General features: G+C 48.1%; 2 long non-coding RNA genes across 3 annotated transcripts; one reads left to right on the plus strand and one right to left on the minus strand.

The window, feature by feature from the left end:
- Positions 1-16,181: 16,181 nt before the first annotated feature.
- LOC142558167 (uncharacterized) lies at positions 16,182-22,633 on the plus strand. 2 transcript variants are annotated; one of them, XR_012822963.1, is made up of 3 exons: positions 16,182-16,262; positions 17,146-17,309; positions 21,872-22,633. It is a non-coding gene; the product is annotated as an uncharacterized LOC142558167 (long non-coding RNA). The 2 variants fall into 2 exon arrangements; XR_012822964.1 differs by having other exon boundaries at positions 22,116-22,633.
- Positions 22,634-38,388: 15,755 nt separating this feature from the next.
- LOC142557394 (uncharacterized) lies at positions 38,389-102,542 on the minus strand. Its single transcript, XR_012822766.1, has 4 exons — positions 94,774-102,542; positions 55,389-55,509; positions 42,378-42,439; positions 38,389-39,048 (listed from the first exon to the last, which is right to left on the minus strand). It is a non-coding gene; the product is annotated as an uncharacterized LOC142557394 (long non-coding RNA).
- Between the last annotated feature and the right edge of the window lie 26,693 nt (positions 102,543-129,235).

Genomic DNA, 129,235 nt, shown 5'->3' on the forward strand with positions numbered 1-129,235 from the left:
ACAAGCTTGTGTGTCATTTCACTAATAAAGATTAGATAATAGGCTGATAATACCTGAACAACATACAGAAGAATCAAGTCCTGTGGAGAGGGACGAAGCTTGACGGCTGCTTCTATTAACGCATGCTGTAGCCAAGGCTTCGACAAAACTTCGTGAATGCGAAAAAAAATTTTATGCTGATGCGACAACGGAAAGGTTGGAGTCTTCGTCCAGCATAGATTTAGAGAAGCAGTTAAATAAATGCTACACAACTAAAGGCTACGCTTACAATTGTGTTTACTTTCATTCTATGCGACATGCAATCTCGTACAATGGCTCTATTCACGCACCTCAAAGGTCATAGCTACTGTATCCCTTGTCTCTCATTGGCACGTACACGTACATGTAAATGTACTGAAGACGGCTTCTGTAGCCTTTGTGCTGAAGTGACGCATTACCATTATGGAGGATTGTCCAAGAATGGGAATGGAATATATGGTACGCACTACACACACCCAGTGGTACTACTGTATAGCTAAATCAGTGAGAACCAAATAAATCGAAGAAGTCGCTGAATATGATTCGTTGTTCCATTAAGAGAGCGTTGTGCTTTAGAAATGTCTAAGAGCTTACAGTGCGCGTTTTTACGCAGTAGTTTTTTTTTTATTACCCATACCGCAGAGGCGCTGACTCGCAATGCTTTAGCTGGCTGTCAGCATACAGGGTTTATATAAGCTTGTCCGCTTATACATGCCAAGTCAAAGTTCAAGAGACGTTTCAAAGGTAGCCAAGGGAACAGTAAGAGCACTGAGACATCCTTTATTGCGTTACTTTTCCGAAAAGGGCGGAAGGGGAAAATGCTTGCGTGCTGATTTGGGTGTACGGTAAAGGAACCGGGTTAGAATGATACCTCGGCCTATCAAATTCAAATTCAATTTTTTTATTTCCAAAAACAAGTTTTTGTGGTTGACAGGGCTAAAAGCTGCGGTCTGCAGCCGGACAGAGGCCCGGACACCGTATTCAAGGCAGGGCATGACCTCGACGTGCACGTCGAACCATTAAACAAAAGCATACGAAACAGAAAATAACAGTTCATCAGAATAAGAATACACTATAAGGCTAAGAATACACAATACTAGATATAATGTTTTATATACGGAAGAAGAAAAAGAAATTATAAAAAGTCAAATATAACGAGAAAAAGGGGGAAAATGACGATGTATATAGATACACACACACACACACATTATATATATATATATATATATATATATATATATATATATATATATATATATATGAATTTACATATGCATACACACAAACACATATAATACATCAGGAACAGATATAACATTCTAAAAGCACTACAATGTAAAATGCAAGCAGACAGAGGAGGATTTCATCATCATCATCATCATCATCATCAGCCTGGTTACGCCCACAGCAGGGCAAAGGCCTCTCCCATACTTCTCCAACAACCCCGGTCATGTACTAATTGTGGTCATGTCGACCCTGCAAACTTCTTAATCTCGTCCGCCCACCTAATTTTCTGCCGCCCCTTGCTACGCTTCCCTTCCCTTGGAATCCAGTCCGTAAACCTTAATGACCATCGGCTATCCTCCCTCCTCATTACATGCCCTGCCCATGCCCCCCGCCATTTCTTTTTCTTGATTTCAACTAAGATGTCATTAACTCGCGTTTGTTCCCTCACCCAATCTGCTCTTTTCTTATCCCTTAACGTTACACCCATCATTCGTCTTTCCATAGCTCGTTGCGTCGTCCTACGTACATTAATAATTCTTTAAAAAAAGAATTATTAATGTACGTAGCTTCACGACAATAGTGGTAGGTATGATTTTTTTTTAATAGAAAAGAGCTGATGAAGTAATGCTAGTTTTGGCTGCACTATATGTTTGTATTGAGGATTAACGAAAGATTATATTTCAAAGACTGCAGTTTGTAAAAAGTGCGGGAACGTGGTATTATCCAAAAGTCAAGACAACGTGTACGAACAGTGGTATTTTACTGAAGCAGTGCTATTGTCCTAATAAAGTTTTTAAAAGTGGGTGAACACACATAGAATGAACGCAAAACCCAAATTCATACATATGTTGTATTTTCACAATGTTGTACAACCTAAAATAATATTCTGTGGAAGCTAAATAATCAATATTTGCGATATTGCGAACAACTTTCTTTTGTAATAAACAAATCCTCGTAATATTCCTTTGTGTAGTGGTCAACCATACGAGACTACAGTAATTAATATGGGAAGCGAACAATGCAGAATAAATTTGTTTTTTTTTTTTGCTTCCACTAGGAGAATTGCACGGCAACGCGATAGAGCACCTGTGGTCATTGATAGTTTTTTGCATAAGTTGTCAACATGCGAATCCCATGTAAGATTTGAGCAGAATGTTACTTCGAGAATTTTATATGCATTAACGATTGCGATCATGTGGCCGTCGCAGTATATATCCTGTTCAAATTTAATTACTTTATTTTTTTTACTTTTGTGGATAAATGCTATTACCATCATCATCATCACAACTTCGAGAGCCAATTCTATCATTACATGCTTCTCGCATAGCCCCGATATTACTTTGTGATGTTAAATTCCTAGGCTCAACCAACCAACAAATAATTCGGTTTTGCAATTCTGACTTGGTCGGTTTCCGCAATAATTACTTCAATTCAAGGAGTGCTGCATACCACGAACTGCTGCATCCCCTCAAGGAAACCTATGTTTAACAAATCACCAACACTGTCATGTTGCTCTACAATTTTTTCACTGACACTTTTCATCTGATATAATAAATTGGAAGTTGATTAATGAATTAAGCCTAACTATGTTATAACGCCAAATGCAAAAAAAAATAAATAATCTGAGGATCTCCAAGCGACGGCAAGCAGCATTATTTTGGTTTGGTCTAGCTACGTGGCACAAACACGTCTTTAAAATTTGTCTCAAGTTGCGTGAAATACCCTGTGTGGTTTCCTCCTGCCTGTGGCGTAAGCTGCTTTGCACAACTGCCATCACCATCATATCTCCGAGCGCCCCCTATACAGCGATAGCCGTTGGGGGGACGGCCTTACGTCTGGGCGCTGGACTTTTGTGGACAAATGCTATCATCATCATCATCAGCAGTAGCAGCAGCATCACAACTTCGAGAGCCGATTCTATACAGTGGAAACAACAAGGGTTATTTCCTCTCACCTGAGCAGTTCCCTTCTGTAGACAGATGCTACGATCATCATCAGCAGCAGCAGCGGCCGTTCGCTGCGGCAGTAGAAGAGCAACAGTAGTGCTATAGAATATTGGAATGCTGAGGTCGTTTCACCGTGGGTCACCTAGGGATTGCCGCCCGATTATTCTCGTAGCCGCCACCGCTGTCACTACTGCCGTGCATAGTCGCTGCCGGCTATATACACGAGTATATATCGTTGGCCTGATGACGGCTACGGGCGTGAATGTGTGGAACGTACTTTTCCTTAGACTGACCCTCTTCAATATTACAGCAACCGATATTAGCGCTAGTTCTCCCGGCTTTCGTGACATCGATCTAAAGTACCATCATCATTAAGCAATTAAGCCTGGTGAGGGTGGCGGTCAGCTGGTATTCCATAATTACTAGACCTGAAACGCGAGAACGAGACAAGCACAGCCGGACAGACACGAACCAGCACTCTTCCTTCACAGTCGTTCTGTTCGTTCTTTGACCTCGCCCTTCAAGTTTGATAACTGCCGTAATTTCCATCGTCCCCACGTATTCTCGACAAAGGAGTCGTCAAGAACATGGAAGCTCTACTTGACTCCAGTCAGAATTCGACCTTGCAGGTCCGCGACATGTGACCGTCGCGACGTCACCGTCATCGTCCTAGTGGCCATGGTGCTATTGTGCCCTTGTCATAGTCGCAGTTGTGAGACAATAGCTGTCACTGTTTTTGGATATATGGCAACATATTTGCTTCAGCAGCTCTCTGCGCAATATCTTTTCCAGGGGCCCATCGTTGATACAAGCATACAGTCTCGCGTATCACTACTGACACACGGAAATGTACAGCACAGGGATCAACCGTACACGTTTCAGATTTACTGGCGCTGTCCGCTCAGAGAATGTCATGATACAACTGAAGGACATCTGGGATTCTGGCAGTGCTTGACGGGGAGTCGAAGGGACGTAATTTGATGTCCTTGCGTAACTCGCCAGCTGCCATCGTACGGCTTCTACGACGACTGTCCATCGGCCGAGCGATGGCCTGTACATACATTTGGGACGGCTCTCTGATGCTGCCGCACTAGGACCCGGCGCCATGTCGTTTTCACCGAGTCTGCTCTGTTTTTTGTCAGTTTGATCAAGTAATCGTGCGCTGCCAAAAGCGTTTCGTATACGCGGCAAGATTTCCTTATCGCACAAGCTCGCAAAAGTGGCACGAACCAATTTTACATCATTTCCTAGGAGAAATCTACTGCCATCTGTTTAAACTACAGCTGCCCAGCGAGCGATGGGCCAACCTGCCAATGCCGGGATATGTGTGTTTCGATGGGTCTTCAACATGGCTCGGCCTAAATCGCGGTCATGGTTGAACGAATACAGTAATCTTAGAATTAAACCTTTGCAAAAGAAAACCTAATTTACTTCCAATAACAATAAAATAAGAATAGTCAGAAATACAAAAAAGGCTTCATAATTGCTTGCTCACATATAGTATAACAGGTAAGTGAAGAAAACGGAAAAGAAGAAACGGGCTGAAACCTACGCATAAAGCGAGAGAAGACATCCTCTTGCCTCCAGACTTATCAATCCACTGGTGCTATTCCAGTTCGCGATATTATTGTACATCCGGGCGGGACGCGCTTATGCTTTATTAAAATGCATTTTTACGCATCGACACAGACAAAAGCCTGAGCCAATGCTAGAGACCGTTGCCCATCGGACAAGTCATCGAAGTGCCCTCGCTAACCCAGACAGGCATGATACCAGTCCAAGTCCTTGAATTCTCGAACCCTTTCCTGTAGAGCGCCGCCACTTTTCCCCCTTCAGGTAACATTAAGAAACCCAACGAACTCGACTCGTTCGTTCGTTGATCTCGTGAGTGCTGAAAGATAGGGCACCCCCTTTCACAAATGGACGTATAACAGAAACGGCCTCAATTCCCTTAACACTTGCTGTTTTGAAATGGTAACACCAAAGGATAGAGACGCTTCCATGACTGCTGGGTAGATTAATCTGCACCCTGCGCTAAGCTGTAATGCAATGATAACGTGCTCCTCAACATACCCGTGGCCGCACGCACACATACATACATCTAGCGACTATTACGTAGCCACGTACCTGACATCGATAATCCTCGCGGAATTCGTTGCTAACAAACTTCATTCCTGATTCCGCTGAAATATTACGCTGCTCTTCACTGGAGGCGATGAGTGCTATTTATTACTCCAAGCCCAGCACACCGCTCAGCGATCAATCATTGAATGCCGGAACAGTGCAATACAGGAAACGTTATTCGTATTATTAAAGACCGTACATGTTATCACGAGCCAGCGTGATACATCTTAGCGGTCGGCAGGGGCTACAGGTGTTGCTTTGCTATAAACACTTTCATTTCCACCATCGGTTCGCAGAATGAGTGACCAGCTTTTCTTTACTTTTGACCAGTTTTTCCTACCCTTAAGTATCATTCACCAGACAATGTGCTTTGTCACTCGATCAAGTCTCTTTTTCTTATTTATACCGCTATTTATACAGCGTCTGTGGCAACCGTTCTGGAGCGATGCGGAACTCTGGATGCACATATCAACGTGTGTCGTCATTATAAGCCTTGTCCATTGTGAAGCCGCATTCATTGAGAATGTTTGACCTGAAGCCTCCTGCCAACGGAGAAAAGCGAAATATTAGCGCAAGAAACGTCTCCCATCGAGTTCCTTGCTTTAACGCTTTATTGATAGCCACTGGGTCAACGTTTCGGTCGCTTTAAGCAATTAGGCCTCGAATTATCATGGTCTGTTAACAGAAGTGTGAAAGCTACATTTTTTTATTCCAAAGTGCTGCATATACCGCACTGAAAGAAGGTCAAGATGGTGGAACGATTCCTTCTGCACTTTGCGGCGAGTCCTTGCTACTATGCAGCAATTCAATCTCGACGTGACTATATACAGTCGGTTATGTCGCGTCTTTTCGCAACAAAGACTTTGATCATCGGCTCAGAAGTCGATACATAAGCTATAAGTATTGCTTGCCGGTATTGCGAGAAAGGAAAAAACCGTGCACTCGCTACTGCTGACGGAAAGTGGTCCATTGAAAATCTCGTGAGATACAGTACTGCCTTCAGAAAAAAAGTGGCCGTGTTTTGCTATACTCAGCTCACTCAATGTGATATGCAGCCGCACTACTGAGTAATGAGTTACTGGTCACTGGTTTCGGACGAGTCTCTCTCCGAATGCATAGAAATAACTCGAATATGCTCAACTTCACACACGTTGCTTCCTTCCCATATCGCGGGCACGGCGATACAAGCTGATCGCGATATGCTGTCGATGTGGGATAACATCCAGCGTTGGGCATATAGGTACTCGGCACTCTTCGCATCGCGAGAAGACCTGGCTCTCGTAAGAAACCGGACGGCAGTCCTCGAATTGGGATCCGTGGGAAGAATGCGCGATATGGCCACGTCGTACGGGCTCAGCGTAAACCTGCACGGTGGTTGTCGCTAGACCGTGCTCTGCTAAAACCGTTACGCCGTTACCAATGAGGAAGCAACAAGGCGATCAACCAGTGTGCGGCAAAAACTAGCGCAGCATGTCTTTTTTTCTTCTCCCCAAGGTGCTTATCTATGGCACGCGCCGTTGTGGCGTAATGATATGCAGATGGAACGATCGAATCCGGACGACAAAGTTGGGCAAGTCTGGTTTAGTTAGGTCATACAGTTGAGCGGTCGATTCCAACTGCGCTCACTGTTGCGCGGGGCTGCGGTATCTGTACGAGCGGGAACTGACGGCACTATGTCCGTTGGTAACCGCTAGATGGCATTCAGCGTTCTTTTCCATATGATGACACAGTCCGCATGCAACACTTTAAATCTGTCATGCCCAAATGCAATTGCCTGGCAAGAAAATTTAGAAAATCTTGTCAACACTCATTCCTGGCTATACATGAAGAGCACATCTGTAAAAAAAAAAAAAGAACGATGTATTACTCGGGGAAAACCTCATGAGTGCAGTAATTCACTTATAAGCTTATTACAGAACGCTGGCTTACCCCGTTCTGTGATCACTTCAGTATGCGCAGCCATCTTGCAGAAAGAAAATAAGAATAAGTTCGGAACCAGCACAGAAACAAAAGAATAAAGACAAGAGACCGGCGCATGTAATGTCATACTTGCACAAGTCGTCACACAATCTAAAGAAAGTTTCCAATAGAAATAATGTTAATTTGCTTTTCAGTGCCCCGTTCAAGCTTTCCTCGATATGCAATCGTATGAAAACGCGTGAAAGGTCCCTGTGCACCACAAATCACGAATCTCGTTTCACCGACTACAGGCCCAACGTTATCCATCGTATACCGCTGAGCCGTGGAAAAACTTATATATGGCAAATGGGACAGTATTTCAATGACAGAGCTCGTCAGCACAGTAGTAACCTAAAGAATGTCTATGGAAGTCATTTAGCAGGACACTGTAGCAAGTGTCCCTGCACTCCCATATTTGAAAAAAAAAAGACGAAATGCATAGGGAAAGGAAAAGGTAGGAGGGAAATGGAATAGAAGCTTATTACATTAAAAAGGAAGGAGATAATGTGTAAGCGCTCCCTCTCTTGTCACGTCGGAAAAAGAAATATTTTTTTTGCATGAAATATTATGATGTAGCTGATTTTGCAGAAGCGTTTGCGGCCGGTGTACGCATGCCTGTGCTGGAAAAGGAGGTATAAAATGGCTGGAGAATTTCAAATAAACTTCCGGTTGGCAGTCTCAGCGCTTGTCTGTGGTATTTGTTTCCTCTGGTCCTCGTTTTATTCGCGCTGTTCAACCTCAGTTCTACTACACTACAGTCAAACGCCTTTATAACGAATTGCTTCGGACCGTCGAATACGTTGTCGGTCGCCAGTTTCGATTACGTCATCGTGTCGTCCTCAATTGCAACATAGTCGTCAGCCATCGCAACTGCTGGTTCGTAACAACAAGCGGCTCCTGAAGCAGTGCAGCAAGACTACGTCTGACTTCGGCACGCTCGTCGAGTGTGTCGCTATCGCCGCCGTTAGCGCACCTAGGTGACGTCACATGTTCGGATGGCCAGTGGCGGCACCGCTACGTGGCGTTTCCTGTACAGCACCAAATCTAACCTCGGGGACGTCCAAATTCCTTTCGTTGTAGTGGTCTTTATTGCAGCGGCGTTCACAATACCAATGAAAAGACAGGAATTCTGCCAGGACGTAGTCAGTTCTTCGGTATACAGGTGATTTCGCTGTAGTAGGCGTTCGTTGTACAGGCGTTGTACTGTACATGCCAACCGCACACTTTGTGGTATACGGTTTTGATGGCCACGGCCACAAACTGCAGGGAAAATTTAGAAGGTTCCCCTGTATGTCGCGGTCCGTAAACTGTTGACGCCTACTGCATGCAGAGCAAGAAGACAAATTAGTTTTAACTTACGCAGCTCTGTGTAGTTTTTACTGCAAACAGTATTTTCACCGCGCGTTCGAATGCAAATGCGGCTGACCGGCAGCGTTTTTTCCCGCGTATACGACCAAAGCCCCCCTCCCCCAGCGTTTCAGTTTTGCAGAGATTAACGGGACCCCACTCTCGCTCTAGTTCGAGTCCGGGACAATGCCGGACCTTTCGGAAGTAATGTGTGCGGTCAACAGAGAAGAGAAATTCAGTTACCGAGCACCAATACCCGGTCGTCCAGATTTTGGCCAAATAGACGCGGCCGGCCAGCGACTGGCGTAAGCGTTGAAAACAGGTCAGGCGGTCGCGCTGAAACGTTTCGGGGCGAACCCTGGCTATCGACTGCGCGCAAGGCTCCCTAACGCGCTAACCACTGTCGCATGCCTGTCATGCTGGTTGCATACATACGATTGCCATGGCAGAGTATTGATCGCGTATTGTTCGACAAGGACACAGCGTGAGAAGTTTCAGGCTGCGGCCACTCGTCAGCGCTTACAGACAATGAAATTTCCGCACAACATTCCCGCTCGCGCATTAAGATCGACCTCGTTGAGGGCGGAAGATTACACGGCGAAGTTTCGCCGCGGAAAGAAAACGTAAACTTCAGATAAACTGCCATTGTGTTATAGATTTCTTTTTTTTTTTCATTTCGAATACAGTTCCTCAGGCCTCTGCGGATATCTTAAGCAAAACAGTCAAATATAAAATATTTGCTGTTAGTTGCGTACTTCAAGCTTATAGCAGTGAAGGAACGCCCGAGCAGTTAGGTGCGGATATGTCAGTGGTCAACATCGTGCACTGTTTACTCTTTTCACTGTCTATTGGGCGACAGTCGATAACCGAATGAAAAGTCCACTGTGTGCAGTGCTAACCATAACGCTTTGTAGGGCTTCAGGGCGCTTGAGAAATCTCTTCAGAAAAAAAAAAACGTTATGCAGGTCCCACGCATTGTGCAAAGCGATGTCATGAAAGCAAAAATTGACATCCAGCCGACTGCGCCCCGAAGCTACAAATGAAGCCAAATACAGGTCTCTCAGAAACTTGTCGCGACCCGGACGAAGCTTTCTGACCATTATAAAATATAAAGACGCCAAATAAACGGACACACACAAGAGAAGACAACGGGACAGGGCGCCCACTCGCAACTGCTTTATTCACAGAACGCAGGCACATACATACCGTCGGTTGACACATGCGCACAGAGCAAACTTTCATTCACGCATCTAATCAAACATTCATGATACGCAGCGCTCATGGAAGCTCTTCTCGGCCTTATATAATGATAACGAAGTTTCGCTAACGCGCAAGCTGCCTTTCCTGCCCATGTGATAGGCTTCAGCCAGTACCCTTGCTCTAGTATCAGCACTTCGGGGAAGAATCCGCACATCTGAAAAACGTGACATAAAAATTGTAACAGCGCAAACACATGCAACCACAGAGTAACAACGACGCGACACAAGCGTTTTTTGATTTGCATGCGTTTGCGCTGTTACGATTTTATATGTCAAGTACGCCCCAACTGGCCCAGAAAGGAGTTTTACTGAAAAACGTGGTTCACAAGAGCGTGAGGGACAGGTCCCAATGTGCTTAGGCAAATTTGGGCCCTCTTTCGTATGCTCAGCATTTCTTTCATGCTCCCTGACACGCTCATTAGCGTAGCACCTGGTCTGACCTATATAGGAAAGACCGCGCGAGAGGGGAATCTCGTACACAAACCCTTCGGCTAATTGAAAGCACGCATAAATGAAAGCACGTGCAGAGCTGCGCTCAAATTTCCCGTTAGGGTGTATCGTTATTGTCGGTGTAAAATTTTGTATGCATCTCGTTAATTTTTTTTTTTTTTACTCTGCCTCAACACTTCTCATCCTACCTTGTACCGCTACCTATGCCTGTAACGGATCTGGTGGTATCAATTTCTTCCCTGCTTTCTTTTCCACCAATACTCCAAACTACTCTTGCTTATCTCGACTACTGACCGGCTGATGCTTCCGTTTACTTTAAGTCCAAGCGCTTCTCGAAAGTGTACGTTATCTACGGGTTTCACTGGGTGAATCCCTTTGCATTCCAATAGGATGTGCCGAGTGGTCCCCGGAATTCTGCTGCGGCAGACACGTGCCCCTCTTGTTGCGAATATTTGCTCCGGAGTGTTTTTCTCCTTTGACAACTAGCTCGAGCCTCAAATAGTAAGGCACTGTCCTTTCGGTTATCGTGCAGATCTTGCCTTCTAACTTCTTTCTTGCCATCCTTGTAAATCTCCATGGTCCTTTTTGTTTCCATTCTTTGCACCCAATCCACTGTCTGTTTCTGTCGCTTTCTTTTTGATGACCCCTGGTTGTCTACTTGCACTTTCAGTTAACCTCTACTCGCTGGCCAACTTTCTCGACCTCTTCCTCCATTCTGTGTCCACGCTTTTAAGGTATGGATACTTGTGCACTTTAACCACCCATTTATTTCAATCCATGTTGCCGAGTCTTCAAAAGTTAATCCTGCTCTGCGGTTCTCTGACTTCAAGAGAGGCCCAATCCATGTCACCCTACACTACGTCATCTGTGGTTTACTGTAGGCTCCCAAGGGCAACCGGCCTACCTATCTTTGTTTAACTTACAACCCGTACAAAAAAATCTAATTTTAAGCGCAGAATGGCATGTGCAAATGTTAACGCTTGCACCATTACTCCGTTCCAGATTCCACGCACGACTTGGTATTTATTGTAGCCCCAAAGTGCTCTGTGTTAGTGTGGCCGCATTTTGCTTCCCCTTTATTTTCAGATCATCTTGGTGGGTCTTTTCTTCGTTTACGTATATGCCAAGCTATGTATATTAGTTGACTATGGGTATGACGCTGCGCGCAGTCACAGCGCCATCAAGGTACACATGTACCAAACACGTCACGCAAAGAGTAGTGGTAGTTGACGCGGCAGAAATCTGCTGCCCTAATCTATTCTTAGGTAGAATTCTGCGGATGTGACCCGAATCCCCCACGTCAACCAAAGTATCAGTGTATCATAACATAGTCAAGCGTGCTTTCTAAAGACTCGGCGTGATTAAATGTCAACGTACGGGAAAGCAAGGTATCCAGGACTTACCAGCGACCATGGTATTACGTGCGGTGTGGTTCACTGTTAAAGGGAACACTCTGATGTTCGGCGTGCGCTCTGCTGGCGCTCCAGATTCACGCAGCTGCCTGCCGGAGCTTTGTCATAGTCAGCGCATTCCGCAGGTGTGTATAGAAAGGTGCCAGGTCTAGGATCCAAAAGTAATCAGCTGAAACTCTAAGCGAGACTGGGGGACGTATTCCGGGACAATCACTTTCGGCGAAGCTATCGCTTCGGCCATCATTCGTATTCTGATTGGCTGCTTGAGCGAAATCGGGCGATCTGATTGGCTGCTTCAGCACCACGTCACGCGAAGGCGATAGTATCACCTAAAGTGATCGTCCGAGAATACGTCATAGGCAGAGGACATGGTTCGCACGTGATCTATACAATAGTGTGTTCCTTTAACAGTGAACCACGCTGTTACATCTATACCAGTGTGCGCCTGCGGGAACGCCTTTAGGGAACCAACGGAGCCCTTTAAAAAAAATTGTAGCGGTCTGTTAGGAGATTCTGTACGATGACGACAAATCAGCTCATACACTCTTTGAAGAGAAGGTCATTCTATAGTTAGTGCCTAGTTGTCACAGTATCACTATCTTGATATAACTGCAGTTGTTAATAGTCGAACTCCTAAAATTACTGACCAAACAAGTAAATCGTTGTTACTGTATAGATACCAGTTCCAGATCCAGTCGGCCCCACAGGATGTCATGTTTCTGGCCTGTAAATAATTTATCGGACCCACTCCGGCGTTTTTCTTGGAGGCTCCGAATAATGTGTTATAGGCTAGAAACATTGGAATTGCTGTCTACGAAGTAACAGTGCCTACCTTGTTTAGTCGGAATAGTACTGACGCTACCGTAAAGAATTGCAATTATACCAAGGTAGTGAATGCTGTATCAACTGGGTAGTAACTATAACTTTCTTATAGAAAGTGTAGACTTTAACAAGCGGAAATCTTAAAACGACGGTCCCTATATATAGACTGCGGGGCGCTTCGGATCGGCGAGAAAGTGAGTCAAGTCGCAGATAAAGTCGGCGGATGACTGAACTTGAATGAGAGTTAGTCATAAAGAGTAACCTCGGGGTTAGCATCTGCTCTTCGGTGTATACGCACTCGCCCCTCCCCTCTCGCATCTCTCCCACTCCCTCACGACCCTCCCCCCCCCCCCCCCGGATGCGCGCAGCGGTCCCAGTGAACCGCACGAACGATGGCAGACGTGGAATCTAAGCGACGCAGGAAAAGAAGTAATAATAATGGATATAGCTGCGCGAAGCGCTTTAACGAGTTCCGGAAGCTGGCGGCCCTGTGCAACGCTGACTCGGGCGACATGTGGCAATGCCGGCGTCGCGCCCAATTGAATGTCGAGACACCGACACACAGACACAGACACACGCTCGAACACGATATAGGCGCAGGTGCACCATTTTCGTTTTCATTACCTGTATATATATATATATATATATATATATATATATATCCGTGGATGTTCGCCAGCGTTATTCTATGCATGTACGCCACTGAGTTGGGCTGCATGACAACCGAGTACTGCTATACATACAAGGTACAAGAACGGGCTTGTTGGCAATGCATAATAAAAGCGACTACAGCGTAGACAATTAAGAGAACAAACAATTATAACAGACAATTAAGAGAAGTATAACGGCGAAGGCCGCAACCGCTTGGTTCGAACTAAAGGTTTATTTTCAGCTTCCCGCATGCCTAAGCACAATTTCTTGAACACACATGAGCGACAATTACAAGCCACGTGGGCAAGAAAGGAACACTGACAGGAATCGCACAGGACCATCACAAGTTAAATACCGACAGTGAAACGTCGCCTGTAGCAACACCCAGCTACGATAGTGTTTTTTCGAAAAGGCCAGATGAGTCTCTGTCCCCGTAATTGGCCCCTTGTCCGTTGCGTGCTCTAGTCGCTATTATTAGGCCACGTACACTCCGATTCAGTTGTTCCAATAAAAAGTCTGCAGTAATGTGTATAATAGAGGAGTTCTGAGCTCCGGTCTGAGCACTTGCACTGGGCCTGAGCGCCAGCTCCGTTTGGGAAACTGTTCGAACTTATAGCGGATGTTCTTCAGCTAACGCTTGGACTATTGGCTTGCAGGATCCAGTGATTAGCGGACGTGACCACTCCAGCGAGACACTGTATAGTACCGTGCCCCCCCCCCACCCCTTTTACAGGGTACTCAGTCTACAAAGGGGACTTGGTAGCTCAGCGCCTATGATGTTACGCTGCTGAGTACGCTGTTGATGAAGAGTCTTGTGCCGGCGTTCGCGTTAGGCATGTATCAAAAATTCGCCTTAGTCCGTCGCCGGTGTCGGTGAGTGCAGAGACGATGTCGTTCCGGGAACAAAAGTATAGCGTCACGACCTGTGAAACACGGGCCACGATGAATCTAGAACTGCACGTAAAACGAGAGCGGATTCGTGAGTGACCGAATCTACATTCGCCGCGCTCTCCCAGGGCTCATTGTGCGTACAGGGGGAAAGAGGGGGAAGTAAATTTGTTTTGTAAAGTAAATTTGTTTTATGTTCGACTTATAGATCCCCGGCTGTCGCTCTTGTTAACTTCTCTGCCTTTCACCTCTTGTTTTCCTTCCTTCCTTCCTTCCTTCCTTCCTTCCTTCCTTCCTTCCTTCCTTCCTTCCTTCCTCTGACTGCAGTGTCGGGCAAGCGGTTCGTTGTTGCTGACATCAGACTTCGGCTATGCAGTTCCGCTGCCACAACACGGTCGTCATCATTATCATTCATCGTCCTTTTTTTTTTTTCACTGCAGGACGAAAGCCTTTCCCGGCGATCTCTGTCTTGCGCTAGCTGATTCCAACTTGCGCCTGCAAACTTCCTCATTTCATCAGCCCCCCCCCCCCCCTAGTTTTCGGCCGTCCTTGATTGCTCTTGCCTTCTGTTGACACCCATTCTGTAACTCTAATGCTCCACCGGTTAACTGCACAACGCTTTACGTGTCCTTCCCAGCTCCATTTTCTTTCTCCTAATGTCAACTAGAATATCGACTATCCCCGTTTGCTCTCTGATCCCACACCGCTTTCTTCCTGTCTCTTAACGGTATACGCCCAATATTTTTCTCTCCACCGCCCTTTGCGTAGTCCTTAACTTGTTCTCGAGCTTCTTTGTTAACGTCCAAATTTCTGCTCCATATGTTAGCACCGGTAGAGTGCAATGATTGTCCACTTTTCTTTTCAACGACAGTGGTAAGCTCCCGCTCAGTATTTCATAACGCCTGCCGTATGCACTTCAACCCATTTATATTCTTCCGCGAATTTCTTTCTCATGATCATAGGGTCAACTGCGAGTAATTTAACTAAATAAACGTACTCCTGTGCAGTCTAGAGGCTTACTGGCGATCATGAATTCCTGTTCTCTTGTCAGGCTATTCAACATTATCTTTGTCTTGTGCACATTAATCTCCAACCCTAAGACTTGCACGTTTTCTCGGTCAAGGTCCTCAATCATTTGTTGCAATTGATGTCCAGTGATGTCAAACAGGACAATGTCATCTCCGAACCGGAGGTTGTTGAGATATTCGCCCTTGATCTTCACTCCTAAGCCTTCTAACAGCTTGGATACGTCTAATCATGCAGTGAACATGATTGGAGAGATTGTGTCTCCTTGACTGACCCTTTTCTTGGTAGGTAACTTTCTACTTTCCTTGTGTAGTACCAAAGCACCCGCGCAATCTTCGTAGATATTTTTCAAGACATTCACGCATGCCTCCTGTACTCTTTGATGGAACGTTATATTTGAAGTAATCAATGGTTAAACAGTAGCGTGTACCTGACCCCACAACCAGTTACGTGTGGTTATTGATAGAGCTGGGTGGGCCATGTAATGCGCAGGGTAGACAATCGACGTACCATTAGCGTTACAGAATACATGCAAGGGAAGGAAAGCGCAGTAAAGGAGGGCAGAAAATTAGCTGGGGTGATGGAATTAGGAAATTTTCAGGCGCAAGTTGGAATCACCCGGCGTAAGACAGGGCTAATTGGAGATCGCATAACAAGACCCTCGTCCTGCAGTGGACCTAAGAAAATACGCTGATGATCGATAGAGAAGTCTTCCGGAGCCTCCACGTGACATACTTGGGAAAAAAGCGTTTGAGACGTATCCGTCAAATTTTAAGATATCTACCGCTGAGAGCGATATGGAATGTCCGTGAGCTCTCTCCTACAGTTCAGGTCGCTTTTTGTAGCCTTTCCGCACTACAGCTAACTCTCCGATTAATGCAAATAAGACACGCCTACCTATGATCCAAGGTATACAGGCTCATCGTGCTCGTCTTCGTGCTGTACGTACTTGTTTTCACATTCTTTGTATTTGTCTAGGCCCTTCAGCTCTCCACCTGTGTCTCATTAAAGTTTTTCTCTCGCTTTCTCTCTCTCTAGGCCATCCAAGGTGAGCCAACGGCGACCGACTTCGCGATCAATCTATGATGCGTCGTCATGAGCAATATTACAGGCGACACGCAAAAAGGGCACACGTAAGACATCTTGCACGGGCGCCTTGTCGCCATGTACACTCTTGCAAAAGTTTACGCCATTTGAGTCGTATCTTGCCACACAACAATAATCGTCATCTGTCTTGATCTCATTTCCTTCCTTTAATAGTGTGAACCCGGTATGTCCAAGTCACGAACGGTTTGCGCGTTATCATCGTGACACAAGGTTATCTAAAGGAAAGTTGCGAGCACCGAGTTTTCAAGAAAGAAAAACGCAAGCAAAGCGGACGACGATTATTGTTGTGTGACGAATATGCACACCAAAAGGTGCAGCTGTTTTATGAGTGCAGCGAGTCATTTTCAACATCATCATCATCATCAGCCTAGTTACGCCCACTGCAGGGCTGATGATGATGATGATGTTGAAAATGACTCGCTGCACTTATAAAACAGCTGCACCTTTTGGTGTGCATATTCGTCACACAACAATAATCGTCGTCCGCTTTGCTCATGCTAATTTTCAAACAAAAAAAATGCAGATTTAAGTGCGATAAACTTAAAGGGACAGACAACCATTCAGAACATGAATCGAGATTATCGCGCTGATGGAATGATTCCCTATCGTACGGCTAAAACAAACCATGTTTTTCCCATTAAACGTGGCTTTATGTCTTTTTTTTTGTCACTAAAAATAACAAAAAATGACCGTTTTCGCTTCACGCAACAAAAACAAGAAGCTGCATAAGTGGACTAGCCGGGTGCGCGACGAGCTCGCGTCCTCGCCGGACCTACAATAAGGTTTATTCACTCACTCACTCACTCACGTGACCTTATATTAGTGTACGCGGTTATTGGCCTTTTTATTACTATTGAAATGCTGTATACTTTCTATTGTTATAAGTTTTTCCTGACTTACTATGTGCAGGTAAGCTTTCGTTCGTATAGTGAGCCGAAAAGTGGCACTGCCTTCGCTTTCGTTTTCGATGAGTTGGCTTGGCTCGTCTATGGACAGAACAACGACGATGGAGGCCAGCCAGCTATGACGCAGGCGTGTACTTGGAGGAAAAATTCTGTACAAATCTAAGAAAGGTCTGTACAACAACATGAACTTATTGCACCAGCTTTTCATTCTCAAAAGTGATTGAAAAGGTCAAAATGTGGGTGTTTAACCGCAGTTACGCTCACTCCGGTGAAGGCAGAACCATGTGCGGCTTTCACAATTTGCGAGGCGGGCTATCGACATCGCTCCCACTTTCCAGCGTTGCTGGAGAAGGGACTCTTACTTTTTTTAGAGGCTGCTCAGATCTAAAAATTCTTCTTACTGAATATCCACACGCTTTTGGAAGTAACCGTTGTAGATGTAAACGCTACCGAGGGTGACCTTTGCGTTGCGCCACAAAGAACTAGGTCCTTAAAAATCGGTTGTCAGTCTTGCAAAAAAGAAGTGAGGCGTGCAGACAGGACACAAGAGTAGAGAAGTGGACAACACGAACGCCATGTTGTTCTCTTCTCTTCTCTTGTTCTCTTGTGTTGTTCGCCGTGTTGTGTCCACTTCTCTACTCTTGTGTCCTGTCTGCACGCCTCACTTCTTTTTTTGCATAATGAATCCTTACCAACTAGCTCAGCTTTCTGTCGTTCTAAGGTTGTCAGTCCTCTTAACGCAAATAACGAAGTAGAGTTATTGATGATTGCAGAACATTAAATTGTGGGGAGATCATAAAACGAATTAATAAAACTTATTTTTCTGTATTAACTAATATTTTTGTCAAGTATGTTATATTTCTTTATTTATTTTTTAACGAATGTAATTCAATATCCGTGGCCAGAAATGAAAGTGAAACTTCTCATAGCTTTCTTGATAGTGAAGGATTCTTTTTATTGATACGTTTAATGTCAATTCAAACACAGAAAATTTACAAGGAATCTATTTAAACCACTGCGTGTATCACTTTTTGAGTGCATACGTGTGGTCATACTTCGCGACAGACATAAACAAAGGCAAAGTTTCTTTCTTAGATGGCGTAAGCTCTTTGCGGCTACAGCTGAACCGCTTGTTCACCGACGTCGTCTGCTTCGTGATCTACAAAACAGATGACACATTGGCTGCGAAATCGTCCACTGTTTTTTCACCCGGTTGTTCTAACCAAGTTTAACTTGTACCATGTCGCGCAGTGTTAGTGACAGAGTACGCATCTATTTCCTGACTTGTTTCTTTTTTTCTTCTTATAGGCTATATGCTCTTCAGAGAATTATGAATCAGGCTCTTTATCCGTTGAAACCTGTCGTTGTTTGATGAGATTCTGTAAAACGAAATGGTTCGTCTATTCAGCTGTTTCGCAGAAAGGACAAAATGACGATAACTTTTTTGCGTCGTAAAACTGCGTTCAAATAGTTTTTAGGCTGAAGAGCTTCGTCTCTGTCTTCGGTTTTTTTTTTCTACTCTTCTTCCCGCCATGAACTTTTGCGCGGACCGTCTAATAACCGCTAGAACTGACGACAGAGAGCGGTGCGGAACCGCGAATGCTGCTAACTCTGAAAGGGCAGTTGTTTAAGGTCATGACTGTTTTGCTCCAACAAGCGTCATAAAGATAACGCGCGGATTCTCGCGTCGCAAAAAGGTTCATCGCTTGTGAAGGTCTAAATTTGTGCGTAGTATAACAGGTGAAAGATCGAGTTCAACGTTGCCCTTTAACTTTAACAGAGTTAAAGAGTCGATAACTCCTGGTGGCAGGGAGAATTCCAGCGCTGAAAGAAGACGCAGAGACGACGACAAGAAAATGCGGAATTGAACTTTTTCTAATGAATCACTACGATAATAAGCTCCGCTGATTTTGTTTTTATGACATCTGGAAGATAAGACAAACCTGCATGCCTGCATGTCTCGAAGAGTACCTACCGTACAAGCCAGAGTTGCAATTTTCTTTTTCTTTTTGCTTCTTTTTTTCTACGGTATTTCATCTCCTCATTTCCCATGTTAGCTTCTGATTCCTTGATTCGCTTGTTGACCTGCACTTACATATGTTCTTGTATTTCGAGTTTCTGTCGCATTGCTGATACTAGGTCTGTATTCTGAACCGTTAATTGAAAATTATTCCGGAGTTACTCCGCACTACGGCGTGCCTCACAATCAAATCGTGGTTTTGGGCACGTAAAACGCCAAAATTCGATTCAGTTCGAACTTAGCGTTAACAATTTTCGAGAACTTTTACTGCACCACGGGCAGCCCGAATGCGAAAATACGCCTTGTAATCCGCGACGTCACCGTGACGTAGCGGCGACGGAAGTTCGTCGCGAAATTCGAGTAATGGAAGTTTGGCGTTCATTTCTCTTTGCACTAATTAACATTTTGCCGTGACATTAGTCAAGATAAGAGTCTTGAAGGACTGATCTCGTCACTCTAAGATGATTTGGTGTTTATCTTTAGTGGGCCTTAAGGAATAGCGGGAAGATAGACGTAGTTCGTTTGTCGTTTTATTATTATTATTATTATTATTATTATTATTATTATTATTATTATTATTATTATTATCATTATTATTATTATTATTATTATTATTATTATTAACAGTAAAAAGTCGATAAATGCTTGTTTATCTTTCGAATTTTTCTTGCCAGTGTCATTTTCTTGTCCATTTTCTGTTGAACTTATCTTGCGTTTTGATCTATGTAAACTGTCCGTAATTGTTCTTTTATATTTAACAAGTTTGTTGTCTCGTATTATGCCCAGTTGCTCCACTGTATTTCTCCCTCCCTCTCTCTCTTTCTGTACGTGTGTGCCAGCACTCAGACCTGTCTTTTTCCTGGGCAGGGTAAATAGATTACGGATTGCTTCATTGTTTGATCGATTAATTGATTGACTGATTGATTGAGTGATAATGTCCTTATTAGAGCCTAACAAATTCACGTCATATCACCCACAGACAGAGCAAGAGCATTAAAGATGAACAGAGTCTCGTAGGTGACTCGAACCCTAAGGGCACTTCTAACGCCTCAATTCGACTCGAACCTGCGGAGACCCTTACACCAGCCATCACTTGCACCTCGGATCTACCTTGCGAAGGCCATGTGGAGGCCGTATCAAGTCTGCAGTGCTCATCTTCAGCTGATCCTTGTCATGTACTTTAGACATGCCCTAGGACAAAATGAGTCCGCGAAAATGTACTTTTGTGATATGAAGTAAATAACCGACCAACACAACAACTATACATGATGGTTAGTAGACAATGTGTTTAACAAGTGGCTGTCTCAGCATCTGCATAAAGCAGGACTCCACGCTTACATCAGTTCAAAAATTTCCCGTGTCGGAACTTGGCGATTTATTTTAAAAGCTCGAAGCTGGACCTTACGAAAATAGCTCATTAAAAATATAACTTATGTTGTAAGAAAGTCTCCGAAGTCAGGTCCAGAGGGCAGATTGAAACTTCAATTGACCAACAATAAGCTAACAAAGGAAATATAAGCCTGGAGCAAATGTTCCAACATTTGAACTTTGTTTTCTAGCTGCGGTAGCAAGGGTGACGACTCATTTCGTGAAAGTTTTAGTCGCTTGAACTGTTCCGTTACTGTGTTATGTACGTCATTCTAGCTTTATTCTCCACTGCGCGCGTGCTGTCTGTCTGTCTGTGTCTTTCTGTCTGTGTCTGTCTGTCTGTGTGTCTGTCTGTCTGTCTGGCGGTCTGTATGTCTGTGTGTCTGTCTGTCTGTCTGTATGTCTGTGTGTCTGTCTGTCTGTCTGGCGGTCTGTATGTCTGCCTGTGTCTGTCTGCCTGTGTCTGCCTGTGTCTGTCTGTCTGTGTCTGTTTGTATGTCTGCCTGTGTCTGTCTGTCTGTGTCTGTCTGCATGTCTGTCTGTATGTCTGCCTGTCTGTATGTCTGCCTGTCTGTATGTCTGCCTGTGTCTGTCTGCCTGTCTGTATGTCTGCCTGTGTCTGTCTGTCTGTCTGTATGTCTGCCCGTCCGTGTCTGTCTGTCCGTGTCTGTCTGTCCGTCCGTGTCTGTCTGTCCGTGTATGTATGTCCGTCCGTGTCTGTCTGTCCGTGTATGTATGTCCGTCCGTGTCTGTCTGTGCCTGTATGTATGTATGTATGTATGTATGTATGTATGTATGTATGTATGTATGTATGTATGTATGTATGTATGTATGTATGTATGTATGTATGTATGTATGTATGTATGTATGTGTCTGTCTGTGTCTGTCTGTCTGTTAGAAAGAGAGCGGCTGGCTGTTCGTTGCGGCTCCTTTGCTTGTTCTTTTTTTACATCAGCGTATAATCACAGAGAATTAAGAACGACATTCTTGCCGCTTCCAGTCTTAGTGAGTCATGTCCTTGTGGCTTTTATTATGAGATGAATTGGGGCTTAGTTTGAATTACTAATATTTGCCTGCTGCCTTTACCTCGACTGAACCTAACTTGAAGCATATCCCACTTCTGAGAGGAGCAAATTCTTTATTATACTTGTACACATTATAGAGACACTGATGCTTATATTTTGTTCTGTTCTATAAAACTTATTTTTGTATTTTTTTCGTGTGCACAAAGCCGCTTAATTTAATTCCGTTTGAGGCATACAGCCACGTTAATCCTCCTAATTATTTGTTAATGTGATTATTTGTCATTTTAATAGTTATTTGTTAATTGTTTGTTATCAAGTTTCAGAGCCAAGGAGTCGCCGGCGTCAAACCAACCTCAGAAACATTCATAAAAACTGCGAAAATCCCCTTCTTGAAGCATTGGTTAGAGGGTTGAAGATACTCCTCTTGTTCGCAAACTGTTCATTAAGACAAAAGCCTTAACTGTCCAGCGCCCCCAATGATGTTCAAAAAAAACGCGTCGTCCGGTCCAATGGTACAAAGGCTATCATCATTAGCAATGGCTCATCCTCTTTGTAATGCAGAGGCTACAAGCATTCAGCAAAGTGAAGTGCACAGTGCAAACATTCATTGGAATCACTTCACATCTTCGTCGATGGATCCGTGATACCAGAGACTGGTTCATCCACAGCAGCCTGCGTTGCACCGGCCCTACGAAAGAGCAAGCTGTGCCGTCTCCCGGGGCACGCAAGTTCTACCGCAGCAGAGTTAGCAGGGAAAAAATTCGGCGTCCAGTAGAGTTACACAAAAGAAAAAACCACGCCACCTCCTCAACGGCTCATACCCCCGTAACGTTGAGTCTACAAGCGCTCGGCAAAGTGAAGCGAACAGTGCATACATTCACTGAACTCACCCATCCAACACGCACAACAGCATACGTTTCAATCACCTGCTGCGAGGATGCAACGTAAAGTCGAAGAGAAACGTCGTCACCGCGAGCCTGACCCCGCTGTACGAGCGCGTGAAGCCGCAGCTAAGCGTCAAAAACGAGCCGAAAGAAGCCGAACTCCGAAAGCAGCAACGCGACCATGCGAGACGGCGCCTTACCAGGTGTGCAGCAGGCTTTCGCCTTCACGTGTTCCTGGAGTGTGACATGCTGTCGAACTTTTATTTCCATGGAACGAAGTAAGTGTTAACAAATCAGCTAGTACGTAATAGTCAAATGATGTCACCAGTCAAGCAAACTAATACAGGCCGTAATAATCCACCCTCCTCTTCAGCACGAAACCCTTTCTCTCTCCACTTATTTTTTTATTTTATTGACGACATACCAAGAGATGTTGGTGCACCGATACGGCGCCTGATACTCACCGGCTCTTGAACAAATGCCACAGTTAGGTTATCAGACGCAAGTCAAGATAACTCGCGACATTACAAACAAACTCTCAAAAGCAATAGCGCGAACAACAGTGTCACATAACACAGCGACATTACAGAGAAACACTCGAGCAACAACGCTAACCACATTATCATGCCATGTCGCACGCAATGGCTGTAGAAATAAAGAACGCTTAAACTAACCGTCTTCGTTTATTGGCACTAAAGCGCACTTTCGCGTGGCACCACGTTGGTTACGAAGCCAGTAACGTTTTATTCGAACTACATGGCCTACGGTCAAATGTCATTCGAGTTCCTCCTTTTCCTCGCGGCCCCACATAAGCAAGACGCACTCGACGGTTTAGCAACCGTCTCCTACTTCATTAAAAAAGAGGTACGCTCATGCATCGTGCACAACAACATGCGCTGCACGACTGCACGGACGCGTGTGCCGACCGCGCACCACCAGCGCCCCCTGTCGGCCTTCTTTCGCGCTTCGCTTCACAATTAGGCCCCGCCCTCCCGCTGCTATCTCAAACTCCGTTCGCTCCGTATTACAGCGCAAGAGGACCAGGAGAGAGACACCGTTCTCTCTTTCGTTTTAGGTCGTTTAATCAGGAACTTTCAGTTCCCACTCAGAAGGCAACTGGCCAACACAGATACAAGCGCAAACCACACGCGAATACTTCTTGCTCTGTATAAGCCCGCGAGGTCCTGGCGCAGTGCACGGAGATTAGGATCGGCGACCGCTCCTAATACCCCGCCTGCTCTCACAGTCTCCGGGGAAGCTTCGGGGAGTTCCCGTTTTTTTTTCCTCGCCTATTTATAAACGCGCATGACACTTCAACAGTGTCACTACAATCCGGGGCTACTATACGCACCTATAAGCGAACGCGCACCGCGCGCTAAGTACGAGAGCGCGGGAAACCATTCTCTCGGCAGGGGGCACGAGCGAGGAACGGCGGCGTCATTTCTACGCGCCGTCCCCCCTAATACCGTGCAGCATTTAGGAGCTTTGCAGAGGATGCCAGGTTACGTAGAATGAAAGACGAAACGCCTCGAGTGAGCCCTTGCGAAACGGATGCAAGGTATTCAGTTGCGTCTCAACGCAAAATCAACTGAAAGCAACGCAATGTTTATAGAAATGCAATGGAAGCTCCTTTGCGATACGCGCCTTCCCACTAATACCGCGGAGCCTTTATGAGCTTTCGCACATGCGGGGCAGGCCAGGTACCTATAGTTAAACGTAAAGCGCATCGAGCCCTTGCAAAATAAGTACAAAATATTCCGTTGCACATCAACGCAAAATCTACTGAAAGAAACGAAATGATGATGGAGTTGCAATGAAAGCTCCTTTGCGATTTCTTCGGAAGGGAGTGATGGCGTTTCTCGACCAGTGTTAACCTTTCAGAGTGCGCGCTTCAGTGGCTCAACGACGTCATGACAGCACCAGCCACCGTTAGAAAAAATGGTGATGAAAATTCGATTGCCTGTCTACTGGGTTGTTGTTGTTGAATCCAATAGAATTTCTATTGAAATGTAACTACATGTCATACACAGTTTCTTTTAAGGGCAGCCTTACGGTGTTGTACCAACTTAAGTCAGGACTTTCCCAATGGCAGGTCCTGCCGGTACGAAAGTCGCGGTCAAAGGTCAAAATACGCCCCGAACACTTTTTAATGTATAAATGACTTGCTGCAGCTTTCTTGAAGAAATACTTTAGGAGCACAACAAGAAATTCTTAGAATGAGAACATGTGTGTACGTACGTCAACTCTTTGCAAAATGCACGTGGAGGCGATGCATCACGTCAAAGTGACATTTCGCCGGAATGTATTTTTCACGTTCATATTCCCGTCACATTTCAGCCCATCGCCGTAGTATTTAGCGTGTTTTTTTTTTTGTTGTTGTTTTAAGGTAGACGTGAGCACAGATCAAAGTTGATCATAACCTTCAAAATAGTGTTTTCGCCGCTTCCTTGAAAACTTCACACAAATTGCCTCAATTAAAAAGTTCAAACACATTGATATGCATAAGTCCACCGGTAATCAAGGAGTCTGTGTACTTATTTTTCTGCGCTCTCAATCAATTGTCGTCGAAATAATTCATTTAAACTTACAGGAATAGCAGAGATCTACAAGTTGATAAAGTCGACTCGTATACTTCTGTGGACACTCTGTAACGTAACACCGTAACACGTATCCGTAACACGTATTTGAGATTTCCTTATACAAGAGATATATAAATTATTTATGCAAAAGCACAGAGGTTCGATCGAGCTAGTGGTCTCCAGCCAGCCACTTATCTGGTATACGCCATACCACAACACGTTACGCTTACACGTAATCTGCCGAAAGGCCAAATGGTCTATACGATATGAATTGCGCATTACGGGGATATCCTAGGTCATTTTTTTTTTCACAAGGCTACGGGCCTCAGCCCAATCATTTGTCAGTTTGACATCGACTCCAGCTTTCGTAACCCTGCATGTTGCTGACCAACACGCGGTGTGTATTTGGGCGTGGCCATAATACGACGCAGCGCAACGCAAGCTCCAGCCCATTTGCCTCGTTTCATTTTTCGTCCCCTTCTTTTACATGTGTAGGCACGGTACGCAAGCCTTTGCAAGAAGGTGCATCGGCGGGTTCCGTTTACTTGGATGCTCGCTCGCTGGCTGCTGACGTGGCTTTCTCGGATCGCATCTATGCGTGCACGAATGTAGTTAGTGGAGGCCCTCAGTGACACTATTGGGTCAAAGCGATGCCGGGGGGCCTACTTTGCAGCGCGGACGGCCGATCCCAGTTGGCGATCGCGGTCTCTTTCCTGCTTTGCTTAGCGCCGACCCCGCCCATTTCGACATTTTCCTGCTATATTGGCGCGTGCGCGAGAAAAGAAATCGATATACAATATGCGTGGCTGCGATTTGCACAAGAGTTACCTCGCACTTCTTCCTTGCAGCGAAGAAGCTTGTTGATTCACTGTAGCAAATTCATCGTAAAGAAAATTTATTGATCGTTTCTGTTTCCCGGACGTCGCCAGTACGATAGTATAGCGAGGCAAATTAGTCGGGAATGGGGGGAAGTGATTGGGAAGTGCTGATTGGCTGTGGGCGCCACGCTGCTGCAGACGCCCGCAGCCCAGCCCAGCCAATCATAACTTCAACAGCGGACGAAATGGACATGTCCACTAGGTGGACTCTTACAACATACGTCCCCAAGTACGCTATACAGGTTTGTCATTCTGGAATTCTTGTACACACCTCATTATTCTTCTTTTACTTCCTCAAAACTTCTATATCTGCCTTGTACCGCTACCTATGCAACTGCTACATGGCGTGCCACCTGGTACAGTAATATGGAACTTCAATGCAAAATGTGCACGTATCGACGCCACGCGTCGCGTATCTCACATTGTGCGACCCCTCGTGCTCTAGGATGCGTGTGTAGGGCACCTTTCCGCAGCAGCTAGCAAGCGCTGCCGAGGCGCACTTATGGAGTAGCTGACTACCACGCAGAATGCCCGGCTTCGATGCCGTTCGGAATTAGGTTTTCTTTTTATTATTCCTGAGGATAACTGCGACGGAGACCGGTGGCGTCGGTGGCGGCGTACAATCTCGCCAACCGAAACCGCTATCGGAACGGCCCTATAAAAGCTTACGCTGTAAAAACCTCTGCATGGATACGGAATAGCGGAGGCTCAGAGCGCTGGTTCCGACAGCTAGAAACCAATGGACAATGAAGCCAAAGAAAGCATTAGGGAGATGTAACTGTTACGGGGCGAACAGTTGTCAGCCAAGGGGTTTTAGAAACAGCGTCCCCCAAGCGATCCTGGGTACCACAAAACCCAAACTCTTCTTTATGTAATTTGCGTTCTTTTGTACTCTCTTTGCGTTCTTTGTCATACGCCTAGACGACAACGACGCCTAATGTTAGGCATCGTTGACGCTGACTGTAATATAATTTTACAGTCAGCGTCACCAAGTAGCATATGCATAGCCAAAAGCCCAGAGACGTCATTTGCGTTTATTTCATAGTCTATTTCCGTTTTTATGCTTGGCCGATGGCATTCGCTATTATTAGCGAATCTCCTATTTCTAACACTCCCTAATTTCCCAGCGCTTTCATTGACGTTCTTGTGCGTTGGCTACACTCGGTTGAAACTAAGAAAAAAATCAAACCCCTCGGACGCCTCGTTTTCCTCGCTGATATGCAGCTACAACACGCAAAAATAAATTGGAACCACTCACTAGCTTTATTTCTTTTAGAGCGCAGCTCTTGGTCGCCCGTTCCTGCGGCGAGCGTCGGCGTAACCGCGCGAACGAGCACAGCGAAAGATGAAAGCGAACGCGGAGCGCAGCGGCAGATCAAAGGCGCAAGGAGGAAAGCGGAGGAGAAGCGCGCAGCGAAACCATGAGGCGGAAAGCGGAGGAGGAGGGTGTGATGAATTGGTGAGAAGAAAAGCGCAGCGCGGCGACAATCTAATGCGCCAAAGTAGCGCGCCCTCTGGGAAGTCCGTCGACGGCGGCTGCTGTGAATCGCGCTCACGCGTCGACGTCACCCACGCGCTGACTCTCGCGATCACCAGTTTAGCCAGCTACACTTCGCTCTCTTTTCAACGCGCCGCACGAGACTGGTCGTCCGCGCCAGCCAATATATCGCGAAGCGAAAACACTTATAGAGCTGCGCTCAAATTTCGCATTGGGGACTATCGTAATCGTCGGTGAATTCTTCTTATTTGCTGTAACAGTCGTGCGACACACAACCGTTCCTAGCACATTGTGGTTTAACAAAGCGGCACGAGATAACGCTACCAATACAGCCGTCACGTGGTGATACGCTGCTCCGTAAACACAAATAGCATGCGGACGAGCTAAACCTCCCCAATATTGCTTTCAACACGGCTGCGACTGAAGGCCCGATATGCCATGTTCCCATTCGCACACTGAATTCGTGTCACAGATACACGCGATCCATTAGAACAACACCGGATCCTTCGTAGATTTGTCACTGTCGTGTCTGTTTCGATTACCGATGAGCTTGTCGCGTGCCCACTGCGCTGACGATGCCGTAGTGCCCTCATGACAACCGGAACATGCAAGCGCTGTTAGCGCTTTGTCACTGTCGTGCGTGTTGTCATCTCTTGTCCTCGTTTTCAGCCGTACGGCGATACTGTCAACGCCCTCCAGGTAGCACAAGGCCCGGAAGATAGATGCGGTGAGTAATGCACCACAGCGGCACAATTTTCCCTACAATAGCACTTCATCGGGAGTCCGTCCATTGACAGCCGACATGACACGTTCCCCAATCACAGTAGTAAACTCATATTGCGTTATATATAGTCACAAGGAGTGGTGACATATGACACTTTCAATAAGTCATATTTTTTTATTGCGTGAAAGTCTAAACCACGTAAAACCTTTGCAAAAATACTGGCAAGCGTAATACAGCCCTAAATAAATCATTTATGATAATGCTCGATTATGTGTGTGCGTGTGTGTGTGTGTGTGTGTGTGTGTGTGTGTGTGTGTGTGTGTGTGTGTGTGTGTGTGTGTGTGTGTGTGTGTGTGTGTGTGTGTGTGTGTGTGTGTGTGTGTGTGTGTGTGTGTGTGTGCGTGCGTGCGTGCGTGCGTGCGTGCGTGCGTGCGTGCGTGCGTGCGTGCGTGCGTGCGTGCGTGCGTGCGTGCGTGCGTGCGTGCGTGCGTGCGTGCGTGAAAAGGTGGGGGGGGGGGGGGGTTGTGTACATATATGCGAGCCCATTTTGATTTCGGTACCCAGAATGGATGCGTGATGACGTAATGATAGGTTGATTCGCTCTGTTCCGGCGACCGCTTCGGCTGCTACATGCGAATGCAGCTGCAAGCAACGCGCTGCACTGTTGCCAATTCTCATTTCATTACGATAGCCAATTGTGCGGACAGTCGAGACGCGTTCAAGTGACGGTCGCGTCGGCGGCGCCATCGTGCTGTCCAGACTGTGAGGCGCATTCGCAGACCACGCGGTTCACGCTCCCAGAACCCCCGTGGCTCAGCACGAGGGCCCTGCATGTGTCGGAGGTAACATGGTCTGTTCCGGGCGCCAGGACGAAGGGTTACTTGTGCGATGGCGGCTCAAGAGGGCAGGCAGGGCTATTAGCTTGAACGCGCGCTGCGTTCCCGCACGCCCATTGGTTGGAGATCACGTGATCCTCCGTGTTCTCAAGGTGCTGAGCGCTGGAAACGGTGAACGGAGCGGCAGCGCGGAACGTTCTCTCAGGAAGAAACACCACACGCTCCCCGCAGCTGCCGGCGCTCTTCATCACGTTGGTGTGGTGAGCGCCGTTGCTGGCAGTCCTCGAGTGAATTCTGTTAATTTGCTCCGTTTGCATGCGGGACACCACGCCCGTTTGGAGTTATTCGGGGAATGAGTGCTGCAATTTACACTGTCTTCAAAACTGCGAGCAATAGTCTCGTTTTATTTGGGAGGATTTGCCTCAAGGCATCAAGAATTAAAGACAGTAAAAGCTTCCAGCTATGCATCTTGCAAGAACTGCAGCAGTGTCTTTGAAAACGTGTACATCATCCCAACGCGGTCGGTGTTTTCAGGCAGGTCTGGCTTCATTCAAGGCTTCCTTAAATTCTTCAGTGTGATCGCCTGCGTTCCAGAACACGTCCAATGCAGGTGTCGAGCATCTGACGTTGTCACAAGAGCCGAGCACTTGGAGCACGCTTTCATTGGCTCAGTTTCGGCTATATCTGTATGGTCATTGCTTTAAAAAATTTCTAGCGGTCTTCGTTGGCATCAAACACGATGGAAGCAAATTTTGATCGGTGTCTTGATGTCATGTTTGTTATGATAACGACAGGCCTGCCATTTCTAGACCTACTTTCGTACCAAACTAAAATGTTATACACGAGTTTCCCGAACTTCAATCTAGCTAGGTGTCGACCTTTTACGCCAGAGAAGCATGCGATAAAATTTCTACATCTACGAAAATACGGGTCAGTACTCAGTGAAGCATTTCCGCAGCCTATAAGGCGACAGAGAGGTCAAAGTAGCTATAGAAATAAATGGGTTCAGATAGTGCTTCTTTTAACTTGTGAGCAAGAGGAATAGCGTGAACAGAGAGAGCTGGATTTTTAGTAACAACCATATAAAACCAGCAACAAAACAAAGCCACTCGTAGCATATGGAAAATCAGCTGCTTTCATTGGAAACATATCACTAATTATGAGTGATGGTTAAACTTGTAATAGGCAGCACATTCTTCAAAAAAATATCAAATAGAAGTAAAAGGAAAGACGATTCCCACAGACAGCAATTGCCACTTATTATCACTTTCTTTATGTTCCTTTATCAATAATACAAAGCTAATCAGAAGCTCAACTCTCAGTTATATTATTTTATATTACAATTCTAAGCCGCGCTAAAAAAATTATGCGTGGCTCTGCTATCACAAACACCAGAGACCAACGGAGCTGGGGAAACGCCAGTAATATAGTGCCAAACTGCGAACTCAGTCTTGGTTTTGTTGGACTTCCCCCGGTTTCGCTGGTGTCTGGTGTTTGCAGTAGCAGAGCCGCGCATAATTTTTTTCCCACTGCGAAAAAGTGTACCACCGAAACGAGCGCGTGGGTTTTTATCAAAGAACAATGACGTCACACCACCTGCCCCCCCCCACGCCGCTCCTTCTCACCCGCTTGGCTCCACTCACCCTCGCCGCGTCGCTATGCTGCGCGATGCTATTTTTATACCCTGCTATCAGTCTCTCTCAGCTCTCTCCCCCAGCTCGGCGAAGCAGCGAACGTCAAGAGAAACCCAGCGAGGCTCTAACGGCTCAACTGTAATATGGGTATCCAATGTACTGCATGTTGGCATCTATGTAGAACGAAGCTTCCGTCAAGCGGTTAATTAAACGTAGTAAAACACTTCATGTTCTGCGCACCACGCTTTGGAGCATAACGTGCCTGCCCGGCAAGATGCGGAGATCCCAAACCACGTGACCGACGCGACGGCGGATTACACTGACTCCGGGATCGGCACAGTTTTCGTCACGCTTGCTCCGGGATCGGCCCAGTTTACTATTACACAGCCTGCGGGATCGGTCTGCCACTTTGCTCGGCTACAAAGCGGCCGCCAGCAGACGCGCCAAAAACATGAAAAAGTAGTCATGGAAAGTTTTGCTTGACTAAAGGAATTATGGCTTCGAAGGTAGATATTTGTAGGAGTGGGGATACTTAGGTAGCTTTCTCTTTTTCATTGCGCTGTTCCGCAGAGAAAGAACGAGTAGCCGACGCACCTGTAGAGTCAATTACATAGGGCTATTTATATACGCCGGTTCGTTTTATGGGTGTTATCCAGCGTGTGTCTGCTATTTCAAAACACAGCAGCAGCAGCCACGGTCACCAAAGTCCTAGAAAATTCATAATGAAAACTTCACTTTAATATACGAGAGAAGAAAGGGAAGCGAGGGGCTCGCTTTTTGTTTATCAGGAACACATAAAGCAGACAGACGATGAAGCCAAGGAATGCATCGGGGAAATTTAAATGCAGAAAATAATAAAGAAAAGATAAATGAAAGTGGACGGAAAGGTCACTTGACGCCCGTGAGTGCCGAACTTACAATCTCCGCATTACGCATGCATCGCACTACCAATTGTGCTACGGCTACGGCTATCAATTCTTCCGTTAGCTTGAGTATTTATGTTTATTACCTCTAACCCCAAGGAGTGCTAGCCATAGCCACTCAGAGCCATGGTAGGCAGATGTGGAACATCCTTTTTTACCCGATGTCGTCACGTAACACGTGATCTTGGGAGAGCAGGCACGTGGCTTATAAACCTTCGCATGCTACCTAATGACATCAAGGCTGCCAGAATCGAGACCCTCGCAATGAAGAAACGAGAGAAGAGCAACCGATCGGACCCGATTTTTCTTGATCACGACGCACATATAGCCAACAGACAATGAAGCCAGCGAAAGCATCGGGGAAATTAATTGAGGTGGAAATTGGAAAGTATAAACTAATGAATAAAATGGAATTGAAAGTGGACAGAAAGGTAACTTGTCACCGGTGGGAGCCGAGCCTACAACCTGCGGGCAGAAAGGATTTCACGACGCCATCCGGTAGGAAAGGATGTCCCACAGTCGCCCACCTTGGCTCTGAATGGCGCTGGGTAAGATTCCTGGGGCTAGAATTCGTAAACATAAATACCCAAGTTAGTGGGCGAATTCATAGCCGTCGCCGTAGCACAATTGGTAGTGCAATGCACGCGTAATGCGTAGGTTGTAGGTTCGGCACCTACCGGCGTGAAGTGATCTTCCCATCCACTTTCATTTCCATTTTCTTCATTATTATCTGCATTTCCATTTCAACCGTAGTTAATTTCCTCGATGCTTTCCTTGGCTTCATTGTCCGTTGGCTTTATGTGGTCATGATTCACTTCAATAAAGTTTTTTACGTAGGAAAGCTTCAAAAAAAAAAAAAACTCAGTGTCTTTCCACTTGGTGAAGAGGGTGGCCAGCGAAGCTGTGTATATGGGCCACTTAATGGTGAACTACATCTCGGCCGCGGGTGGGCCCGGCATCGCACTATCTTTGGGATCAGCCCACGTATGGGGAGTGCTTAACGCCTGCTTCAAGTCTGCCGCGGGTGGGCCCGGCATTCCACCATCATTGGTATTTTGCGTCTACACACGGATACAATCCTGGGGGAAATAGCCCTTAACAGCTTCGCTGTAAAAACTCAAACTGACATAAAGTAGAGGAAGAAAAAAATGGGCCGAGCATGTTAGCAGAGTTTGTACTTGCGCTCCTGGGCCCCGTTTGCAAATTTCGTGCGGCAAAAGGACAAATACTACCGCGTTGTGGCATTTCTTTCTTTTATTTACTTAAATTTTTGAGGGACGGCTGCCTAAATACCACGGCCGCTTCCAAACGTAGTAGAACGTAACTCTTGAGTTTCTCCCTTCGTCGTCTCGTTCCCTTCGTCGTCTAGGCATTCGATGTCCTAGCTGTAATATACATCATCACAATTAGGCTATTATAACAGGACTCTATAGAAAACGCTGATATAACAAAGACTTTTCGCGAGGTCATTCAAACTGCCCATACAAAAGCACAACTATATAAGCAAACTATAAGTAGGCGAGGTATACGTGTACACACATGTTTCGAAAAACACTACGGCATTTCAAACAGCTAGAGCACGACTGATCGATGGCAAAATATGTGCTCTTTCCGGCATTTCGGGCGATAAGGTGCTACAGCTGTTCGCTGTTTGCGTTTCCTTTTGACGGTATTCGCTCTGGAACATGAGCTGCTGAATGTCAAGTGGGGCCGTAAATGGCACAGAGGCATGTATGAGTGTATCGCGCTTTGCACGCGTGATTTCACGGGAGCGAAATGCAGCTCTCGGTGCGTGGCCACTACGTGCGCACACAGTTTGCGGTTGCCAGCGCTGTTCGAGGTCGAAGTCGACGTTCTAACTGTATTCAAACAATCCCGAATAGCCACGCAGCTTGGAGCGGCTTTGGTTCAACCAGGATCCTTCAGTGCTGCTTTTCTGTGCACACCTCCTAAATCTTCTTTTCGTTCCTCAAACCTCCTCTGTTTGTCTTGTACTACTACCTATGCAACTGCTACATGGCGTGCCACCTGGTGTGATAACATGCTGCTGCAGTACAAAGTGTGCACATATCGACGCGACGCGGCGCGCATCTCACATCCCGTGACAAGTGGCACGATAGGATGCTGAAGAAGAAGATGATGGCCTGGTGATGAGTATTTATTGGCATCCCCTTTCAAACGGGGCGGTGACGAACAGTCACCTAGCCTGCTTGATCTAATCACGTATGCCATACATGTTTCTCATTCCACCTTTTTACAGCGAAGCTGTTAAGGGCTACTTTCCCCACCATCGTGTCCGCGTGCAGAAAAAAATCGCGAAGATAGTGCAATGCCCGGCCGAGCCGCCGTGGAGGTGACGCAGGCGTTTAGCAGTTCCCGTATGTGGGCCAATCCCGAAGATGGTGCAATGCTAGACCGACCCGCGATGGAGGTTAAGGAGGCGTTAATAAGCACTCCCCTTACGTGGGCCGATTCCGAAGCTAGTAAAATACCAGGCCGACCCGCGGCGCTGGCGAAGCCATGGATAGTTATGAGCAGAAATTCTGGAGTGGCAGCCCTCGCTGATTCTTACCAGCAGAGGTGAAGCCAGCGCTTGCCGCTACTTCGCCCTTGAAGGCGTGCTGAACTAAACGGAGAAAAGTCGCAGTACAACTGCTCTTGATCAGTTCATATAAATTTTAGACTAACTGGAAAATAATAGAATCTCATTTCGTGCTCAAATATGCCATAGGCTGAGTAGTGACACCCTAATCTCCCATACAAGTTGCCAAGACATACAAGTTGCCAAGACATTCTGTATCGCTGGCATCCTGAAGCCAGCGATACAGAGAGGCGCATCGAGAAGCACCAGTATGGCAAAACTGGCCTTGTGGAAGTCGTTGGAAGCGAGAAGAAAACGTTCCCTGTTCTCCGCCAAATGCCGACGTTAATCGATTCCCCTGGTAAGATGGAGGTGGCCGGCTTCACATTTCGGACATCATCTCCACCGAGGAAGTTTTCTTTTCTTTTTTAACCCTCCTTAAGTGAAGCAGGCGTTAAGCACTCTCCATACGTGGGCCGATACCGAAGGTAGTGTAATGCCGAGCCGACCCGCGGCGGAGGTGGCGTTTGCCATTGAGGGGCCCGCATACACAGCTTCGCCGGTCATCCTTCTTCACAGAGTGAAAGGGCACTAGTTATTAGTACGCATCACCCCCAAACTTCTTTTTCCTGAAACATTCTTTGTCTACCTTGTATCACTGCCTACGCAACTGCTACATGGCGTGCCACCTGGTGTAACAACATTCAACTGCAATGCAAAGTGTGCACGTATAGACTCTGTGCGGTGCTCCATGTCACATCGCGCGTCTCCTCACGCGCTAGGACGCGTTTACAGGGCATGTTTCCGCAGCAGCTAGCAAGCCCTGACGTGGCTCATATTTCATTTCCTCAATCAAGCGTCGCATTTGTGACGTGCCTGAAACTATTGAATACGGTTGTGTTAACTGTAAGGACGCCATCTTATTATTGGACGTGCTTCATAAAAATTTGCAAAATCTTTTGATCCAAACTTGCACAGTATCCGATGTCTTGTTGTTCCGTGCGATCATGTGCCATTCGATATGATTTTTACTGATAAGCCTGCATAGCCTACGGAAAACTCGCGTGCGAGATCGAAATGCAGAAAGATGAATTTCCTCGAGCTCGCATTTCGGTCATGTGATAACCCCCTTAAAGGGCCCCTCACCAGGTCTGCGTGACAGTGCCCACAGAAATAGTTCGTGTGTACGTGCGTGTGTGTGCTTAGGTTCTTTTTTTTCCTTTTTTATCCTTCTTTCTTTCTCATTTATTGCATCCCCTTGCCCCTCCCCCGGTACAGGGTAGCCAACCGGAGGTAATCTCTGGTTAACCTCCCTGTCTTTCCTTTGCCTTTCTCTCTCTCTCTCTCTCTCTTGAGCTGACAAGCGCCGTGCATACAATGCGCACTAACGATCATGTCTGCTAAGTAATACATCGCTACGCGCCGCGGAAACAGCTGAAATTTCAAATCGAATGCCGTTTGCCCTCCCCCTCGCGGGCGCCTCGGTCCCAGCCGAAGTGCGCGCCTACGTACATGGCACTGCTGTGACGTGGTTCGCAGTGACACATGACTGCCGTGAATTATTGAAAGCAACGTCTGTTACTTATGTAATCTGTTGCTTCAGTAGAGGAATTAATTATTAGAGAGATAACTAAACACGCAAACTAAATGCATGCGCGTTCATGTTTTGCTTCGCGCCGCAGCAAGAGAGATGCACTTCTGTTTCGTCTGCTTGTTTCCACGTCGTGTAGTCGCGCGCGCAGACGATGAAAGTACGTCATTTTGTACCGCGTTCCAACGCGTGATCATGCTCTATGAACCACTTGTGTCTGCCTCAGTACTCGCGTAGTATTGACTTCTATCGCTAGTCACGTGTTCTCGTGCACAGCGAGCAAAAAAAAAAGTCGAGTGCTGCGCGAAACGAGACAAACGCAGCAGCTCGCATGCGACACTATCAGCGGAAGTGCGAAGCGTAGCAAAAAAAAAAGAAAAGAAAAAGAGAACAAAGAGGAAAGAAAATGAATGAAGGTGGAGCCGGTGACGTATGCGTCACGCAATCTTCAAGCTCAGGTAGGGGAGATAGACCCGGGGAAGGAATTTCGCTTGCGGAGGTTAAACGGGTCGAGTGGAGAGAGTGTCTCTCCTGGCAGTGGCCCATCGCCACCTGAAATTATGGGTTCGCGGCACTGAAATGTTTCTATATCGGCTGTTAATGGAGCCGATTTGATAAATTCTCGCGGCAAAACGCTCCCTAGAGGAGACGCAACAACTTCTAGCATAAAACAGAAATTTACTATGCTGCCTGATCAGGGGCCCTTTAAAGGGCATTTACGACCAAGAAGAGTGTCAGCGGTATTGGAACAGACCTTCGATTAGGTGCTTACCTTCTTCTTTCAAGATTTTTGTTGTGATTGAAGATGTTACTTTGTGACGTTTTCGTTGTATGTACTGTTCATTGACTGATTCCTCATGACCACCTGGGCGCTCACATCATTGTGAATACTTCCTGTACCTGCATCATTTCATTCATTGTAATAGATATCGTGTTTAGAGGAAAAAGAACGTGGCTCAGTAGTAGAGCAGCTGACTCTCGGGCAGTGGGCCCGGGTTTCATGCCGGCGGGCACTGGTTTTTTTTTACTTTCTCATTACCGGCGAGAGCGGCGACGGACAGCTGCGGCGGCGGACAACATCGCCAACCGAAACGGCTAATGGAATGAGTTCATAACAGCTTACGCTATAAAAGAACAGTGCAAGATACATGTACAAACCCTACGGTGATCGAACATCATGTCTCTGAAGATCGAATGATGCTGTAGGTTTCGTAATTTTATCTCACACCCTGTCTTTATAAATATTTTTATTCTTCGAACAGCTTGGCTCACGTTAGTTTGGGCACCCCCCTATATAACTAATGCTCCCATCTGTTTTATTCCATCGGAGATTGACGGTAGTGTTTTGAATGTTTGTCTAACAGCGATGACTGCTGCGCATATTCTATTATCAGTGCGAGAGATTGAGCCGCGATCGCCGGCTTATGCTCACATGCTTTCACTCGTACATACAGCATACGGTGCGCGGCGACGACTTTATCGCCCTTAGACTTTATGCGGAACCTCACGGCGACGGCAGAAACGCGCTTGGGGTGTCCACATAAGTTGCTGTCGCTGTAATCTAGGTCAATGCAAACGCTGTCAAAAGTCATGACGTGTTGACGGACCGGTGCCGGCTACCTCACGGCAGGGCCGCCACCGCGGTTTCGTTTTTGGGTGTTTTCTGTGTTACCAAGATTTCTGCTCACGGCACAGGGAGCTTTTTGCGATTTTCGAAGCGTAATATATTAATACTGCTTAATTTATTCTTTCTCTTTTAGTGTTCCGCTCAAAGAAAAATTGTCCGCGTGACGTCAAATCCAGTGCATTAAATTATTTGTCACAAGGAACACCTTCAAAAGTCGATGAGGATAGATACAGGGGCTTGTTGGTAAGGCATGTCTTATTTTGTTGTAGCGCAAGCTGAACAGGGACAACAGAAAGGCACATCTGACACATACACGGCGCTAACTTTCAACAATAGATTTATCTCCCGTTCTCATCGCTATGCATACACCCTAGAACCGTCATACAGCACGCGACAAATTCATTGATTGCATCGCGGGTGTAGTATACCGCATTCCTGTCGGGTGTGGACGATGCTACATTGGTCAAACAGACAGATGCATAGATGACAGGCTACGAGAACACAATACCAAAGTAAACAACTTGGCCGCTGACGGCTTTCTCGCCATCCATTGCCAGAGATACAAATGCAAACCTAGATTTAGAGAAACAGTCATCATGAGTAGAAGCAGGTGTGGGATGACGCGCTTGGTAACATAAGCCAGACACGTATCAACATTCGGCGACGCATGCGTCAGTAAACCTTCCATTTCATTATCCTCAAAAGAGCTCAATTATCTTTGTTCTCGCTGAACGTGTGCATGTCTGTGAAGATACGAGTCAAGAAACTGCTTACGTATCATTCCCATTTTATATTTTTGTTCATTTTTACCGAAATTTTACACGTGCTGTATGACGGTTCGAGGGTGTATACATAGCGACGAGGACGGGAAATAAATCTGTTGTTGAAATTAGCGCTGTGTGTGTCAGATGTGCCTTTCTGTTGTCCTTGTTCAGCTTGCGCTACAACAAAAGACTTTCAAAACGTTGCGCTAGACAGGAGTGGGTCAGTTCAAGTTGATCAGCCAGACAGCCCCCCATCTTGGCGGCTTGTTTTACGTCGAGACTGAGAACCAATGAAAAGAAGAAGCTCATGTGGAGGATTTCCCTGTCCGAACAAGACAGAAAGCCTAACCAAGCTATTCCTTTGCCTAGAACATGTAATGGTAGAATAATTTCTAAAACTACAAATGGGTGGGGGGACGCTTTAGTTTGTACCATTACTGTGCGAACTCGGACGGAACTGCTACATGATGGCGCCCACTTTGATGCCAGAACACGCAAGCTCCAAAACGCCGCACGGAACCAACAACCTATCGGGTCACGCACTTAGGTTAAAGTTATTTACTTTTTTTTCCCACTCTCCTCTGGAATCTTTTAATCCCATTCCCCATCCCTATAGAGAGTAGCATGTCAGCGGTTGTATACGCGCCAGCAAACATCTGTTTTTCTAATCACCAGTCTCTCTCTCTCTCTCAAGGAATAAGGAAGTACTGACACGAAAAGTTTGGGTCACAAAGGCGCATCCTGTATCTCACCATAGGGGACGCCACCCTAAATTGCCTTTTCGTGAAGCAAATGATAAAAATGCAGCACACTACCATCATAATATCTTTTTTTACAAAAACTGAATGAAACAACATGCGGCCAAAATGTTAATACTCACAAAGTGACACTAATAAAACTTTACCCTAATTTACACCAATATACTCCGCTTTATTCTGTAGTTTGGACCCTTCGTTGATCTTTCTGTTTTTGTTTCTGAAAATAAACGAGAAAAAATACAGTATTTTCCTAAAATTAGTTTTTTTTTCGTGCACTCACATTCCTATATATCATATCCACGTATCTTTAAGTCCATCCATCCATTCAGCTACCTACCAACCTCTATATTCGTCATGCAATCTACCTGTCTGGCTCCCTATTGAAGAACCATTCATCCACTTATCTATCGATCCTTCTACCAACCTTTTACCAAATATCCGTGTACGTGCACTGTATAAGTTGCACCACCAATTTTACACCGCAGGCCAAGCTGTGCAATAATTAAAAATAGCTTTCTGTAGCTAACTACCTAATCATTCAAATGTCCATTCGTCCGTCCGTCCGTATGTACTCTGAAATTCCCTAGTAAGTGTCCAGGGGTGCCGCTTCACTAACGGTCATCGACGAGCCCCTGCCCGATGCCTGCACCGAAGGAATAAGCACTCAGGGCGCGGAGAAGCTGCCAGTAGAGAAACCGAGCAGTCAACGGTCACACACGTGTACCGTTCACACAGGCAGCCACCGCTAATCCCCGCTGAAAAAGTAAAAACTAATAAAAAATAGAACGAAAGTACAGAGAATGCAGATAACAGCACCAGCGAGTATCCTCCCAGCACTGCCGAGACCTCGTCGGGGCGCTGTTTTACGATCTATCGGGGACGGCCGCAACCCGTTATTACAGGGCAGCGCACCTTTCGGCCACACTGCACGGTTTAACGCTTCGGTTTGTAGGTAAACACGGACACTCCTCACTCCCAGTTGCCATTAGATGTCGTCAATCTTCTCGCGGTGTCAGCCATAAGCCGTACTTATTGTTCTTCCGTTCGGGGCATCTCTGTCTGTCGTTCTTTTGCCACGTTCGAGAAAGAGGCCACAGGCGCACGCATGCATATTTTCAAAGCGCTTGCACGTTCTCCGCGTTTCAACACGTGTACACGTATGCAACCCGGCCAAGCGAAATGCGGCTGACGAGGTAACGGTCCCCGCGATGGCTCGGCGCATTTCGAACCTTCGACGCGGTTAACCCACTCGTGGCGTTGCGCGTAGTTGAGTGCAGTGCGCGTATTACCCATCTCGAGTACGCAATGCAACCGTTAGAAGCAGCGACCTATTGCAATATTTGCTTTACGCAAGCCCCCCCCCCCCCCCCCCCTTCATCTAGCCGGTGCTCGTCTGATAGTCCTGTGCTCGCCTCTCGAGAGATGGCTAATCGCGCAAAGCTTGCAACTTTCGCGTCATGCGACTGAAATACGGAGACATCGGCCGTCACGGATAGAGGGATAAGAAACGCTTAGTAGTGCTCCCTTATAGAAAAAACGAAGAACGAGGCCAGTTGGCAAGACATCTTGAAAGCTACGCTAGGTATGGACCATATATTTCAGCTTACTCTCGCAACCACGTTCAGAGCAAACATATGTAATCTCAACCCCAGCCAATATCTGTCTCCACAGCCAATCGTGGACTGCGGGTCTGATGACGTAATAACTCACGGCGAGCGTACAATGGCCGCAAGCGGGCTGCAAGAATTTGCTAAGCGCTGCAACGGCCATTCGTTCGCTTGTTCCCGTAGTCACCGACAACAGACGGCTGCCGCATATACAAGGGCTCCAGATCCTGGTCTATACTTAGCGCAGTTTCTAAGAAGCTTAGTGCATTAGGTTTCTGAGAAACTACGCAAAGAAAACATGAGATGAGTCCCACACGAAAGTCTCACGAGTTTTGACATTACAGCCCTTTGACTTTCTAATGTGCTTCTTTGGAATTTTCTAATGTATTCCTAATGTCGTCCTAAAACATATTTGCCATCGTCATTCTGATGAATACTTGATGGGTATTTTTCTCGTGAGCATGAAACGTCTTCCGAAGGCACCTCTAATGAGCTTATGCATATAAGATTGCTGGTGTGCATTGGTTAACCTCCCTGCCTTTCCTATCTTCTATTTCTCTCTCTCTCTCGTGTATATATATATATATATATATATATATATATATATATATATATATATATATATAATATTGCGTGCAGATTACGAGTACGCGTTTGATTCAGTCGAAACCTCAGAAGTCATAGAGGCAATACGGTATCAGGGTGCAGACGAGCGTGTGTAAAAATCTATATCTATAGCGGTTCTACAGCCACCGTAGTCCTCCATAAACAAAGAAACAAAATCCCAATAAAGAAAGGCGTCAGGCAGGGCTATATGATCTCTCCAATGCTATTCACAGCGTGTTTACAGGAGGTAATCAGAGACCTGGATTGGGAAGAATTGTGGATAAGAGTTAATGGACAATACCTTAGTAACTTGCGATTCGCTGATGATATTGCCTTGCTTAGTAACTCAGGGGACCAACGGCAATGTATGCTCACTGACCTGGAGAGGCATAGCAGAAGGGTGGGTCTAAACATTAATCTGCAGGAAACTAAAGTAATGTTTAACAGTCTCGGAAGAGAACAGCAGTTTACGATAGGCAGCGAGGCACTGGAAGTCGTAAGGGAATACATCTTCTTAGGGCAGGCAGTGACCTCGGATCCGGATGATGAGACTGAAATAATCATAAGAATAAGAATGGGCTGGGGTGCGTTTGGCAGGCATTCTCAGATCATGAACAGCAAGTTGCCATTATCCCTCAAGACAGAAGTGTATAACAGCTGTGTCTTACCAGCACTCATGTACGGGGCAGAAACCTGGAGGCTTACGAAAAGGGTTCTACTTAAATTGAGGACGACGCAACGAGCTATGGAAAGAAGAATGATAGGTGTAACGTTAAGGGATAAGAAAAGAGCAGATTGAGTGAGGGAACAAACTCGAGTTAATGACATCTCAGTTGAAATCAAGAAAAAGAAATGGGCATGGGCAGAACTTGTAATGAGGAGGGAAGATAACCTACGGGCATTAATGGTTACGGACTGGATTCCAAGGGAAGGGAAGCGTAGCAGGGGGCGGCAGAAAATGAGGTGGGCGGATGAGATTAAGAAGTCTGCAGGGACAACATGGTCACAATTAGTACATGACCGGGGTAGTTGGAGAAGTATGGGAGGGGTCTTTGCCCTGCAGTGGGCGTAACCAGGCTGATGATATATATATATATATATATATATATATATATATATATATATATATATATATATATATATATATATGCCACAGGCGCACCACTATTTACACCATGCACGTTGGTCCGCAAGTATGCTGCCCATCAGACAGAATATTTATTAAGCATATCCACACTTCCTTGAGTGCGGGAGGACGCTAAACGAAAGGAAAACGTAGTGTCCGTCTGGTTATGTATGTGATATTTTCCTTTCATTTAATCTCTCTACGTACCATTGAAGAGAGGCTGTTTTTGAGGTGGAGGATGGTCGTCTTGAAGTGAGTACACATGCACCCTGCATGGTAGAAAGGATAGAAAATTTAGAAAACTTGGCAATCAGTCACAGAAATAGACACTGTACCACTTGCTGCAGAATGATTTGGAGATGTTCTAGCTAGTTGCGCGAAAAAAACATTGTGATGTCGGTTCACACAAAGTACCATTGTGTGGCCTCCGGGTGCGGCAGTAACTACAGCACGCAGTAATTGCTCTTGGCTGTACAAACGTGCAACGTGGATCAGCTGTGGCGTATGTACACGCTGTGAACTAAATCGTCTGTATTGGTTTCCACTCGACAAAGGCGGCAGTGTCTTTGGATTGCTAGCGTGAACTGGAAAATCTCACTCTCTTATTACTTAGCGCAGAAATGAGCATAGTTGTGCTTGTGTGCCGGCAACCCAATGCAACCTCGAGACATCCAAGCGTTAGTCGTTATAGAATATTTGCATCGGCTACCGGCATAGTTCTCGCGCATTTCAAGTCTACATGTGTCATACCTGTGCAGTCCTCCTGTATCAGGGCATATATCCCAATAGAGAAATACACCAGACCATGTCATGTGTTTCTTTGTCGTTTACACCAGAGCGCTTGTTTCAGTGGGAGGGCGCAAGTTGCAGAACAAGTGCATAAAAGCGTGATAAAGAATACTTGCACGAACAAAAATTGAATGAATAAGCATGGCGGTCGCTATTCCATGTGATTAGAGTGTTCCTCCTTGTTATGCAACCATAATGAGCGTTGGCTGTCTCACGTCGCAGTTTTGGATGTCGCATTCCCCACTGATTTTGTTGCATCAATCAGTCACCGTAGGTGAACAAAACAGATGAACTATCTAAATCCGGCGCACATCGCGTGACAATGCGTGGTCAAGTCGGACGAGCACACTGCTCCCTTGAGTGAATTATGGTGCTCTTCTAGGCGCATGTTGAGGCACCGGCCAGTCTGCTTGCCCCATGAAGAATTCACCAAGTATAAACGTGATCAAGAGAAAAGAATACAGTAACCCTGGCGGATACGAGCCAAATTTGGGGTATTCTTAACTAAGCAAGCCTCCACTACGCGGGTGCCTTAATTCACTTGTGCACTGGTAGGCACATGTATTTCCAGCAAAGAATAAAGTAATCAGGGCATGCACAACAGTTCACAATTGAATTGAGAAAGGCAATGAAGCAAGCGAGGCTTGCTTGGTTAAAGACACCGCCAAATTTGTGTAGTGTGTGCCAGAGGCAATGTACTCTATTCCTTCCATGCGGTCAAATGTACGTAGGGCAGACTGGCTGGCCACGAGGTAGCGCTCTGTGTGTCCTCATTCTTCTCACTCTCCGTGTTGTTGTTTTTTCTATTTACCTGCCTTAAAATGGAGTTACGATGGAGTTAAATGGAGTTAAGATTCTGTTGTGTATTTGCCTTTCCGATCATTCGTATATGCGAGACCGTCGCATGTTTCACGCATTTCGTCAAGGGCATAATGGCGCCCGCTTATTCCTCCGAGGGTTCGTCGCTTGCTTCCGCGACTGTCAGCTGCCCTCAGAGTCCGATGACCCTACTTCAACACTGAAAAAACTCTCGAAGCACACAAAACGTTTTGCAGGATCTACGCAGAAGCCAAGCGAACTCAAATCACAACAGTTGGCACGTGCAAATGAGTGAGCGGGCTGAATTATGGCGAACCGGCTCCACGGTGTAAGATTTTCTATCTATCATATATTATACCATCATCATCATCATCAGCCTTGGTACGCCCACTGCAGGGCAAAGGCCTCTCCCATACTTCTCTAACTACCCCGGTCATGTACTAATTGTGGCCATGTTCTCCCTGCAAACTTCTTAATTTCATCCTCCCACCTAACTTCCTGCCGCCCCCTGCTACGCTTCCCTTTCCTTGGAATCCAGTCCACAACCCTTAACGACCATCGGTTATTTTCCCTCCTCATTACATGCCCTGCCCATGCCCATTTCTTTTTCTTGATTTCAACTAAGATGTCATTAACTCGCGTTTGTTCTCTCACACAATCTGCTCTTTTTCTTATCCCTTAACGTCACACCTATCATTCTTCTTTCCATAGCTCGTTGCGTCGTCCTCAATTTGAGTAGAACTACTTTCGTAAGCCTCCAGGTTTCTGCCCCGTGCTTCTTATGTACCAGTTTCTTCCGTGGCTAATTCGAGTTCATTATATATATATATATATATATATATATATATATATATATATATATATATATATATATATATATATATAACCTTATGCCGTGACCAGCTCTACCGACGACGCCGTCGTCGGTTGCGCGTCCTAGTCCTAACCGACGCTCAAGTCACGTGACCGCTTCGGAGCTCCGACACAGGATGCCATTGCAATAGTGCCGAGAATCAAGGACACGATGAAAGAATTTTAAACCTCCTCGCCTAGAATATGCTACTGAAAGTATTCTAAACCTTCACATTTCGGCCGCGCATGCGCCGTCGATATAAGGACAGCACGGCGGCACCGGTGCTGACGGTAAGAACGTGCCTCGAGTGTGTGGGTGATTAATCCCGCAATAATATTTTTTCTATGTTGAATTGTACAGATCTGATGCCAATAAGTACTGGCCAGCGTGCAGGTGTTGAGCAGTGAACTCTCAACAGACCTTGCAACATTTTGGCACGAGAAGCCAATGCGCAGCTCTCGGTACCTTGCGTTTGCGTAATTAGATTAAAAGGCGTACGTTTTCGAAGAAAAGAGCTAATAATTAATGGTTCATTGCTGCAATATTCCGAGGTATCTAATGCGCGCATTGTGTCATACTTATGTGAAGTGGATTAGCTGAGAGGATTTCATCTTATATATATATCGCGAATAGCGCAGCTAATTCCGTGCTTGTTTGTAGCGTTATCGCAGCTTAGAGTGACCATGTTACGTTTGAAAGCTATGCAATGGTGCCGTCAATTCATTTCCTCTATAGCTAAAGCCTTACCTCGACGTACGTGGACGTGTTTTGAGCAATCGTCGGCGTATAATGCGTTGCCCCCGCTGCGTTAAAACCAAACAGCGGTACTTCGACAAGCGTCACACCGTGATGCGTTATGATCAACGGTATGTTTGTAATGTTTGTAACTAAGCCGACATAGTACAGGCAAGAACAAGCGGTTGAAAACGTTTGCGCTTCTGTTCATCGCTGTTGGCCTCTTCGAAAACTTTTTGTGAAGTAACTTCTCAAAAATTGGCACTGTTAACCTTGGCTTTTTTTTAATCTGTGCCATTTTTATTCTGATATGTGGAAACATTAACACCGTCGGCGTTCTGTGGTGGTAGCTGCAAGGCGCATGCGCTGGCCGAGCGCTGTGCGTTTAGCTGCAAAAAAACAACGAAGCCAAGTGAGCGCGCCGCAGCGCTCTGCTCGTTCAGTTCGTACAAAGCCATGTCAGAGTAAAACTAGGACACAGTAAAGCCAGGGCAGAGTAAAGCCAGGGCACGGCAAAGCCAGGGCACGGCAAAGCCAGAGCAGAGTAAAGCCAGGGCACAGTACGGCCAGGGCAGAGCAAAGCCAGATCAGACTAAAGCCAGAGCAAACTAAAGCCAGGGCAGAGTAAAGCCAGGGCAGAGTACGGCCAGGGCACAGTGCGGCCAGGGCACAGTACGGCCAGGGCAGAGCAAAGCCAGAGCAGACTAAAGCCAGAGCAAAGTAAAGCCAGAGCAAAGTAAAGCCAGAGCAAAGTAAAGCCAGAGCAAAGTAAAGCCAGGGCAGAGTAAAGCCAGGGCAGAGTACGGCCAGGGCACAGTACGGCGAGGGCACAGTACGGCCAGGGCAGAGCAAAGCCAGAGCAGACTAAAGCCAGAGCAAAGTAAAGCCAGGGCAGAGTAAAGCCAGGGCAGAGTAAAGCCAGGGCAGAGTGCAGCCAGGGCAGAGTAAGGCCAGGGCAGAGTAAAGCCAGGGCAGAGTAAAGACAGGGCACAGCAAAGCCAGGGCACAGCAAAGCCAGGGCACAGCAAAGCCAGGGCACGGCAAAGCCAGAGCAGAGTAAAGCCAGGGCACAGTACGGCCAGGGCAGAGCAAAGCCAGATCAGACTAAAGCCAGATCAGACTAAAGCCAGAGCAAACTAAAGCCAGGGCAGAGTAAAGCCAGGGCAGAGTACGGCCAGGGCACAGTACGGCCAGGGCACAGTACGGCCAGGGCAGAGCAAAGCCAGAGCAGACTAAAGCCAGAGCAGACTAAAGCCAGAGCAAAGTAAAGCCAGGGCAGAGTAAAGCCAGGGCAGAGTAAAGCCAGGGCAGAGTAAAGCCAGGGCAGAGTAAAGACAGGGCAGAGTAAAGACAGGGCACAGCAAAGCCAGGGCACAGCAAAACCAGGGCACGGCAAAGCCAGGGCACGGCAAAGCCAGGGCACAGTACGGCCAGGGCAGAGCAAAGCCAGAGCAGACTAAAGCCAGAGCAAAGTAAAGCCAGGGCAGAGTAAAGCCAGGGCAGAGTAAAGCCAGGGCAGAGTACAGCCAGGGCAGAGTACGGCCAGGGCAGAGTACGGCCAGGGCACAGTACGGCCAGGGCACCGTACAGCCAGGGCAGAGCAAAGCCAGAGCAGACTAAAGCCAGAGCAAAGTAAAGCCAGAGCAAAGTAAAGCCAGGGCAGAGTAAAGCCAGGGCAGAGTAAAGACAGGGCACAGCAAAGCCAGGGCACAGCAAAGCCAGAGCAGAGTAAAGCCAGGGCACAGTACGGCCAGGGCAGAGCAAAGCCAGATCAGACTAAAGCCAGAGCAAACTAAAGCCAGGGCAGAGTAAAGCCAGGGCAGAGTACGGCCAGGGCAGAGTACGGCCAGGGCACAGTGCGGCCAGGGCACAGTACGGCCAGGGCAGAGCAAAGCCAGAGCAGACTAAAGCCAGAGCAAAGTAAAGCCAGGGCAGAGTAAAGCCAGGGCAGAGTAAAGCCAGGGCAGAGTACGGCCAGGGCACAGTACGGCCAGGGCAGAGCAAAGCCAGAGCAGACTAAAGCCAGAGCAAAGTAAAGCCAGGGCAGAGTAAAGCCAGGGCAGAGTAAAGCCAGGGCAGAGTACAGCCAGGGCAGAGTAAAGCCAGGGCAGAGTAAAGACAGGGCACAGCAAAGCCAGGGCACAGCAAAGCCAGGGCACGGCAAAGCCAGAGCAGAGTAAAGCCACGGCACAGTACGGCCAGGGCAGAGTAAAGCCAGGGCAGAGTAAAGCCAGGGCAGAGTACGGCCAGGGCACAGTACGGCCAGGGCACAGTACGGCCAGGGCAGAGCAAAGCCAGAGCAGACTAAAGCCAGAGCAAAGTAAAGCCAGAGCAAAGTAAAGCCAGGGCAGAGTAAAGCCAGGGCAGAGTAAAGCCAGGGCAGAGTAAAGCCAGGGCAGAGTAAAGCCAGGGCAGAGTAAAGCCAGGGCAGAGTACAGCCAGGGCACAGTGCGGCCAGGGCACAGTGCGGCCAGGGCAGAGCAAAGCCCGAGCAGACTAAATCCAGGGCAGAGCGAAGCCAGAGCAGACTAAAGCCAGAGCAAAGTAAAGCCAGGGCAGAGTAAAGCCAGGGCAGAGTAAAGCCAGGGCAGAGTAAAGCCAGGGCAGAGTAAAGCCAGGGCAGAGTAAAGCCAGGGCAGAGTAAAGCCAGGGCAGAGTAAAGCCTGGGCAGAGTACAGCCAGAGCAGAGTAAAGCCAGGGCACAGTACGGCCAGGGCACAGTACGGCCAGGGCAGAGCAAAGCCAGAGCAGACTAAATCCAGGGCAGAGCAAAGCCAGAGCAGACTAAAGCCAGAGCAGACTAAAGCCAGAGCAAACTAAAGCCAGGGCAGAGTAAAGCCAGGGCAGAGTACAGCCAGGGCAGAGTAAAGCCAGGGCAGAGTAAAGCCAGGGCACAGTAAAGCCAGGGCACAGTACGGCCAGGGCACAGTACGGCCAGGGCAGAGCAAAGCCAGAGCAGACTAAATCCAGGGCAGAGCAAGGCCAGAGCAGACTAAAGCCAGAGCAGACTAAAGCCAGAGCAGACTAACGCCAGAGCAAACTAAAGCCAGGGCAGAGTAAAGCCAGGGCAGAGTAAAGCCAGGGCAGAGTACAGCCAGGGCAGAGTAAAGCCAGGGCACAGTACGGCCAGGGCACAGTACGGCCAGGGCAGAGCAAAGCCAGAGCAGACTAAATCCAGGGCAGAGCAAGGCCAGAGCAGACTAAAGCCAGAGCAGACTAAAGCCAGAGCAAACTAAAGCCAGGGCAGAGTAAAGCCAGGGCAGAGTAAAGCCAGGGCAGAGTACAGCCAGGGCAGAGTAAAGCCAGGGCACAGTACGGCCAGGGCACAGTACGGCCAGGGCAGAGCAAAGCCAGAGCAGAGTCACATTTAATTCAGATCAAAGTAAATTCAGAGCAGAGTTCTGACTTTTGCTGCCGGCATCAATAATTGCGCGCGCCAGCATTTCAGCGGCCTTGCTGAGGAGGCGTGCGCAAATAACGCTTAGTGGTGCGTACATTGGTCCGAGTGGAACAGACTGCAAAAGTCAGGCTAAATCTGTATAATACTTTCATAGGGTGTCGAATAAACGCCTATCGTTTTCCGTCGGTCTCATTTCCTGGCATGATCGAGGTGCGAAGCAGCTAAGCTACCAATCTTGCCAGCGTTGTGCCGGGTGCCTATAGTATCTACCAGGGCGCTGTGACAAAGTTTCTGGTGCTGCGTGTCCAGGGCTGCCAACTCGAGAAAATTTTCCCAGATTAAGGTAAATTTTAAGGTCTGTGGTGGAATGAGGGAAATCTTGTTAGTTTGAGAGAAATATTGGGCTCCGCATGTAGCTGTAACTTTACATTGGTTAAATTATGGGGCTTTACGTGCCAAAACCACGATCTAATTATGAAGCACGTGGTAGTGAGGGGCTCAAGAAATTCGGGCCAACTGGGGTTCTTTAGCGGGCGCCTAAATCTAAGTACGCGTGTGTTTTTCGCATTTCGCCCCCGTCAAAATGCCACCGCAGTGGCCTGGATTCGATCCCGCTACCTCGTGCTCAGCAGCCTAGCACATAACCATTAAGCAACGACGGCGGAATAGAGGTAATTCATATGTCCTTTTTTTTTCTGAGACACCATCAAATATCAGCGGCTTTGGCTACGTTTGGGTTATTCCCTCCAGCCGTTTAGCGGTTGGTTGCGCGATCATCTGGCAACACAGGAGCACTCGAACAACAACTTGCTGTAAAAATTTACAAAAATAAAAGCCGTTATTTAAGCAGTATCGTGTTCTCATGAGGTGCACTACATTTAAGCCGGAGATGGGGTTCCGTTTGTCAGTCTGAATCTCCCGGTAAATACTTCCCCTCGCCAATTTGTTTTGGCCATGGTTTTAGGCCGCTGACCTAACTTTTGCGAAATTTTCGCGCGGCGTAAAGGCTACCAATAATATTTCTACATCGTAAAAATGGACGTAAAGAAGAAAACAGCGAATGTATAGTATTATGTAATTATTTGGGCGAGCGAAGGAAATATCGGCTTAGACATCTGCAGAAATAGGGAAATTTCAGGCGTCCGGTAGGGAAATTCTGGCTTTCCGTGTTGGTATGCCTGGCTGCGTCGCGCCACGTCACCTCCGCGTACAGTTAGAACATCTTGTGAGCAGCTCAAGCGCAAAGCTAAGACTTGCTATCGCTTTCAATGTTTCGCCTTCGAACGGAGCTGCCAATTGGAATTTTTAATGCGAAGAATTCTTATCCGAGTTCAGTCACTTTCCCGTGGGCGGGTACGGTCTCGCAGGTGTCTCGCTGTTTTCGTGGACCGGTCCCGGCGACAGGGTTGTGTGGGTTATGTTATGGGTTAGGTGGCACAGGGTTGACTGGGTATGTGCACTGGTTACGGAGGCACGGATGCCACTGGGTTTGAGCTTATTGCTTTCGCTCTTACATCTTGTCGTTACAATGATTCTGTCTGATTTAGTATACATGTAAACACTAGAGCATATAATATCTACATAACTATTAGCTGCACATCAATTACATTATTCATACAATGGCTCTATACAAATATTGACTGCTTCGCATTATGTAGACACCAACTACAGTTGAATACAACACATTTTTTTTTTAATTTCTTTATGTGGCGGTAGTGGGCAGCATGTCCGTGATCTCACGCGCCACTGCTTGCCTAAAGACGATTCAAATAAATTTGAGTCCATGCTGCCTCCCATCTTTGGCCTCCACTACGAAATTCTTTTTTTTTCTCCGAGACAGCTCGTTTGTGGATTGCCGGACGCGTCCGCCCACCCCATTGAATGCCCGAAAATCTGTCGCAATAACACATCGCGGGCTGCTTATTTGTCCTCATATTTCGAAGGCAACAAAGAACAGCGTTAACAAACGCCCATATTAGGGTGAGACTCTCCAACTATTTCCTCGGGATAACCGGTATACTCTCTAAAAAAGTTTACACCCCCCTTTGGGGTGTATATCTGCCACGCAACGATAATCGTCATCTGCTTTGCTAGCGTTTCCTTTCTTGAAAACGCGGCGTCCGCTGGCCTTCCTGCCGGCAATGCGATATCATGCTGATAACGCGCATGCCGTTCGTTACTGGGAAGTACCGGCCTCGCAGCGATAAAGATAGGAAATGCGGGCAAGACAGATGACGTTTATCGTTGCGTGGCGAGATACGACTCATAGGGTGTAAACTTTTCTTAGAGTGAAGGTTAACATACGCTCGCGAAAACAGCCTCATTGTCTCTGCCCGCTAATTTCTCCTCATTGTTATAATTCCCGAGTTATTGAACAGTATACGGTTCGCAGGGAAGACAGATATAAACCACATACAAACAAAGCTAACCACTTCGCCGCCATCCCAACCTGTCCGACAAACACGCGCACGCGCGGGGGAACACGCGTTGGTAAGTACGAAACCAGAAAACTACGTGGCTCAACGTATGCGTGTCCCACATTCTCACGCTCAGGGAGCGCCAGGTTCGTTACAGACAACATTCTCTCCGCGATGCCAGTCGACCATCGCCCATATCGAAGCGCATACACCTTGCGCCTCACCTGCTCACACGGTAATGAATGACGCGCCGCCATCTCCGCCATTCATTGCGCACGCGTGTACACACGATTGCCCGCATTTCAAGCGAAACTCGAGATCTAATCGCCCGCCTTTGCCGGTCCCGAACTTTGCGCGCTACTGCTGCACGAACTTTGAAAGAGAAAAAGACGCGAACAGTGCACACCGCGCATGCGTATCACTTTCTAAAGTGGACAGCCGGCAAGCGCAGACGAGGGGGCCCAATTGTCCGCGATGAACGTTCGTCTCAAAGCTGTCGTCCTTTAAGCTGTACGACACGGCCGGCTAACGACGCCTGTGCATCTTGCGCAACGGGGACACTTTCAAACTCCCTCAGACGCGCTAGTCTCAGTGAAATGCTTTAGCTTGCCGAGCGATGCATGTTTTGTGTATTCGGAGTACCCGTGACGGACATTGCGCGTATCACTTTCATCTTGCGTCGTATATGCGCATCTCAAGTAGCGTGTTTTAGGCATGCCGCCCCTAGAAAAAAATCTATGAGCACTTCGCTGAGCTAAACTGCGATAGGCGAATTCCTATCTATGGCTGCCTCTGTTGCTGCTGTCTGGACTGTTCTGCGAACGGACGCCGCCGTGGCCACGAGCATGGGATGCAATCACAGCCATATGGAGACAAGGTTTGTCGCCGATGTGCGCGCACCCCCATGCGCATGCCCGCGCTCTCCCACGCGCCCACTCGTACGGCGCTACTGGCACGACGCCTCCTCTCCTTGCTCCCCTCGCCGGTGATCACCGCTTTCCTGCGTCCACCACGGACTGCGCACGGACACTCATGAGTCACTAAAGGCTTACGCCCTAATAACCTCTCTAGAAATCACTAAAGATCCGTCTCCTCTTCCTTTTCCTCCTGATATAACCAGCGCTGCGCGCAACTCGCTCTACGCCGACACAGAGCGCCTGCCATTGACTCGGCGACCGCACGCATATTATACGCGAACACGTGTATACGCAGCCGATTCTTACGCAGGCTCGCGCTCGCACTACAAATGGTTGCGCACCCTCGTCGATCGCTTGCAGCAACGCGCGCGACCGCTTCGCGCGACGCCGCGCATAGCGGCCACACGCGCGCGTATACGCACGCATATCGGCGAGCTTTTCCGCTCTCGCGTGCACAACTCGCACGGCGCAATCGGTCGCGCGCGCATTGAACGCAGCACCGTCGGCAGGCCGGCTGGTGCGAGCGGTTGCGCGAGACGTCACGCGTGCGATCGAGGTACAGGCCCCGCGTGTACGCCATACGCACGGCATTCAATAACTCCCAATCCGAGAGAGACTTTCAGCGAGCGCGCGTTCACCCAACGCTCACGACGCGCCCTCGCGACCGTGGCGTCCCGTTGCGACATCGCGTAATTCTCTATAACGCGAACGTGCTGCGCGCGCGGCGTATTAGCAACCTCCGCGAGGAAATGGCGTGAGGCCGCCGGCACTGCTACACTGCTGACGCTGCAATTGTTTCTTCGCGAAAGGAGCGTTGTTTGTTTTGCGTGCGAGAGCTCGCGATCCTTCACTGCGCAGGGGCTAACGGTGTGTGTGGCTTCACAGATTGCGCGCGGTAGGGAGGTTTAGGCATCAACAGTCCGGCGCGGGGGGAAGGGGGGGGGGAGGTCTCGCGAGCGGGGGTTTGGTCTGCGCACGAGGTCTCGTGATCCACGACTACTATATACTGCGGTAGACAGCCGCAACGTGGCCTGCAAAGCGCTTGGGCTTGTAGCTGTCGTGTGGTGCACTTATCTGCGGCAGCAGGAACAATGGCCGCGCTTCGCATGCAAGAAGCGGTTCGCGATTGCGATAGACAATGACAGGCTTCGAATTGACTTTGTGCGTGCATTGGTGCAGCGCCCGGACCACCGTAAAACGGTATTCGTATAGCAGCACTCCATGCGGAAAGATCCGCATACGCTTAACCTTATTTCGACATTTTTCTCCCTTCCGACCATACATGTGATGTTTACTCTTCGAGAACAGCATACTGTGAATCAAGACATGTCAGTGAGTATGCCGACACGCTTAAAACTGGTTTCGTGAAAAAACTGGCGCCGCTTGTGTTACCGGAGAATATTTCCGGTGAAACAAAGCTTTATGTGACGTTGTCAGAGCGCCACAATCTCTCGAAGGTGGGGCTCTCTATGTAAGCAGCCGACCGGACTACCATAGGTAGATTGATGGTCCACAATATAAATACCATAGTGAAAGGTACAAGATGTCCGCCACGTCAACCAAAACAAAAGGCTTTCTTGAAAAGACAGGCCGTTTCGGCCCCGCGCAAGAGGACCTTGTTCCCGAACACGATGACGCTCGAGTAATTCGCCAACACGTGACGCTGGTAGCAAGCACAAAAAATGACTGGTTTATTGCCATTACCTCTGTTCACCGTATGCAGGGCTGTTTGCATCAACGGCAACTCCGGATAAACGTCTCGTCATTTATTTTAATGCCTTTGCTTTCATCGTGGTCGTCGTAAGGTCCACTTTTTTTTCGATTCAGTGCCTAAACCTAACCAGACGGGCTTCCGTTGCTTCTTGAACGTCATTAGTGATCGTTTCAGAACTGTGTTGATATGAGATATCGGTGCGGATGTGAGATGCGACGACGATGATATGACGACGACGGCATGACAACGATGCAATGACAACGAGTACGTTGCAATGACGGCGACAGCGGGGCGATGCCGGACTGACAAGGACAGATCGACGTTATCATGACTGCACGGTCGCTACAGCGCGAGTACAACGGCGTGATAACAATGGGTATGATGATGATGATGATGATGATGATGATGATGATGATGATGATGATGATGATGATGATGCTGATGATGATGATATGACGAAGATTGCCTGAAGGCGACGGCATGTTCGACGGCGGAGAGACGACCGATAAATGACGAAAAACATTCATACCTGCAGGAGCACGTGCACGCAATAATGCATAACGCAGGGTGATACGTATATATGCTCATACAGACAATAGTCGCTTGCGTTTCGGAGAGACTGTCTGGTAGCGAGGACCGAAAAACGGACACTTCTATTCTGAGACCAACCAACGTAATCTTGCTGAGCCATGCGCATGTTTTCTTGTTTGTCACTATTGACAAATCCCGAGCTATACTGTGGTTCCAATGGCCTAGACCTACACAATATATTTCAGCAGGTTTCTAAGATACTAAATACTAAAGAAACAAATTTTACTCAGTAGAGTACTAAATGATCATATTCTAAAAGTATTTGGTAATGTGCAAAATACTTCGAAAACGTTTTGTACAATTAAGCATGCTTTCTAAATACAGGACGTTTGAGAAATAAACAAAGTTCGCATCGTTGAAGCGCTATTTTCTCAAGCTAAGTAAAAGAAATTGCCAACTTCTTGGTTGTCGTTGTTGTCGTCGTCGTTGTTGTTCCCACCTAGGGAACATGTTCATTTCTTCTGCTGAAGTGCTGATTGGCTGGGGCGCCTGTTTCCGTCTGACGCGCGCCCCAGCGCAGCCAATCAGAACCTCAGCAGCAGAAGAAATGAACATGTTCACTAGGTGGACACCTACACAATAACACCCCCTCCCCGTCACCCCACCCGATTTATCGAGAAAACTTTAACACCGGTTTCCTTATTCTAATACAGGCGAAATTAAATGCAGAAATACTATCATTACGCAACCGCTGACGAGTTTCTAATGAAATTTCTTGCATTTAGGAGGGAAAAAATCTGAATTGAGCAAGCAGATTTCTTATTTATGGCGTCTCAGTTTGTTTACGAAAATTTTCGAAAGTAAGTAACTATTAAAGAAAATCGCGTCACAAAGTTTACATATCCTTGACTACGCAGCAAAAACCCATACCGCAGATCTGCAAACAAAATTGGTTAGACCATCTGCAGCGGACAAATGCGATATACGATTTTAGCGATCACGTGAAATTGTAGCAATTACTACGAAGGTTCCGCAATACTCACGAATTAGTGGCGTATATGCACAGAGCGTGGTATCCGGAGCGAGTGCCAAAACATCGCGGTGTCCTCTTCGTCTTCCGTCACCACCTTGTGCGTCATGACGTCACGGCTGGTACACCTCCTGCTGGAAACGAAGCCGAACATCACCGTCTCACCATTATGTAGGATCACAAAAGTCACGATATGTTCACAGATTTCTATGCTCCCTGTTTTGCGGGCAGCTCGAATCGGCCATGCTTGCCACCAGTGTCGTAGCCAGGGCGTGACACAGCAATCACGACCCCCCCCCCCCCCGCTTTCCTCCCTTCCCAAAATTTCTGTGTGCCGCCCAGCCCCCCTCCCCTCTTCCCCCTGTCATCCCTTCCCCCTTCACGGTCAAATGGGTGTACCCCCGGCCCGAAAAAAAATTTTGGCTACGTCACTGCTTGCCACGGCGGACCTTCCTAATTTATGTTAATGCTCACAGTCCCTATGTAGTAATAAATATCAGCTTATCTCGTCCAGGCAGCTTTATGATATCACAAGGAGCTCATTCAGTCATTCGAGAGTGCCCTTGTCACACCCGCCGTCTGAACACCATCGCCCGTTCCGGTTAGCTGTGAAGAAATTATGCGACATGCCCTTAAAGGCACTGTGAAACATTAAGGCTTGGTGCGAACACATAATGTCTTGTTCGAATTAGCCCGCGAGAAGATGGCAATGTTGATGGCTGCGTGCCACTCGCTTTGGTTAAGGAACGAACAATGCCACAGCCCCTTCGCCTAACGCCGAAGCGAGTGCCAGGCATACCTCGACGAAAGCGAACGTGCATCACTTATGCATGAACGACGACGCCTTTGTGAGCGGTTAACAAGGTGAAGTACGTTACAGCCGCTGTACTTTGTAGCACCCGTGTTCGTTACAACACAATGGAAACTGACCTAACTATTGCTGTTATCCCACCCCATACGCAATCGTCCGGTGCGGGGTCTTTAAGGAAAGAAAGAAAGAAAGAGAGAAAGAAAGAAAGGAAGAAAGAAAGAAAGAAAGAAAGAAAGAAAGAAAGAAAGAAAGAAAGAAAGAAAGAAAGAAAGAAAGAAAGAAAGAAAGAAAGAAAGAAAGAAAGAGAGAAAGGAAGTAAATTAAATGTTGACGGAAAGCCTACATAGCAGGCGAAGCGATGACATCAATATAATGATTATCGGAGCTACGAAAAAGCGCTCAATGCTACAACCGACCGACTGACCGACCGACCGGATTGACTTATGCCTAGAGAAAGATCATTACCGTCAAAGATGGCGCAGTGGCATGCTGGATTAATTTTTACCAATCCGGCTTCTCCGAAACGTCTCCGAAAGTGTGTGCACTTGAGTTGAATGTACTCCTTTCTCACTCATCGCAATTCCGTCGCAGCGACCATGGTAGAAGACTACGGGCCCTCGGAATCGGTAGCAGACCGGTGCCGACGCAGTCACCAAGGCGCATAGCAAAAGTTGACAGTCACTTTAGCATACGCGAAAGAGGACGAAGGCGAAAGCCTGCGAGCTCATTAGACATTCATTACATCACTCTTGACATCCTCATTCGAATGCATCGTTACCTCCTATGGCTTTCTCTTCACTTGTTTTTCTCACCCCGTCCACCGCTCCCTCCCTTTTCTTCACGCCTTTCTTTTTTCCCCGCTCTTCTTTCCGTCTTTACTTTCCCTTTCACTTCCCCTAGTGCAGGGTAGCAAACCGGAGGTTTCAACTCTGGTTAACCTCCCTACCTTTCTGTCCTTTGCATATATATCTCTCTCTTTCATTCTCTCTGTTTTTATCTTGTTCACCTTTTTGTTCGCCTAGAGATGGCCACTGGTTCTGCGGGGTTAATGGCGCGTTAGAACGGTCGTGGCAAGCCTATGAAGACCATTAAGACACATACGCAAGTTCACTTAATTTTTTTTATTATTTTAGCATTCCAATCCATGAGGGTAGCTACACGGGCTTCCATATATGGTGCCTTCTACTTTCTTGTAGCGCAGGCAGAATGAGAGGGACACGGAAAGGCAGGTCAGACAGACAGACAACTTTAAAGAACAGACTTATTTCCAGTCCTCGCAGGCGTACTTATACTCCTCAAAACGTCGCAAGACGCATGTACATTGCTCGATACGTATGACCAAAATCGGGAAAACCACACGCGGGCACTTTTGTGGCCACACCGATTATTTAGAAGGATCTCCGTCCGACGCGAACACAGATAATCGGGCTCTTTTATTGATAAAGAAATCGACGGCTTACTGACGCTTGCGCTGGAATTTTGGCGCCATAACGCCGGACATTCGTCGAATCATTTCAACGCGTGAGCTATCTGAGCGCATTCGCCCTAATAAGTGTCGTGGCCAAACGACGGCGCTGTCACGAACGAAAACCGCCGGCAACAATATACGAGCGAATCGAACGAGCGGCTTATACACCGCAATCCGAAGTCCCGCGTGCCTGCAACAAAAAGAGGCCGCATCGAAAGTGGCAAGGGCAGAGGTTGCGAGCACTGTTACGCGGAAATAAGGAACAACGTATAAGCGAAGCCGAAAGCCACAAAAAAATAATAATAATAATAAACTGGCCACAATGGCCCTCGCAACAATGCGCGTATATACGCGCGTCGCTTTGTACAAGCGCTGCCGAGTACAATGCGCGTTCCATGTACGCACGCCGTATACAGAGAACGGTAATAAAGCCGGCAATGTACGCGACGGCTCGCACAGGTGACCCCTGCGCGTACAAATTGCGTTCGAATGGAAGCAACTTCCTCCCTCGATCGGCTGCCAACTTCCTCTCCACTTCCGCCCACGTTTGCCTCGCGGCTCGGGAAAAGCGGCGGCGGTGTATCATTCCACGGGAGCGTATATATATATATATATATATATATATATATATATATATATATATATATATATATAAGCGATCGGGCGTTCTCCTGTCCAGCTGTGTTACAGCGCTAAGTGATGTTTGTTTGGTCTTCATTCGCCCCATTCGCGCCCGTTCGTGAACGGAAAAAGAGGACAGTGCATCTCACGCTGTGGCTGATGTTTGTTTGTTTGTTTGTTTGTTTGTGTGAACATTTTGCGTCAGTGCGTGTGCGTGGGTGCGAGCTTCTGCCTTTCTGTCTGTCTACGCGTGGGTTCCTTCTAGCTTTTTTCTCCCTAGCTTTCTTTCTAACTTTATTCTTAATTTATGCTCCCCTCTTCCATCTCTTCTACTCCCTCTCCGTATACTTTCTGGTTCTCTCCTTTCTTTCTGTCATTCATTTATTTTGTCTTTCTATCTCAACAACTTCTTCTCCGACATTCGTCTCCTTTTTTCTCTCTCTCTCTTTCTCCCTCGCTTCCTCGCCATAAGCGCATCCATCGCACTTGCTGCAAGCGTCCCTCCGGTGCTAGCAGACTCATCAATAACGATCGGATTTTGTCTGGCCGCGCTTTTGTCGCTCGATACCTGCACCCGTATCCTTTTCGCTCAAAAAGACTCCGGTTGGCCTTAATTGGTCTTTGTTTCGCGCAGTCCTCGTTCACGCGCGTCCTTCTACTTGTCCCGCTAGGGCGAGTGTGTCTGTAGGAGGTTGGTGAAAGGAGGAGGGGGAAGGAGGCCATGTACAAAATCGTCGGAATAACCAAGCAGGCGCGCCCGCTCAAATTGCGTAGCCAAGTTTGTTGCTGCAGCGTCGAGCAGACGGCATCGACGCCGCTTGCCGTTGCCGCTTTTGTCTTGTGGATATATATGCGTGTGAGCGTGTGTGTGTGTGTGTGTGTGTGAGCACGTGTGAGTGTGAGAGCGTGTGTGTGTGAGCACGTGTGAGTGTGAGAGCGTGTGTGTGTGAGCACGTGTGAGTGTGAGAGCGTGTGAGTATGAGAGCGTGCGAGTGTGAGCGCGTGGGAGTGTGAGCGTGTGTGTGTGTGTGAGAGCGTGCGAGTGTGAGCGCGTGGGAGTGTGAGCGTGTGTGTGTGTGTGAGAGAGAGAGAGAGAGAGAGAGAGCGTATGCGTGTGAGCGTGAGTGCGTGAGCGTGTTACGGTCGAGCTGTCAAGGGGATTTTAGCAGCCGTTTCCGTACGACAGGGTTTGAGCTGCGCGCGTGGTATCAGCCAGCAACGCAACCTGCCTTGTACTCGCAAATTTCTGCTGACAAACGTCATCATCATCATCATCATCTCGCTATCTTTATGTACACTGCAGGACGAAGGCCTCTCCCACCGATCTCCAGTTACCCCTGTCCGAGCTGATTCCAACTTGCGCCTGCAAATTTCCAAATTTCATCACCCCACCTAATTTGCTGCCTTCCTTTACTGCGCTTGCCTTCCCTTGGTACCCATTCTGTAACTCTGGTGGTCCACCGGTTATCTGCCCAACACACTGCGTGGCCTCCACAGCTCAATTTCTTTTTCTCCTTATATGTCAACTATAGAATATCGGCTATCCCCGTTTGCCTCTCTGATCCACATCGCTCTACCCCTGTCCCTTAACGGTCAAGGGAGAAAGCTGGGCTAGTTGGTGCGTCATCATTAATCAAAAGACTAGCGCAAGTAACAGGGACACAGACAGAGAAGACGACACGACGTGCGCTAGGACGAACGGTTGTATTTCCATCGTTCCTTGCGCGGTCCTTAACTTATTCTTAAGCTTTTTTGTCAACCTCAAAGTTTCTGCTCCATGTGTTATCACGGGTAGAACGCAATGACTCTGCACTTTTCTTTTGAACGGCAGTGGTAAGCTCCCAGTCAGTATTTACCAATGCCTGCGGTAAACTTACTCCGGCACAGACTGTAGAGGCTCATTGGCGATCATGAATTCTTGTTCACTTCCCAGGCTATTGAACATTATCATTGTCTTCTTCTCATTAATCAACCCTAGCCTTACACTTTCTCGGTTAAAGTTCTGAATGATTTGTTTCAATTCATCCCCAGTTTTCTTGAAGAGGACAATGTCATCTTCAAACCGAAGGTTTTTGAGATATTTGCCGTTCAGATATTTGCCCAGTCTAACAGCTTGAATACTTCTTCTAAGCATGTATTTAATAGCATTGGAGAGATTGTGTCTCTTTGCCTGGTCCCTTTCTTGATAGGTGACTAGTTTTCTGGTGGAGAAACACGGTAGCTGTGGAATCTTTGTAGGCATTTCCCAAGATATTAGTAGATATTGCCTAGATAGGAGCGGTGGCATAGACCAGAGGTAGAACACCGGGCTTCTAAGCTGAAGGTCGTAAGCTCGAATCCTCGTCCAGTCTACTACGCTTCATTTTTCAGTCTTGGACTGGCGCCTGACACCAGCAAAAATAAATAAAGAGTGCCGAGAGCCAGTGGGACTGTTCTAAGTCCAGTGTAACCATATTAGGACCGCCCACTAAGCCTCAAAAAAGGACGTTTCCTCATCAAAACAGGAACTGGCTTCCCTGGTGCAGTATTCGACCACTACCTCCCTCATGATTCGTGAAATTAACCCACGGCCCTCAGTCCCCAGCGGCTGCGGAGCAGCTGACCAAGGCGGCGGTCAGGCCGGTGACACTGCAGCGGGTGCCAAGAATCTCTGGATCCGGACAACCCACCAGTGTAAACAACTTGTCGAACCCTGTTGAATGAGGCTAGCTTAGCAGGCCTCTCTGAGGAACTATCAGGTGATATTTAGTGAGGCTAGAAGACCTGATTAGGCTTATACAGTGCTGACTAACGGCCGCGCAGGGGTATACCAGATAAAAGAAAATATGGGGTAGGGTTTCTAATCAATGAAGACATAGCAGGCAACACTGAGGAATTCTACAGCATTGATGAGATGGTAGCAGTCGTCACAACAAAGTTAAATAGGAGACATTACACCAAAGGTAGCACACAAGCCTACGCTCCGATTTCGCTCTGAAACACGTATTTAGCGATTATTATAAAGTAATTGTTACCTTGCGCATGCTCGACATGAATAGGCAACTTCATCGCGCGGATTTTTTAGCCAGTGATCCATAATTTTTTTTCTTGCTCACGTGACATTTTTCCGGCTTCTCACAAGCTAGGAGTTTGTACAGCTCCGCGGGAAGCAGCCCTGTGAACGTGATTTCGGGGATGAATCATCACTAAGGACAACCACCAAACAGACTTCTAGCATGCTTCCTACGAAATATGTGATAAAGCTTGTTAATATATCATCACTGTCTTTCATGTATCAGTTTGAGATTGGCTGATATACATGCTAACTATTTTCTTTCTTGCCGCTAACCTTAGTCCCCATATTCAACAATCGAGAAACGTTGCATACATTGGAAAACAATCGTGATTTCTGTTTAGAAAAAGCTTATCGGCTCTTCCAGAGCCGATTACATTAGCGTTCCATAACATTAGCGTATCCTGGTGGGGCATTCCGTAAGAGTGACCACACAGGGACTGTCCTTATCGATGACTGCTCATTGGCTGGTGTTCTGAGGAGGAGGCTGGCTGGGTGCGCCTGTTTGTTTGTCACTGGTATATGCCCCAGCTCAGCCAATCAGCACTTTAGGAGGCCGCCTAAATGGGCGTGCCCACTGGGTGGACACTTGTAAAATTCATCGAATGAATCAGAAAAGGTAGGAAGGCGGAATTCAACAACATGGAGCGCGGGCAGAGTGGAACGTCCGGATGGCTGCACCGCGACACTCGGCCAATCCGCAACCGTGCAACGTTACGCGGTCTGAATAAACGCGACCGACTAAGCCACCGAAATAAAGATGCTATAAAGATGCGAAATAAATAAAAAAGAATTAGATGGCCTAAATATTGCTAAGAACGCTATTCACGGCAGTGCTAACGCGTATTTGCATCCGTGCTGCGTTTCGTTATTTTCAAAGGTAATTTATGCCTTTTTTTTTTTACTCGACTGTACCAAGAACCAGTCCTTCTGAACCACCAAGCTACACTGTCCTCCCGCCGGCCCCAGTCGGGGCTCTCGTCTTTCTTAGACATATATAGCTTCCCGAGACACGTCTTTCTCGACTACTGTTCATTCAATCAATCACTACAAAAGCGGCTCGTCGATCGCCCTCGCATACGCCTCCCATATCTCGGCTGCGTGACTCGTCGAAGCTGGAAAGAAAAAACGAAGACCACTGTACATCGATGACGTTTTACACGCTGCCCCCATTATTCCCGCGGACACTTCCAGCTGCGTACAACGCCACGCCGTGTGCGGCTCGTGACCCACGCTTATATTACGCTACGCGTGTACGCACCGTCCGAGCCACATCAGCTGAGACGCGCGCGTCCGGCGAGGGAAAGGCGTCCCTCGCCTTCCTGGTGGCCGCGTATCCTTCACCGCGACAACGCCTCTTCCGGCTAATACGCGCTGGCCCCCATACCACGAGTCAAGAACTCAGCCACGCGCTCGTGCGAGCGTTCCTACGACCCGGCTCGGGGAATAAAGAGTTGCGGCGCGGTAGCAACAGGCCTGCATCAGGAAGCGGGTTCCGATCGCCGCGCGTCGACCCGCCCTAATCGACGACGGGAGCCGATGCGGCTACCTGCGGGGAGGCTGCCCCGGTCCGGCGAGGAAGAGGAAGAAGCACAACGAAGGAAAGGAATCTGGAGCAGGCGGTGGGGCCAGGCGCGCACAGAAGGCGCCCGGAGAGCCACGCCGAGGCAACCCGCCCCCCACCCAGCCGTCGCTGCTGTGCACCGCCGACTTCGGTTGCGGTTGTGTGCCGCGCCTTCGCTCGAAGGGCGATAGAGTCGGCGTGCAGGATGGCTGCGGGCGCGTGATTGGCGATGTGGCGTACGGCGATGTCGTAAGCGCGCATGCGCGCGAGCGTTCACGTGAATGCGAGTGACCCCATAGCGCAGGCGCGCTGACAGACGCGCGCACGCGGTTACGCACGTACAGACACAAATGTACGCGTTCGTATGCAGACGTACAAAGACGCATTTACACGCAGGCCCGTATAGGGAGAAAAACCCCCGACACGCGCGCACACACCCGGCTTACAGGAACGCGCGTGCAGACACACGATACGCGCGTTCACAGCGTAACACATACGAGCGAACAGCACGTACACTCGGGCATACAGACATGCACACACGTACTAGCACGTCACAAGCAGAAGCGAACGTGCGCGTGCGCACACCCGCTTACACGCACGCGCACCCAGACACAAACGTAACACTTACTCCACGCGTACACAACGTGTGTGCACCACATACAGTCGGACATAAACGCATGCATTCACACGTCTCACTAACCGGAAAGCAATGCGTACACGTGTAAACATACCCACAGACATACCCACAGGCATACGTACACAGACGTACTCACACATCCCCAAAATACAAATGCACTCGTAGCATATACGTGTGCACGCAGGCATACGTACGCACACCTGGTGGTCGCACAAGCGCAAGCATGTGCACATTTGTACGAACACACAACAACACACGCACACACACACACACACACACACACACACACACACACACACACACACACACACACACGTAGGAAGGCATAGGCACATGCCAAACAAAGAAAAACAAAAAAACACAAGGCGTCCATACACCGGAGCCAGCCCTTCTTCCTTTCCCGGGTGTACACGCCCCGCCTATGTCGTTCGGTGGGTAGCCCAGCCAGCTGACCCGGTCCTGAGGCCTGGGCGCGCCGCCGCCGCCGCGACGTCGAGCGGCGGTAGCGGAAGGCAATGCCACGAGTAACGACGACTGTCCGGCGGGCAAGGTGGTGGTGGCCACCGTTTTGGGCCATTCCGTCGCTGCACTTTGTGTAACAGATCGGAGAGACGGCGCGCGCGAGCGCGCTCCCTTTCTGCCCTTGGCCCGCGCAGCCGGCGGGAAGTCTGGCGTTCCCATTCGCGGCGTGCGAAGGACCCCGCGGACTCGGTGGGACAGGGAAGACGCGGCCAGCGCGAACACAGCGTGTCCGCTCGTAGGGGTCTCTATAAAGCCCGCCGACCTCTTGAGGGGAGTAACGCGTTACGTTATAAGCGGCTCCTTGGATTTACCGGACTCTGTGTGGGTTTACCGGACTCCGTATGTGCCGCTTGGCGTGTGCCTATCCTTGCCTAATCATCGTCCGCGAATGGCTATAGATACAGAATGGTTACGCGCAATGGATGCGCGCGCCACTTTTACACGAAAATCTCCTTATCTGTGACGAGCGATATATAACAAGTTGCGACCTTGGCGGTGCCAAACATAGCCATTGCATTGAAATTACGCGTTACAAGGGATGACAGTGACCACTATTCTTAAGCATCGCCGTTAGTGGTGTAGCATTTGTTCAGCCGCTTCCCTGAAGCTTCGCTTCACATAGAGTTCAACAATTACGTTGTTCGATTTGCATATTTTTTTTACCAGTACCAACATCATGAAGCCGATAGACAAGAGAAAGAAAGAGGGAGACAATCTTTAATTAGCTCCAGGTGCTTGGTGATAATCATGGTATACACAGCAATCACATCAACACGCAAACCACACATGTACTCCGACATCGAAGCCAAGGAAAGCGCATACGGAGAAATAATGTGAAGGATGCAGAACGCAACAAGCTAATATACACCCTAAAAGAGATACCTTTCGGTATTTTTTTTTTTGTCCTTGAACCAGGATCATAATTCATCTTGCAGGCATCCGAGTTGCAGCATGGCTGGCCAAGACAAGGCAAGCGCAGTTGAAGGCAGAGGGAATTAGGTTGTGATGAAATTAGAAAATTTTGGAATAGGATGACGTCAGCTGGGGCAGGGAAGGGTCATTTGGAGACCTCTGAGAAAGGCCCTTCATTCTGCAGTGGGCATAAATGCAGTGATGATGACGACGACAATGATGATTATGATGACGACCTTGCATGTACTTCGCTTTCCTTAAACGCCGCGCTCCCTGTAATTTAAAGCCACGAACGCTACGACCGTATCACCATGACATAGCGTTCGTGCCGGAACATCCCGCACGCAAAGCGCATTTTCCACATTCAACCCCCGCCCTCGAACCACGCGGTAGTTCTTGCCGATAGCCATTGTGTACGTGCCCTCGCTACGACGTACAACGCCTCTCTGTACAATAACTTTTAACAGGTTGGATTGAAGACCGTTCACCTAGTCAAACATACTCGGACCGTGACCACATCCATCAGTGGCACGAAAAGCGATATGTGCACTAGTACACTACTTGAAGTGCACCGGCTTAAGATACAGCTTATAGTGTCCCTGTGCATCCTCCCACCAGCACTCGGTGCTCACTCTCTCCCTCTTTCTATTCCCCTTTCCCCCAGCCCCAGTGTAGGGTAGCAAACCGGGGGCTCGTCTGGTTGACCTCCCTGCCTCTCCTGTCCTCGCTGTCTACCTTTCTCTTTCGATAATTGCACCGGAAAAATTCGTCCAAATTTCAGCCCACAGAGACCCCAGCTGCTCCGCACCACGATTATTGTTTGGTGACAAGGCGTGCTCCAAAGTTCCTTGAATTATTTTATAGTGCACATTCGAGCTTGCAACCGCTTTCGCGGCGTATGTGACACTCGGCGCTACGTGCATGTTTTTTTTTTCCGGTTTCTTTCGCCCGCGATGCTGGTCGCGCCACCCGTTACTCCCGTCGATACACGTCGATCTGTCGCTCTAGAAATTCCACGAACGTTTCAACGTCCGCTAACACATACAAAAGCACTACAAGACACTTTACGGGACCTTGAAAAAAAAAACGAGATGAAGGCATTCCTCGTTTTCTTTTTTTCTTTTGTCGCCGCGTTAACGTATCGTGGGCCACCGCAGGGGTGTCCCTGCCCAATCCTTGGACCAGAAATGGCGGCTGCTCCGGAGCGTTGCGACGTCACGACGCCCGAGAGGGAGGGAGGGCGAGCGGGCGGGCGGGCCGACAGTTCGCCGCGACCTCGCTCCACAGGCGCAGTGACCGATCAAGCGTGGATTGCGATGCCGCCGCGCACAGCTTCCGGGCGCGTTCTGAATGAGCGGCCGTGATCGTGGTTCGACGGCGCACTAGGTCGGCACCCGGTCAGTGCATGCATGCCCACGCGGTAAGGAAAGAGCAACAACGGAGTATACGCCTTTGTTTTTTTCTTGCGCACGAAGGTCAACGTGCCAGAGCGTCACGGACACACACTGACACACACGGACAATGCTTTCGCTTTCCGCCGTCCCGTACAGCCTTCGCCTGTCAGTGGCTAGTTCCGGATTCCGTTTGCCAAGACGCCTTGAAGAAGGCGAGTCCGAAGCGGCGTCGCCGAGTCTGGATGTCAGCTGGGCTCGTTCATTGTGTTGTTCGGTTGCGGCGTGGCTATTTGTTACAGGTAGGCACGTTTCAAAGATGGCTATCAGAATAGGGTCGCAAAATTAACATGCATGCTCACCGACGTATGGGCAATGCGGGCGCCTGTTCTCTGCAATTACATGTGTATGCGTGTCTCTACTTCTATGTGTACGTGTGTTTTAGTGTGCCCCTCTTCTGATAGCTTCATTTCACCACTTAACTCAACAAGAAGTATTTCTACGCAGGAACGCTACACAGCAAATCACATTAGTTTAGATGTTCCCAAATCCTTTCAAACACTTCTTTCGTTGTTTTGGTCAGAAGAAGTAGATTATATAACAAGCGGCCATATGAAGGCTCAATCTTTTTGAAAAGACTAAGTTTTTTGCCTAATTCAACCACCTTGTATGGTTGGACGGCGTTATCACACGTTAAACTGAAGAGGGCAATAATTGGAGAAGGTAAATACAGCAAGGAGGAGGAGAGAAGGAAAGCGTGTGTAGAAGGAAGCGCAGGTCCGGAGAGCAGGGGTCGGGAGAGGGATAAAGGTCACCCGTTGGCTTGCAGTATTTCAAATTTAAAAAAAAATTATGGTTGCCAATAAGCCAATATGTTACAGTTCTGTTGTTGTGTTGTTGTTCTTGTCGTTCCTTGAGATGCGGAGTGAACTCAGTTGCCTGGTATAGAAATGGGCACGAACTCGCCAATAAACTGCTGTGAGGTTTAGGCAAAATGCGCCTTGTAACTCAGGTTGTCCTCGTCGACAGCACGCTACGCTTGTTGTTCGCAATGAGTCACAAAAAAGGAACTACAATAACAGTTGCAAAGCGTGCGAGTTCGTACTGGTTATTTTTTTTTTTTTAATGGAAGCGTAACACGATTAGACAAGGCAAGGAAGAAACAAAGGACTTGCGTCCTGTCATTAATGCGAAAGCATTATATGGCTCATGGGACGGAAAATCCGGCATAGCTGTCGGCGTTGGCGTGACCAAAGACGATCCAAAATGACATCGAACCCTCGGCCTTTGGTGGGAGTCGAACCCATGACCATTGGTGGGAGTCGTACCCATGGCCTTTGGTGTTAAATAAGGCTAAGTTAATTAAGGTATGGATAATCAAGGCCTCGAACCCACGATATTGATGTTAATTAATTCTAAGTTAATTAAGGCACCGCAATTTAAGGTAGCGTTAATCAAGACACTCTACCATACTGCCTTCGTTGGGAGCCGAACTCTCTACCTTTTGTGGGAGGCGAACCCACGACCTTGAGTTGTGGCACAATGTCTAAGCATCGCACGGCAGTCGCAATGCCTTCGCATTCATTCACGTAGGGATAACTATAAGTGCCCCTTGAATTGTCCCCTTCGCTTTGTCCCTCGTTCTATATGCGCTTTATCCAACTAGCTACGTCAAACATTAGGCTTGATGGTTTTGCGTGATTCAAGACGTAGCAGTCCGACCTTGAACGAGTGATTACACCGAAGAGCAGGCAAGGACGGGCACTTGACCTCGCCTGCTCTTCGATGTGTGCCCAACGAACCAACGAACGACTCTAGGACCCTGACGAGGGCTAACTGTTATCCTGTGGTGTGAATAGCAGTGATTGTGTACATGTGCCCTTTATATTTATCGTCTTTCTACGTCCCCCTACCCGTAGCGTAGGCTAGCAAACCGGATTTTTCTTCTGGTTAAGTCTTCAATGCCTGTCCTGTCTTTCCCTTATATTTCTATCCTCGTCCGATGTCGCACTGCTTGTCCTAGTCTGCTCTTGGGTGATTGACCTCGTCCAAAGCCGCGCTGTTTACATTCCGAAGCAGCTACCGTAGTAAAGAAGACGAGCTTCCCTTGTGGGTCTCCAACTCCGGCGGGTTACCAGGGCAGCCCCAGACTCCGGGCCAACGTTGCCGTCGTATCGCAGCTGAATCTCCGTTGCGGACTCGGTCGACGAGCAATGCTTCCAGCACTCAACGCGCTCTGCGATCGTCTCCGCACGCGCGCGAGACCGGTCTTGCACGAGCGGCGGGCATCTCAAGCAGGGGCACTCGGGTGCGATAATGCGCGCAAAGTCGGTGAACCGCGTGCGTATGCCAATAAATCCCCACAGAAGGCGGCTGCGGCCAAGCCTTCCGCAGCCAAGCCGAGCGAGCGATAAGCCGTCCACTGCAGCCATCGCAAGGCGATCATCCCGTTTTACTGCAGTCGAAGTGCGCGCGCGCGCGCGTTCCCACGTGCGACGCAAGCTCGAGACGCGTTGTAGGAGACAGTACAGGCCATCGCGGCGTTTGCCGCTCTACTTCTCGTCGTCTGTATTTGTTCATTTATTTCGTCCGCGTTTTCTTTCGTTCATTTCTTTTGTTCCCACGCCTACCCATTCCTTCTTTCTCCCCCCTTCTTTCTTGCTTGGTTCAATTCTTTCTTTCTCGCTGGCCTTTTCGCTTCCCACGCCTACAATGACCTGAGAAGCCCGTCTTCCGCGACCAGACGAAATGCATGGAAGACGACTCGGAGGCGAGTGTGGTATATGTATTTATATACACGGACAGGGTGTGTTCGCCTGCGTCGTCTGCTCTTTCGTCTGTTGACGTGCACCCTCCTAATCCACCTCATCCCCCCCCCCCCCCCTGCACACACACCCTTCTCGCGCCGTTATAAACCGAAACTGGTTCACCCCCACCGAGATTCAAATCCGCTGAGTTTCGAAAATGCGTGCAGCGATGTAAAGTCTACACACTGTCTCACCAATTGGCAACTCCAGAATCCGCTGCTTCGGCTTGCGACACTGAAAGATGGCTACGACATCCAGGTTAACGGCGGCTCCTCCGCTTGGTGCTGTGGTCACGTTGATCGTTTAGTCCTGGCTGCCGATCACTTCATTTTGATAGCTGTCGCAAGTATTTGAGCGACGAAACCGCGGAAATAGTTGCGCTGTGCGTCCAAATGTCCGGCCATCACAGCGAGCCACTTGGATTTTTTTTTTCAAAGACAAGGAGCCTTTCAAGTGAGCCGGAGCTTAAAAAAAAAGAAGTGTTTTGTGCTTTTACCCTCTGCGTGGGTCGAAAGTAATTGCAGAGCCGAAAGCACGTCATGGCCGCCACGTTTTAGACATCACCTATTTTGCGAACGCTACGCGTCGCATCAACCAACCGTAGGAGAGATGGTGAACCAACCGTAAGTTTCATGGCGCATAAATCTCGAAACCGGTGCCCCATCCTCTGCAGGGTTCATTAAAAGCCTATGCGTGCCTAGGTGGCAAACTCAACGGCCACAATTCGTAAATTAGAATACGTGCACAGTTTAATTGGTAAAACGTACTTATTTGTGCCACTTTGTTAATTGGTCCGTTATGTGTTATGATTTCTCCCTGGAAGTAACGTACGCCTCTTCGATTAACCTATTTCATGGGCTTTAATTGTGATATCTGCAATAGGCGAAATCCTGTATAGCCTTAAAATATATATATATATAGAGAGAGAGAGAAACACCCTGCATAGTAGTGCAAGAATGGTGAACCCTCCTCTATTCTATGAAACATGCAGCCGGCTCTTTTATTTATTTATTTATTTATTTATTTATTTATTTATTTATTTATTTATTTATTTATTTATTTATTTATTGCTGACACGAACCCCCCTCCCCCTTTCAACGTTCACTACAATACACAGGGAATTAGTACGCAGTATACCGAGGGTCCTATGGAGGAAGTCCTGAATATGGCTTTCTTGGCACCAGACGTCTCGTCAGGTGTAGACATATTGAAGACAGCGTCTATTGCAAGGAACTAGTAGTATTTAAATGAACACTGAAAGAAAATATTCCACCGAGTTAGATGGATGTATTATTCTCTATAAGTGCATACATGATCCCTATCTCATTGCCAATGTACGACGTTCCTGCGTTAGAAATTGCCATCGAAGGTTCCATGCTGCGCCTCGATTTGAATCCTGCGCCGCGACGGAGGAGTTGACGTAATCACCACGTGACTTGCCTCTCCGGCGTTCTCTGTTAATCAGCCAGTGCTGATGTCACATGAGCCATACTAGAGTTAAAACTAGGGTGACACCACTCCAATCTTCCATTGGCATCATTTTCTCGCTTACAAAAGCTTTGTTCTCGCTACGATTGACGAAGACGTGATTTTCTAGAGTTTTCCATTGAAGACTACTTAGTATTTCCTTTTATCATTCCTTAATTATGAGAGCATGATGAAATCGCACCAGGCCCCTGCATGGAAAACACGGGGAAGGCGGTAAATGGAATTCAAGACGATGAGGAAAAAGAGAACAAGGTAAAAGCAGCAGCTAAGTCCTGCGTGTTAGTCAAGTTCAATGGACACTGTGGAGCAACGCTAAGTTCAATCGAGTGCAGTGGATCAGCAAGAATCGATTTGTATTAATTGCGAGAGAGAGAGAAAAAAGTGTGCTACTTGGAGAGAAAACGAAGTTACTGTCCTCTTTTTCACTTTTATGTTCTTGAGCCTTCTGTCTTCGTAGCTGCTCTCAGAAACTTCAATGAAGGCAAAAGTTTGCGTGTTTGAATTTCACGCCAAAGCCGGAGCAAAGCGGGCACGTCGACACAACGTCACGGATTTTAAAGTATTCTTCATGTTCGGACCCGTTCTCGCCTTTTAAAAGGGGGTGTTTTCAATAGGTGGGGTCTTCGGTTCTATCAGTTTGCAAAGCACTCCTCGTTTATCGCCAAAGAAGTTTATCCTCGTTTCCTTGTTATCGATAAACGATTAGATCTGATTCGCCTGAACCACCTGAGCCAGTTCTACACCCTGCTGCACGCTGTTATTCGTTTCTGTAATGCCGCAACGGCACCCTCTGACCAATCCCCATATATTTTCAAGATGTGCAGGAAAGGTATAAAGCTGGTGCACTATTTTTCTGCACCTTCCCTACTGACGGTGCCGACTTGGTGCTGGTGTGAAGTATGCAGCGGAGCAGACGACGCAGCACACGGACGTTGGTAACCGTTGAAACCGCTATAACGCACTTCTGCTGTGTCTACGCAAAGCGGGAAGTGCTTACGCCTCAGAAGCCGAACATATACCTGCAGTTCTGCAGCTCTCGTATAGGCGTACAAAGCCAAACATCTGCACCGTGTCTGGCCCTCGGCATTTGTTTCCGACACAGTGTTGCACTGCGCCTGCACCGCTGAACTTGAACGGCACAATTTCCGGACTTCTATGATCCCAGTGTGAACTGGTTCACAGGGGTGTGCAGATGAATTGAACAGACATATTGCCCATAGTCTCGTTGCAGATGGTGCTCAAACTTCATGACGTCACGAGGAGCGATAGCATGGAAACTTCGATTCTGTCGTTTTTGTCTTTTCTAGCCTTTGAGGAATATCGAAGGCTGCCGTTCACGTACGCCATCCTTCGGACGTGCAAGTGTTTCAGACGAGTCTAAGCCTAACGGGCATATACCAAAGGACGAAGCGCATGACTACGTTGCGCATGAAGTGATTGGGCATTCGTAACCGCAAGAGCTCGTTTGCCATGTCGAACTTACAATAAATTTACCATGTCGAACTTACAATAAATTTACCATGTCGAACTAAGCAAGTTCACTTACCGATGAGCACCCGCTTGGCAGACGACGCTGTACACTCGGCGGTGCACATGTGCTTGTATCTGGAGTGATATTCGCGGTCAGTCACTTTCGGGGACCTAAACTTGCGAGATTTCGCGTGACTTGGCGCTAGACACGACGACGTCTACGGGCATCAGCGTGATCAACAGAATACATGAGCGCATGGCCGACAGTACCTCATGTGCTGTCTGCAGACCATCAGCTGACATGGGCTGCAGGAACCAGACAACGATAACGAAGCGTTTGCCAACGGTTCAGTCCTTTAGCTGCTTCATTGTCGTCTGTTCGTACTCTGGGATATGAAGCCTAGGGCAAGCGCAATGATTTGTGCCTTTATCCGTGTCATCAACGTCTGCTCTCGCTAAGGTTACGAAGCCGGAGCCACTCGCAAAAAGCAGCTGTATATAGCGTGCGTCGTAATACAAACGCGGCTCGGAAAACACATGACTAGTTTCTCATGCGGCGCAAAGCGTTGTGTGACTGAGTTCTGTGCAGCCGTTCGGTGCATTGCGCTGCACTGCATGGAACTAGTGAAATCACTGCGGGCCAGTCAACTACACGGACGCGAAGCGACAGGAGCGGTCCGAGCGTCTCAAAACAGTGCCAGCGAGCGGCCGTCAACTATAGAGCGCTGCTCCAATGACCTGCATTGCGAAAAACGGACACCGCCTTCGCTCTGTATCCCACCCACCCCGCTGGAAGTATGCGTGGGTATCACCCGTCGTTGCAGCTTTCATCTTTCTTTGTTTCTTTATTCATTCTAGCGCAGCGAAAGTAACAAATCTTCGACTCAAGGAAAAGAACGAGCATATAAGGAGGAGTGCGACGATCTAAAGCGAAGCGTTGGGCTGTCGACGACCAAGAGGAACCCCCTGCTGGACACCGCCCGGCTATCGCCGCCGTGGGAGGCGACTAATCAGAGTAGGTGACGCCGATGACGTCAGCAGCGACGACGGCGCTGCCCGTAGCAACAGCGCGTCGACGGGCGGCGTGTCTCGTGTATACGGCGTCCGCGCGTTTGTTCGAGCGTACGCGCGCACGTGAGCGCCTCTGTGCGTGGTCGTTCGTTTCTCGCTGCTGTCATATCGCAGCGGAGCTAGCTATAGGTGGGTGACCCCGAAAAAACGCCCAGGAACACTAAATGTAGGAAGGGCGTCGCGCTTTCAAGGATGGGCGCTGAGGGGCGTGTTGATGAAGATGACCTCGTCTTGAATGTGTGCGCCTGCGTGCGTGTGTGCATGCGTGTGTATGTGTGTGCGTGCCACGTTTGCACGTGCGGCGGAAAGGATGGGGTGGATTTCGGGCCTTCACCCATTGTTTCGCTCGTAGCGATACACGACTGACACTGCAGGCGGCCTGACAGTTATTCACTGCGTATTTGCGTGAAAGTTTTACCGAGGCGTAAACGATAAAGAAGAAGAAGGCCGAGCTGCTTCTTCCGCATTCAAGTACAATGCGCCCTGTATAAAGAATACTTGATAAGTGGTTACACGCACTAAGAACACCAGGAATGACGGCAGCTCTTTTTGTTGGGGTAACGTAGTAACGTAGGCGTGCGCCTACTCGATTCGTTCCAAGCGGACGCGCCCTGCAACTCGCCGGGCCACATGCATGCAGTTCGTAAATTTCAACGTGTACTGTGAAGTGATCAGTCACAAACCCATTTAGAGAAACTTTGTTAATTAGTCAATTGTGCATTTCGATTTCTCGTGCAAGTAATGGGCGTCTGTTCGAGTAATCCGGATGAAGGAGTAGAACTGCGCTATTCGTCACAGGCAATTTTCGTAAAAGTTTTGTATCTTGAGAAAGCAGGCCCTAATGTTGCCTATACTTTCCCCATTTAACTGCGGTTATGAAACTATGTCCATTACTCAGAGGGGACCCTAATCATGAGAACGGAATTTACAGGGCAATGAAAATGGGTTGGTGAGCATATGGCAAGCATTACCAAATCTTGACTGCCGTTGAAAAGAAAAGTGTACGATCATTGCATCATGCCTCTGCTAACATGGGGCAGAAATTTTTAGGTTAACAAGGACGCTCGAGAACAAGTTAAGGACCGCGCAAAGAGCGATTGAACGGCAAATGTTAGACGTACCGCAGAAGGACTTGTTGTTGGGCGAGTTGGTGCATCTGAACAAACCTTTAAGCTGCGCCGACTAAGCACCACAGAGACAACACGACACAAAAACTGCGCATGCCCTTGTGTCATGCTCTCTCTGTGCCGTTAGTCCACGCATGTTTAAATTTTTCGTTAGACGTACCGTTAAGAGACAGGAAGAGAGCGGTGTGGATGGGAGAGCAGACGTGGGTAGCCGATATTCTGTAGTTGACGTAAAGAGAAAAGAACAGAACTGGGCAGGCCATTTAACGCGTAGGGTAGATAACCGCTGGACAATTAAGAGTTGCAGAATGGGTGCCCAGGGAAAGGAAGCACAGTCGAGGACGGCAAGAAGTTAAGAGAGGTGATGGAATTAGGAAATTTGCAGGCGCAAGTTGGAATCTGCTAGCGCAAGATAGGGGTGATTGGAGATCGCTGGAGCCCGGGAGGCCTTCGCCGTCCTGGCAGCAGAGATAAATATAGGCTGATGATGACGATAATGAAGCTACAGCATATGCCAAGTAAACGAATACGGCAATTGTGCGTGTACCAATACTGTGAGCGAAGTACGTACAATTCATCACATTCGTCTGTATACATGAACGTCGCCATTCCACATTGCGTTCTTGCTGGGGAGCTCTCTCTGTCACCTGGCCAAATAAATAAATATTTATATCGTGCGTAATTTAGTGCCAAGAAAGATAACCTGCTGCATGCCTGAGCGGCCTCTAAAATTTTTCTAACATGCTTCAGTTCACAAAAAAGCGCGAAAGGAGGGACCGACGCGACGAAGTTGTCATAGCGCGGCACTGCACGAGCTCTATAGCGATATATTTCGTACCAAAGCACACAACGCCACTGACACGGGAAAGGCGTTGTGACGTCACAGTGGAACAAACGAAACTACAACACACAAAAAGCGCCGCACTAGGGGCACGCGAATATTCAAAATTTTTCGAGTAGCCGATAGTAATCAGTCGTATATTGTCCCATTCTATTAGGTACTCAGAATCGAACAGTCACCATTGGAAAGTGCAAGTATTTTCCCGAATATCGTTTTCGAATACTACACATTTCGTGCTGTGCACGATTAGCCATGAAACGTAAGGGGAAAAGGCAGCGAATACCCTCCCCCCACCGGCCCCACTGCTTAAGTGGGCATGAATAACGGGACAATACTTCAGTAGGCTGAGAAAAGTGCGACCATGCATTCAAAAATTAAAGCAATTGCTTATTGACAATGCACAACACTGCGTAGGCGTGCAAGCCCTCAGTTTTTTTTTCCTGCCGAGATGTTGCTCTCGATTTAAAAAGAAAATTGTTTAAATTTTATTGCATGCATGAAATTTTATTTTCTACCGTATTTTATAGTCCTATTTAATTCAGCTCCTTTTGTTTTCTGTAATTACGCAGTAAAAATAACAGCTGTCCATAAAAATGTTTTTCCCTAATTAGAATCGGCAGGGACCATTTAACGAATCAGTTGAGTCCCAAAAGTGTGTAGTTTGTAATTGCGTCCACCCTGGCTGCTTAGTGGCTATGGTGTTGGGCTGCTAAGCACGAAGTCGCGGGATCGAATCCCGCGACTTCGTGTACTTCGAATTCGTGACTTTGAATCCCGCGTACTTAGATTTAGATGCACCTTAAAGAACCCCAGGTGGTCAAAATTGCCGGACTCCTTCAATGCGGCGTGCCTCACAGTCAGATCATTGTTTTGACACATAAACCCCTCCCCCCTTTTACTGTAATTGTGGAGCTTATTTATGGTAAATAAACCGTCAAACTTTCAAACCTTGCACACGTCGCTCAGACATGACGCTCGGTGATGGGCATTGTTTTGTACTATTTATCAATTCTACAACAGTGTAACTCTCGACATGCTCGACTGCAACGTTATGTGTTACTTAATAGTGTCAACTGGCTGCGGTGACAATCCTCGCAAGATAATGAGTGCTTTTCTTTTTCTTTCTTTTTTTAAGCAGCGAAGATGCTAAGGGCTAGTTCCCCCAGGACCGCGCCCGTGCGTCGGGCGCAAGACACGAGCCTTCTCCACCCGGGTCCGCATCAGACGCCGCCCGCGTTCGTGCCCTCAAATACGCGCCGTCAATCACGCAGCCCTGCCAAAATAAAACGCCATTGCGTGGGCCGATCCCGACGACAGTGCAACACCGGGCCGACCCGCGGCGAAGGTAAAGCAGTCATTAAGACCCTCTCCATGCGTGGGCCGATGCTGAAGATAGTTCAACGTCGGGCCGACCCACGGCAGAGAGGCGGTTCGCCATTAAGGGGCCCACATAAACAGCTTCGCTGGCCATCCTTCTTCACAGAGTGGAAGGGCACTGAGTTCTAACGCGACAGCGTTAAGGAGCTCGTGTCGCAGAAAAGCCGGTGTCGTCGGCGTCGGTGTCGGCGGCGTTGGCCGTGAGCGATAAATCCCAGCAGGCACTCCATGAATAAAAAAACAACTTGCAAGATGGGCTGGGTGGGAATCGAACCAGGGTCTCCGGAGTGTGAGACGGAGAGGTTACCACTGAGCCACGAGTTTTTTTTCTTTATTGTTCTGAGCCACGAGTTCGATGCTTCGATGCTTCAAAGCGGTACAAAAGCGCCTCTAGTGAACGCGGTGTTGCCTTAGAAACGAGCTGTTTCTAAGGCTCAGGCGTGCGTCGCTTGCTCAGGCGCACATTTTAACGCGATAGCGTTAAGGAGCTCGTGTCGCAGAAAAGCCGGTGTCGTCGGCGTCGGCGTCGGTGTCGGCGTCGGCGTCCGCGGCGTTGGCCGTGAGCGATAAATCCCGGCTGGCACTTCATAAATAAAAAGCAACTTCCAAGATGGGCTGGGTGGGAATCGAACCAGGGTCTCGGGAGTGTGAGACGGAGACGTTACCACTGAGCCACGAGTTCGATGCTTCAAAGCGGTACAAAAGCGCCTCTAGTGAACGCGGTGTTACCTTAGAAACTAGCTGTTTCTAAGGCTCTGGCGTGCGTCGCTTGCTGAGGCGCACATTTCGTTGTCGCGCCGAACGCTGCGTTGCTCGACGCTCACCGCGTCCGATGCGGGGCGCGTAGTCGCTGCGCCGTAGCCCAACACCCCTTGGCGGGTCGACGGGAACGCTGTCGCGTTCCACTCTTGAAGGCGAAGCTTAAGCGTCCTCCAATTTTTTTTTGTCGCGCCGAACGCTGCGTTGCTCGACGCTCACCGCGTCCGATGCGGGGCGCGTAGTCGCTGCGCCGTAGCCCATTGTCTTACACCCCTTGGCGGGTCGACGGGAACGCTGTCGCGTTCTACTCTTGAAGGCGAAGCTTAAGCGTCCTCCAATTTTTTCCTTATTTTTTCCTGCGCCTGGCCAACGCTGCAGTCAACGCGCGTATCGGTATTGCTCTCGAAGGCACACATTAACGCTGAGGAGTTCTTAGCAGTGCCTTTTAAAACTTCATTCTGATAATGCACTGTCACGCACGCTCAAAATAAACTTAATTTTGTGAGCAATGTTTAAATTCGAGCCTCTGATAAAGCGTGCCAGTTTAACGAGAGGAGCTTGCCAATGTAGTGAATGCTGAAATGTGAACACTATATTAATGATGAAAAAGACTGATCATTAATCTAAAGGTATCCAGAAGGTATTCAATATTCGATTCGATTTTCTTCTTTTTTTTCGCGTTATTCTATTCGTATTCGATTTGGTCTAAAACATCGCTATTCGCGTACCCTTTATCGGCCTATCTTGAAAAATCGCGGCTCACCGTCGTCTTCTTAAAATTGAAAAACCGCAGCGATTTATTAGGCCACAGCGCTTTCGACCGCGCCGTTTCCTTATCCACCACCGCACAACTCCCTTAGCAGAGAGGACTCTGTCGCGTGGAGGCAGCTACAAACGGGCTCGTACCCGAACCTAAACGTACTCAGCAAAATTTATCCCGCACAATACAATGACAAATGCCCCTGGTGCCACGAAACACCCACGCTGTATCACATTACGTGGGCATGCCAGAAGATAGACGTGGTACCCGTTATACCAAACCCGAGTGCGGAGCAATGGGAGGGAGTGCTCTCCAGCGATCGCCAGGTCGACCAAGAAGGTCTGATTCGGCGAGCACAACTGGCAGCAGCATCCAACAGAGCCCTGGACTAAGGGCAACCGGCCGTTGTGCTAGAAGATGGACGATTCCATCTGAAGACCGCAGAAGACCAGCGAATCTAGAGCTGATAAAGTTTTTCACTCACTCACTCACTCGAACAGCAGCAAGTAAAACGTTTAACATTAAAGATTTACTCGAGTATAGACGAACAAGTGAAATAGTTGTGCCTACGTGGAAGATGTCTTCACACTTTTTTTTGTGTGTAAGCAGTTCCCGTCTCTAGACATTCCGTTCCCTTACCCCCACCTCCATCTATGGCGTGCGTCAATCTGCTACGCCATGCCATTCATCTCGCGTGAGCCCTGCATCAGCTTCTGAGAAGTCTAACTAAAATACACCTTATTAAATATCATGAGCGATGCCCGACTTCTTTACTGACTTGAGATATATAAGACGCCGTGCACGGAACGACACGTGAGAGACATTTTCAATTTTTTTATTTATTCTGCCGTTCTGGCGAAAGCCGCGTTTTCCGTCGCCTTGGCCCGAGAACGTCACGCTCCATTCAGGCCAACGAGATTAATGCTGTCGTTTAGCCTTTTCCTCTGTAGGCGAGCTCGGGCTCGCCTTCAATAAAGGAAAGCAGTGCCGATGTGGGAGCAACTTCGGCTAAGGTGTCCGTACGGGTACTGCATTGCGTCACTGCTATGTAATCGAGTCATCGATCCTCAGCACATCGGCACAAAGAAAGAGAGAGAGGGGGACGAGAGAGCGATAGACAAGGCAAAGAGCATCAACCAGATGCGCGTCCTGTTTGCTACCCTACGCAGCGGAAAGAACGGGGGTTAATGGTTCAAAAAGAAAGAAAGGAGACTAAGAACTGAGGGTGTCGTCACTTCGTTCGGAGGTCGGCCACAAAAGAACTGCAGCCACTCATTGAGGTCCGTCGGTTCCAGGAACTGCCCGAAATGTCCGCAACGCTTTGCGTACGTCTGCGATGCACGAGACTGCAGTCCGAGCGCTTTTGTCAACAAAAATTGTCTTCAGTGAAGGGGATCTAACGCAGTGGAGCGGCGTGAAAGGAGCCGGTCGTCCGTCATAGCGGGGACAGGTGCTGAAAAGATAGTTCGATAGGCTCCTCACATCCGGATGAGTGGAGCTGTGCCACTCATTCCAAAAAAGCAACGAACAGTTGTTTCCGAATGCGACCCCATGCCACAAGCGACGCAGTGATAGAGAGCTTTAGTTTAGGGGACGCAAGCCGCTTGCGTCCCCTAAACTAAAGCTCTCTAATGTCGCTTCGCGGCGGGAGGGGCCCTATGGTAATTAAAACGTGGTACGGAAAGGTCGGCAACTCGCAAGTGGGACGGAACGAGCACCGGTCACCTAGAGCGGCGTTTCGAGCTAGTGACGCATTTTTATTTTTTTTTTTCAGCAGCATTCGATGACTCAGCAGCCGTGGTCGCTACTGGGACAACAGAGAGAGAGAAAAAAAAAAAGGATGCATAGAAAGGCAGGAAGGTTAACCAGAGGCAGTTCCGGTTTGCTACGCTGCAAGGGGGAAAGGGCTAAGGAAGATAAAAAGAGAGAGAGCGGACGGGGGAGATAGAAAGAGAGACGAGCACGAACAAACCGAGTGCACTACAGAGCGGTAAGGGGCGCCGTTCTTAGTGTATCGTGAAGCCCCGCAGAGCGCAGGAACCTTAAATAACGCGAGTAAGGCCTTCAGCGTGGATGTTCTGTGGGAGTAAATTGTGTGTGTGCATAAATGCCGCACGAAGTACGCAGAGTGGAGCCTATACTGCGCAGAAATTGAACCGAATTACAAGCCGGAGTTGTAATTACGTGCGCAACGGCGCACAAATCTCAAGTGGAGCCGAATTTCCAAACGACTGGCGCACAAGCCGAAACAGGAGACAGCACAGTGCGTTCAGAGAAGTACGGCGCCAATTACAACCAAATTCACCCCTGCGCAAAACGTGGGAACGAAATCGCAAGGGGAGCGAATTTCGTGCAAGGAACATTCATGCGCGCAAATCTAATGCAAAAAAAAAAAATCTGAACTGGTGTCAGTAAGGCGCAGAAATGCGGCAGAATCTGAAACTTGAGTCAACTGCGGGGAAGGACCCGTACGGATGCATAGCGTAAACCCACGATGCAGGTAAACGCCCGCCACGTAGAGTATAAGTGGGATTGTCGTTACGCGAGCCTTTTTTTCCCTGCTGAAAATGAGGAAGACAATCATACAAAGCCAGACAATCTCCGTGGAAACAGAAGATGGCCTACCAAATCTGCGCAGACAAAAAGAAAGATGGACCAACCTTTAGGCAGCAACCGACACACACACACACCCCAAAAAAATTATGCAAAAGCGTTCGTACACGCAACAGCCACTGCGCGCGTAATGGCCCAACTGAGGGCGGAACAGCGACTCTAAGACTATTGCGTCATTCTCTTCTTCCGCTTACGTCGTCGCACTTCCCCAGTCGGAAAGCCGGGGGCTTAAAAATCGAAAAGTCACGCGAAGCCTCCGTTAGGACCACTACTATAACTACAGAGACCAAACAGGGATTCGAAATTGAATCGAATAAGATTGCGTAACGTCTTTTTTTTTTTCCTATTCGACGTCACCGCTTCGCCGGCAGAGAACCTCCTCAAGGACGCTTCCTTTTCAAATGCTGACGGAAAACAGCTATAACTACAGCCCTAGTTAGGCTTGATTTCCTGGAATAAGTATAACGCAGGTGCTCCTAGGGCTATCGATAACGATGAGAAAAAGAAGGAAGATAACTTTGCTGACAGTACTTTTGCGTAGCCGCCGAAAATATTCAGTGCGAGGCTTTGTGTTCTGTTGAATACACAATGGAAGTCGGCGGTACAATCTGCGTATAGCCTTAAGTCGTTGACAAGGAGTTATACGAAACAGGCGGAAAAACCAGCACCGAAAAAAAAAGTAAAGTGCGTTTGACCACCTGCTGCTTTGAAGCTGGTGCTTTATGTCCGTCGACCCACGCAGGGAGGAATAAAATACACTTGCGTCGAAGTTACCCAAAAATAAAAGAAAATAAAGCAGCTTCGACAATGGGGACTGACGTAGCCTAAAGGCGGCAGCCACTGAAGTGTCCTCGCAAATCGCTGCGTAGGCGTCTTATAGGCAAACTTAAGATGCGGGGGTGACTGGAACAGGACGTGGCGGCGAATTGAAGTGGCCACGTCACTATAGTTAGCGCATCGGGTGCTCGATCAGGACAAATCGTAGCGCGAAGACAAACCGACATCCAAAAAAAAAAAAGTACGTGGCAGATGATATATTTAACAAGCGTGACGGAAAGAGACGAGGACCACCAGCACGTGCACGACGTCGCAGGCGTCCCGATTTCTCTCATGGCCCTTGTTCGTTCATGTCATTACTTTTGCTAACTTTCATATATCTAAATGCAGCAAAACATGTTGCTAAATTCGATTATGTTGCAACTTCACTCACAAGCGCACTTCGTTAGGGCATCTTATGTGGGAGCATCCTTGCGGTTAGTAGCGCCCCGTTACGTACCCTGGCCCTATTACCTGAACCCAGCTTTTTGCTGCATTCAAGCAATAAGTAAAACATGTAATGAAAAGCTGCGTTCATGTCTTACCAACATGCCAGAACAGCCACCTTAGTGTTCTACTACCCGAAATAATTAACTGCATATTAACTACGCTAACCCAATGGCTCGTTCTTCTACCCCCAGTTTGATGCTTTGAAGTTCTCAGTTGAGCGCGAGAAACTTAACGCAATGCCCTCAGTTGCGTTTTCGTACGCTGCAACGAGGATTCAATTCTGGATAATTCTGAAAAGCAATTGCTATTTCTCAAAAATAATGCACTAATTAAATTCTCCGCTTGCACCCTTGTCTCGCTTTGTTTCTTTCCAAAATCTGGGAGCTGCCGCTCCCTTGTCGCGGCAATGGATGAAGAAGCCCTCCAGGACATTCCTGGCGCCCAGCCATCACGTGGGGTCGCGCCCAGGAAACGTGGAAATGCGTCAAATGACATGAACAGCGTCGACTCGTTGGACGGTGATTTCACGCTTGTCATGAGCCGAACTACAAAAAGAAGACTGCTACAGAAGTCATCGTCACCAAGTGTCTCCACTGTGAAGACAACACCACAGCGCTGGCCGTACACTATGCTCTTCATGCCTGTGGACCCCAGTGTCCAATCTGCGACTCCTAAACAGGCAAGGCCTTTCTGTGTTTCTTGAGGGAGTCGCTTCAGACGAGATAAAGGACGTGAGGATAAACTCACGGAAGAATGTCCTAGCAGTAGATGTTCTACACCGTAGTGCACTGCAAAGCCTGCAACACGTAACGGAGATCGACAAAGTGAAATTGCGATCCATGATTCCTACAGGCTGCAATAGCACTGTCGGCGTCATTTATGATGTCGATATTTCTATACCGACCGACGACCTACTAATATTAACAAAGCCAACTGCAGAAGGCACTCTCACCGTGCACATCACAAGACTTGCAACACACGTTGCCTGAAGCTGTGGTTTGAGGGAGACAGCCTTCCCTCATACGTCAAAGTTGGTCACGTCCGCCATGCAGTCCGCCCATACGTACCGAAGCCCCTGCAATGCTACAAATGCTGCAAGATGAAACACGTAAAAGGTGGCTGTAGAAATAACCTCGTGTGCCCGTGGTGCGCTGAATCTCATTGAGCAGATGCCTGCCGCGCAACTGTGTTAAAGTGCCCTAACTGCCATGGTACTCATGAGGCCCGCGGGTGAGGAACGAGCGAGCAGTATTCAATCGTCGTATGGTACGGGACCATTCAACACACAAGAGAGGCTACCGCTACTCTCAGGCGACGACGACATCACCACCGAATAGCATCACGAAGAGTTGCATCTACCGAAAGATATACACCATCTTCCGGCAAAGCGGCTTCCATATCAACGCCGACGTTCACAAAGACGGACACTGCGAAAACGAAGAAAGGGGCGAGACTTGCACCTCATGAAGAGTGGCCTACACTTCCACGAGCACAACCTGCCTCGGAGTCGCATCAAATTGAGCCGGCATCAATGACCTCACGAACCGCGGATGCGACGATGACTGAGGATCGCCAAGTCACAGTGATGTTGAAGTCACTTATGGACGCCATGCGCATTCTACTGAGCAGCATGAAAACCCCATCGGCACAGAGCGCACTGCAGGTGCTGGACACCTTGAGTCCGGTGCTTGCGGCTCTAGGGCAAAACCACGGCCAGAGAGATGGCGTCGTTCCAACAGGAGGTCAATAATGCATCTGTCTTTCAGTGGAACGCCAAAGGGCTTAAGTCTCGAATGTCCAACTTTAGACAGTTTGTCTTTACGCACCAATTCCTCATTATCGTGATTTGCGAGCCCAACCTGTCAGCTCCCGTCGGACTGTCCGGGTATGAGTGCTTTATTTCCTCTACCGACTGAGAGTGGAGCAAGGTTGTGTTTATACGCCGTGACTTGACTTATGTGCATCACCCAGTGTCTCCTGACGGAGCAAATCAATACGTTTGCTTAACAGCGAAGAATAAAATGCTCACGTTCACAATTCTTAAAGCCTACTTATCTCCAACAAGCCGTCTAGATTGTGAGCGCTTACCGGGAATTTTGACATCGACCCCACAGCCGTGGGTGATCACTGGCGACTTTAATGCCCACCATTACCTATGGGGAAGCTCCAAAGTGAACTCTTGGGGCAGAACGTTGGTGCCTTTTGCCTCTGAACGCGAATTTTGCCTGTTAAATGATGGAAGCGCTACTTATCTGCGTGGATCAGCGTATAGTAGCTGCTTGGACCTCACCTTCGTTTCACGTTCGCTTGCGAGAAAAATGCATTGGTTTTCGGATTTAGAAACGCGTGGTAGATACCACATCCCAGCCTATTTGGAGATCGAAGGTCTCACGAACTCCAAGTAATCCAGAACAGTCCAGTGCACCGAATGTCCCAAATACAATATAATCATGGAAGACTGTTGTCGTGACGGCATCTCCTATAACCTACAGGGCGCGATAAAGGATGCCATACAAACAACCACGCATTCGCATTTGAAAGGTTTTTCACGCACCGATTTCGATATCAAGCCGGTGAAACTTCGAGCAATTCGCCGTCGTGCGGAACGAAGATATAGACGCACGAAATCCAATCACGATTTGAGATTGGCTAGACGAACACAAAAGAAAATACAGCGTCACATGAACACGCTGGCTTCGCGACAATGATCATGGCCTTCGCACAACCTTTGGTCAGCTCAACCCGTTTAAATCTCTGGCACTCCATCTACAATGTAGAGATATTGACGTCGCTGAATCTTTCTGCAGAAAGATTGCTGGCGAAGCAAATTCCTATGGAACGGGCACGGGAGGGCTCGGCCACCCACTGTTCTCACGCGATCCCCGCATGGAATGCCCTTTTTCTATGGAAGAGCTAGAAACTGCACTGGCTTTGTGCAGGCGTTCTTCGGCGCCAGGACCTGACGGCATTACATACCGCGTCCTGTGTAACCTAAGAGGCCAAGCTCGGGAAGGCGCTCTTGCTCCTGTACAACGACTCCTGGCAGCCGGGTACGGCTCCGCAAGAATGGAAGTCAACTCGCCTCAGTCCGCTTCTCAAAGCTGGCAAGTCGCCTCTTCAGTCACCTGTTCAGGTTCCTTGCAGGAAAAATTTGGGAAGTATCTATACATGCTATGTTATAGCTGTACATGGCGTTGTTCGTTGGATTCCTGCGGTACAGCCTGCCAGCAACATCCAACACCTGCAAGACAAACCTGCGTGCGATTCAGAACATTCAAGCCGAAGCCCTTAAGATATGTATTGGCTTACCACGCAGTGCAACAACGGCTGAAACCATTGCCTTTGGGCAGGATTACGCAATCACGACGCACATTACCGTTGAGACAATCCGTATGCATCGCAGACATCATTCTAGGACCCCGTCCGACCACCTGGCAAGCCTCACTGCTGCAAGGCCCTGCTCGATATTTATCGCTACTGTCAGTGCACATCGTGCGTCGTTTTCTTCAGGGTACGCACCTGCGGCCAAGCCAGTGTTTCCTCCGGGGTGTTTGAGCCGTCCACAAGTACATATAATGATTCCGGGACTACAGAAGAAGACAGATCTATCGGCCCCTGCCCTAAAACAGCTGAGCTTACTTTTGCATGAAAAGTACAGCAACCACGTGCACATCTATACCGATAGATTGACCACGTCGTGCAGTTCTGGTGGTGCGGTGGTTATACCAACGCGAGGAATGACACTGCGGTTCAAGACACCGCATGTCATGACCTCAACGGTGGCAGAACTAACGGCCCTGCGTCGTGAACTGGAATTCATTGATTCTGAAAGACCTAGAAAATGGGCTGTGTTCTATTATTCAAAACCGGCATCACAGTGCACGTAGTCAGTTCTCCGACGCGGATGTCATGACCAATTGACATACGAAATCGTGAAACTTTACCATCACGTCCAACAAACAGGACACGAGGTTGTTTTTCAATGGCTACCTGGCCGTTGTGGAATCAGTGACAATGATTCCGCCGATAACGCTGCTCGCACAGCACATCAAGAAGAGCACAGCGTTCCATTTGCGCTTTCGAGGACAGACGCCGCTAGGTAGCTTCAACACCTGGCACGCAGTCTCTCACTGACCTAGTGGAACTCGCCAAACTTACGACTTACACGATTGCATCGATTAAACCCCTCACTGCAACTCCGACCTCCACTCGGACTTCCTCGAGGTGAAGCTACGCTTATTTGTCGCCTCTGGTCAGGAGTTGCCTTCAGAAAGCATACATTAAATAGAGTGACCGACAGTGCAGCATGCGAGGTCTGCGGCTTCGAAGAAAATATCGACCACCTGCTGTGGCACTCTCCACGATATGCCCCACAAAGACAAGAACTTGCCAAAGCTCTCCAAAAACTGGACAACCGGTCGCTTTCTGTGCAGGTGCTGCTGGAACACCGCCCCCATCGCTCGGCGGCTCATAAAGCAGTGAAGGCGCTTTTGCGCTTCTTGAGGGCGATGGGCTTGTGTGACCATCTGTGACTAATAATGCAATTTCTATAAGACCACACGCGTCAGCGAACTCACCACAATTTCCTTCTTCCCTTCCCTCCTATCTCTCCCTGTCATCTTTGTTTCCCCTTTCCCATTCACCGGGTGTAGGGTAGCCAACCGGACGTTATTCTGGTTAACCTTCCTGCCTTCTGCTTTTCTCTTCCCTCCTTGGTAAAGATTAGGCGCGAACTTCAAATACTTTTATTGAACGCTGCAGAAGTTCGGAAGCAAGTTTTTAAAGTGTCTCCGAGAATTTTTGTGGATGTTACCCACGCAACATTTTCCTGCGTTTCTTTTCTTGTTGATATTTTGTACGAATGTGCCCTTTAAGGGCAGAATTAAAGATGAATAAGTTATTGTAACTATCTTTCATGTCGAATGGTGTTTGGGCATTGAGAGGTTAATAATGTCGGTGTCTAAGCAAGACAACAAAGTCACAGTCACGCCACGACTTCTCAGTTGATTAACAGCGGGCGAACAAGGCAAGCGCTGAGCCATTGTTTCGAAAATGGATACTTCACATCCTTCATCGCCCACTTTTCATCAGTCAGGTGGGCGGTGTTAGTTTCTATATGAGCAAGATCATGCGATTCTTATTTCATAAGTTATACATAGGTGAAGTAAGATTATTTTTTGTATGCGGTTATTGATGACAGGACTGGCACTCGACCGGGTCAAAGCGGGTAAGGTTTGCTCTAATTAGCAGATTTTCCAAGTGAATTTCCAATTTTCTTTCTCGTAATAGCAGATAATAACAATAACTTGAATCACTTATCGGGACAGTAAAGATTAATACGCAGTGAATAAGGCAGGTAGTGTTTTCTTTCAATCACCTATATCAAATACTTTGATGCGTCAGAACGGATTGGAACAAGAGAAAAACACATCATTCCCTTTCTTGAACTTCGTGTCGTATATTCAACGTTAATGACGTCACTGGTGCCAAAGTATCTTTTCGTTCAAGTATAGGAACAGTTCTTACTAGGTTAGTTCTTTGGTTCATTTACAATGCAATATTCGTCGCCAATAATGTAAGAGAGAAGCATAGACGTCAGGATTAATGACGCCACGACGACCTCTAACGGCTTTCTCTGCAGCAGAGTAACGGCTTTCTCTGTTCAGCTTTCTCTGCAGCAGAGTACAGGCACCCCTAGCGGTGAGCAGTGCCGCTACACGATGAGGCGGTTATGACGTCAATCTCAATACCACACGCAGTGGGCTGCGAACTGTCCCGATAACGTTTTTTGCCTTTAATATCCGCAATAAAAATATCTTCGAAGTGCAACCGCACGTGGCATACTGCACTGTACGCGTCAAACAGCGAGCAGCCACATCGGTTGCAGTCAGGCGGTCTCAGTTAACGTCACTTCCGGCAAGCTGTAATGGCGGCGCTTTTTTTTCAGTTTTCGTTCGAGAGAACGTTGATCCATAAATACTTTGTTTAGCGCAATACACAAGACACAAGACAGGTGACAAGACAGGGCGCTGAACGTTGATGTTCACGAATTTTTTTTCTACTGCAGTCGTTCGAGCTTCGGAGAAAACCGGGGAGGGGTTCTACTCCGGCAGCGGCTCTGTATGAGGCTGCCGCTCGGGCCCCATCTTGAAAGCGACCTGCGATCGGCACAGAGTCTAGACGCGCCGAGTGCTGATAGCTTCGTGTACGCTGTGTTCTCGCCGCTTAGTTCGTGTTGAAGCGGGAGGCAGCACGAATGTCAATTTGCACGCCGCTGCTGCCGCTCTTCCTCACGCCAGCGTTTTGACAGAGATCGAGTGCCCGGCTGATCGAGTGAGAGGTGAATCTCCTTGCCTGTGCGCGCCTTATACCATGCTAGTTAAAGAGACACTAAATTTAAACAATAAATCAGTTTAGACTGATGAAGCATTTTTTAGAAACCTTCAGGCAGTTATTTCTAAAAAATAGTTTCATTATTAGATGAGAAAATGAAGGTCCAAAGTATCAGTATTTGAATTTCGCGCCGGAACCCCAGCGCCGGTACGTCAGCGTGACGTCAGGGATTCCAAAGTATGTTTTCGCATTTGGGCCGCGTTGGCTGAATACAGGTTCGCGAAACTTGCCATGTTTAATATTCGGTTCCTTTAGAACACAATGTAGTCAATCTGTACCGCTATATATAATTGATAGGCCCTAGAAGATACCATCAAAATCCAAGATGTCACAGCCCCCAGGTGCGGGAACTTAAGTAGGCGTCGCCACCCGTATATCGTTCTTGCGCTTTTTCTGGCTTACCAAACGTCTTATTGTTGTAAGAGCGGTGTTTTTGATGGTGTAGAACGGTAATTTACTGATGCAGAAGAAATCATTTTTCCCTTTAGTGTCCGTTTGACTTAGTAAGCGAGCGTTTATGAGTTTATACGGCTGATAAAGCTGTTATCCTGAGCTCCTATAGCTGCCTAATAATTTGTTATCGCAATCGATGCTGCGCAGCTGTTGGGAGAAACTGCGATATCGCTATTGTGTTGTTCATCTTTGTGTTACATGGTAGCGTTTCCACACATTGCATCAATATTTCTGTTCCCACTGTTCCTTTCGACAGTGCAATGATGCTGCGTTGTTTTAATTGTCATGTCACAACACCGCTTTTTCCACTCACTGCAGCTAAGTAGTTTTACTGCACGAATTATTTGCACATGTAAAGGAATTGTAATAGTATGGACCATAAAAAGCTGGTTGCGTATTGACGCACAAATATGCAGTCCTTATCGTCTTTCGCGAAGAATAACAATAGCGACAACGATCACAATGATCACCACGATCAATGACTACATCAAAGATAGTTACAACGATGATCATAACAGCATTGATAACCGCGACAATGACTCGGTTAAGGGTCCGACAGGAACCCCTTCGCTCATGCTCGATACTGCGTGGCACAAAAGTGAAATCTCTCCCGAAAGTAATCGGTTGAGATTCTTCTTGTTCTGTGACCAGTGAACATGCAAGCATTTCTTAAGGCGACGTCGTGGAGTCTCCTTGTGGGAGAAAAATATTTGTGCGCAACCAGAAAACAACTTTCGAACCAATATTTTTGCAGAACTAAGCGTTGACTGGATGATTGATTGATTTCTTACTAGGGGAAAGCGGGAGCCATTATAGACGCCATAGTGAGGGTCTAATATTTTTACCGCCTGTAGTTATTCAGTGTTCCCTTCAATAAGTAACAACGGGAACATTTTTTTTTGTATTCCGCCTTCATAGTAATAAAAGCCCGTGACCTCAAGGACAGTGCCACATTTTCCGTGAGCCACCACGTCGGCAGGCACCATGAAGAAGAAGAGAACGCAATGCTTTGTCCGCATCGACTCCCATTTTTTTGGGGAAGTTTCTGACCGGATTTTTTGCTTGTGGGTGCCCAATTTCATCGTCGACAGATTCGTGAAGTTGTGAGCTCCAACTGGATACCAGACTGTTGCCAGTGAGTGGACTTTTTTCAAATTTTACGGCTCTTTTCACTTCTACCGCGTCGCCGGTGGACCATAAGAGTTCGTGGCAGGAAACCGCTCCCGTTCTTTTGGCCGCTCGGCGAGACCTCTTCTTATGGAATATACAGTGGAATGGGAGGAGCTACCCCCCGAGGATTTTCTCGAAGATTCCGGCTGGCAATTAGCTGGCCGTAGACACCATTTGACGAAATCGTCGAAAGACAGGCCCGGCAATGGAGCCAGGCCTAACGTGGTGCCCGGGCACAACGATCGTGGCAGGACCGGCGCTGGTGTCAAGAGCCGCATTATTCGTCGTGGAAGAATGCCGCCGCTTCCCAGGGAGGACATCAAAATTGCGATCAGAGTGAGGGGTGGCCTGAATATATCCAGGATAGGCCCGACTGTGGTGGCTGATGCAATCAACACCGCTGCTTGCATCGAAGATTCGAAGCGTGAAGCCGACACGATCTGTCCTCACTATCAACAGAATATCGTCGTGGTCAGCACTCCCGAGGAGGAGAACGCAACCAAATATGTTAAAATGAAGAATATTTTGGGGGCGGGTCGTCTGCACGAGGTAGCGGCATACCGCACGACACCACATGCTACGTGCAAAGGTGTAATACGAGACGTTGCTTGTTGTGACGGGCCAGAGGTGTTGCAGCGCCAGATTGTTAATGTAAGAAACCGCCTGACGCTGGCAGCCAAGAGGATCAAGGACACCGGCACCGTTATTGTTGCCTTTGACGGATACCGGGTACCCAACTACGTCAGGTATGACAATGCGCTGGTCAGATGTACTTTATATCGTAAGCAGATCGACATCTACTACGTTGGCGGACGGCTTGGCCATCGTGCCGACGTATGTCCGACACCCAGCGAAGCCGTATGCAGAGGATGTGGAGCCTCGAACACAGACGAGCAGCATCAGTGCATGCCTAAATGCAGGTTGTGCGGCGAGGGCCCTCTCACGGCAAGAAAGGAATGCAGACAACGCTTTAAAATCCCATACGTCGTTCGACGTCGTCGAAGAGAACGAGCCAGAGCCGAAAGGACCCGGATAAGAAGCCCTATCCTGGATTACCGCGGTGCCGAGCTCCAGTTCCCGGAGCTCGACCAGCATCGGTCCCAGCATACAGCCCCCGAGGGAGGTCGCCGTCACTCCAGATCGCGGTCTAGGTGTCGCGACCGTTCCTGGAGTTTATCCCGGAGCCATTCCCGTGGTCGCTCCAGGGGACGATCTGCTTCCATGGTTCGCTTCGAGCCCAGAAGCCGGTCCAGGTCAAGATCCAGAGCCCGGGGACATGATCATCAGCATCAGGTAGTCCACTTGGGCCACCCCACTTGGGCAGATCAGGGCCGCCCCACTTGGGCAGATCGGGTCCGTGGAGGACCATCAGAGGTGATGTCGAGGTCGCTGCCAGAGCATAATGATAGTTTGGAAAAAATCACAAGATTAGAGCGCGAGAACGCAGCCATGAGAGAGTACATTAGTAGGCTAATGGCTGAGATAGCAGAGATTAAGGGCGCTAGGAACTCGCAACCCACCACTACCGTCAACGCGGAAATTCTGGAAGTCCCGATGGCCGAGGGTAGCGACGGGTGACGATCACCGAAGAAGAGGGCAATAGCTTGTGATCAAAAGAGAACGTGTCCCGTAAAGCTTAATCAGAGGTGCGCGAAATGTCAACCGCTCTCGGCGAAAGTGTGAAACAGTTAGGTGATAGGATCACTGAGATGCAAAGCAAGATGACGACCTTAGACGCAAACACTAACCAACGGTTGGCCAAAATGGAATCCTTTCTCGAGTTTTTTGTGGGCCCGGTAACCCCACCGAACCCACCGATACGTCTTTCTGACCCAACAGCTAGCAAAATAGCCCCGATTCTAGCCCCACCTAGGGTCGGTGTTCAGCTCGTAAGAGATGGCTCCGCCCCTTGAGACATTCCGAATTTGGCAATGGAACTGTAGGGGCTTCTCTAGGAAGAAGGCTCCCCTACAGCAATATCTACGCAGTTGTGAAAAGATGCCCCAGGTTATCTTATTACAGGAAACCCTCTCGCCTGGCATCTAGATGACTGGGTTTTGCTCGGTCGCCGTGCAGTCGGGGGGAGGGGCGTATGTACTCTCGTTAGTAAGAAACTCATTCATGTGACACATGATCTCAAATTGGCTGGTAGCAATATTGAGTATATTATGGTAGAGATCATACCTGGTCGGGTCAACCGAGGCAGCATATATGTTCTTAACATATATAGTAGTCCCAACGAAAAAAGGCAACGATTTAAGGCTCTACTCCGCAAGGCCATAGACATGGCAGGCTCAAGCCCTCTTATTGTCGCAGGGGACTTTAATGCCCCGTTTCATGTCTGGGGTTATAAGTATGATACCAATAAGGGTAAGCATCTCTGGCAGAATGCCATGGATCTGGACCTAACGCTGATCACTGACCCTAACTTTCCAACCCGAATCGGGACATCCACGTGTAGAGACTCTACCCCCGATCTCATCTTCGTCAAGAACGTGACTGAGGCCAAATGGAATAACTTGGCTGAGAACCTTGATAGTGACCACTATATTTGTGAGGCCCAGCTTCCTATCGTGGGTAAAAAACAGCGCGAATTCTCGTACACTGACTGGGATAAATTCCGCAAGCTTCGGGTGGAGAGGCATCCCTCAGTTTCCGGGCATACCATAGAGCAATGGATGGTTCAGGTCCAAGAGAACGTTCGGCGTGCAACCTCTAAGGTCTGCACCGACCTTCCTGTTGAGAAAATGGATAGCAGATTAGCCCATCTGTTAGAGGCCAAACAGTCCAAATGCGCAATGGTAAAACTTGGAGCTTGCTTAAGCATCTACTTAACGAAACCGATACTAAGTCTAATCAGAGGCATGTCATTGGTAGAGCCATACATGAGGCCGCACTAATGACCTCTGAGGATGAATTAATCCGCACGCTTGCTAACAAATATCTCCCAGTCGGCTCAGGGCGGTCTCCTGTACATCTCGATTACCAAGGCCAGGCCAATTCCTACCTGGATGCAGAGTTTGGCGTTGAGGAGATTCGTAGGGTTCTACATGGACTCAATGGTAGGTCCACACCAGGGCCGTATGGCATCTCCAACAAGGCGTTGCGAAATCTGGATGAAAAATCAATCGCATACCTCACAGAGGAGATTAATGAAATTTGGAGGAATGGAACCGTCCCATTACCTTGGAAGACTGCTCTCGCAGTACTCATCCCCAAAGATGGCAAAACACCTAGCGTTGACAACTTGAGGCCCATCTCGCTTACATCTTGTGTGGGTAAGGTAGCGGAGCACGCGGTCCTGAATCGAATCTCCCGGTTCCTGGAGAATAACGACATTTACTCCCATAACATGATAGGATTCAGACCAGGCCTATCCACACAAGATACCATGAAACTGATTAAGCATCAAATCATAGACAACGACTCTAGCGACACTCGAGCCGTTTTGGGACTTGATCTTGAGAAGGCCTACGACAGCGTTCTACATTCGCATATCCTAGCCTCGATATCTCGGCTCAATCTGGGTGAGAGGTTTTATAACTATGTTAGATCGTTCCTCTCGGATAAGAAGGCTACCCTCCGGGTGGCCGATCTCGAATCACAACTGCAGGAACTTGGCGAGAGGAGCACACCACAGGGGTCAGTCATTTCCCCTTGTTTATTCAATATAGCCATGGTTGACCTAAGCAGAAAGCTACTCGACATTGAAGGCATCAAACACACTATGTATGCTGTCGATATAACTATATGGTGCACAGGAGGCAATGACGGTCAGGTTGAGGGAGCCTTACAGGAGGCAATAGACACTATTGAAACCTATCTCGAACCCACCGGTCTCAGATGCTCCCCCTTGAAGTCGGAACTTTTGCTGTATAGTCCCAAGAAACGCGGTCCAAGGCCTAAGGGATGGACATCGTTAGAAGAAAGAGACATTAACTTATGTACAAGAAACGGTTGTCGTATACCCAGAGTCGATTCAATCAAGGTCTTGGGCATGATCGTTGAGTCAGGGGGTACAAATGGCAAGACAATACGCAAGCTAATTGCTAAAACTGAAAGTGCTGTTCGTTTAGTTCGGAGAGTATCAAATCGGCATCATGGACTGAAAGAGGATAACCTCATTCGACTAATGCATGCCTTCGTTCTGTGCCACTTTAGATACGTGGCAGCCATGCATCGATGGAAACGGGCAGAACGGAATAAATTGAATGCACAGCTTAGGAAGATTACCAAGCGGGTTCTCGGGTTACCCGTATACACTTGTACAGAGCGCTTAATGCAGCTTAGCATTCGTAACACTCTTGAAGAGATTGCAGAGGCGCAGGAGCGCGCACAGCTAACTCGCCTTACAAAAACGAAGGCAGGGAGATCCATATTGCAGGAACTCGGATATCACCCCGATAGAGTAGCGGAGGAGTTCTCTGACGTTCCTCCGTCGATTCGTGAGAACATTATGGTCGCGCCAATACCTAGGAACATGCACCCCGATCATAATCGCGGTAGAAGGAGGGCAAGGGCGGCCAGCCTCCTTAGGCAAATACACAGTGATCAGCGACAGGTCAGCTTTGTGGATGCCGCTTCTTGTAACGGACGTCGGGCGTTCACCATCGTCACTGTTGATGGTCGGCAAGGAATCACCAATGCTGCCTCGGTTCGGACGAGGGACTCCGAAATAGCTGAACAAATGGCTATTGCACTAGCCCTGCTGGATAGCTCACGGGATGTCATCTATAGTGATTAAAGACCTGCAGTCAGAGCACTTGAAAAAGGCACCGTTTGCAAACAGGCCCTCAGACTTATTGGGGGCAAGCCAATCACTCACCACTTCATTTATTGGTTTCCGGCACATCAGGGTCAGATAAAGGGCGCTCCTCCCAACCTCAACGAGTCGGCTCACGGGTTCTCCGCAGCCCTCTTCTGGCTGACCAACTCTGGGCTGTCCAGCAGGCCCACGATGCGGCCGAGAGGCTCGGCCTTCCGGTTCCCACGTGGGAGCGGCCCGCTTCGTGAAGACTCACGATCTGCAGGACCTTCATTAAAGCTTTAACATACCATACCATACCACTTCGGCAAAAATCTTTGGCAAACTTTAAGCCGTGCTCAACGCCTGCGATTGCACACCCGACCTTATGAGTAAAAATAATGCAGTCTTATTTGCTTTACGTTGGGCTAGTTGGAGCAACATATTGTGCTTGTACAGTCAAGAGCAAATGTCTAGAAACCACAGTATAACCGAGAAATTAATTTTGTTTTTCTGGGTCTGCCGTGCAACCTGCAATCGTCTTCGTGTATTATGCTGGTCTAATAGGCCGACGTAAGTTTTCTTACTCTGACTCCGAGTTTATACCTATAAGCTGCGAACAAAAAAAAAAAACTTTCCGCGACACTTGCGGATCTAAAGCGTTTGCGCGAGTTCGTATTGTCTTCCCTCAAGTCCTTCCAGCGTGGCAGTCTTACTATTTCCTTTCTTATTTTTTAAAGAATATGCAAGCAGTCTTTCGTAATCCGTTAATCTGGGTCACGCTTCCTCTGTGCACATCTTTTCTTTCAATGCGCGCGGCTGACATATGCGCTCGCTGCAGCGTCCTTCCGCGACTGGATGCCGCCGCCGCGCCTCAGATGGGGCCGCAGCTGAAACGAAACAGTTGCCGTACGTCAGGCGCATTGTTCGGGAACCCGGCGCGCGTCGGAGTCGTAGACAATCACTGCCTAGTGCTCCGGACCGTTGCGTCACAACGACGCCAGCCGCGGCCCGTCGCAGAGATGCCGCAACGCTTTGCCGAGTTAAAGCGTACTGTGTACACGTGTACGTGGCTTCCCTCTCTGGCTGGCGTTACTCGGACGCGCTATATATAGGGCAAGATGCCGAGCCCGCCCGCGACCCACGCGACTGATGACCCTGTACGACACGATATGTACCGTATCATGTGCGGAAAGATTGCAATCATTGCAAACAGGAGTTATAACGAAGGCTTGTGGGCTTGTAACTTTGTAATACATGTTATGCCATACCCTTATTTGCTCCAAAACCTTTATCTCACCCCCCCCCCTTTCCCCAGCCACCTACCAAACTTGGAATAACTCGGAACAACTCGAGTGTCAAAGAAGAAAAAAAGCGCTAGCTAAGTAACCAGAGAAGATGGATCAACACGCGACGTTCTGTTGCTTCGTCTTCAGCGCCAACTATTGTTTCGCCTTGCTGTAATCCTGTAGCTATAGCATTAACTTTCACAATGTTGCTAAACCAAGTAGCCCAACTTCGCGTCCTTTCCGGTGTCCACGCTGTCGATTCTTATTGTCCCGTTAGTTTGCACTGTTGTTGCTCAAACTACACTGCGTCAACCAGTCCAATAACGAACTTTATTGAACGCTAAACTGCTATACAACGCTCGCGTCAGTTTGTTCCTAAACCTTCAAGAATAAAATGCTTCAACGTCATCCGTAGAGGAGCGTGAAACTCCGTCCTTGTCTCGGACACGAACCAGCGGAGATAAGCCGCGTTTTATATCGACCAATTTGTTACGATCCGATTCACATTAAATTATTTGCACCCTGCGTTATAAATTCGCACTCCACGGAACCGCCGTTATCACCACGATGTACAGCGCCAGTTTGCGCTGTAGATGAAAAGTAAAGATTATAAAATCAGAAGCTTTGCTACAAATTAGGGACGCTGGTTTGGCGATTGGTCAGCGGGCCATGTTAGCATGCGTGAGTATTGCCGCACACTGATTTCCTCCACCCATCGAAAGATGGCGGGGGAATCGGTGTTGTTTAAGTCCATGCTCCATATGGTAGCGCCGTCTCAATTTAACATGCGGATCGTAAAGTCTATGCTTTTCCTGGTTTAATTAAGCGGGAGCGATTTCGGGAGCAGGAATCACGTCATAGGCGCCCAATTTTGGACACCACTTATGAGCAGACGGGCGGGTGAGGAGGGGGGAGAGGGAGTTTGGGGACAATGCTGGCACGTGTGTCCCGCTAGAGGATAGATTTTCAAGGAAGGAGGACATAGTCGGAGTCAGCGGGAAAGAGGATGAGTTACAGGTGGCAAGAAATAGCGAGCATTACAGTCCGCAAGGTCCTTGTGGTTCTGACCACGAGGTTGTACCCAGGAGACAATGAATATACCGGATACTTTAATTTTCACGGGCTTCAATGTACGTAGTTCGTTAACACTGCGACCACGCAGCTCGGTCTGTGTAATCTCCAGCTGTACTATAGCAACAACGAAGAACCATGTCTTGTTGAGACACGATTATCGGCAAGAACATGCCCATGAAGACAGCTGAGTTGACTTTCGGACACGATTCACTGGCCATCAAGATATGCGCCTTTGAATACATGCACCCGATGACCACACACATTTCTTCCTTCAGTTATCTTAGGTGTTGCAAGTTTTGCGAGATGGTGCTGACAGTCTGTGGTAGTCAATGTTTCTTCTTGTACATGGACTACGCTCTAGCCATGACAGTGCCTTGAATGTGCTGTCTTTGTCCACTTCTTCCAAAGAAGCATCCGCGCTTGTTTTGTCTTGTTTTGCTTTGATTTGCTTTGCTCTGCATTGCTCTGCTTACCTGAAACAAAGCAAGCAGGCTCTCCCAAAGCAAGCAAAACCGCTTGTTTTTGTTTTGCTTGCTTGCTGGAAGCAACGCAACGGAAAGCAAGCGAGAAAGCAAAGCAAAGCAATACAAATCACGCAAGCTTTGCTTCACGCAAGGAAGCAAGCATTTCTTAAAGCAAGCAGGCAAAACTGCTTCGAGTGAATGTGTGTTGTTTAATGGCGCAAGGGCCAGGTATGGCCAAAGAGCGCCATGCTAGTGTTAATGAGTTCGCAGTGGACTGATGAGTTCTGTGAAGGTGAAGTGACGTGACTGTAAAGGGACCTAAAATAGGTGCTGTGAATTACATAAAACATATGTAAAACACGGGGAAGATGGGAGATGGAGATTCAAGACAATGAACATAATGAGAACAAGGTGAAAGCAGGAGCCAACATTTCGACAAGTGGACTTGTCTCGCGCGCCCAAGCGTCGAGAGGTAGAGAAGATATAGGAAGGCGAGACTATAATATTACTCTCGGAACTCAAGAATGCCTTCGCCAGCATGCAGGCTAGCTTAGCAAAGGTCCAGGAAGCTATAGCGCACCCCAAAATGGGCTTAGGTGCACTCAGTAAGCGCATAAGCAAATTGGAGGAGGTCGATGTAAGGAGAGAACCTAGGCCGGCTGCTTCGCAGGTCGCAGGATGACGTCATGTACTAGCACCACCGACCGAGGGTACGATCCTCAGGGCCGCTCAATCCTCCCCTCGGCCTAAACATGGATAGTGCGGACGAGAACTTTAGTATCCGGCAATGGAACTGTGGAGGGTTTCCCAACAAGAAGCCGTTTCTGCAGTAATATTGAAGAACCCTCGCAAATAAGCCCCAAATCATCGCTATTCAGGAAGTTGCAACTAGTACTCCTATCAAACTCGCGGGCTATCTGGTATACTATCATCACATTCAGGAGGTAGGGAGTTGCTACCCTCGTCAACAAAAGGTACTATTGCCTCTCTCGCGACCTCGGCGCAGTCGGTGATGCCATCGAGTACGTCATGACCGAAATCCTCATGAATCCACCCAGAAAGGGCCTCAGAAGAAACAGCCTATTTATCCTCAACGTACACTGCAACCCCAGCTATCGCAGATCGAGAGCGAACTCTCTCCTCAGGAGGGCCATCAGCCTGGCCGGTGGGCATCCCCTTGTCAGGGATTTCAAAGCCCCACACAGGGTGTGGGGTTACACCCATGACACGCCCAACGGAGGCGAGCTGTGACAGACTGCGATGGGAGAGGACTTCACCCTTAGCACCGATAAGGATTTCCCCAATAGGAGAGGCAACTCCACATGCTGAGACACTACCCCAGACCTCCCTTGTGTCAAGAACGTAGGGGAGGTCAAGTGAGTCAACACGGCTCTCGATCTCGGAAGTGACCACTACGTAATCGAAGTCTCCCTCGCGATTGTCCGCCGTAGGTCGAGGAAATCCAAATGGTTCGACTGCGACGTTTTCCGAAAGCTCAACGCCGAGCGCGCACCGACGGCCTAGACAGATTTTGAAGGCTGGTTCAAAGGGATCAGAGGTGAAACCGCGGAGGCAACGAAGGAGGCCGTCACTGGCTTCGACGTCGACAAGATGGATAGCAGGTTGGCTAACCTGCTGGAAACCAAGCAAGCCCTCCTCACGAGATGGAAGGGGCAGAGGCATAACAGGCGGCTCATTGAAGGGGCTCTGCGAAACCGTCGAGGGCCAGCTCAGATCCGGCAAGAGCTGGGGTCTGCTCAAACACCTTCTTGATGAGGGCAGCACCAGGTTCAGCCAGAGACGATCCCTCGCGCGAGCCATCCACTTCGCTACGGACTCTACACCGGACGAGTTAAATGTCGACAGGTTCATAGACAAGTACCTGCCAGTCGCGGATAGCTATGCCCCTACCCATTTCCCAGACAACTCTGGGTGTAAGGTGCCGGAGTTGGACCAGGACTTTACTGCGGCCGAGATCCGCGATGTCCTCTTCTCTTTCAACGTCAAATCCACCACTGGCCCAGATGGGGTCACTAACAGGATGCTCAAGAATCGCGATGGTTAGTCGATCGACTTCCTTACCGAAACGATTAATGAAGTATGGCGCAGTGGACAGGTCCCCACACAATGGAAGACGGCCTGCACGGTACTCATCCGCAAACCTAGTAAAGTACCAGGAATCAACAATCCAAGACCAATTTCCCTGACATCGTGTGTCGGCAAGGTCGCAGAGCATGCCCTGCTCAACTGGTTCACGTTGCACATCGAGTCCATTTACATGTACACCCACAGATTGGTTTCAGAGCCGGCCTCTCGACACAGGACGTTATGCAGCTGATAAAGCATCAGATCGTCGACCACAGCACGGGAGATACCAGAATCATCCTTGTATTGGACCTGCAGAAGGCCTTCGATAATATCTCACACGAATTCATTCTCCAGTCTATTGCCGGCCTTGGGCTCGGGAAGAGGGCGTACGACTCCGTCTGATCCTTCCTAAGCCAGAGAACTGCCAAGCTAAAGATCGAAGCATACCTCTTGCAAGAGATTACCCTCGGTTCACGCGGCACGCCTCAGGGCTCAGTCATCTCGCCAACATTATTCAACATCGTAATGATCGGGCTTTCCAAAGAGCTCACGAACATTCAAGGAATCAAGCATATATACGCAGATGACATCACCATCTGGTGCGTGGGCGGGAGCTACGGCCAAGCTGAGATTGTCATGCTGAGCGCCATCGATGCGACCGAGCCCTTCCTCCGCCCCACTAGGCTCGGATATTCTCCATCCAAGGCTGAACTACTCTACGAGAGAAGACCCAGAGGCGGAGGCCATCGTGATTCGAAACCGGCGTCCGAAAGCGAAATACGGCTTTTCAGTGGTGACGGTCCCCGGTGCCCAAAGTGGACTCGCCCCGAATATTGGGATGTATATCCAGTCTAACCATGCCAATGGCACCGCACTCAGAAAGATCACCACAAAGACGAAGAGTGCTCGGCCTCATCCGGAGGATCGCCAATAGGCACCGGAGGATCAAGGAAGACCATCTCATTGGCATATACATCCTTTTGTGCTCTGCCACCTTTCATACTCGGCGGCCATGCATAATTGACATGTTGCAGAGAGGAACAAGCTCGATTCCCTCATCAGAAAGATCTTTAAGCTTGCCCTCGGCTTACCTGTAAGCACTCATACCGAAAACCTGTTCGAGTTCGCAGTCCACAACACGCTCGAAGAAATAATCGAGGCACAAGAGCGCTCACAGCTGCTCAGGTTATCCGGCACCCCGGCGGGCTTCCTCGGCACTTCCCTCGGGCTTCACCGCTGCATCTAAACCATCGATACCCCCTTGGTGTCTGATCAGCTCTGCAGTACATCTCAGTGTACCGAGAATCGGGGAGAAGTATGAGCTGTCGTCACCTGTGCTGAAACAACTGTGTCTGTTTCTTCTGCACGAGAGGTATGCGGACAGTGTACAGACTTATACTGATGGTTCCACAAAAATCCAGTGTTCGTCCAGTGCTGTGGTTGTCCCAGCAAGAGTAATTACCATCAGCTTTAGGACTGACCACCCAATGACATCGACATATACGGAACTAGCTGCTCTTCGCGCTACACTTTGTTTCGTCAATTGGAAACCACCTCAACAATGGTCAATCTTCAGTGACTCAAAGGTAGCCCTACAATCTGTGCTATCAGCTCTGCGTCGCGGGCCATACGAACAGCTCGTATTCGATATTAGATGCCTACTCCATACATCACATGAGAAAGGACACCACGTGACGTTCCAGTGGCTTCCAAGTCACTGCGGCGTCATAGGAAACAAAGATGCCGATAATGCCGCTCGGGCAGCTCTTGAAGACACGCAGGAAGAAGCCATACCACTTTCAGGGTCAGACGCAGCCAGCAGACTTCGAGTGCTTGCACATGAGATCACGCTCTCTCTATAGTGCACACCAAGCAGCCAGACCAACCGGAGCAATCGTCAATACCACCTGCCCTCTTTCATGCATCTCTGTATGCCAACTGGACTCCTCCGAGGAGAGACCACTCTGCTTTATCGCTTATGGCTAGGAGTGGCATTCACGAAATCTTACTCATTTCGCATTGGAATGGCCGACAACGCTTTCTGCAATGCCTGTCTTTGCGAGGAGACGTTAGAACACATTCTGTGCGACTGTCCAGAATATAATGTTCAAAGACAGTCCCTGGCGTCCGTTGTAACGCACCTTGACAATAGACCATTGTCAGTTGAAAAGATATTCACATGTCGCCGACAGAAGACATCGCAGCTGAAGGCGACGAAGGGACTACTTCGGTTTCTGAAAGAAACGGGCTTGGACAAGCGGCTGGGACAGTGATGTCACGTACCATGCAAAAGTGACGGACCGTAACTGAAAATGTGTGTGCTGTGCTATGTGCTCTCTCTCTCCTCCCCATCTTTCATCCCCCCCATCGTGCTCCCATGTGTAGGGTAGCAAACCGGTTGAGCAAAACTGGTTAACCTCCCTGCCTTTCCTTCTCCACTTTTTCCTTCCTTCCTTCCTTTCGCGGGCCGCAAGGTACTCGACGAGATGGGCCTCAACCTTGTCGACCAGTACGCCTGCGGATTCCCAGAGACATCAGGCCTCAACTGCACATCGCGCCCATTCCCCGCAGTATGCATCCCGCAAACAATGCCAGCAGACGTCGGGCCAGGGGTACAGCTCTACTCGAGCATGTCCGTAACAACAACATTGAGGCAAGCTTCGTGGATGCCGCGGCATATGTCCAAGAAGAGGCATTCGCCCTCTCCAACGTCGACTTCAATTTTAGGCTCACTTTCTGCGCTACGGTATGCACTTCGAAGCCCGTGGTAGCCGAACAGGTTGCAATCACACTGGCTGTGCTCGAAGGTCGAAAAGAGGCAATACACTATATAGATATTCCAAAGCAGCTATTAAGGCCTACCAACCCGCCGCGGTTGCTCAGTGGCTATGGTGTTGGGCTGCTGAGCACGAAGTCGGGGGATCGAATCCTGGCCACGGCGGCCGCATTTCGATGGGGGCGAAATGCGAAAACACCCGTGTACTTAGATTTAGGTGCACGTTAAAGAACCCTAGGTGGTCGAAATTTCCGCAGTCCCCCGCTACGGCGTGCCTCGTAATTAGAAAGTGGTTTTGGCACGTAAAGCCCCATAATTTAATTTTTTAAGGCCTACCAAACCGGGATGGTCTCCTCTTAGGCCCTCCGCATTTTCCAAAGCGCCAAAAGTATCTCTCCCCATTCTCTCACTTGGTTTCCCGCTCACTCGGGGTCGACTGGGTGCTCTCCCTCTAACCCTAACGAGGGCGCGCACGAGGCCGCGCGAGGACTCACTGACCGCGCCGCCTCCGCAGTCCCCCTGCGCCGCGGGGAACACTTGCTCACGTTCAATGACATCACCACACACTACTATCTGTCTAGACGGGTATTTCCCCCTCCCGCACCCTCCCTTAAGCAGGGCGCGGGCGGTAACCCTTCGAGTTTTACAAGCCTGTGCGTACCCTAACCTTGCGGTTCTTCATGGAATATACGCTGAAAGGTTTCCCAGTGCGAAGTGCCCTGCCTGTGGACTAACGGCAACATTGGATCATGTGTTGTGGGAGTGTGAAGCCATCGGCTCCTCCTTCAGCGAGGATAAGTGGGATGCGCTCTTGGGCAGCCCCGGACTCAAGGACCAAACCCTGGCCGTCCAGAGTGCTCGCAATCGCGCCGTCGAGCTCGGCTTGGCAATCCCTCAAGCACTAGCCGGGTTCTCCACTGCGTCTTCTCTTGAGCGAATAAAGTTATTTCACTCATTCACTCACATATGTTACCGAGGCAAATATCGTGAAATGTTATTTGGACAGTTTACCAACCAGACATCGTGGCATCGGCAGACATCGTAAGCTCCTGACTGGGAGCTTACCGTTGTCATCGGAAAGGGAAGTATACAATCAGTGCATTTTACCGGTGCTGACATATGGCGCAGAGACTTGGAGAATGACAAAGAAGCTTGAGAACAAGTTGAGGACCGCTCAGAGAGCGATGGAAAGAAGAATGCTAGGCATAACTTTAAGAGACAGAAGGAAAGCGGTTTGGATCAGAGAGCAAACGGGAATAGACGATATTCGAATAGAAATTAAGAGAAAGAAATGGCGCTGGGCAGGTCATGTAATGCACAGATTAGATAACCGTTCGACCATTAGGGCGACCGAATGGGTACTAAGAGACGGGAAGCGCAGTAGAGGACGGCAGAAGACTAGGTGGTGCGACGAAATTAGGAAATTGTACGGGTGCTAGTTGGAATGGGTTGGCGCAGGACAGGGGTAATTGGATATCACAGGGAAAGGCCTTCGTCCTGCAGTGGACATAAATAGGATTATTATTATTATTATTATTATTATTATTATTATTATTATTATTATTATTATTATTATTATTATTATTATTATTATTATTATTATTGTGATGATGGTGTTGGTGATGATGGTGATGAACCCGTCTGGACGCTTGCGCAGCTCATTTTGACCAAAATGTGCGTACTTCCCATAACAACCTTATGTCTGCATAGAGCATGCAACCTTTCTATATGTAAAATAGCGAATTTTACAACACTGCAAAGTAGTCTACTCGCATCTGTAAACAATCTATAGACTGCGAAAGTTAACTTTTCATCTGGAAATTATACGCCCTCAACGACTGCTATTCGAGCTAAATGTAGCCGCGCCCCTTGCCCCATGTTAGGGATGGCCGGACACCAAGGGCGATACGTCATCCCCTTCCCCTCTCATGGTCGTGGCACCGTGGGTGCTACGTCATCCCCTTACCCTCTCATGGTCGTGGCACTGTGGGTTTACGTCATCCCCTTCCCCTCTCATGGTCGTGGCACCGTGGGTGATACGTCATCCCCTTACCCTCTGTTGGCCGGACCCCACGGTGCCGGAGATGTCATTCACCCGACCTTCTCCCCGGATTCGTCGAAAAGAGGATCGACTTCTCCTCCCCGTGCTCGGTATTGCAGGAGGAGGGGCCCTCTCTCGGTGCCTGTCACGTGTCATCGACGGAAGCAAGATCCCGCCCACACTTGTAGAGAGCCTATTTAAGGGGCTCCGAAATGTACTTTTGATATACTTCATACCTCATGCTCTACTTATTTTCTTTCAACTACCTTTGAATAAATAGTGCAAGTTTCGCACTAGCAAATCGTCTCGCCCCTGCTTGGTCGCCATGATCTACCGGATGCCTGCAGCCCGCCGACAACGCCACGCTACCCAATAAGTAATGTCGGTCGAGTTTCGATAGGCAGGCGCCGCTACTTCTCGGCAGCAGTACGGTACGCTACCCTGGAGTACGCAACACCCATAGCAAAGTTCGCTGAAACGTTGAACCACTGGACTCTTCTCCATTTGTACAATGCATGAAAAACTCTACAGAGTTTCGATAGACGATGATAGCCCTGCACATGGGCTCTTGTCGGTTAGGATGATATTGTCTCGCTGAAAACAACCAGCGCTTGCTTCACCGTGCCCCGATTGTTTTCTCTGGAATGTGCGCTGCCTAACGTGAGGTTAAACTGACGAGCACTCGCATCTTGACGCGACACTTACCAATGGCAGACCGTGTGAGTTCTACAGAATCACAGTACTCTAGCTCCACGGTACTGCGACGGGGATCGAGGCAACCGCTAAGCATAACCGCGAGTCATTTGATGGTTTTTGCGTAACACTGAGATACAGCATAACAAAGACCTACATAGATAGGTGACCACAAGCGAGTAGGTGTTGTTGCAGGTGTGACATTAGAAGAAAAAAAGTGGATTTGAGCAGGCTGAGCAGTGTAATCACACTGCGGGCCAAAATTCTAAATATTGACGGTCTATTGGCCGGCAAGTAGAGATCGATAATGTAATGACATTAGTTCACTCCCAAAATGTACGCTTTCTCGCAATTTTGAGCTGCGTAAGCAACGGAGTGCTTGACTGCAATGCATGCAAGGTGAATGGCGCAGTATTTAAATATCACCCGGTTAAACAAAACACCAACTACATTAAGCAAGTGATTCCACGCCTGAAGTCATTATTGTCGTGAATTTTTACAACGACCATACAACATTGTTCAACTTGACCATGTAATGGAACACATTGACGGCCAAGTTATCACTTACAGTAACTGCGAATTGAATGCATTTGAAGTAGCATGATAGTGCAACTATATCGTGATTCTGCAAAACATTTAGAGTCGCGTAACACGTGAAGGTATATCCACAACCATGCGAATCTATTGCGTACGACGTATTTTGTTTACTTCACTGATATGTTGCGCACAAAACGATGAAAAGGTCACTGGACGAGCAGGTGAGAGAATGGGCAAGGACAGGAAAAGCAGGGAGATCAACCAGACGAGCGTCTAGTTTGCTGCTCTTCAGTTGCGGTGAGTTAATGGGCGATACGAATGCGCGCGAAAAGTGAGGACAAGTGAACAAGTTGCACAAATGTTCGTCCTTGTCTTTTCGAACATTTCTATATATATATATATATATATATATATAAAATCAATGCAGCACAGTAAACAGAATGATGTAACAACTGGCCCCAGATAGGTCTTATTCAAGACAAGGAATGGCATCAAAAATGATATTTTTCTGGGGTTTTACGTGCCAAAGCCACTATCTGATCATGAGGCACGCCGTAGTGGGGGACTCCGAGTTAATCTCAAACTACGGGCTTTTTTTTTAACGCGCCCCCAATGCACTAATACTAACATAAGTCATTGATCGGTACACGCGCGTTCTTGCATTTCGCCCACATCGAAATGCGGCCGCGGCGGCAGGGGTTCGATCCCGCGACCCCGCGCTTCGCAACGCAACGCCGTGGCCGCTAAGCCAGCACGGCGGGTCGGAATAACACGGCAGTGCATGGTACATAGTAATATAAAACATTTGTAGACACGTAGCGTCTCAACTAGGGCCAGCTGAATTTCTGGGGCAGGAACCGTCGTCCGGATGTTGAGCAATAATTAACTGCTCGCTATAATTGTGATGGTCGCAAGATTGCCACACCCCCTCCCTATCCGGTAGTCACATTTATTACCGCGAGAGTACGGAAATTCAAAATGACGTTCTTCAAGATGACGCCTATTCTCCGTGCACGTAAAACGCACGCGTCGTTCTTTCGTCGCACACGCTTCCCATGCTCCAGATGGCCCGCAGCTGTAAGAATCATTGGACGTCACGCAGTAAGTAAGCTGCCGCACCACTATTGACACATGGTGACGCAGCTACAGAAGTAGTATGACGTCACTCCATTTTTTACTCTTCTTATGTCAGCTGTGTCCATTTTGTATGCAAGGCCGCAGTTTTCTTGTCAGCCGTTCACATCACAGCGGCAGCGTTTTGTGGCTAAATCTGCAGAGACTTCCTGCCAATGCGTGCGAAAGCGTTGACGTCATTACTGCCATATTCTATATACATAAAGAAAGGCTTAAACAAAGAAGGTGAAAAGTACAAAGCTGAGCCAGATTCGTCCGCTGAAATTCTAGAAATGCAAATAACAGAAATATGCGTTTTGTGGATAAATATGTGGAGACCTCCTGTCAACGCGTGCGAAGGTGCTGACGTCATTAGTGCCCTATTCTACATCCCTAAAGAAAGGCTTAAACGAAGACCACGAAAAGTACAAAGCTGAGCCAGGTTCGTGCACTGAAATTCTAGAAATGCAAACAAGAGGAATACACTGCATTCGGAATAGCAGAAATTTAGTCAAATTAATTGACATTAACAATTGGGGCAACACGAGGGATGGATTGAAATTAAGAAATCATCATACTCATCATCATCATCAGCCAAGTTTATGTCCACTGCAGGACGAAGGTCCCTCCCTGCGATCTCCAATTACCCCTGTCCTGCGCCAACCGATTCCAACTAGCGGCCGCGAATTCTCTAATGTTGTCGCCCCACCTATAGACTTCTGCCGTCCTCGACTGCGCTTCCCTTATCTTGGAACCCATTCTGTAACCCTACTGGCCCAACGGTTATCTAACCGGTGCATTACATTACCTGCCCAGCTCCATTTTTCCTCTTCATGACAATTAGAATATCGTCTATGCCCGTTGGCTCTTTGATCCGAACCGCTCTCTCTGTCTCTTAACGTTATGCCTAGCATTCTTCGTTCCATCGCTCCTTGCGCCGTCCTTAACTTGTTCTCAGGATTCCGTGTCGGTCTCCAAGTCTCTGCCCCATATGTCAGCACCGGTGTTGCTGACACATTAATTATTTAAATTAAATTATGGGGTTTTACGTGCCAAATCCGCTTTGTGATTATGAGGCACGCCGTAGTGAAGTACTCCGGAAATTTCGACCACCTGGGGTTCTTTAACGTTCATCTAAATCTAAGTACATGGATGTACCCATCGAAATGCGGGGAGCCCTCATCGAAATGCGGCTGCCGCGGTCGGGATTCAATCCCGCGACCTCGTGCTCAGCAGCCCAACAGTTCTGGCATACGAATAAAGCGAGTCGATAAATATGGTTCTCGTGGATTTGCTGTGGAGGTGAATATGGGCCTATGCGTATATATGTTTCTATATTCATCCGCCAGAGCGAAACGTCAAACCACGCGCGAGTAAGTGATCTTGGAGGTGTCAAATGTCACGTGCATGCTCTGCGCCCGCAATTGCTAGTTTTTGCATACAATTAAGCGCACGCCATAGGCACAGAATGCGGTGCCTAAATATAGACGGGCATATATCGTAGGGAATGTGCGCATACGCACCAGCAGCAAAAATGGCCGATGTAACAGGCGGGAGAAATGAAAAGAAGTCGGTTGACACCGATATCCACTTTGCATGGAAAGCAAAAGGCAGTGAAGTTGTAGAGTCCGTTCTTTGTTATTGATCTACTACTGCTTATAGTGTGATCAGTGATGAAAACAACATGCACTTAATTAGCATAATTACCGTGTTACATGCGTAGTTTGCCGCTATTGTTCTCGTCATCCACTTGCTTGACTAAATGTGAAGTTGGCACCTAGGTGGAACCGACTAGCCCTTCACCGTAAAATAATTTACACCCTTACAACTGAAAAGGGGCCTAAAGATGTCTATAACTCGCACGCTTATGGTGTGAGTTATATAACTGACACTCTATAGGTGCGAGTTATAGACACATTCACACCCTCTCGAACTTTTAAGGGTGTACATTATTTTACTGTGTTATCACCCACATGAGAGAGTTACATTTATCACAAGTCGCAAAACATCTCAGCGGCCAAGGAAACACACCATAAAATGACAGATACAACATGTACTCCACGCATAAAATGTCACAATAGACCAAGAAACACATTTGAAAGTGCCGCATGCAGCCGTCGCTCGGAAAACTGGAAGCAGGAACCACGTCGAATACTTAACGATTGAGCAGATTTCTAGAAACCCCTATTCCTTGCATGTAACTGGGAGCTTCTTCTATAGCTACCACATTACAAACCCTCTACGTCACATCAACGGCGTCGAAAATCCTACCAGCGGTCACGGTGACTCTTGGGGACGTACAGGGCAGCAGCTCAATTTTCAAACAACAGCAGTCAGAATAATCATTCTTTATTATGCGTACGCGTTATAAGCCACGCTAGCCACTTTGAAAAATGAAGTTACTTCGCACTGAGTTCTAATAATGTCTTCTCGTTAAGAGACGACTACCCTGTACATAATTTAGTGTCCCAAAACAAGTAAATGGACGTTATGAGAAACTGCGCGGTATAGTGCCGTGGTAATGGCGTTGCGCTGAGGTCGAGGTTGCGAGTTCGATCACGGCCTCGGCGGCCGCACTTCCATGCTGGTGAAATGCAGAAAAAAAAAAAGCCCGCGTACTTAGATTTAAGTGCACGTTAAAGAACCAAAAATTAATCCAGAGTCTCGTCCACATATGTACGGCGTGCCCCATAGCGATAGCGTCGCTCTGACACTTGCAACTCCAGAATTTATTTTAATCTTTACGTTAAGACAGTCCGCTGTGCGTCCCCTGCTCCTTATAACTTACTTATTGCTAGCTGCTTCGCAACTACGAAGAAGGGATAACTTCCGTGATTTTTTTCACATTGGGGATTGCAAAACAGTGTGGAATCCGTAACTTGCGTGGCCAGAATTGAAGCCGCGTGCTGTACGCTGCGCGCATTACACTTCTTTTTTTCCTTGCATCAGGCAGCCGTTCCCATTAGCACTACTTATTTCGGTGTAATAACGGACAACTGAATTTGGTACATTGTTTTTCTTTCACGGTATGTCGGAAATGCACCAGTCATTCCAATGCCACGCGAAAATTAAATCACCAAACAATAAGATTATATATATACACTAAAAGCAGCAGATGCTTTCAACTTGCTTGAAAGTGAGACCGAGATAGCGCGGTTCCGTTCGCTGCACTGAGTGACAGCCAATTATTGGGGGCACGCGTAGCAGCTGTAATATGCTCGCCAAAAACGCCCAGCATGTGTTCTAAGAGTAGCTGTCCGCTTGAGTTTTCTCTGGTTACGTTACACTGCAGTCGCAATACCGTATACAGATGGTTGCGCTACAATGTAATTACCTGCAGCGCTCGCACATAGCGGTAGCAGCAGCGGCGAACGAGAATGATATTACGCGTGTCCTCACGTGTCATTTACTCAGCGCCGGGCGGTTAAATTCCCGTGGCGTTCGACTGCCGAGCGTGAGGTCGCCGGCTCGAATCCTGGTCACGGTGGCCGGGCACATTGCGCTGAAGGCAATAATGATTGTGTATACTGTGAGGTATGGGTGCACGACGAAAAAAAAAAAAGAACTAGGTGGTCAAAATTAATACAGAACCTTCCACATGATGCCCCTGGTTGCCATTGCGTTGATTTCGGAGAGATTAATCAATCAGTCAACAAACGCATATTTACTTCTCATCGCGAAGTTTCTTATGGATCGGGTTAAAGGCCGATTTACGCTCAGCCGCGCACGACCCGCGTACCGCACGCGTGCGGTCGTATGATGAAACTGCACATGTCGCGCGTTCGTTGGTGCACACTTGTTTTTCACACTGCATGTGCGGACCCAGTGCAAACCGAACTTCGCACACCGGTGAGCGACATGTGTAGTCTTTTCGTACATACCCACGCATGCGGCAGGCGGGCGACGCGGTCGTGCGAAAAAGTTGCGCATGTCGAACACTTGAGCACGAGTTTCGGTTTACACGGCGCGTACCGTGTAAACCGGAATTTCCGCACAAGTGCTCGACGCGCGCGATGTTCCGCACGACCGCTGGCGTGCTGGGCGGTTCTGGCGTAAATCCGCCTTAAGAGGAAGCTTTAGCTCAGGCCTAACTCCGACGCGGCCTATTGAAATGTAAAACGCAAAAAAAATGTTTTTATGAGATAACCCCTGGACCGATTTTGATTAAGTTTGTTGCATTTGAAAGAGAAAGGTAAATTCTAGTGACTGTTGCAAGCGGAATTTCGATTTAGGGCTTGAATTTCATAGTTCATAGCAAATTCATAGCTTTGCATCAAAAACAGATAACGCGGTCTGTAAACGGCATCCATTAGATCATTCAAAGCGGACAAATTCGATTTGTCATTTTACATCTTACGTGAATTAGTTACGTTGTTTACAAGGGTTCTGCAAAAGCTGTATTTCCATATTAGTAAATTTTTCTATATTCATGTGTAACGTACCAATTTTGTCCGCTTTAGATGTACTATTAGATGCAATTCACATAATTGTATTATCAATTTTCGTTCTTGAGTTACAGAGTTGTAAGCTTGGTAGTTTCGTTTTTCGAAAATTTTCGAGATTTGACAATGTTTAATAAAATATTGACGACCTAAATCGCAAATCCGAAACCAGAGGTCACTAGATCTTAAGTTTTTCTTTTAAATGCAACAAACCTCATCAAATTTGGTGCAGTGGTTGCCGAGAAAAACAAATTCTCTTTTTACATGCATTTATATAGGAGCACCCGAGCTAAAGCTTCCTCTTAAGGGCCAACTTACGCTCAATTCACACAGCCTTCCGCAAAGTCTTCCGCACGCGTGCGGACGTGCGGAAAAACTGCACTTGTCGCCCAAAGGTGCACAAATTTTGGATAACACTGCTCGTGCGGACATAGTGTAAACCAAGATTTGTGCTGCTGTGTTGTGCGGATTGAGCGGTAAGTTGGCCCCAGCGGCGCTACTGTGACCGACCTTGCAACTTAGTTGGTCTCACGTCCAGAAAAGCCACAAAAATATCTAACCGTACCCTTCCCAGGCCTAAAGACAACTCAGGGACACAACATCGCTATTCAAGTCGGGTCTGATCATACGACTAGTATATTATGTGCGAATGCCAAAAAGCACGCTTATCGTTGAAATTCCGATATTTAGATGCGGAAGGCAACGTCTCTATGTACGTGGAAAATAGAACCACTTCTACGTGCTTCTCGCAAAAAAAAAACATTTCTTTATTTTTTTTCTTATTCAAGCAGATCATGCCGCATCCTCGATTTTCTTGTGAACTTGCGAAACGCCCTTCAAGGGCACTGTATCGTCGTGTATACATTTCTCCTAGGAACCGTCTCTATATCTTGAATAAATGGTCTACGTATTACGTAATCGCCTCCGAGTTTATCTTCAAAAGGATTGAAGCCAATGCGCACTACATAGAGAAAGGTTCCAAATAGATATTGTTCCGCGTAATTAATAACATAACGACGACAATAAAAACAGGCTTCGCCCATTTCTCCACAACTGATTTGCTATCGACTGCGCTTTGAGATGCGCTGTATTCTTATGTATACATTTCTTTCCTGATTGTGATTGATGCGTGATATTGTTACACTGTACGTTGCAATAGCTCTGTTTTCCTAAACAAAAAGAAAAGATGTACGGGCTTCTGGAAGTTAAACATAAAAAAATATTTTTAACATCCTGCAGGATTTTTTTTGTGTGTGCCATTACTTGTGAAGCACCAATGAGTGTCGGTGTTACGTCGACTTACATACAGGGTGTTTCAGCGAATACTTTCAAAATTTTGTGAAGGTTACCTGTGGCAGATAGCTCCATTCTAGTTAATGAGCCGGTCTACTCGAAGCGTTGGATACTACACGCAAAAAAATTGAAGTGCAATATCGTCTAATTAAGAATTCACTAATTATCTTTCCAGCTAATTAACTTATGACCCATATTTCAATTTACAAGTTCTAGCAGTGGACTTCGCAAGGCGGATCAACTTGGAACGAATTCTCAGGACGACACCAGTTTCGAGATATGAGTTCCCGAACTCTGCGGAGAAATGCATTGGCGTTCGAGTTACTTATGTGTATCAGTGCATGAAACAACGTTTTGTTAAGAAATTAACTGGAACGCCAATGCATTTCTCCGCAAAGTTCGGAAATTCATATCTCGAAACTGGTGTCATCTTAAAAGTCGTTCCAAGTAGACCAAGACGAAGTGATTCTCGTAGAGACCACTATTCCTTCGCGCTGCAGTATTTTCGGCTTTGTCCCGTGCTTTACTGGGAGACGCCACGGCAATGGAAGTGGAGTCGGCAGAATGCCGACGCGACGTGACTGCTTCGGCAGGTACCGGCCCGAGGAAGAGAAATTGCCCACTGAGTCAAGCTGACAGCGAGGACACTGTGTTGTACTCCTGCTCAAGCGATGACGCCTCAGATGACGAAGGCTTCGAAAGAGTGGTACACCGGAAGGCCAAGAGAAGAAACATCAGCGGACGGTCTTCGTCAAGTAAGTCTACTGTCGTTCCACAGCGAAGGCCATCGGCGCACACAATACTTTTTGTGCCGGACACACCTGGCGACAACCTCAACCGCCTTAATCGACAAGCGATTTCCGTTTCTCTGGAGGCTCTTTTCCCAGGAGAAATCAAAGATATCAGAATGAATACTCGAAAGAACGTCCTGGCTATTGACGTCCACAACCGAAGCGCAATCAATGCTTTGACGGCAGTAAAGCTCCTGGGCAACATCAATGTCCACTACCTCATTTCGCAAGACAACGAAACCACGGCTGGTGATTGTTTATGACATTGACACATCGATTAACGACAGCGACCTGCCAATTTTAATCAAACCTGCGACAGATGTTGTTACCTTACTACAAGCTCAGCGCCTTGGCAAGTCGACCTGTGTAAGGCTCGTGTTTAAAGGTGAATGCCTACCATCACATGTAAAGGTCGGCCACTTTCGGCATGTGGTACGACTTTTCGTACCCAAGCCACTTCAGTACAGAAGGTGTCAAAGAATTGGACATCTGAGTGCTGTCTGCCGAAATACAACGATATGCCCACAATGTTCCGAACAACACGACACTGACACTTGCCGTGCAACAGAGCTCAAGTGCCCAAATTGTCAAGGATCGCACGCTGCATCCTCAAAAGACTGTCCACACCTAAAGAAAGAGCAGAAAATCTTGCGAAAAATGGCCAGAGACGGATCGTCACACACAGATGCTTCTGAAGCGATAAGGCGACATCGCTCCCGGAAACGAAAGTCTATGAAATCCTCTTCCTGTTCAAGGGAAATGTCTCGTCCGGCAACGCCACCTCCTGTTCCATCTGTCTCCAGTAAGAGCACGAATGTCAACGAAAGAAGTGGCCATGCTTCATCAAGTGAAGCGTGGCCGGCACTGCCGAGGACATTCCACGCGCAAGAGCCATAGCAAATGACTCGCCACTTAAAGTCAAATGTCACTACAGTCGATCAAATGCAAGACAAGGACTCATAAGTGATTGCCATGCTCAAATCGCTCACGAATGTCATGCGTCTACTACTGACGAACATGGACACCCCGGCTGCTCGTAGCGCACTGCAAGTATTGGTCGCGCTGACTCCAGTACTTGAAAGCATCGCATAGCACCATGACCCGCCCCTCACTGCCCTTCCACAAGGAAGTCAAGAAAGCATCTTTACTGCAGTGGAATGCCCGTGGTCTCAAATTAAGAATTTCAGATTTTAGACATTTTGTCTTCGAAAACTGTTTTCTCATCCTCGTAATTTGCGAAACGAGCGTGCAGAATGTTATACGCATTTCTGGCTATGAGGCATTCATGTCCTCTACCTGTGGTGATGTGAGCAAGGTAATTGTCTATACTAGATGTGATCTGACTTACGTGTTTATTTATTTTATTTGCAATACTGCCAGTCTCAGTTGAGACCAAAGCAGGTGGGCACAATTTTACAGAAAGAAACAAACAGGTCATGTTACATGGTACATTAAAAGAAAAAAAAAGGAAAAACGCTTTCTTAACTACTGCAGAAATCACCAATAATACAATACTTTTGGTTGGTATGACAATATGGCCATAACAATATAACAATGTAGTTGGTATAACAATATAACAATATTGTATTACTAGAATTTATATAAAAAATAGCGAATGAATGACACTTGTAAGATTAGAGAACTTATACAGGTAATAGATAACCGCGCAGAAGCGGCGAGTTTGGGGTTTGAAATGCATAAATTCCACGCACAGAAATAAGTATTACATATATGTGGGTTAAGATTAAGATATGTGGGTGTGTTAAGTGGCGTCTTCTCTGTTTGATGTCTCCAGTAGGTTGATGAACGATGAAAGTGACGGAGAGGAAACTATGTCTGAGTGGAGGAGATTCCATTCTCTGATCGCACGAGGGAAAAGTGAAAACTTGAACGTGTCATTGCGAATACTGTACTGGTTTACTGTAAATGTGTGATTTTTTCGCGACAGGCGTGATGTAGACAAAGTAACGTACTTAGTTCGGTCTATCTTATAACTGTCGTGCATTAGTTGGTAGATGAATTTTAAGCGGGCGTGTCTGGCCCTAACAGATAGTGTTTTAAGACCTGCATCAGCTAAGAGGTTTGTAGGGGAGTCATAGGGACTGTTAAAAATGAACCTCACAGCTTTTCTTTGCACCTTTTCTAGTTTTGATATGTTAGTTGATGTGTGTGGAAACCAGATTATGTTAGCGTATTCTAAGACGGGGCGAACAAAAGTTGTATAGGCTAGTAGTCTGGTGTGTTTCGGTGCAAGGCGTAAACATCGTCTAAGGAAAAAAAGTTTGCGTAATGCGACTGAGGTAATATTATCAATATGTAAGTTCCATGAAAGGGTAGAAGAGAATGTCAAACCTAGGTATTTGTGGTTATTTACTTTATTCAGGCAAGTGCCACCGAGGGCGTAAGAAAATTCTGAAGGCTTCTTTTTTGTTGTAAAGGACATGCATACCGATTTAGTGGTGTTAATTGACATTTGCCACTCTTTACACCAATTGGACATCAAATCGAGTGCTCTGTTTAATAATAAGTGGTCTGCGTAACTGACAATTTCTTTATAAATAATACAATCATCCGCGAAGAGCTTAATGTCACATTCAATGTTAGCAGCAATGTCGTTAATAAAGATCAAAAATAGCAATGGGCCCAGTACTGACCCTTGGGGAACACCGGAGGTGACAGCTACAGACCTGGAAGGGGTGTTATCTGCAATAACATACTGTGTTCGAGGTGATAAGAAGTTTTTTATCCATGCAGTAATCTGACCACCTCCGATTGCAGCCTCCAGTTTTGCAACTAATTTTACATGGCTTACACAATCAAACGCTTTACTGAAGTCGAGGAGGATCATGTCTGTCTGGCTTCGGTTGTTTAGGCTGAGCGCAAGGTCATGCACCACTTCGGTTAGTTGTGTGACCGTTGAGAGGTCACTTCTAAAGCCGTGTTGTTGAGGTATTAATATATGTTCTTGCTCGAGAAATACAGTGATGTGTTTGAAGATAATATGTTCCAATATTTTAGAAGATGTGCTGATAAATGAGATTGGCCTGTAGTTGGAAGGTTCGTTGCTGTCGCCGGATTTATGTATAGGAATCACCTTCGCTTTTTTCCAGTCATCTGGTAGTTGTGCGGACTCGAGTGATTTGCGGTATACAATGGCAAGGTATTGGCTACACCATTCTGCATACGTTTTTAAAAATTCGTTAGGGATATCATCTGGCCCGTTAGCTTTCTTGATGTCGATATTAAGCAACAGATTAAGAATACCGGCATTGGTAATGCTTAATGAATCGATGGTTTTGGGTGGGCAGGGTAGGGAGGGAAGTAAGCCATTGTCTGAAGTGAAAACAGAGAAGAAAAAGTTGTTGAATGTGTTTGCTCGAGCTGTTTTCTCTTCTAGAGACCGTTCGGGTGACACACCTAAACACGGGCGAAAGTATTTCCAAAACCTGTGTGGATTGTTGGTAATGAAGTCGGGGAATGTTGTGCTGAAATATTGATGTTTTGCATTTTTTAACTTTCCTTTGAAGTCAGCGAGAGCGGAGGTCAGATTGTCTTTCAGAGATTGATTCGGCCATTTTCTTTTAATAGTATGTCTAAGTATTTTTACTTTACGCTTCGCTTGAAGGACCTCACGCGATATCCATGGGTTTTTCTTTTGTGGTTTGCAACGTTTCATCGGGATGAAGTTTGTTGTGCAGTGTAGCACGATTGACTTAAATTGATGCCACAAAGTGTCGACGTCACAACACGTTTCTGAAGCTGTTTGGAGAAAAGCATCAAACTCGTGTGCCAGGTGAGTGAGAATACAGTCATGAGCTGCTCTAGTGCTCGTTGGCCTAGTCAGATGCTTGCCCAACACAGTTCATGTATCAATATATGCCGACGATATCTGCATTTGGGCGTCTGCTGTAACACGACTGCAGGTACGAGCACGGCTACAAAAGGCAGCAACGCTAACATCACTGTACTTGCGAAAACGGAACTTAGAGCTGTCTTCAGAGAAATGCTGCCTTGTTACATTCACTCGGAAGGAAATGAAGCGTTACACTGTAAAGGTCAATGGGCAAGCAGTAGCAAATGCACGGAAACACCGCTTTTTAGGGGTAATTATTGACCGCGACCTATCATGGAGCTCGCATGTTTCATACCTGAAGAAGAGATTATTGACAATAATACATCTCCTCAAATTTCTCGGCGGAAAGTCATGGGGCACTTTGTTGCGGTCAATGCTGCAGCTTTATAACGCCTTGTTCCTCGGTTTCGCAAGATACAGCTTCCCTGTGCTTGGGAACACCTGCAAAACAAACCTGCGTGTACTCCAGGGACTACAAGCTCAAGCCTGTTACGTTTCGCCTACGACGCGCGGTAATGCCGGCGCGGATGCAACGGACGCCGGGGCTTCGTTCAAAGCGGCAGACATTTTGGCCCGTTCGGCGCCGCCGCTACGCCTCCCCGCCAAGCGCGTCCAGGCATGTTCCCATGCCACGTGTCTTCGTGTGCGTGTGTGTGTGTGTGTGTGCATGTTGGTGCCCACGCTTGTCGAAGCGCGGCAGCCGGGGAGAGGAGCTCCCCCAACTGTGAAGCGAGGAGGTCTGACCGACGCCGGCCCGGCGGATGCGTCACCTACTCGTCCCAACGTGCCCGAGCGGCGCCGGCCCGGCGGATGCGTCACCTACCAGTCCCAACGTGCCCGAGCGGCGACGTCACGTGCGCGTATATAGAGGCGTTCCTTCTTGCCCTCAAACTGCGAGAGTATAAAAGCAGCTGCCCCCGGACGCCGAAGGGAGGCTCCGATTTCTTCTGTTGAGTAACGTGCTCTCCCGTCTCTCCACTTCGGTCGACCTGACCGGCCGCTCTTTGCGATGCTTGAATAAACAAGTTGTTCTGTTACCAGTCGACTCATGCTTTGCCGGGACCTTCGGATGCTTCCAGTTGTGCCCCAGGCCGCCAGGCCAACGCTACCCTTGGGGCTTGCGACCCAGGTGCAACAACGGGCGTCAGCGCTGAGGTTCCAACAAGCCCTAAGGACGTGTCTCGGTCTTGAGAGGTGTGCGTCTTCAGCGGCAACGATTGTCATAGCTCGAGATCATCTAACATCAACGTACTTGGCAACCGACGCTCTCAGGGCGCATATTCGGCACGTTGCCCGATTACCTTCTCACCATCTTGCCGCTCTACCCGCCGAAAGGCCGCAAACAACTTTCAGTCGTATAATTGATGCCAATCGTACCTCATTGCCATCGAACTACATGCCTGCAGCAAGACCATCCTCACCTTTATGGTGCTTGCACAGACCTGACATATGCCCCACCATCCCAGGAATCATGAAGAAAGCCAACGTGCCGTCGTTTGCCCTTAAGCAGGCCACATTAGAACTTTTACATGAGGTGCACAGTGGCCGCGTACACGTTTACATCGATGATTCAGTCACATCTGCAAGCGCAGCTGCCGCTGTGTTGATACCAAGAAGATCCGTCAAAATACAGCTAAAGACGTCACATGTATCATCAACGACAGCTGCTGAACTGGTAGCCCTGCGTGCGGCTCTTCATTTCATTAAGGCGGAACCATCCCACGCGTGGTCAGTCTTCTGTGATTCCAAGGCAGCCCTACAGAGTGTACTCTCAGCACTGCGCCATGGATCACATGAGCAGCTCGTCACAGAGATCAGAGATGTCCACCATCGACTAGTTGACGAAGGACACGATATAATATATCAGTGGTTGCCTAGTCACTGTGACATACATGGCAATGATCGAGCAGACGCAGCTGCCCGATCTGCCCATGACGGCGTCAACTGCGTTGCCATTCCTCTTTCGAGAGCCGACGCAGCGAAAAAACTTTCCGCACTTGCGCGTGACCTGACATTAGCCCAATGGAATTCATGCGATTTCACAAGTGCACGCCTCCATACCCTGGACCCTAATTTACAGCTCCATATTCCGCCCGAGCTTCCACGACTTGACTGCACCGTTCTTGTCCGTCTATGGCTTGGAGTAGCATTTTCATATGCCCACTCTTTCCTTATCGGAATGGCCAACAGCCCACTGTGTGACTTCTGCGGGTGCAACGAAATGATCGAGCATCTTCTATGTCAGTGCTCTCGTTTTAAACCACAAAGAGCAGTCCTCTCAGCCCCCTTAGACAAACTGGACAAGTGCCCAATGACAGAAAACAAGATCCTTGGAACCTGGCCTACGCGAACATCAGCGCGATTCGCTATGAAGGCGCTGCTGCGATACTTGAAAGACACGGGACTTTGACAAATTGTGACTGTACACTGTGTGATGCAGGACTGTACGGTGACACTGCGTAAGACTAGGAACGCCTTTGCGGGCTGCGTGACAGTGCCCAAAGAAATAGTTCGTGTTTACGTGCGCGTGTGTGCTTAGGTTTTTTTTTTCCTTTTTTTATCCTTCTTTCTTTCTCACCTATTGCATCCCCTTGCCCCGCCCCCAGTACAGAGTAGCCAACCGGAGATAATCTCTGGTTGAACTCCCTGTCTTTCCTTTGCCTTTTTCTCTCTCTCTCTGTCTCTCGTTCCAAGTAGATCTGCCTTGTGAACTCCACGGCTATAATTTGTAAATTGCAATATGGGCCATAATTTAATTAGTTAGAAACGTTATTAGTGAAATTTTATTAATTCGCCGATTTTGCATCTCAATTTGTTGTGCAAGTACTTTCCGCCGCTTCGACTAGACCAGCTCATGAACTAGAAATGTGATATCTGCCACCGGCAACTTTTAAATACTTTTGAAAGTATTCGCTGAAACACCCTGTATAAAGTGCGCTGCTAACATACAGCGCACGTTTGACGTTGCAGAAACGACTGTGCCGCGGTTCGCAGTTTATTCTCGAAAGGAACATTTAGCGAAGTAAACATCCCGTTATGCATCACGCAAGGACTCTTACAGACGACACAAGCGATCAGGGTTGTTGCAGTTTATGTGACATCCGGGAAGGTATGCAGCTCGCATCTTGCTTTGACGACATTGACCTCGCGTGAGACAGCATTTGACGCACACACACACGCACACGCGCCGAGTAATTTTGATACAAATACACACGTGGAGCACAGATACGAACGTACGCAACACTTTTAAAACGCGAACTTCTGTTCGAGAACTACATCCACCCGTGGCCTCGGAGATCGGGAGATGCGCGCGGGCAACGCGACGCACTGCCAGATCACAGAGGCTAAGCTCCACAGCGGGGCGTTTTCTGCTCTCACAAACACAGCGTTGCATAAAACTGCTCTACCGGCGGCCCAACTTCACCTTCGTCTCGACAAATTCAACTTAAGGAAGGCGGCAAGGTGCGTCCGCGCAAGATAAACGCTTCTCAGCAAATATCTGAGCACTCAGTTATGTCGCTGCAATTCAAGTAAATCTACAATGAGTCAGCCCGTGACATGGGTGTATTGTCCTGATTGCCCAAGCGGAAATACTAGAACAATCAGCTCATCGGTCTTCATTTCTTTGTTTTGCTTTCTTGTGTCTGTTGTTGCGCTGCGGTTATCACGCTGCGGTTATCTTGGCAGCTTTTATGAAACGAATTTAACGTTCGTGGCAGCGTTCATAAAGCGCTGTGGTGTGCCACGTTTTATTGAGGCCGAAGTCGGCTACGTCATCGGCTTTAATAAGACTCAAAGCGGAAGGACACTAAGTTCCTCGTTTGGTGTAGGTTGAAAACGATGCGCTGTAAGGCTTCGAGTTGAATCAGCGAGCGGCAGAGGTCGAGACTTCCCATCTGTGAAAGGAATAGCAGACGACAAAGCGCCTACGAATTTCAAAACCGAAGTTATTTTCCAGAATGCATGGCGACCGCGACGTGTTTGCGGCTACTGCAATCACTTCTGGTGACTTCAGCACACAAAAGCACAACCTTCGTAGTTACATTTCGTTCCTTGTAAGAAGCCGTTGCGCCACCTATTCCTGCGCGGCGCTGTATAACTGAGGACACGCAATAAAAATACCGTACTGTTGAATTATGTGTATAAATAAGGTTTTCATAATACCGCAAGCATTTTTTTTTCTCCTGTAACAAAAACGTTGTGCTCGTGTTATTTTTGTTGTCGAATATGGCTCTGAAATGGAGGGAACTATACGAGACTTGCATAAAGCTGATAATACTGCGCTATACAATGAGGCAACGTTGGTTCTCGGCTTCCATTGTGATGGATTGTGAGGGACTCTAAAACATACAATCGGGGCACCTCCAAGCCTAGAAGCCGTCTACAGAGCGGCTCTTAGAATCAGCGCGGAACATGACTGCAACATAAAAGAGGAAGGACACAGGATGAGTGATGTATAGCAAGTGATATTTATTTAAAAAACACGCATACAGAAGATGCGCGATGATAGCGTATTCGAACCATTTATGTATCTCTTTGTTAGATGCTGAGGCGCAAATGCTTGGTAACCCATTTCATGTGAACGACTGACTTGCGCACGCAGATGGTGCATTCCCCTTTTAGAGCGCGGACCTTAGGAGTTCGTTCCTGCGTTTAGCGTCGGCTTCCCTCGGTGTAACCGAGCGAACGAGCACAGCGAAGGATGCAAGAGCGAACGCGGAGCGCAGCGGCGCATGAGAGCAACACCCTCTAGAGAACTATGAGAGACGGCGAGAGCGAAGAGAGCGGGAGGAAGAAAGCAGAGCAGGAGGGTGCGGCGGAACCATCAGGCGAAAAGCGGAGGAGGAGGGTATGGCGAAAGCGCGAGAAGAAAGCCGTAGTGACGCGCAAGACGGGCTCTGTGGTGATGACCGTTACGAGACACCGCCAGAGTAGTGCGCCGTCGTCTGTTCACGGATGGCATGCGGCGAGCCAGTCCACCTATACGATGTAAGGAAACAAAGCGCTGCATGAGCGGAGATCTGTCTGCGGCGACCTACTGTGAATCGCGCCCACGCATCAGCCACGCGCTGCCTCTCGCGATCTACCGATTAGCGAAGCAGTCGCACCGCACTTCGCTCCGTTTGCAGTGTGCCGCTCGAGGCACATTTTACGCACCAGCCAATACGTCGCGAAATGAAAGCACATATATAACAGCGCTAAAATTTCACATTAGGGAGCATCGTATTCGTCGGTGAATTTTTCTTTCTTGCTTTCTTTCACAATAAACTTCAGTTGCTAGACAGCGCTCATCCCGTGTCCTTACTTTTTTTGTGTCGCCGTCGTTTTTTCCGCGCTGATTCAACGAATGCCTCAATCCCAACTCGTCCAGCTTTCCACCTTACAGAGCGACTACGGGTCTCCCTTTCATGTAATTACGCCTAGCAGGCGTCCTGGCGAGTTATTTCCTGTTGGCATTTCAATTTATGCTGATGGTATACACGTACAGCGCAGAACTCCTGTGGCATCCGTTTTGCGCACTCGCGAACTTACGGCGTCGCCGTGATGAGCTATACGTCACTTGCCTAACGCTGTGTAGGCGACAGCAGTCACATTTCTAAGCCGGCAATAAGGTGACCGGAAACTGCGCCGGCGACAAGTCAAAGCGACCGCTTGGACGGACACTATGGGGCTCGGGCTACGGCCGCTCTAGATCAGCGCTCGAGATCGCGCTACACTAATACGAATCAGAGTAACGTAACATGCCACTCACCTTTGTTTTTTTCTGATGTAGTGCTCCGATCTAATCCGAAACGGCGCAAAACCTGGCAGCGAATTTCCAACTCTTATCGAGGCCTCTTCCCATTGCGGCTTTCCTTTCGATGTAAATGGAACGAGGCAGTCGCCTGCAGGCGCAAGCGAGCGCAGTGATGTATGCCTCATCTAGTCCCATGGAACGAAGCTTGCGTTTATACCGGGTCACGTAATGCGGCGAACACTCTATGTGTACGTATGTCAGAACACCGTATAACAACCACGACGTAGCGCGCAAACTATGCACGAAAAATTTATGCGTGCGTCCTGCTCTCGCACTTGTATACCACACACGTCTACTCCCCACGAAGGGGGTGGGAATGCCGGGACACAATGTTGCCTGGCGTGAGCGCCGCGTCGTTGGCATTATGCGAACCGTCCATACTGTAGCGCTAGAACAAACAAAGAAAAAGGAAAGGGCGTGATACCTGACGCGAAAATGACGTCATAAGCAATGGGGATTGGTGAAGACGATGCTGTAAAACTTCGATTTGGGCAAGTCGGTTCGCGGCTATTCAAAAGGCGCAGCGCGACTGGGACGGACACAAAGAAACGAAAACCACAAAACTCAGCGCTTGTGTAGTGGTTTGTGTTTCTTTGTCTCCATCCCAGTCGCGCTGCGCCTTTTAAATAGGTTAAGATGAGTTCGACAAACAATGTCGCTCGCTCAAACAGTCACGCAGCTAGAATCGTGCACCTATCCACAGAGATTACGATTGGAACTACTTTTCACCGCGCAGCGTGGAACGCCACTGCGCCGAGGCGAGCATGATCTCGGCTGCGTCCATAGAGGAAGGAAAGAACAATGGCTGCGCCGGACGCCGTTGAAATCTGACGACGTCACAAGAATCTTGCGCGCGAATTTCAAACCTGTCTGTCGTTCCTGGCTTGTCAAGAGTCTATGTACGCACGCCACGCGAGGAGTGAACCAGACGCAGTTTCACACTTATGCAATACCATGGTGCTGCATAAGTTTAATTTGCGAATCAAGCTGTGATTCTTTTTAGTGTCCCTTCAATGACATCATACTTTAATGCACGCTTCAGCACTACCGATACCCACAAGCACAAGAACATTACATTAACTGCCCCACTTCTTGACGTAATTAGAGTGGCGTTATGCGTTCTCACAACACATCCACTCGTGGACATTGTGCACTCTCTCAAATAAGAAGTTACAATTACACACACACACACACACACACACACACACACACACACACACACACACACACACACACACACACACACACACACACACACACACACACACACACACACACACACACACACACACACACACACACACACACACACACACACACACACAAACACACACACAACGCTTTTCTGAAGTAATCGGAAATGTTACTGTATACAAGACCGCTGCTCGTGACGTCAGCACGGCCATGAATGGCGGGCCGCATGCCGACGGTGCGGCTTCCGGCGATGGGCGGCTAGACTGTAATCAGGGCCGGTATTTTGTAGCGATGCCTTTTCCGATTCTATGCTTTTTCAGTCTTTTCGCGCTTGGCCAGTGGTCAGAGCGACGGTCTACCCACATTATCAACGGGATCAGGCGGCCGTGTGTGGTGGATGATAAGAATAGCATAGAATAAGGCATAAGGCATCCCTACAAAATAGCGGCCCAGGCCTGTAAAAGGTGCCTCTTGATGCCTCAGCGGTGTTTTCATTTCCCTGCTAGACAACTGTTTCGGTGAGATTACGACTGGCAAATAAATATGATGCATTTACTACAGCTGTTGCCATCGTGGTGCCCAGTGTCATGTGATATCGGCGAGCAGCAGCAACTTTAAGATTTAATCAAGAAATTTACGGCCGTAGACCTTCAACGGTATTAACGTTGCCTGTATGGCGCCAGTATGATATACGGTATATGCTGTTGTAAGTCGCGATTCCCGAATGTGACACAACGCCCCTAATGCGCGTAGACTGATGACATGTCTCATAATGTCACCAAATACGCACATGGTGTCACCACCTACGACAGTAGCGACATTCAAGAAGAGCACGATCGATACATATATTGTGAATACATTGTTGCGCCAAAAGCAAAATAAAGACTTAGGAGGGCAAGTATGAAACGATAGGTCGAGCAATGAACTTCAACTGATTTTATTCTTACAGCAGAGCAGGGAGAACCAACACATGAGCACGCGTACATCAGTATTGTGTAGAGCGATTGCAGTGACGTTTTTAACCGGCTGCATCACGTTGTCATACAGAAAAACAGACGGATGGCTAATACAAGTCGCGCCTCTCTCTTTTATGTGGTATGCCTCCAAAAGTTATCTTGCTAACCTGTCGTCTATTAGGTATCAGCCAACTCGCCCTGCAATAAGTTCTACTCCACATATATTGTGATTGACACTAAGCGAGGGGAATGAGCATTAGGTTACGACCTCGAAATGCTTTCGGTAACAATGTCGGTATTTGTTCTCATCTTGCAACGCCGACGACGCCACAGAGTGAAAGATATGTTGTCCAAAGAGCTTCGGTATAGGCTGCCATGCTGGGTCTCCGCTTCCTACAAAGCTGGTAGCACTGCAGGCTGTAGAAAGACCTTGAAAAGGCTATAGAAAGGCTATAGAAAGACATGCTATAAAAGACTTCTCCCATATCTCGCATTCGCGACCAAAAATACGGCGTCACTTACAAAAGAAAGAGTGCGTTCGATGCTGCATTCGATGTAAAACTTTCTGCCACAGTTCTGTCTCTATAGTTACAGCGCTATGCCTTATAGTACTATACCTACTACATGGAATGACCCGCCGTGGTTGCTCAGTGGCTATGGTGTTGGGCTGCTGAGCACGAGGTCGCGGGATCGAATCCCGGCCACGGCGGCCGCATTTCGATGGGGGCGAAATGCGAAAACACCCGTGTGCTTAGATTTAGGTGCACGTTAAAGAACCCCAGGTGGTCAAAATTTCCGGAGTCCTCCACTACGGCGTGCCTCATAATCAGAAAGTGGTTTTGGCACGTAAAACCCCAAATATTATTATTATTATTACATGGAATGGGTCGCAGATATAAAGCTATTTGCCGCGAAACGAGCGGAGGCATTTGCGTCTGCGGCCACAGCGCACCGCCTGCAGCAGTGGCGGCGAAAACGTATTGCGTCATACATACGGGCACAACGGACAGGCAATGCGTGGTTTGACGTAACCTCAAGTCCACAAGTTGTAGTGATAACGTGATACGAGTGATACGAAGTGGCCGTTGTTCCCTTGAAAAGCGTCGCAGATCAAACGCCACCTGCACCGCGAAAAGCAAGGGGCATCGATGACCGGACCACTTGCGGAGCCTGGATAGCGAAGCACGAAGCGCAGTATACTTTCAAAAAAAAATATCTGCGCGATGACGTGGCAGCAGGTCACCTGTGCCCAGACACGCACGTGAGACTAGACTTACGTTTCAAAAGTATCCGGACGGGCTGACCTATCAACTTCAAACGCAAACTGGACGCAACCGCGCCTGTCGCTCGAAGCAATTAGTTGAAAATTCCGTGCATGGAGCTGACGGCAGACCGTGGAACCTAGGCCGCGCCATAGCTCATTAATCATGCGCCAGTGACAGAATATGTCATGGACTTCGAAAGTGGAACGCTAGTGCGCTCCTACGCGAGATTTTTTTATGTAGACGCCTTTTCACAGCGAAGCTGCATACCTCTACCGTCCAAGGAAACTTTCGTGTGGTTGGCGTGGTAAGCAAAAAAACTCCCCATGCGTGGGCCGATCCCGAAGATAGTGAAATGCAATGCATACCCGCGGCGGAGCTGTAGTTCGCCATTAAGGGGCCCACATACACAGCTTCGCTGGTCATCTTTCTTCACAGAGTGGAAGGACACTGACTTTCTTTTTTCTTTTTTTTTTTTTGCAGAGTTGCAGCATGCTCTTTGGGCAAAGAGAGAACCAATGGCCATCGAGTTTTGACGCGAAGGTGCCGGTAGTCATAGGGTTTTCTTTTTTCGCAGAGCTAACACAGGGACGTTTGGCTCTATAGCGTTAATGAGAGCTGCAAAAACGGCGCTTCTGTGTCTGCCAGCATAGGGAGGGGGCACGGATCTGCCCCATATTCGTACTCTTTCCGACTTGAAACGACCCTGTGACTTTGCAAATGCGTCATATTCAACAAAATATAGCGTTGGTGGATTCATCAATTCGCAGTTATTGTGAAGGTGCACAGAGGCTTATTTACTCGAGCGCTTAGAAAACTACGACTGTTTGGAAATTTATGCCAATGCAGATAAGTAAAGGGAAATGTATAAAGTCACAAGAAATTGCGAAGTTACAAGCGTGAAGATTAGACTAATCCCATACATTCCAATACGGTAGAGTAGCGATTGCAGCGCTAGTGTTGCGTTTAGTAATTTTTGTAGGAAACTCTAGGCCGGATGCCTCATACTTCAATTCTTTCTCATGGGCGAGCCATATGCATCTGTGAACTCTTCAATAACCCGAGGTGAAATGTCCAATTCTCAGCAGTGCTTGGAAAACCAAAAGACAGCAGAAGGCGTCATTCTCGTCAACTTCTCGAGAGGTCGTTCCGTGTCACAGTCACCCTCCCTTTTACCCGAAATGTCACACGAAGAAGCCCAGCAATTTAATGTGCTGACAGGGTGGCCTCCGAGGTTTACCGCGTCAGTGGCGAAGATGGTGGCACCGTGTTACGCAAATTCACAACTAGCGGCAGTTGGATTCGGAATACCTTGTTCGTAGTACTTACGGAAGTCTCCCTACTCAACCGTACACTGTTGCGAGCATTTGAAGATGACATAAGTGTGCACCTACAGTGGACAAAGAACTAGACGCCGCGCACACGGCCTCAAAATTCGTGACCATGGCCCAGCTGGTGCAGAAAGCTTCAGGCCAGCATCGCCGTCACTCCATCGTTCTTGTTCTCGTAGTTTTTTTCTTATCAATCGAATGCAAACAATTCCTCCGTGGGACATGCACCGTACATCAAACTTTGAATATCTTATCATGGGCATCCCAGGGATACTGTATCTAGACCTTCTTTTCGGCCGACGCACGAATACTTCTCCCAGTTCGGTTTCGTCGTGGCGTAATTTGGTTATCTGACATAACTACAATACGAGGATATCTTGTATGAAGCTCACGTGCCGAACGTAGTTTGCGTATCTTACGACGCAATTCAGATTGGAAATTCCGCTCAGTTCATTACGCCACTACCGCCAGGCTTGAAGGCCTAGAAGGACGAGACCAGACAGAGCGCGTTGCGCATACGTGTACACGCGATGCATATGATCTCTACTTCTAGATGGTGACTCGGCAACACACGGCCCATGAGGATGCGGACGAAAACGGCGTTTAAAGTCGCGGCAGTCTTTTGCAAGGGCTGCAGGGGCCTGCAGGAGATAGCGCAACGAACGGCCGCGACAGCGTTCAGCCCGTTTTAATCACACACTAGTTAAGGGCCGGTTTACGCTCGAGCCGCACTTCGCCGCAAGCTTGCGGTCCCGCGAAAAATTGCACATATCCTGCACTTGTGCACAAATTACCATTTACACTGTGTGCACAGTGTACACCTTACACATTGGAAACAGAAATTTGTGCGCAAGTGTTTGATACGTGCAATCTTTCGCCGCAAGCCGCACCGCACGCTTGCGGTCGCGCGAAAAATTGCACGTATCCAGCACTTGTGCACAAATTACCACTTACACTGTGTGCACAGTGTACACCTTACACATTGTAAACAGAAATTTGTGCGCAAGTGTTTGATACGTGCAATCTTTCGCCGCAAGCCGCACCGCACGCTTGCGGTCGCGCGAAAAACTGCACGTATCCAGCACTTGTGCACAAATTACCACTTACACTGTGTGCACAGTGTACACCTCACACATTGTAAACAGAAATTTGTGCGCAAGTGTTTGATACGTGCAATCTTTCGCGCGACCGCACGCGTGCGGTGCGGCTTGCGGCGAAGTGCGGCTCGAGCGTAGACAGGCCCTACGCGTTCATTCGAAATGGCTTCGTCGTCAGCAACCCGTGACAAACACGCCTTGAAGCAAGGCCGGACTGTTCAGTGCCACCTTTTGCAGTTCGTACGTGACACGCAGTCCTAATGTCATTGGTGTCAAACTACGCCATGCGCATTCGCCGCATATGTCGCCGGGCGACTCCGCGGCGCCCGGCACAGTCGAGAAGCGCAGAATCGACGTAGATCTAGTGACAGGCCTTTAAATGCTGGATCTGCATTCTTCAGGGAACGAAATACACCGATTTCAGGGCGACAAAACGGCCAAGAGCTTTTTCA

Source organism: Dermacentor variabilis, chromosome 9, assembly GCF_050947875.1.
Source record: "Dermacentor variabilis isolate Ectoservices chromosome 9, ASM5094787v1, whole genome shotgun sequence".
Taxonomy (NCBI): Eukaryota; Metazoa; Arthropoda; class Arachnida; order Ixodida; family Ixodidae; genus Dermacentor; species Dermacentor variabilis.